Here is a 144,179-nt window from a genome sequence, read left to right on the forward strand (position 1 = left end):
TATCTATGTGTCTTGGCATATTCTCAAATAAGCTACCTCACGCTGACCGCGATCCCAGAACTTACGAAGCAGGGTGGGCCTGTCTTTCAGATGCTCCGGGTGCAGATGGGTACTAGCAAGCAAGTCAAGATCACGCAACTTCCCCTCTACTTTGGCTTGATCATTTTGGATACTTCGAAGTACCCCGTGTGTTTTGCAATACAAACTCCTTATATATAAGCCTTAAAAGCCTAACATAAAGTAGAGTACCTCGAGACATAGCCAGAATTAGTGGCAAAATATTTCACTATAGCATCATGGAGTTCTGATCTAAAGACAGTATCATACAAAGAATCCGCAGAGAAACTCCATTGCCCAATCACAGGGGTTCAACATGGAACATTTAAAGTGAGAAGTACCGGAGCATGATCTGAGAGTGTTTCGAAAAGGTGTGCAATAGTGTCAGTACAGAATAGTTATCCATGCGATATGTAAGAGTGATCTATGCGCGTCCATACATTATGTGGAGCAGAATAAAAAGAGTAATTTAGCCCGCTGGGCTACCTATATCTTCATATATCAGTTAGCTGCAATGCATCTAATAAATGAGTCAGGGTATGTAAGGAGGGTGGTTTAGTGAGGGTATGTGAACCAGTTGAGTCTAGTTCAGCATGATGTGTAATATTAAAATCGCCTCCTATTATAATGCAGTCCGATGGATAACGGTCAATCTGCATGAGCAGGGTGGTGTAGAGCTCAGGGGAGTCGACATTCAGGGCATAAATGTTAACAAATGAAATAGACAGACCAGCTAGGGTACCTGAGACTATTAAGCACCGCCCGTCATCACAAGAAATACTTCCAACATAGTTAAGAGGAATGTGTTTATGCATTAGAATGCACACCCCTCAGGAGTACGAGCTATAATATGAGAAATAATGATGCGCACCCCAGGGGGTAGTATAAGTTGACCCCGGTCTGGGCGAGAGGTAATTCTTTTGCAAAAAAGCTACATTAACTACATGACTAGTAAGATATGTCAGTACCTGTTGCCCTTTCCTCTGGTTATTAAGACCCCGGATATTCCATATCATACAGTTGAGTATGAGGGTCAGGTCCCTACGAGGATGTGTAATCATGTAATCCTAGTGTAGGAAGCGGAGATGTAATATAAATCGATTGTCCAGCAAGTCACAGTATAAACTAGAATAGGGGCTTCAACATTAGAAAAACATTCCCATAAACAACCCTAACCCCCACCCACTCGGGCTATTCCAAAGGCCAGAGGTCTCAAAACACCCACAAATAACACAGGAGCAGAAACAGAACGGTGTATACCTTGGGGAGGTGACAACTCTTACTAGGGCTAACCTGTTCAGAAGAAATAATGCAATTTGAAACAATAAAGTATCATTGAGTTAAACATATAAGAAAGAAATGATTCAAGCATGCAGGAGCTGGTCTACCCTTCAGTATAATGTGGAAGGGGCAGTGAGAGCTAACTCCAAAGTAAATAAGGATCACTACTTTGTTTATATGAGAAGAATGGTTAAGTCATATGGGGCCCTGGTGAGTTAGGCAACGAGTCACCAGAAGCGTTCGGAGGAGGGTCTTCCCCGCTGGATGAGCCAGCTGTCACATGTTGCACAGAACTGCATTGCTTCAGCAGGCGTACTGAAAACGCGATGTTTGCCATTCACTTCCACGCAACGTTGGACAGGATGCAACATTCCATTCTTGAGGCCGTGTTTTTGAAGAAGACATTTCACACCAGTAAACTTGCGGCATGTCTTCTGGACCATTGGCATGTAATCCGGGTACACTGAAATTGCAGATCCCTGCTATTGCAAGGAGCCTCTATCCCTGGCAAGGCACAAGGCCGTGTTGCGATCTTTAAAATTTAAGATTCTGGCTATAATCTGCTGTAGTGGAGCACCCGACACCGGACGACGACCAAGCCTCCGATGCACCCTTTTGACCACAAAAGTCCCAGTGAATGAGTCCCTATAAAAAAGCTCCTTGAGCAAGTGTGCCACAAAGATGTCCATGCACTCTATGTTAGTAATTCAGCTATACCCACAATGCGAACGTTATTGCACCAAGATCAGGCTTCCAAATCCTCATTCTTAGCAGCAGTAGTTTTTAAAATGCATTCAACCTGTTCAAGACGTTTAAGCAGAGTGACATTCCCATCCTCAAAGTCTGAAATCCTGTGTTCCTCACCTTCAATCCAAGTATTGTGCCAATTAAGACGCTTGGCCAAGCTATCAAGGCGATTGGATAACGCATGAAATCTGGTGTTGATCGCCCTTAACCCTGCATGCAACTTGGTCAGAACTGCAGCGATGCCATGCAGGCGAGACCTAGATCCAGAAGGAATGACGGTGTCCCCGTCACCTGGGGGCGAGTGTTGAAGACGTGGGGTTTGTGCTGCGTCAAAGTTGAGTTGTTTTTGCTTGGGGTCTCCCCGCCCCATGACGCTGAGATGTTTGAGTTTAATGAGCCTCAATCAGAGGGTGGCAACTGGTGTGATGCCGGGGTAATGCCCCCACTGATATGGGGGATTCCAGGCTGCACTCCACGAGACCAAGACCAGGAGCACAGTGGTTATCACCTGGGGGAGATCTTTATCACAGCACAGCATGAAATTAAGGCAGTGCCACCACAGTCCATAAAAGTAGGTAGATAAATTAGGAGGTGCAAGAACCAGATTTAGTGCAGAATAATGGTAATTAGCAGAGGTACCTTACAACGGTTCAGTATGCAGGAGGTCCATTTTGTCCCTACATAGCTGTATTAGAAGAAAATGCACAGGGAACTTTGGATTGCAAATCACCTATCAATAGGCTCATGAGCAGGTAGGGATTGTGGTCCAGCAAGAACATCCCAGTGCAGGGAAAACACTGTAGTTAGCAATGCGCTTTGTGTAATCCTCAATGGGTGCGCCGTGCATCAGCTATGGGGCCACATCTAGGCTCAGGCCACCTCCCCAGCTGCACCTGACTCGATAGCAAAGGCCGGCGATCAGCACGGGGGGGCAGGCAGGCCACTGCAGCAGTGGCAGATGTCAGTGGCCCAGGCCCCAAGCAGCGCTCAATCGCACACACCTCCTGGGACCACTGCCAGTAGCAGGTAAATTCACCAGGTGAGGGCGGCATAAGAATCAGCGCAAGCGTCCCCCTCGGCACATGCAGCAGCCGGGTGGCCTCAGTGCAGTCCTCGTTTTAGGGGCCGGTTGTACCGCCCGATCCACTGTCATTGGGTGACCAGCCGAAGGAATCAACAGCAGAGCCCAGGGCAAATCACACCACCGATCCTGGAGCCAGCCATGCCGATGCCCTACCATCAGGCTCACCCACAGGCCCTCTCCCCGCGGGGCCTTCGACGGTGGCGTCAGGCCCCAGCATGCATTTCCACAGTCTCAATGCGTGGCGCAGCCTTCCCCGATCGGATGGCAGGGGATCCCAGCACCAGCCCAAATGCGTCAGCTGGGATCGTTTCCAGGCCTATTTAATGGCATATCATTGCATGATGATAAAATTCTAGCAGGCGAGCCCAGAAGCCTCAATGCTCTGTGGCCATCTTGGCTGCCGGCTCGGCCACGCCCCATGCTACCCACATATATATGTGTGATGAAGTACCTCCTGTCATACATTATAAGGATACTGCAAGTCACTGAGGAGTTCCATAACCATATAGAGGAACTTGCAGAAGGTTGAGTTCCTTTATAACTCCGACGTGACTTGCAATATCATTATCATGTACGCCAGGGGGTACTTTATCCTATATAATGCATGTGAAAGAGGTAGCATGTTTGCAAACATGAAGAATACAAATAAAACATTTAGTGCAAAATTATACAAATCAAAAACTTGTTAGATATTAAAAAAAAGTTCAATACAAGTCGGTTTAAAAAAAATAATCAAAGCTGCAGCAGCTCAGAATGTTTGGAAACATGCAGAAAGATTCTAGCTTTTCTTTATCAAAGGAGTGCAAAAATAAACATGTTCTCTCTGCTTGACATTCACTGTATGTTAGATAAATAGAGCACCAGAAAGGAAAGCAACATTCTGTTATTGTTGCTTTAAACAGCTGTTTCCGTTATGCTCCATGACCTGATTTGCATCAGGGTCGCTGTTTCCCCTCGGTTGAGGAGGGTACAGCTTTCGTCCTTGGCTGCAAGCAGGGTAGTCTTAGTGCTATGATTGCTGCGGAAGCCGGATTGGGAGGCATTGATTAGCTGGTTATGCTTCCTGTATGTCATGAGGTGCTTGTTGATGATCATTTCCAGTACTTTAGCTAGGAAAGGGAACAGGGAGATTGGCCTGTAGGTTTTGAGCACGCTGGAGTCTGCGATGGGTTTTCTGAGTAGTGGTTTGACTTTGGTGTGTTTCCAAGTGTTGGGGAAGGTTGCGGTGGTGATGGAGGTGTTGTATAGAGTGGTGAGTTCCTGGTCGATCCTTTGGTTTCTGAGATTGAAGATGTGGGGCAGGCCGGGGTCTGTGGGGATGGATTTGATGGTGGAGGTGGTATCCTTGGTGGAGAGAAGGTTCCAGGTGGTTAGTTTGTGGTTGGTGTTGGTTGTGGTGGTGGCAAATTTGTTGATGTAGTCTGTAGGTGTAGGTTGCGTTTCGAAGTTCCCGTATATGGTTGCAATCTTGTTGTGAAAGAAATCAGCAAGGTTGTCGTGCAGCTCCTTTGAGGATGTGATGATGTTTTTTCTAGCCGTCGTGTTGGAGAATACCTTAACTATGTTAAGGACTTCCGTGGTGTTGCTGCTGCTGGTTTCGATATGCGTGGCTAGTGCTGCTTTCTTTGTTGCTCTGAGTTGGGGATGGTAGAGGTTGAGGGAGGTCTTGAAAGTTGCCCTGACGGAGGTGTCTTTGGTGGCACGCCACTTCCTCCCCAGCTGTTTGCTGTCCCATTTAGCTGTTCTGAGTTCAGAGGTGTACCCAGCTGAACTTTTTGAAGGATGGTCTCTGAATGATGTTTTTGACAGGGACGATGCTGTCAGCGCAGTTGGTGATCCAGGCATTGAAATTTACTCCTTGTTTGAGGTCGGTGGTGGGGCTGGAGGTGTTAAGGGCAACAATCCAGGTGGTCTCTGAAACTTTGCTCTATGCCTGTGGGGGTGCTGGGTGTTTTGGAGGTGGTCTGTGCAGTGGCTGGAGATGTTGAAGTGGATGACAGAGTGGTCAGTCTATGCGAGTTTGGTGACGTGGGTGTATATGATGTGGATGCTGGATGTGAAGGTAGGGTCCAGCATGAGTCCTACGTTGTGCGTAGGGTCATGGATGACCTGAGTGAATCTGAGGCAGCTCATACTGTTGAGGAGGCGTGTGGTGTTGCTGTTGTTGAGGTGTAAGTTAAGGTCGCTAAGGAAGATGTAGTCCTAAGATTCTAAAGCTAGGTGCCTGCTGAAGTCTTCAATGGTGTTGCAGAAGCTGGCCTGGGCCTGGGGGTCGGTATGCTAGGGTACCTCTAATGGTAATCTTGTCGTCTGTGCGGAACTTGAAGTTGAGGTGTCCATGTAGTAGTAGTAGTAGTGGTGTTGGTGGAGGTGGTGCACTGAATGGTTTCTTTGTGGACTATGGTTGTGCCTCTTTCTGCCTTGCTGGTGCGATCCTTGTGAATTATTTAATATTCACTGGGGATTGCTGTGGCAATGTCTTGAGCACACATGGGTTTGAGCCCAATTTCGGTGAGGAAGAGGATGTTGAGTGTGAGAGTAGTGATGAGGTCCTATAGTTCAGTGGAGTGCTTGCACATTGAGCGTGTGTTGAGGAGCAGGCACTGTATATATAGGGACGCAAAGGATTTGCGACCCTTCCCGATCTTGTGCCGAGATCTAATTGGCTGCCTGCACTTCAACAACAAAGTGTTGGCAGTCATGTTGGGACAGGGTCACAAATCCGGGGGAAAAAAAAACAAAAAAACAAGCCCGGCCTACCGCGCTTGTTTTCTATCAAGCCCTCGGATGGGCCAGATCCTGAGGGCATTTAATATTTTCATGCGGGGGGCCTTCGGTCCCCCCACAGCCACGGGGACTGCCACCTCCCTGGCGCTATAATTACGTTAAATGCAGGAGGCCACTCGGCCCTCCCCCACAGCCCCTGGGATTGCTACCTCCCCGGGGCACAGATATGATTTAAGTGGGGGGAGCTAACAGCAACCCTAGGGACCACCTCCACGGGGCACTTGTCTAATTGTATGCAGAGGGCCACCACCTCCCCAGGGCGTTCCTGTAATTATGAGCAGGAATGGCGCATTGCCCCCTGTGCCTCCGCAGGGTGTTCCTGTAATGATGAGCAGGGAGGGCACACAGCCCCCTCGCAGCCCCGGGCACCGCCACCTCCCTGGGACAAATGTTAAAAAAAGAAAAGGGGGTCCATTTCGGATCCCCGCAACCGCAGGGACCACCACCTCCCGGGGCTCTTTTTTTTGGAGGGGGGCTGCGTGGCCCCTCTCATGGAGCCACTGATGGTCCAGGGGACGGCCACCACCACCCCCCAGGGCCAGCTATTGCTATGTCCCAAGGACATAGCTATTTGCTGTGGCTGCAGCTTTGCCAGCCGCTGTCAAGCCACAGGAAACACTCTGCCTGCAGCACGGGAGAGCTGTTAAAAAGCTTTCCCTTGCTGTGAGCAGAGGTTTCCTCTGTCTCACTGCCTGCAAAAATGCAGGCAAATAGACAGAGGAAAAAATTGCTCTAACAGAGAGGGAGCTGCTTTAGGAGCACAGCTCCCTCCCTGTGACAGCAATGCTGGCCCCCCAAGGAGGTGGGGAGCAAGCTGGGACCGTGGGGGCCTTCAGGCTCCCCCCACAGTCCCCAACATTGTGACTGGGTGCCCTGGGGGGCACCCAGGCCACATGGCCAGGCCCTGGGGATGGGGGTCCTGGTGGCCAAAAGTGGCCCTCAGGAGGGGGGCCACGCGGTCCACCTCCCCTAAAAAAATATATATTTAGACCGGACCTTAGGGGATGGTGTCCCGGGAGCCAAGATCAGCCTGAGGAGAGGTGTGTGGCCCCTCTGCCCCCCCAAAAATACGTTTTAGAAGGCCGGGCCCGGAGGATGGGGGCCCCCGGGCAGAGATCAGCCTGGGGAGGTGGCCGCCTGGCCCCCCTCCTCAAAAAACAATAATAATGTTTAGGCCGGGTCCTTGGGGATGGGTCCATGAGGCCGAGATCGTACTGGGGAAAGGGGCTGCACAGCCCCCTCCTAAAAAAAAAAAAAAAAAGTTTAGGCTTGGCCGTAGGGGTTGGGTCCCCAGGGACAAGATGGGCCCTGGGGAGGGGAGCCACGGGGCTTCCATCCCCCCAAAAAAAATGAATAATAAGGCTGGGCCCCAGAGAATGGGTTCCCCGGGGCGAAGATTGGTTTGGGGAGGTGGGCTTCAAAGACCCCCAACCCAAAACATCAAAGGTTTGTGCAGGGCCTTGGGGTTTGGAGTCCCTGGGGCCAAGATCGGACTGGGAAGGGGTGTCATCAAGGGTTTGTTTGATATAGGGGTTGGCCACGGGGACTGGCCGTGCGCGGCAGTGATTGGATTAACGTATAGTAATGAAAGTTACCTTACGTTACAAAAACCATAGACATTCAATGAATATATATATAAAACTACATCACATAGACACTAGATGACCAGAAATTGTATCTATCTGTCCACCAGATTTTGAGATAACTGCCAGTGCAGAAGTCATTTAAAAGGAACTGCCATCACAGTAGCTCCCATCAGGGTATAAATAATTTGGTTTTACAAATTCTTTTTTTTTATCTTATCAAAAAACTAATGACTCCCACACACTGGCAGTTTTACCCCACGGGGTGATTGGGGGGTGGTGGGGGGTCATGACTTCTTTTTCGGTCACTCCACATCCAGTTAATCTGGCAGTGATGGTAAAAAAAAAAGACATCACATCGTCCACCGTGAATAGGGCAGACAATGTGATGAGTTCCTCTGACAGCCCTTACTCCGTTGAGCCATTAGAGGAAGCTTTCAGTCAACAGAAAGCTTAGTTCTGTATGTTTCTAAATGAGGTTGGCTGTGTCAGAACCTCTTTCAGAGGGCCATGGGGCATGCAGGGGCTGCTAGGCCCAACCATGAGGGTTGACACCTTTTACTCCTGATATCCCAGGGCCTGACCTACTATGGATCCTGAGCAATTGGACCAAGTAACCCTTCACTTGACTCTCAGTAGTTGACGTGGATGAGCAGTCTAAGGCTCCATTGGGGAAAGATGTGGCTACAAATTAGTGACTAAGACTCATAGCTTTAAGAGTGCACAGCAGTGTCAATACATCAATGTGCAGTCAAATATTAATTTTTATGTTAAAAAGAAGTATTTAATTTCAGACTGCGCATTCAAAGAAATGTTACAGCATGAATAAACAACAACATATTTTGCCTTGAGTTTGGACCTGTGCAGGTGCTCCCGTCCCAGCTTACCTGGCATGTCGTTAGCTCCGGAGACTAATCGCTTCCCCTCCTCTCAATCCACGCAGCTCCTAGAACAAGAGGTGAAGGAAAACAGATGTCAGCAGGGCAGGGATATGAAAACAACAACAGTGACAAATAACTTGCTTGCAGGAACGGAGACCCGATAGTGACTCCCCAACCAACGAATTCCATTGGATGCACCCACGAGATCAACCGGAAGGAGGGCAGAACACAGAAGTAAAAGGGCATGAAGGAGCAGAGAGATGGTGAAGGAGAAAAGCAACAAAGAGAAAGCGTATATATCGAGAAGCAAGAACAACAAAGGAGAGGCTGTGAAACCCCCTTGGCTTCCAACCAGATGCAACGCAACCCGATGGAGGAAGCTGACCGGGAAGACGCTAGTTGGAGAGAGGAGGAGGAGGAGGATGGGACCTGGACGGAAGACTGGTGTGTCCATTGCATCCTGGCTACACGCTGACCCCGCCACAACTCAGGGAGATTTCTGGCCCTTGCGGTGATTGAACCAAGGCAGGCAATGAATATTATGGACAGGATTTATTTTGTGCTATACTTTCAGTTTTCCTTGTTTTTGTTCTGGTGTGAGCTTTTTTTTCTTTTCCCTTTTCTTCCGCATTTTTATTTTTTTCTCTGGCTTGTGTCTGAGATCACTTCTTTCCTTCTTCTCTACACCATGCAGATCTTGGAGAGCAGTGTTCTGCTGAAGACATGCAGCATCTACTCCAGTCACAATGGTGTTCTCGTGCATGAATACTCTACCATTCCCCAGTGTCGGAGAGCTTATCCACCCGTGCCATGGGCATAATCCTAACACTCTGTCCCCCAGATGAGTGACACCACATGGGTGTACCCATGGTGGGGCTTACTATAAAAGATAACAACTTAATGTAGTGTCTCTTCTTTCCCAGAGGATGATGGCGGGAGATCGACAAGAATTCTAAGAGAAGGAAGGAGAACAAGAGAAAGTCATACACAGGACGCTCCCTAAGACAAAAAACAAACAAGAGTAGCATTGTTATTATTGCAGTGAACACATCTGTACTTGTAATAAACGCCAAAATTGAACCACGACCTACCCTTCCTAAGTCTTCTTTCCGACCCTACCTTCGACAAGTGGTGTCGGAGTTCGATCTGAGGAAATGGAGGCGTTGGTCACCAAGATGGCAGAGGGACAACAGAAACTGGAACAGATAATGAAGCGGTTTCCAGAGGCCGCACCTGGGGCCCAAGAGACTAGGAAGAAAGGAATATCAGGGCAAGCCGAAAAGTTGGAAATAGTCGCTCAAGCCCAAGAAACCTCCATCGGACAACTAGCGGATCTTCTGTGCCAAAAGTGTGGACATACTCTCTCACTATCTGTAGTCCTGCAGAAATACACCAAGGGAGAAGACCCAGACTTTTTCTTCAACAATTTTGAGTGCATGGCTCAGACGGCAGCATGGCAGAGGGATAGGTGGGGACAGTATTTAGTTCCAGTGCTCATTGGGGAGCTACAAACGGCCTATCAGGAGGTTAACCCTTGAGGGATTATGCCCTACGAAGATATCAGGAAGAGTATCTTAGAACGACTTGAGGTAGATAATGAGACTTACCGTGTACGACTGCGGCAAATCAGAGAAGGGTCCCAAGAAACCCCGAGGGTCCTTTTTTATTGCATCAAGCATTTGGGGCATCAATGGCTTCACCCGGAAACCTCAACCAAGGAAGATATTATGGGGAAAATCTATTTAGAGCAGTATCTAAACTCCTTACACCCCCTTTACAACATTGGGTTCGCCAACACAGCAAAGTTACTCTAGAATCAGCGGTTGAAATAGTCAGGGCCTTTAGTAGGGCACAGGAGGCACATAAGGGGAGGGATGAACTGGGCTGGAAGGGAACGAATGTCCCTCCTTCCAAGAACCCCAGGCCATTGAACCCCAAGAAGACTGAATCCTTACCCCTACTTTTGAACCCTGGTCCCAGAATCAATGTCCATAATCTGACATGCTTTCACTGTCGGAAGCAGGGTCATATTGCCCACTATTGTCCCCAGAATGACAAACCCATGGAAATAGGGGTGGTCAAGGCATCTTATTATGTCACTTTAGCGAAGAAACCACCTTATCGCTGTTTCATGAGGGTCAATGGTAGCTGCATCCCCCCATGTTAGATACAGGTTGTTATCAGAGTGTGTTAAGACCTCAGGATATTCCTGAAGGAATGACCCCAACAGGGACTCAAGTGACCCTTCAGTACGTCCATGGAGATAAAAAGTCTTATCCGCTTGCAGAAGTGACTATCCACCTAGGAGACAGGCTGTTGGTACCACTCAAGGTAGGGGTTGTTCCTCGACTCCCAGAATCCATGATAATAGGAAACAACCATCCAGATTTAGAGAAAATGATAAAGGAATCGCAGAAAAGGGAAGAGACTTGGTTAGATATCGCTCCTTTTGCACAGACAGAAGAGGAATGGCCCACTCCAAAAAGTCCTTAATAGCCGAAACCAACACCCAAAAGAGAAGCAGAAAGTGTCCAAAGCCCTTCCTGTCCAGACGAAAGACTTCATCTGGGAGTCTGACAGAAACTTCTGGATGGCCCAAAGAGAGGAGCCCCAATTTCAAGAGACTTGGAAAAGGGTCAGTGAAGAAGAGTGTAAGGAAATGCCTCCTTGGCATGGTTGCCCCCTGACTTTTTGCCTTTGCTGATGCTATGTTTACAATTGAAAGTGTGCTGAGGCCTGCTAACCAGGCCCCAGCACCAGTGTTCTTTCCCTAACCTGTACTTTTGTATCCACAATTGGCAGACCCTGGCATCCAGATAAGTCCCTTGTAACTGGTACTTCTAGTACCAAGGGCCCTGATGCCAAGGAAGGTCTCTAAGGGCTGCAGCATGTATTATGCCACCCTGGAGACCCCTCACTCAGCACAGACACACTGCTTGCCAGCTTGTGTGTGCTAGTGAGAACAAAACGAGTAAGTCGACATGGCACTCCCCTCAGGGTGCCATGCCAGCCTCTCACTGCCTATGCAAGTATAGGTCAGTCACCCCTCTAGCAGGCCTTACAGCCCTAAGGCAGGGTGCACTATACCATAGGTGAGGGTACCAGTGCATGAGCATGGTACCCCTACAGTGTCTAAACAAAACCTTAGACATTGTAAGTGCAGGGTAGCCATAAGAGTATATGGTCTGGGAGTTTGTCAAACACGAACTCCACAGCACCATAATGGCTACACTGAAAACTGGGAAGTTTGGTATCAAACTTCTCAGCACAATAAATGCACACTGATGCCAGTGTACATTTTATTGCAAAATACACCCCAGAGGGCACCTTAGAGGTGCCCCCTGAAACTTAACCGACTGTCTGTGTAGGCTGACTAGTTCCAGCAGCCTGCCACACTAGAGACATGTTGCTGGCCCCATGGGGAGAGTGCCTTTGTCACTCTGAGGCCAGTAACAAAGCCTGCACTGGGTGGAGATGCTAACACCTGCCCCAGGCAGGAGCTGTAACACCTGGCGGTGAGCCTCAAAGGCTCACCCCTTTGTCACAGCCCAGCAGGGCACTCCAGCTTAGTGGAGTTGCCCGCCCCCTCCGGCCACGGCCCCCACTTTTGGCGGCAAGGCTGGAGGGAACAAAGAAAGCAACAAGGAGGAGTCACTGTCCAGTCAGGACAGCCCCTAAGGTGTCCTGAGCTGAGGTGACTCTAACTTTTAGAAATCCTCCATCTTGCAGATGGAGGATTCCCCCAATAGGGTTAGGATTGTGACCCCCTCCCCTTGGGAGGAGGCACAAAGAGGGTGTACCCACCCTCAGGGCTAGTAGCCATTGGCTACTAACCCCCCAGACCTAAACACGCCCTTAAATTTAGTATTTAAGGGCTACCCTGAACCCTAGAAAATTAGATTCCTGCAACAACAAGAAGAAGGACTGCCTAGCTGAAAACCCCTGCAGAGGAAGACCAGAAGACAACAACTGCCTTGGCTCCAGAAACTCACCGGCCTGTCTCCTGCCTTCCAAAGAACTCTGCTCCAGCGACGCCTTCCAAAGGGACCAGCGACCTCTGAATCCTCTGAGGACTGCCCTGCTTCGACGACGACAAGAAACTCCCGAGGACAGCGGACCTGCTCCAAAAAGACTGCAACTTTATCCCAAAGGAGCAGCTTTAAAGAACCCTGCAATCTCCCCGCAAGAAGCGTGAGACTTGCAACACTGCACCCGGCGACCCCGACTCGGCTGGTGGAGAACCAACACCTCAGGGAGGACCCCCGGACTACTCTACGACTGTGAGTACCAAAACCTGTCCCCCCTGAGCCCCCACAGCGCCGCCTGCAGAGGGAATCCGAGGCTTCCCCTGACCGCGACTCTCTGAAACCTAAGTCCCGACGCCTGGAAAAGACCCTGCACCCGCAGCCCCCAGGACCTGAAGGACCGGACTTTCACTGCAGAAGTGACCCCCAGGAGTCCCTCTCCCTTGCCCAAGTGGAGGTTTCCCCGAGGAAGCCCCCCCCTTGCCTGCCTGCAGCGCTGAAGAGATCCCTTGATCTCTCATTGACTAACATTGCGAACCCGACGCTTGTTCTAACACTGCACCCGGCCGCCCCCGCGCCGCTGAGGGTGAAATTTCTGTGTGGGCTTGTGTCCCCCCCGGTGCCCTACAAAACCCCCCTGGTCTGCCCTCCGAAGACGCGGGTACTTACCTGCAAGCAGACCGGAACCGGGGCACCCCCTTCTCTCCATTATAGCCTATGCGTTTTGGGCACCACTTTGAACTCTGCACCTGACCGGCCCTGAGCTGCTGGTGTGGTAACTTTGGGGTTGCTCTGAACCCCCAACGGTGGGCTACCTTGGACCGAGAACTGAACCCTGTAAGTGTCTTACTTACCTGGTAAAACTAACAAAAACTTACCTCCCCCAGGAACTGTGAAAATTGCACTGTGTCCACTTTTGAAATAGCTATTTGTGAATAACTTGAAAAGTATACATGCAATTGAAATGATTCAAAGTTCCTAATGTACTTACCTGCAATACCTTTCAAACAAGATATTACATGTTAAATTTGAACCTGTGGTTCTTAAAATAAACTAAGAAAATATATTTTTCTATAACAAAACCTATTGGCTGGATTTGTCTCTGAGTGTGTGTACCTCATTTATTGTCTATGTGTATGTACAACAAATGCTTAACACTACTCCTTGGATAAGCCTACTGCTCGACCACACTACCACAAAATAGAGCATTAGTATCATCTCTTTTTACCACTATTTTACCTCTAAGGGGAACTCTTGGACTCTGTGCATGCTATTCCTTACTTTGAAATAGCACATACAGAGCCAACTTCCTACATTGGTGGATCAGCGGTGGGGTACAAGACTTTGCATTTGCTGGACTACTCAGCCAATACCTGATCACACGACAAATTCCAAAATTGTCATTAGAAATTGATTTTTGCAATTTGAAAAGTTTTCTAAATTCTTAAAAGTCCTGCTAGGGCCTTGTGTTAGATCCTGTTTAGCATTTCTTTTAGAGTTTAAAAGTTTGTAAAAGTTTGAATTAGAACCTAGAACTAGTTGTAGATTCTTAAAAAGTATTCCAACTTTTAGAAGCAAAATGTCTAGCACAGATGTGACTGTGGTGGAACTCGACACCACACCTTACCTCCATCTACAGATGAGAGAGCTAAGGTCACTCTGTAAACTAAAGAAAATAACAATGGGCCCTAAACCTACCAAAATACAGCTCCAGGAGCTTTTGGCAGAGTTTGAAAAGGCCAACCCCTCTGAGGGTGGCAACTCAGAGGATGAAGATAGTGACTTGGAGGGAAATTCCCCCCCTCCAGTCCTACTTAGGGAGAGCAGGGCTACTCAAGCCCTGACTCCACAAATAATAGTCAGAGATGCTGGTTCCCTCACAGGAGGGACCAACAACTCTGAAATCACTGAGGATAACTCCAGTGAAGAGGACATCCAGTTAGCCAGGATGGCCAAAAGATTGGCTTTGGAAAGACAGATCCTAGCCATAGAGAGGGAAAGACAAGAGATGGGCCTAGGACCCATCAATGGTGGCAGCAACATAAATAGGGTCAGAGATTCTCCTGACATGTTGAAAATCCCTAAAGGGATTGTAACTAAATATGAAGATGGTGATGACATCACCAAATGGTTCACAGCTTTTGAGAGGGCTTGTGTAACCAGAAAAGTGAACAGATCTCACTGGGGTGCTCTCCTTTGGGAAATGTTCACAGGAAAGTGTAGGGATAGACTCCTCACACTCTCTGGAAAAGATGCAGAATCTTATGACCTCATGAAGGGTACCCTGATTGAGGGCTTTGGATTCTCCACTGAGGAGTATAGGATTAGATTCAGGGGGGCTCAAAAAACCTCGAGCCAGACCTGGGTGGACTTTGTAGACTACTCAGTAAAAACACTAGATGGTTGGATTCAAGGCAGTGGTGTAAGTAATTATGATGGGCTGTACAATTTATTTGTGAAAGAACACCTGTTAAGTAATTGTTTCAATGATAAACTGCATCAGCATCTGGTAGACCTAGGACCAATTTCTCCCCAAGAATTGGGAAAGAAGGCGGACCATTGGGTCAAGACTAGGGTGTCCAAAACTTCCACAGGGGGTGACCAAAAGAAAGGGGTCACAAAACCTCCCCAGGGGAAAGGTGGTGAGACAGCCAAAAATAAAAATAGTAAAGAGTCTTCTACAGGCCCCCAAAAACCTGCACAGGAGGGTGGGCCCAGAGCCTCTTCACAAAACAATCCTGGGTACAAGGGTAAAAACTTTGATCCCAAAAAGGCCTGGTGTCGAAACTGTAGTCAGTCTGGACACCAAACTGGAGACAAGGCCTGTCCCAAGAAAAGTTCCACTCCAAACTCCAATCCAGGTAACACTGGAATGGCTAGTCTCCAAGTGGGATCAACAGTGTACCCAGAGCAAATCAGGGTCCACACTGAAGCTACTCTAGTCTCTGAGGGTGGGGTGGATTTAGCCACACTAGCTGCCTGGCCTCCTAACATGCAAAAATACAGGCAGCAGCTCTTTATTAATGGGACAAGTGTAGAAGGCCTGAGGGATACAGCTGCCAGTGTCACCATGGTGACAGAGAAACTGGTTTCCCCTGGCCAATACCTGACTGGAAAAACTTATACAGTCACCAATGCTGACAATCAAACTAAAGCACATCCCATGGCAATGGTAACTTTAGAATGGGGAGGGGTCAATGGCCTGAAACAGGTGGTGGTCTCCTCAAACATCCCAGTAGACTGTCTGCTTGGAAATGACCTGGAGTCCTCAGCATGGGCTGAGGTAGAACTAAAAACCCATGCAGCCATGCTGGGTATCCCTGAACTGGTGTGTGTGAAAACAAGAGCACAATGCAAGGCACGGGGTGAAAAAGTAGAGCTGGAGTCTGGAAAAATGGCCCAGCCTACCAAGAGAAAAGGAAAGTCAGTTGGGAAACCAACTGCAACACAGTCAGAAAAAGAGAACCTCTCTTCTCAGGAAGAAGTTCTGCTCTCTGAGGGAACTGAGCCTTTGGAGCTTGAACCTTATCAGGTTGAGCTCTTAGGCCCAGGGGGACCCTCAAGGGAGGAGCTGTGTAAGGGACAAGAAACCTGTCCCTCTCTTGAAGGCCTTAGGCAGCAAGCTGCTGAAGAGTCCAAGGGCAAGAAAAATGGAACACATAGGGTCTATTGGGAAGATGGACTCCTGTACACTGAGGCCAGAGACCCCAAACCTGGTGCCACTAGGAGAGTGGTAGTGCCTCAGTCGTTCAGAGAGTTTATTCTGACCTTAGCCCATGATATTCCCCTTGCTGGGCATTTGGGACAAACCAAGACGTGGGAGAGGTTAGTCAACCACTTCTACTGGCCCAATATGTCCCAGAAGGTTAAGGAGTTTTGCCTCTCCTGCCCCACCTGTCAATCCAGTGGTAAGACAGGTGGGCACCCAAAGGCCCCCCTCATTCCACTTCCAGTGGTGGGGGTCCCCTTTGAAAGAGTGGGTGTGGACATAGTTGGTCCACTGGAACCTCCCACAGCCTCAGGAAATATGTACATCCTAGTAGTAGTGGATCATGCTACTAGGTATCCTGAAGCTATTCCCCTTAGGTCGACTACTGCCCCTGCAGTAGCCAAGGCCCTCATTGGTATCTTTACCAGAGTGGGTTTCCCTAAGGAGGTGGTGTCTGACAGAGGTACCAACTTCATGTCAGCGTACCTAAAACACATGTGGAATGAGTGTGGAGTGACTTACAAATTCACTACACCATACCATCCACAAACTAATGGCTTAGTTGAGAGATTCAACAAGACATTAAAAGGCATGATCATGGGGCTCCCAGAAAAACTCAAAAGGAGATGGGATGTCCTCTTGCCATGTCTGCTTTTTGCTTACAGAGAGGTGCCACAGAAGGGAGTAGGATTCTCACCCTTTGAACGTCTGTTTGGCCACCCTGTAAGGGGACCACTTGCTCTTGTTAAAGAAGGCTGGGAGAGACCTCTTCATGAGCCTAAACAAGACATAGTGGACTATGTACTTGGCCTTCGCTCTAGAATGGCAGAGTACATGGAAAAGGCAACCAAAAACCTTGAGGCCAGCCAACAGCTCCAGAAGTTTTGGTATGACCAAAAGGCTGCACTGGTTGAGTTCCAACCAGGACAGAAAGTCTGGGTTCTGGAGCCTGTGGCTCCCAGGGCACTCCAGGACAAATGGAGTGGCCCTTACCCAGTGCTAGAAAGGAAGAGTCAGGTCACCTACCTGGTGGACCTGGGCACAAGCAGGAGCCCCAAGAGGGTGATCCATGTGAACCGCCTTAAGCTCTTCCATGACAGGGCTGATGTGAATCTGTTGATGGTAACAGATGAGGATCAGCAGGCAGAGAGTGAACCTCTCCCTGATCTTCTGTCATCAGACCCAAAAGATGGCTCAGTAGATGGAGTGATCTACTCAGACACCCTCTCTGGCCAACAGCAAGCTGATTGTAGGAGAGTCCTACAACAGTTTCCTGAACTCTTCTCCTTAACCCCTGGTCAGACACACCTGTGTACCCATGATGTGGACACAGGAGACAGCATGCCTGTCAAGAACAAAATTTTTAGACAGTCTGACCATGTTAAGGAAAGCATCAAGGTGGAAGTCCACAAGATGCTGGAATTGGGAGTAATTGAGCGCTCTGACAGCCCCTGGGCTAGCCCAGTGGTCTTAGTCCCCACACCTCACACCAAAGATGGAAAGAAAGAGATGAGGTTTTGTGTGGACTACAGAGGGCTCAATTCTGTCACCAAGACAGATGCTCATCCAATTCCTAGAGCTGATGAGCTCATAGATAAATTAGGTGCTGCCAAATTCTTAAGTACCTTTGACTTGACAGCAGGGTACTGGCAAATAAAAATGGCACCTGGAGCAAAAGAGAAAACAGCATTCTCCACACCTGATGGGCATTATCAGTTCACTGTTATGCCCTTTGGTTTAAAAAATGCCCCTGCCACCTTCCAAAGGTTGGTGAATCAAGTCCTTGCTGGTTTGGAGTCCTTTAGCACAGCTTATCTTGATGATATTGCTGTCTTTAGCTCCACCTGGCAGGATCACCTGGTCCACCTGAAGAAGGTTTTGAAGGCCCTGCAATCTGCAGGCCTCTCTATCAAGGCATCCAAATGCCAGATAGGGCAGGGAACTGTGGTTTACTTGGGACACCTTGTAGGTGGAGGCCAAGTTCAGCCACTCCAACCCAAGATCCAGACTATTCTGGACTGGGTAGCTCCAAAAACCCAGACTCAAGTCAGGGCATTCCTTGGCTTGACTGGGTATTACAGGAGATTTGTGAAGGGATATGGATCCATTGTGACAGCCCTCACTGAACTCACCTCCAAGAAAATGCCCAAGAAAGTGAACTGGACTGTGGAATGCCAACAGGCCTTTGACACCCTGAAACAAGCAATGTGCTCAGCACCAGTTCTAAAAGCTCCAGATTATTCTAAGCAGTTCATTGTGCAGACAGATGCCTCTGAACATGGGATAGGGGCAGTTTTGTCCCAAACAAATGATGATGGCCTTGACCAGCCTGTTGCTTTCATTAGCAGGAGGTTACTCCCCAGGGAGCAGCGTTGGAGTGCCATTGAGAGGGAGGCCTTTGCTGTGGTTTGGTCCCTGAAGAAGCTGAGACCATACCTCTTTGGGACTCACTTCCTAGTTCAAACTGACCACAGACCTCTCAAATGGCTGATGCAAATGAAAGGTGAAAATCCTAAACTGTTGAGGTGGTCCATCTCCCTACAGGGAATGGACTTTATAGTGGAACACAGACCTGGGACTGCCCATGCCAATGCAGATGGCCTTTCCAGGTTCTTCCACTTAGAAAATGAAGACTCTCTTGGGAAAGGTTAGTCTCATCCTCTTTCGTTTGGGGGGGGGGTTGTGTAAGGAAATGCCTCCTTGGCATGGTTGCCCCCTGACTTTTTGCCTTTGCTGATGCTATGTTTACAATTGAAAGTGTGCTGAGGCCTGCTAACCAGGCCCCAGCACCAGTGTTCTTTCCCTAACCTGTACTTTTGTATCCACAATTGGCAGACCCTGGCATCCAGATAAGTCCCTTGTAACTGGTACTTCTAGTACCAAGGGCCCTGATGCCAAGGAAGGTCTCTAAGGGCTGCAGCATGTATTATGCCACCCTGGAGACCCCTCACTCAGCACAGACACACTGCTTGCCAGCTTGTGTGTGCTAGTGAGAACAAAACGAGTAAGTCGACATGGCACTCCCCTCAGGGTGCCATGCCAGCCTCTCACTGCCTATGCAAGTATAGGTCAGTCACCCCTCTAGCAGGCCTTACAGCCCTAAGGCAGGGTGCACTATACCATAGGTGAGGGTACCAGTGCATGAGCATGGTACCCCTACAGTGTCTAAACAAAACCTTAGACATTGTAAGTGCAGGGTAGCCATAAGAGTATATGGTCTGGGAGTTTGTCAAACACGAACTCCACAGCACCATAATGGCTACACTGAAAACTGGGAAGTTTGGTATCAAACTTCTCAGCACAATAAATGCACACTGATGCCAGTGTACATTTTATTGCAAAATACACCCCAGAGGGCACCTTAGAGGTGCCCCCTGAAACTTAACCGACTGTCTGTGTAGGCTGACTAGTTCCAGCAGCCTGCCACACTAGAGACATGTTGCTGGCCCCATGGGGAGAGTGCCTTTGTCACTCTGAGGCCAGTAACAAAGCCTGCACTGGGTGGAGATGCTAACACCTCCCCCAGGCAGGAGCTGTAACACCTGGCGGTGAGCCTCAAAGGCTCACCCCTTTGTCACAGCCCAGCAGGGCACTCCAGCTTAGTGGAGTTGCCCGCCCCCTCCGGCCACGGCCCCCACTTTTGGCGGCAAGGCTGGAGGGAACAAAGAAAGCAACAAGGAGGAGTCACTGGCCAGTCAGGACAGCCCCTTAGGTGTCCTGAGCTGAGGTGACTCTAACTTTTAGAAATCCTCCATCTTGCAGATGGAGGATTCCCCCAATAGGGTTAGGATTGTGACCCCCTCCCCTTGGGAGGAGGCACAAAGAGGGTGTACCCACCCTCAGGGCTAGTAGCCATTGGCTACTAACCCCCCAGACCTAAACACGCCCTTAAATTTAGTATTTAAGGGCTACCCTGAACCCTAGAAAATTAGATTCCTGCAACAACAAGAAGAAGGACTGCCTAGCTGAAAACCCCTGCAGAGGAAGACCAGAAGACAACAACTGCCTTGGCTCCAGAAACTCACCGGCCTGTCTCCTGCCTTCCAAAGAACTCTGCTCCAGCGACGTCTTCCAAAGGGACCAGCGACCTCTGAATCCTCTGAGGACTGCCCTGCTTCGACGACGACAAGAAACTCCCGAGGACAGCGGACCTGCTCCAAAAAGACTGCAACTTTATCCCAAAGGAGCAGCTTTAAAGAACCCTGCAATCTCCCCGCAAGAAGCGTGAGACTTGCAACACTGCACCCGGCGACCCCGACTCGGCTGGTGGAGAACCAACACCTCAGGGAGGATCCCCGGACTACTCTACGACTGTACCAAAACCTGTCCCCCCGGAGCCCCCACAGCGCCGCCTGCAGAGGGAATCCCGAGGCTTCCCCTGACCGCGACTCTCTGAAACCTAAGTCCCGACGCCTGGAAAAGACCCTGCACCCGCAGCCCCCAGGACCTGAAGGACCGGACTTTCACTGCAGAAGTGACCCCCAGGAGTCCCTCTCCCTTGCCCAAGTGGAGGTTTCCCCGAGGAAGCCCCCCCCTTGCCTGCCTGCAGCGCTGAAGAGATCCCTTGATCTCTCATTGACTAACATTGCGAACCCGACGCTTGTTCTAACACTGCACCCGGCCGCCCCCGCGCCGCTGAGGGTGAAATTTCTGTGTGGGCTTGTGTCCCCCCCGGTGCCCTACAAAACCCCCCTGGTCTGCCCTCCGAAGACGCGGGTACTTACCTGCAAGCAGACCGGAACCGGGGCACCCCCTTCTCTCCATTATAGCCTATGCGTTTTGGGCACCACTTTGAACTCTGCACCTGACCGGCCCTGAGCTGCTGGTGTGGTAACTTTGGGGTTGCTCTGAACCCCCAACGGTGGGCTACCTTGGACCGAGAACTGAACCCTGTAAGTGTCTTACTTACCTGGTAAAACTAACAAAAACTTACCTCCCCCAGGAACTGTGAAAATTGCAGTGTGTCCACTTTTGAAATAGCTATTTGTGAATAACTTGAAAAGTATACATGCAATTGAAATGATTCAAAGTTCCTAATGTACTTACCTGCAATACCTTTCAAACAAGATATTACATGTTAAATTTGAACCTGTGGTTCTTAAAATAAACTAAGAAAATATATTTTTCTATAACAAAACCTATTGGCTGGATTTGTCTCTGAGTGTGTGTACCTCATTTATTGTCTATGTGTATGTACAACAAATGCTTAACACTACTCCTTGGATAAGCCTACTGCTCGACCACACTACCACAAAATAGAGCATTAGTATTATCTCTTTTTACCACTATTTTACCTCTAAGGGGAACTCTTGGACTCTGTGCATGCTATTCCTTACTTTGAAATAGCACATACAGAGCCAACTTCCTACATTAAGAGGAACCGCAGGCAGTAGGCCCCCACTTTATTAATCAAAAAGGGCTATTGTACAAGAAAGACAGTCAAGAGTGGCCCCCAGCAACTATTGGTCCCTTCTCTTTCTGTGAAAAGGTATTATACCTTTCACATAGCCATCTATTAGGGGGTGCATTTTGAACCCAAAAAGATAGAAAAGGCAATCTTAAACATTTCTATTGGCCGGGTATATATAGCCAAGTAAAGAGATACTGCCAGGAATGTCCTATTTGTCAGATAACTAGCATAAGGCTCCCAAAGAAGGCTCCTGTCAGACCCCTGCTGGTTTTCGAAGTCCCATTTCTCGGATAGGCATGGACATAATAGGTCCTTTACTTCCTACTAGAAGCGGCTATCGATAAGTACTGGTTATAGTTGATTACGCCACCAGATACCCAAAGGCCATACCCTACGCCGGCCCACCACTACTCTAATAGTGAAAGCCATGATAGACGTCTTCTTCAGAGAAGGTTTTCCCCATGAAATCCTAAACGACCAGGGTACACCTTTGTCCTCCCATCTTATGAAGCAAATTTGATACGCACAGGCGCGTACCACCCTCAAACTGATGGTCTGGTCGAACAGTATAACGCCACATTAAAGTCCACCTTGATAACGTTTTTAGAATTGGAAACATCAAAGTGGGACCAGATGTTACCCCATCCCTGTTTGCGATTAGAAGCCAAAAGCAAAGCAGCATGAGTTATTCCCCCTTTGAATTCGTTTTTGGCCATAAACCACGCACTCTATTAAACATGGCATGGGAAGCCTAGGAACAAGAAAAAGATGATTTCAAGTCTTTACTGGAATATATCACTGAGTTGAAGACTCGTTTGGGTCAAATAATTGAGAAATAGCGCAACATAACCTAGAAGACGTTCAGCGGTCTAAGAAAGAGCAATATGATAAACACCACCCTTAGATAGTTTTCTGTAGGAGATATATTGTTGATGGTGCCTACTTCTGCTAATAAAATGTTGTGTCAATGGCAGGGACCCTATAAGGTATTGGAGGTGGTAACTCCTGTAACCTATAGACTAGAACTGAATAAAGAAAAAAAAAAGAGAGTCAAATATACCACATTAACTTGCTAAAAGAAATGGGAGGGACCAACCGGGTCCTTCATGTAGCTTATGAAGGTGAAAAAACCCAAGTGTCTAACAGTATATCAGTGACACTTGATCCAGACAAGAAAAAAGAGCTCCTTGAGTATTTATCTTTATACCTGTCTACCTTTTCCACCCTCCCAGGAAGGACTGACATACTCACAGATTCTATTCATACCATACCAGGTGGGATTGTGCGCCTTTAGCCATATCACATACCAGAAGCCCGAAGACGGGCTATAAAAGAGGAAGTCCAAACCATGATAGAGATGAGAGTCATAGAGCCATCCGTAAGTTAGTGGAACTCACCCATCGTGTTGGTTCCCAAACCTGATGGTTCTATTAGGTTATGTATAGATTACTGTGAGATGAACAACATTTCCAAGTTTGATTCTTATCTTCTACCCAGGGTAGACAAAATGATAGAACGGTTGGGCACCTCTCGGTACATCAGTACATTAGGCCTTTGTAAGGGTTACTGGCAGATACCACTCAACCCTGCTGGGCTCTATCAGTTTACTGTTCTTCCTTGTGGCCTTCCTGGAGCACCATCTACGTTCTAACAAATGACGAAAACCTTGCTGGCTCCCCATAAAACTTATGCAGCCACCTACATAGATATAATCATTATCCACAGTTCTACCTGGGAAGAGCATTTACAACACTTAGAGAAGGTATTATATGCACAAGGCTCAGTTGGCCTGACAGTCAATCCCAAGAAGAGCCATCTGTCAGCCACCACTGTCAATTATTTGGGGTGCCTCCTGGGGGAGAATATAATCAAACCACAGACTGAAAAAGTAGCAGCAATCCAACAATTGTCTTTTCCCAAGACCAAACACGACCTCAGAGCATTTCTCTGTTTAGTCGGGTACCACAGGAGGTTCATTCCCAAGTTTTCCATGATGGCAATCTCCCTAACGGATCGCCTAAAGAAAAGGGAAAACCACAGAAAAGGCCTTAAAAGAACCCACACCTGCCATCAGACAGGCATTCCAACAGCTAAAACAAGCCCTCATGATGAAACCGGTTTTACAAAGTCCAGACTTCAGGAAACCTTTCATCCTTCAAACAGATGCATCTGGGGTAGGTTTGGGAGTACTTCTCTCCCAAACTGACAGAAATGGTGTAGAAAGACCTATCTCATACATAAAAGCCCGTGCCATCAAATGGGCAGTAGAGACCCTACAATACTATGTAGAGGGTTGTGTGTTTATCTTTTACACGGACCATGCCCCTTTGGAATGGATGTCCCGCAATATAGGCAATAACTCACACATCCTTAGATGGTTCTTAGCCCTACAACCTGACAGATCCACCACATTACACATAGCAGGAAAAGAACAAGTTAACACTGACTTCCTGTCCCACTACCCCTGCAGTTCGTTTCTTCCATGGAAGAAAGTAGGGATGAAGGTATGTGAAGATGTTCCCGCCCCAACACCCTCCTTAACTGGTGTTGCTAGGTCCAGAGACAAATCGCTTCCCCTCCACTGAATCCATGCACCTCCTGGAAAAAGAAGTGAAGGAAAATAGATGTCAGAAGGGCAAGGCTATGGAAACAACAACAGTGACAAAGAACTTTTGCTTGCAGGAAGGGAGACACGGAAGTGACTCCCCACCCAACAAATTCCAGTGGATGTACCCGAGAAATCGACTGGAAGGAGGGCAGACTATGGAAGTAAAGGGGTGAGCAAAAATAGAGCTTTGAGAGGCGAAGGAGCTGAGTGAACGTGAAGGAGAAAATGAACAAAGAAGATAGGATATTTCGAGAAGCAAGAACAACAAGAGTGTGTGTCGGACACGGGCTGTGAAACCCCCTTGACTTCCAACTAGACGCAATGCAACCCGACGGAGGAAGCTGACCGGGAATAAGCCAATTGGAGAGAGGAGGACGTGACCTGGACAGAAGAATGTTGGTGTCCATCACCTCCTGACTACCTGTTGACCCCGCCACAACTCAGGGAGAGTTGTGGCCTTGGTGGTGATTGAGCTGGGCCAACAGTGAATATTACAGGGAGGGTTTATTTTGTGGTACACGTTAAATTGTCCTTATTTCTGTTCTGGCTAGAGATTTTTTTTCTTTTCCCTTTTCTTTCACATTTGATTTTTTTGGTCTGGCTTGTGTCTAAGACCACTTCTTTCCTTCTTCTCTATGCCACGCAGATCGTGGAGAGGGAAGTGTTCCGCTGAAGACATGTGGCATCTATTCCAGTCACCATGGTGTTCTCGTGCATGAATACTATACCATTCCCCAGTATCTCAGAGCTTATCCACCCTTCCCACATGCATAATCCTAACAATCTGTTCCCCAGATGAGTGACACCACATGAGTGTATATGTGGTGGGGCATACAATAAAAGGTAACAACTTACTGCAGTATCTCTTCTTTCCCCGAGGATGATTGTGAAGATCGGCAAGAATTGTAAGGTAAAGAAGGAGAACAACAGAAAATCATCAATCCCTGGTCACAGTTGAGCCACATACACCGGACGCTCCCTAAGCAAGAAAAAAACAAGAGTAGCATTGTTATTGTTGCAGTGAACACATCTGTACCTGTAATAAATGCCAAAATTCAACCACCAACTAAGCCTCCAAAACCTTATTTCTGAATCACCCTGCTACAGGGGCTCGAATGTTTCCTGGCAAATCCTGTCCCACAGATCTCTGTAACATGGTCAGGGTTTCTTCCCAGTTATTCGTGACCACATCTAGGAAATGCTCACTAGTAAGCCTTAACTCAAGAGTCCACTCCAACTCTTTGAAAATAGTCAAAAGTGTCTTGGCGCTACAGTGCTCTTCGCAGCGAGTCCCTCAGGTCACGATAGACCCATAACTAGTCTTATCTGCTCCAGCAGTGAGGAAATGTGCCCCTCTGAGTTTGCCCCAACCGCAGGCACTTGCAGGGCTCCGGTCATGTCCAGACAGTCAGTAGCATGTGAAAGGTGCCTCAACACATGACAGATGCAGGCTCTCCCTTGACCTTACACAGCTGGCTCTAGCAGCAATTGAAGGTGCTCCGGTGCTCCTCCTACACTATAAGTTCTGCACTCCTCAATAGGGTGTTGGATTCTGATGCACCTAGTTCGGATCTAAGCAATGTGTGATGCGCTCACGTGTCTTCAGTTCACATGAGTGCCTCGAGTGCAATTCTTGATGCTGTTACCTACAGTTCACACAATTTCACAGTTCTCAGGGGACAGCCTGATCCTCCACAGCACTCTTGATAACAGAAGCCCCTCCTGACATACACTGTTGATGCAACACTATGAACCAAGGCACCGCCATCAATGCATGATAGTCTGTTCCATGGCAGCCCCTCCAGGAATAGGGGGTTGCTGCTAAGGTTCCACAAAGGCTTCAGTCCTCATTGTCTGGCAGTATCTTGCACGGCAGCCCCTCCTGGCATATGGGGTCTCCACAACAAGGTCATTTGCGCTTTTACTTTCCCTGCACAGCACTCCACTCATGGCTATCTTCACGGTGGCCCTCTTCTGGAATACAGTAGTCACCAACTTGAATCTGCACACAGCCAATGACTTGCTTGGTGCAGCAGTCATCTTCTCATACCTCAGACTGAGGTCCATCAATACATCTCCTCACTGGACCTCGATCTCTCCAACGCTCTCCTCTTCCTCACAGAGCACACTGGTCTTGGCAAGCAGGCAGGCAATGCTCCAGAGCAAGTGGTCTTGGTTTCCTTGGGTGATGTCCTCTAACCTAGCAGCGAAACTAGTAGGCCTTGGCCAGCAGTCCTGGTCACAGGCAGACGTCTTGGAGAGCTTCTCCTCCTTACACAACACATCTGGCTGCTTGGCAGATGACATTTTTGGGGGTCTCAACCTCCCATTCCTATAGTCCATTTCCAGGCACCAAATGTAATTTGGGGTCTGTGCTTTTCAAGTTTTATGTTGGGTTCTGCTTCTCTTGAAGAACATATTTCTCCTTACACTCTCCCTCTTGAAAAGCCATCTTTCACAGCAGGAGAGACCCAGAACCTGATAGTCCCACAACACAGGCCATCGGAGTGTCTGGATTTCAGCCACAGTGATATGTGCATCGAAAGGTTACTCCCGTGCTCTCAATCCCTACTCTTTATTATCCCCTTACCAGCCCAATCTCCTTCTTGAGATGTATCCTGGCCTCTTTCCTGTGATCGCTCACTGAATCAAAGAGCACCCTTTGAAGTGTACAGGGTAGTCGCTCTCTCCATTCCCTAGTGTGTCCCACCCAGCTCACAGGAATGCAACAATACTCAAATCTGTCTGGGAGTATTTGTCTACCTCCTTATATCTTCACCAGGCAGGCCTGGGCTTCCAATGGAATATACCATTACAGGCACACCTGCACTCATTGTATGCACACGCACTGTCCTGTACTATTACTTCCATGACTTGTGCCACCGGGGGCACACATACATCCAGGATACATATTCACTCTCTGTGCACTGTTCAGTACTGTAGCCTTGATGGCGTGCCACTTGAAAGCACACACACCTCCATCACATGTATTTACAAAGCAAGCTATACAGAACACTACACTCTTCATGCATTGTACTTTTGCAGGTATACGTACACCCAGCACATGCACTCAAAATGCATGCACTTAAAGTACTGCTCTATCCCTGTACTGTACCCTTCCCAGGCACACATACAACCAGTGCAGAATCAATACTCCAGTACTGCACAGCAATGAGCATCTAACTGATGTAGTCCAAGGGGTGAGTTAAGCACACAGCAGTGGAACTTTAAAAAGGTAAGTGAGCATGTAGGCCTCACACCAGTTACACAGTTTAAAAAGGACCTGTTCACATCTACTGATCACTATGTGGAATGCTGACACCTGGACCAACAACACAGCAATTCGTGAGACAGGCCTATGTCATGGTATACGCACATGATCCATGTTTGCCTGTAACCACAAAAATCAGCAGAGGGGATCCTGACATCAGTACAGTTGGGCACTTAGGGCAAGCGTACACATCTGCTGCCATGCAGAGGACTTTTCAGTCCCCACTGTCCACCAAGAGTTTGGCGTACAGGGTACTCCGTCATGTTTGCATTGGATTACCCTGGCTGCCAAACTCCAAATCAGGGCCTAAATCTATACTTACCATCACAATACTTTAGTGATCAACATTCTGGATATGATATTTCTGTAGCACGATAATTAAAACTCAATATGCTGGTAGTATTTCCATGCCCCTGTAGCTATTACATTTGCACAACAATGCAATGTTTAATTTATACTTTGAAACTTGAAAGGTGACCAGGTATTTATCATGAAAAACAGGACAAATGAAAAATCTCTAGGATAATACATATAACAAAAACGACCTAGCTGTGGGGGGGCTGAGGAGTCAGTTTTAGGAATATCAATCAATAGTGGAAAAGCATCAACCCCCACCACAGGCATTGGTGGCTGTCTACTGAAAATCAAGCTCACTGTATAGCCATGAGATTCTGATTCCTGAGAACAGTTCTTAGATAGGGCATTTGAGATTGCCACCCAACTCCAAAGACTATTCAAACATGAGAAGGATTGGGGCACACCTCACCACAAGGTGCCAACTGTGAACACCACTACCAATGGACCATGATGGAGAGATTCCACTGATGCTGTACCCACTGGTCCTTCAGGTCCCACTGCACAGCCCGCTTATGCCAACAGACACGAGTAACCAGCAGGATGCAGGAGGCCATAAGTCCCAACAGCCTAAGAATCAGTCTCACCAAATCCAGAGGCTGAAACATCTGAATCATAGCCTGAATATTCTGGACTCACTGTTCAGGAATATAGACCTGAAACTGCACTCTGTCCAGGACTGCTCCGATGAAAAGAAGCATCTGAAAGGCAGTCAGTTGTGACTTTGTAATGTTGATAGCATACCCTAGTGATTGCAGGAGGCTTGCCATAGTCTGATGGTGGGAGACAACCTTTGGAGACCCTGCCTTCAACAGCCAATCACTGAGGTAGGGAAAGACTGGAATCCCCAACCCCCACATATGATCTGCAACCACTGCCATCACATTTGTGAACACCAGAAGGCCGTTGGTTAGGCTGAAAGGGGGCATGGCAAACTGAAAGTGCTCTTGCCCCCCCCCATGAACTGCAAGTAACATCTATGGGCAGGCAGGATGGGGATGTGGAAATATGTGTCCTGCAAGTCCAGTGCTACCATTCAGTCTCCCGGGTTAGGGGTAGACAGGACTTGGGCGAGCAAGAGCTTTTTGAATTTCTGTTTTCTCAAGAAGATGTTAAGAAGGTGCACATCTAGGATAGATGTTCCTTCATTCTTGGCACCAGAAAATAGCAATAACAACCATGACCTACTTCTGGTGCAGAAACCCACTCTATGATGCCTTTGGCCAAGACAGCCTACACTTCTGGACGGAGCAAGGACACATGGTTCTCTGTCAGTCCATCGTATGTGGGTTGCAGGGTAGTCACAAAGGAAAGGAAGTAGTTCCTTTGGACGATCTGGAGAACTCAGAAGTCTGATGTCACTTACCACCAGTGGGGCAAGTGATGGCTTATCCTGCCTTCCACTGGGTGCCCATGATGATTGAAGGTCATATTATAAAGGCTTGGAGGCAGCGGCTGGCAGGGAAGTGCTGGACTGACTCGACAGCTGCTGTCTGGGAAGCCTGTTGGAAGTGGTGGCTGGGACGGTAATGGCATGGCTGGAGACCTGTTCTATGGCCAGGAAAGAGGCAGAATTTCGATTGGCGTTGATGAGTGGCGATAGACATTTCCAAGGACCTGGCTGTAGCTCTGCTGTCCTCAAAGCGCTCCAGAGCTGAATCTGCCTTCTTTTTAAAGATGCAACAGTGAACAAAGTGAACGAAGAGCATGTGCATTAGGGAGACTGAAAAACCCCTGAAAAACAAAGTTGTTCCCAGCCAAGCATGGCGCCGCTAGGCCACTGATGAGGAAATCACTCTGACCAGCAAGTTGGTCATGTCGAGCCCACACTTTATGGCGAACTTCGCTGCATCTCACCGGTCAACAATAGCCTGGATGAGAGCATAGGCAGCACTTACGCAACCAAGTCCCAAATTGTATGGGCATAACAGCACAAGAGGCACATGGTGTTCCCTTCTGCCAGCCTAGCACTGTAGTCAGTAAACATTCCCTTGCCAAAGGAGCTCAGCTTTTTGGCTTCCCTGTCCAGTTGAATGACAGGGAACGCACCCAGGTTAATGCAAGACATGGAGGCTTGGGTCTCCAAGCTCTCCGCAGCAGTGTGCTGAGTGAGGAAACTGAGATCCCCAGAGGCGGGGCGACAGTGGTGGGCAATCATCAGATGCACAAGAGCACTGTGCAGGGCTTGGACCAGGACATCCGTCAGGGCTTCATTGAATGGAGAGGGGTCCAGAAGGGGAAACTCCCGGCTTAAGCAACTCTGTCAAGACACTAATGTTGACTGCCACTGTGGGAAACTAAAGGTCCAAAACTTCAGCTGCGCTACGCACCACCATCGCAAAAGAAACTCCCTCCTCCATAGTCACAGTAGAAGGAGAGACCAGGTCAGTGTCGGGTGACGTGTCTAACCTTCTTGCTTCTGCCAGTTTCTCATATCAGTTGTCCTGTTCTTCTTCAAAGGACTGGTAACCATAAGGGGTCCATAGACCCCTCCCATTCACCTCCCTCTCCAAGCCTATCAAGTAAATAAGGCACTGGCTCCACTCTGGAAAGCATGGAAACGGTCGGTGGCGGAGTCAGAGGCGGTCAACGCTGCTCCATGTTGGACTAGAGAAGAATGATGGATGTGCCACCACCTAGGGGTGTCAGCTGCATCACCACTAGAGCAGGTGTCAAGGAAGGTCTCGGTCTCGCCAACGGCTCTGCTCCAAATCCAGTAAGGGCTCCATGGAGCCAGATTAGAGCTGAGGGCAAACACGCCAGCGTGGATCCAGTGGGGGCCCCTTCCATATCTCACTCCAGAGAGGCCAGGATGCCCAAATATGAGGCGCAAGGCCTCATAAAGCTCTTTCAGCTGGGAGAGGGTCACTAAAGCTCTGGGAAAATTGAGGAAACGCAGAGTGGACCCGAGTGCAGGTCCTGCTAACTCACAGGGCCTGGAGTGCCAACGCTCATGTGTTTTGTTGGAAGACTTCGCCGAAACGATGTTGAAGATCTCTTTGATTTCTTGGCCTTCTTTTGTTTGTGGGACTTACCTGACTTCCCCGATGATTTTGAGTGCAACGGTGATTGTCACGACTGGCTCCACATACAGGACTTCAAGCATCGTGGAATCGATTGACATTGGGCGTTGAGGAGCTTGAGGGAACGTTCCCTCACTGCCATGGGATGCATGGTGTGGCAGTCCTCACCGGCATTGGAGTAATGGTACTGCTCCAAGCACCACAAACACACCAAGTGGGGATCTGTCCCCAAGATCTTCCTTTGACAGACCCCACATGGTTTCAAACCAGCTAGTTTCCTATAACTACACACCAAGAGTGATCTCAAAAAGGTTCGACAAATTGTTGCAAAAAGCCAGTCAAAAAGTGACGTGGGGTGGACCAGTCCCTATTAGCACTATCTGGCACAGAAAGGAAAGAACTGAAATCAGCACACCAAAGTGGTGCCTATATAAGTATTGTGCACGTCATTTTCAGCACGGTTGATGCTAATGATGCCACACAGAGCCAAACAATGCCACCTACCGTCGTGCAGGAGTACTGCTTGAACATTTTCCAGATCCTGTCTGATGCCTGGAGATAATTCAAAGCTAAGGAATCAGCAGCTATAGTTCTCTATCAGATTACATTATTAATTGTAGTGGGGGTGGATATTATTTACAAGAGTGTTATGATTTGCACCGGATAACACTCCCTCACACTCTGAATACCGAATGCTTAGCATTCTTGATTAAGGTTTGTCATACCTTTACACTCACAGGGGTGCTGATTTACAGGCTGCCTGAGTTAAAGCCAGACTTTTGTCTAGATTGAATGAGTTTCTCTCCCATCTTGTTATCAAATCATCAAACTTTACATTATATGGGGAAATACATTTTCACCTTGATAACAGAGATAGGAAATACACCATAAAGTTCATTGAAAGGTTTAGGTCTTAAGAATAAAACAAGTTGTTTCCCAGCCTACGTATCTGGCAGGCCACAATACAGACGCAATTTTTATGCCTCTTAACACTTTTTTGGTAGACACCTCTCTACCTTTGGCTTGGTCTACTTCCTCCTTAGCACTCTTCCATATTTAAATAATGCTCCTGCTATCTCTATACAGAAATCTTCCAGACTGGAGGATAAGACCTTGGAACAAAGTTACCCAAGAGAAGATAATTTCTACTCCAAGCTCTACTACGTACAATTCAACACAGTCGATAGCAGAAAAGGCACTAGCTTTTAACACCTGGATCTCTGGTTCACTGGACAAAATTTCTCTGGTTCAGATGATCACATTAATTAAGATGAAGCATTCAGCTCCCTGATATTTGGAGTAGATGAAAACAACACAAATTCACTTTAAATATCTTCGAGTGTCAGTGAAGAAAAGATTAGAATGTAGTAACTAAAGAAACACTTTCTAAGGTCATTAAGAAGTACCAACAACTCATATGTACTTATAATGCTGCTTTTTGTGGTTGTTAGGATTGAGGGCACAGAAAATCCTATTAAATAGGTATTTACTTTTCTTAAATGTTTCTCCTCTCAGTCAGGTTGCTCTAACATGATTAATCATTCACAGACTTATGCAATGATAAGCAAGTTACTTACCTTCAGTAACGCCTTATTTGGTAGAGACTATGGGGGTCATTCCTATCCTGGCGGTCCGAGACCGCCAGGGTAGGGGACGGAGGAAGCACCACCAACAGCCTGGCGGTGCTTCTGGGGCTATTCTGACCGCGGCGGTAAAGCCGCGGTCAGAAAAGGGAAGCCGGCGGTTTCCCGCCGGCTTCCCGCTGCCCCTGTGAATCCTCCACGGCGGCGCTGCAAGCAGCGCCGCCATGGGGATTCCGACCCCCTTCCCGCCAGCCTGGTTCTGGCGGTTTTCACCGCCAGAACCTGGCTGGCGGGAACGGGTGTCATGGGGCCCCTGGGGGCCCCTGCAGTGCCCATGCCACTGGCATGGGCACTGCAGGGGCCCCCTAACAGGGCCCCACATTGATTTTCAGTGTCTGCTTGGCAGACACTGAAAATCGCGACTGGTGCAACTGCACCCGTCGCACACCAGCAACTCCGCCGGCTCCATTCGGAGCCAGCTTCCTCGTTGCTGGTGCTTTCCCGCTGGGCGGGCGGGCGGCCTTTTGGCGGTCGCCCGCCAGCCCAGCGGGAAAGTCAGAATGACCGCCGCAGTCTTTTGACCGCGGTACGGTCTTCTGGCGGTTCCCGCCAAGGTAGGAATGACAGCCTATATATAGTCGGAGGTTCTGTACCTTCGAATTATCTCCAAGCGTCAGACTGGATCCGAAAGATATTTTTGTGAGCTGTACCCCTGTGCGCCCCTAGGTGGCATTGTTTGGTTCTGTGTAGCATAGTCTGCGCCAGGAGTAAAGCTCACAATGCCTATATAGGTGCCACCCAGGCCCGCTGATGTCAGTTTTTTTCTGCGACTTTCTAAGCCAGGAGTTTGGGCCGCAAAGCACACTGCCCACTGGTGTGGAAAACTAGGGCCGTGAAAGCAAGACCTTTCAGCAATCTATGTACAATAGAGGACTTGAAGAGGGATGGTTGGTCAGGCAACCGCAAAAACAGCTGAGATAGCAGAGAGAGATAGCCTTGAAGAGTGCCCAAAACAGAGCCCTGCTGCGTAGGATAGACAATGAAAAGAAGGACTTGAGTAAGAGTGGCAGAAAGGGGATTTGTTTTTCTGCACCCCATGCCACAAATTACTTCTAATGGGAGGAATATATCATCTTGGTGGATGGACACCTAGCTGGCAAGATATCATCACAGACTTTGGGAGGAAGGTCGAAAGCTGTCAACTGTACCTGCTCATTCTCCATGCAAGAAGGGCACGTTTGAGTGGAGAGCCCTCCCCTGCAACAGAAGATCTTCCCAAAAGGGCAGCCTGATCAGAGGATCGATGGTCATGCCCAAGAGCTCAGGATACCAGATTTTCCATGCCCAGTCCGGGGCCACAAGGATTGTAGGAGGCTGGCTCAGTATATCGTGTACACCTATAGGTGAGGTACCCTTTACTGAGTCCAGGTAACCCTTAGTGATAGTGTTGGCAGCTCTAGATAACTAGAGCTTCCATAAGCGTAGCTGTAAAGGGCAGCTAAGGCTTATCCAGGAGGGTGTAAAGCGGTTGCAAATAACACACAGGTCAGTCAGTGATGTTCACACAGGAAAGAACTACATCATATTAGAAAAATAGGTTATATTTATTGTAACACATGTTCTAGAACAAATTTTTGTGTATCTCCTAACTTGAGGTATGAGCATACAAAAATATACTTAGCAACAGGTAAGCAAAGGCATAAAATAACATGGGCCCCTATGGGAGAACCAAACCATATACTAAAAAATGGAATGCAAAAATCACTTCACCCAAGGACCCTGAGGACTGGGGAAGCACTAAAACCCCAAATGGAACTAGGTAGGATTCCCCAGTCGCCCATGTGCAGAGTTGTAATCCTGAGTCATTGTCTAAAGGATAACAATGGGAAGTCGCAGTTGGAGTTTTCACGTTTCAGGACCCTTCCCAGCGGCCCCTGAGAAAACCGGTTGGGACAAGGGAGTTTGGATAGTGCCACCTCCTGTGGATACCCGGAACAGTGGAGTACCTACACCAGGGAGCCCAGGTGCATAGGGGTGAATTTGTGTCGGAACCTCCACTTGAAGTCAAAGGGGACCTCGGTTGTCCAGTTGCTGTCATGACCCGTGGGCGAGATCCGTGGAACCCAGGTTTGGATTCCTGAAGAAGAGGACCTAAGGAAAGAGGGAACAGAGTCCAGACCACCAAGAGGTGCCCAGACGGTGCATGAGGGCAATGCCCACCCTTATCGGAGATGCTTTTCTGAGGACGGTGGATGAAGAAGTGCAGCTGTGGAGTCCAGGCAATGCAGAAAAATCCCAGGAGTCATCCACAAGTTGTCCCACGACAGTCATTGAATTGCACAGGGCTCAGTGGTCAGCAGGACCACCAACAGGCCTTGGCAAATGCAGGGAAGTGTTGCACAAAGTTTGCAGGATTTATGGGAACCAGCAAGGTCCAGGTGATCCAACCTTGGCAGGTAGGTCAGGGCCAGCCCTCAGAAAGTAGGAGAGCCAGGAAGAATTGTTAGAGCCCCCAGCAGGACACTCTGGCAGCAGGCACAGGAAGTCACAGGGAAGCCTCAACAGCACAGCAAAGAGGAATGCCAATGTTGCAGAAGCTGCAGAGAGGGCGCCGTTCTTCAAGCTGGAGAGTGCTGGAGTCCAGGTCTTCTTGGAGTAAGGAGGTCTTTGAACTGAAGACACAACAAGCCTTCGTAACAACAAACAGATGCAGTGCATAGAGGCTCCAGCCAAGCAGCTCCAGAGAGGGACCACACACTTCCCAGTTGTAAGGAAGATAGGTCAGACCTCTGGAGAGCCACAGAACCACCACCTGTGTTGTGGAGCCTCAAAGTGTTCTTCAGACAGCAGGATCCACAAGCCAGTCATCGTTGTTAAGGTGCCTGTGGATGCAGGGGAGTGACTCCTTCACTCCAAGGGAGATTATTTCTTGTTTTCCTAAGTGCAGGCAGACTCCCTGTAACTCTGGAGGATTCACGGCCATGGAGGTTGCAGAAGTCTTGCAGAACTTGGAAACAAAGTTGCAGTAGAAGCCCTCCTGCTGGTTACAGTCTTGCTCCTGGTTACAGCGATGAACAGCAGCGGTTCTGGTGTCCCTGTTACAGAAGTGTCTTGCAGAGAAGACTTGCAGACAGTTCTTGAAGTCTTGCAGACAAATCTAGGGTTCCACCCTCAGGGGAGCCCTTAAGCAACCCAGTAAGGGTGTTTGACTCTTACTGCAGTGACCCACCTATCAGAAGGGCGTAAGAGACATCACCCAGCTGGACTTACTAGCCAGATGCTCCCAGGCACCTCTTCTCATCTTATTTCCAGTATGGCAGAATCAAATGCCCACCTGGCAGAGCTCTGTGCACCTCCCTAGGAAATGAGCTGGACGGGGGTGGTCAGGCACCAAATGTGCCCTTGAAAGCAGTCTGATGGCACTCCTCAGAGGCACCCCCACCTCAGCTTAGAGACACCTGTTTCTAAAGAACAGGTGGTCACACCTCTCTCCTACAGGAAATCCTTTGTTCTGCCTTCCCCTGCCCAAGTTAGGTGCAGCAACAGGAAGGCAGAACAGTGTCAGGGGTCGGCAACAGCACGGGCTGGCATGCAGACCCTGCAAGGCTGTACAGACAGACTATGGGAGATCCACTAGGGAACCCCAAGCATACATGGTATCATGCAACTAGCACTGGAATCAGTGTAGTTGCATGATTCCAACATGTTTGATACCAAACATGCCTATGTTCGGTGAATACCTTATGTAGTTGGCCAACTCGTGTTGGCCAGTTTCCACTACATACCTTACAATGGCTTCCCTGCACTTACCAAGTCCAGGAAATGTTGTCTGGGGTTTGTAGGGGCACCTATGCTCATGCAGGGGTGCCCTCACACTTAGAACCATGCACCCTGCTGGGATGAAGAGCCTACCTTAGGGGTGACTTACTGGGTCAGAGAGCAGTGACCATGATATAATGCAAACATCATTTCTGAAGTGAAAGGTGCATGCATCATTTCGCACAGGCTGCAATGGCAGGTCTGTAATCACAATTTGCATGGGCCCCATGGGTGGCACAATACATGCTGCAGCACATACTACGCGCGGACGTCAAACTAGTACCTAAGAACAGATGGTTGCTACGTAAACAGAAATAACGAAGGCACCACTTGCCTCGAGCTGCCGTGATGTGTGGTCACACGAGCTTTCTGCGTCGGGGTTGAGGGTGTGTTTCCCGACACCACGATAGTGCCGTATAGCTAATTGATTAAAAAATTACTAGACGGCCCGTTATGAGGATGATTGTCAGTATTTCCCTAGTCATATGAAGTACAGAGATGATATTGCCCTCCTTCAGTCCTGATGAGGCCCTAAATCAGAAGGCCGAAACGCATTGACAATTTTTCATGCAAGTTTGTGGGCTTATTAAACAATGGACTATAATTAAGAGACTTGGTTTGCACTGTATTACTTCTGTGGAAAAGAAATACACACTGGCTGATAGCTAAGTGCAATAAAAGCCCACATTCACAGCATTGGTAGTGGATCACAACTGGAGTCACACGATAGTGACCACTGATTAAATGTGTGGGGCATAACCTTCCTTTGGTTTCTTATTGTTAAATTTATGAATTACATCATTTGTTAATAGCATAAGTATTGTCTTGTCTATTGTTTATGTACATATTTTGTTGTGGTGTCTAATGATTCACTGAATAACCATAGCTCCTTTTTTAGATTCATTGAAAATAAATATGGGAAAGAAATTAACCCTAAAGAAATAGAATTAAGTACTATTTTTGTAAATTATCATTTGATTTTTCCCTTCCTGCCACCTTGTTTGGTATTATAGATTATAGATTGACCCTAGGCAGGATAGGGTGACAGGGTCTCCCCTTTTTCTCTAACTTGGGCAGGTGATGGCATATACTGTCACCAACTGGATGCTTATGATAGGCTGAGGGCAGATTAGGAAGGTTTGGAAGCTGTGGCTGCGGAGAGGAGGTGGTGGTGAATTGACTTGAATGCTGGCTGCCCGTTCCATGAGGTCTGTGGGTATCGCGGCCTCTGCCACGCAGAGGCTGGGGAACATGCAAGCAAGGAGGCTGGGAGGGTAAAGGTATGGCTGGAAACCCCTTTGGTGGCCACAAAAGGAACAAAAGGCAGATTGAGGTTGACAAGGGGCCATCAAAAGGCCCAAGGTCCTGGCCATAGCACAACTGTTCTTCAAGCTTAAGGTACTCCTGTGCCGAATCCGCCTTGTCTCGGAAGAGACAGGAGCCATCAAAGGGCATGTCCATCAGAGATGATTGGACATTCCTATAAAGCCAGCTGTCCTCAACCAGACGTGATGCGTCAAGACTTAAGAGATAGTCAAATATCTTGAAGAGACCAATTAACATATCATAATAAATTCCCCTAGAATGCTTGTTTGGTCCTCTCTCTTCCTTAAATGAACTAAACATTCATAAATCTGACCAGAACATACTGTAAACAAATATACAACTAACCAAAAGAAGAATATGTCCATGCGAATATAAGTTTTGATACAAAAAGGAAAAATCTTCTTAAATACATAAACATATACATATATATACAAAACATGAAGAAAATAAATGGATAGCCATCAGCCGACACGTGTTTCGTCCTGACTGGACTTCTTCAAGGCTGAGAAAATCACAACAGACAACAATCAATACACGACAAACATATATATACAATTTTACACAAAAGTTAAAACCTATTTACATTTTATCCTATTGTTTTCCAAAATCACCAAACAAAGGTATTCTTTTGGTCAGTTAGGTGTCCAAAATATTCTATACAAATCATATTTATAATATTGATTTGAATCTAAACCAGACACTACACAGGAAGAGAAGAGAACCACCACCACATAGTTTTAGTGGCAAAGTGTTATTTAATGTCCAAAGATATAGCATAGAATACTACCCACGTCTCACAAAATTGGTATATCAAAGCCATATCCAAAGTTCAACATGCCACATGCACACCCAAGTGTAAAAAGACTTCTCTTTTGTTGGCATTCTAACAGTTCATATCTAGAGTTCATATTTAGTTAATATTAGACCGCTCAATGCCTCAAGTGACCCCTCCTTATACCATGGTGTAGAATAATTATGTACCTTTGCTCACTTCTATGTCCGTTATATTCATATCACATCTACCATACTCTATAACAAGAGGGGGGAAAGAAAGACCATTTCATTAACCTCCTTTTGCTTTGTCCAAAATACTCCTAAAAAATGTGGAAGTTACTCATTATAATGCCATTACTGACCTGTTTCAAAACCACAGTCAATCACATCTTTTCCTTCTTCATAATCAATTTAAATACTGGACATTGCTAGTTTCGTCTATTGGTGAGTCAACTGGAATAAAGACAATAAAATATCTCTAGTAACCTTTCTACAAAACCAAATAGCCTTTAGTTTCTATCTACGTCCATTCACCTAACAGAATTTATATCAGTGTCTCCATGGTTTCCAACAATGAAACAAACACATTAATATGGCTACATTTTTCCATTACTTACACTAAATACCATTACCAACTAACGTGCTATTAACTTACCTATTCACCCCTCTTTCTATTCTTTTTGTTTACTCTCCAAGCCCGTCTGCTGATAAATCTCGGCAAAGAAACGTCGAGGGAAGTATGTGCCTCCTGTAAGTCTTCTGTGGGCCCGAAAATCAATATGAGCCCTTCGCCGGCATTAATGCATGCCGCGTTTTTTCTTCAAAACGCGATCATATATAGCAATGACGGAGGGAATCGTGTGCCCTCCGTTAGTCCTCTGGCTATTATGTCCTGCCTGTAACCCCCGCGCCGGCATTTAAAATGCCGCGTTCAATTTCAAAGCAGGCTGATGAACAGCAAAGACGGACTTCCGCCTGTCCGACAGGACTATGGCGGCCATCTTGAAAAGGGTTCATTACTGAAAATAGAATTACTAAACAGCAAGGAAGGACTTGCCGTCTATTTATGTGTATATATGGCGGCCATTTTGATGTGGCAATTCCAGTCTATGGACATATTAAGTCCAAGGCATACAAGTACGGCGGCCATTATTATATGGCAATTATAGTACATTGTGTTATTCAACAAGTACCCCAGCCACAATGACAGGAGGAAAACAATAGGATAAAATGTAAATAGGTTTTAACTTTTGTGTAAAATTGTATATATATGTTTGTCGTGTATTAATTGTTGTCTGTTGTGATTTTCTCAGCCTTGAAGAAGTCCAGTCAGGACGAAACACGTGTCGGCTGATGGCTATCCATTTATTTTCTTCATGTTTTGTATATATATGTATATGTTTATGTATTTAAGAAGATTTTTCCTTTTTGTATCAAAACTTATATTCGCATGGACATATTCTTCTTTTGGTTAGTTGTATATTTGTTTACAGTATGTTCTGGTCAGATTTATGAATGTTTAGTTCATTTAAGGAAGAGAGAGGACCAAACAAGCATTCTAGGGGAATTTATTATGATATGTTAATTGGTCTCTTCAAGATATTTGACTATCTCTTAAGTAGAGATATTGTTTTGCTTGGTGTGCACCACTGGTTTGTTTTTGTAGTATTAGAACGGGTTTACTTAGAAACTCGGTTTTACACATCAGGGCAACGATGTGTTTCAGTGTATGAGCACCCATAAGTTTCTTCTTACATAATTCGAATGTGCATTGATTTCAACTAATGAGTTGCCATTTGTTTTTGGTGATGCGTCAAGACCACTGTTGATAAAACCGCTCTGCCCCATGAGTCGGTTGTGTGAAGTCCACAATGTATGGTGAACTTCACTGCACCTCTCCTGTCAGCGACAGCCTGAGTGAGTATGACACAGGCCTCCTCCGAGACTATTGGCAGCACCTGTGCAACCATATTCCACAAGGCGTGGAAGTAGCGGCCCACAAGGCATCCAGTGTTCATGGACTGCAATGCCAGGCTGGTGGAAGAAAACATTGTAGGAAGTTGGCTTTTTATGCGCTGAGCCAATCTAAGGGCACACCTTGCAAAAAGGTTGGATGACCCCTAATTTGCTACCAGGGCTTAGTTTAAAAATCCCAAGTAGTCTATTTATGGTAGTATGGTCGAGCAGCTTAAGCTTATCAAAAAGCAGTGTTAAGCATTTTGTGGCACACAGTCAATAAATGATACACACAATCAAATTTATAAAAATAACACAGATTTCTATATATTTTTAGACATCAAGGTCATCAATATCAGGTAAGTACTTTCAGAATTATGATTTTTTTTTTTTTGATAAAGAGCTTTTATTGGTTTTACGAAAAACAGTAAAATCAAAATACAGATAACATGGCACCAACTGGTACCTTGAGATGGTCACAACATTGACCCCGATGGGCTCCATAGACATTAGATACACAAAATTATTAGTAGTCAGCATGAACTCAACTCAGTGAAAGAGGAAGAAGGAGGTAAGGAGTAGAGGAGAGAACCCTCCCGCGGCTCGTAACTTGAGGTAATACCATCCACTGACCCGGGTCGCCCCAGACATGCTAAGTGCACCACGTAGCCTCCCATTTCCCCCACACTTTATTGTATTTATTCGGGCACCCCCTGGCTTCCTATACAAGTTTTTCGCGCTGTGCCACCAGTCTACACCACGTCTCCACTTGGCAAGCGCCAGAGCCGCTCCGGCCTTCCAATCTACCATAATATCTCTCTTGGCCACCAGACAGGCCACTCCCAGGAAGACTTGCTCTGTTCTTCTTAATCCCACTTCACCTATGGCCCCCAGCAAGAGTGGCAGAGGAGCTGCTTCCAACCCACCAAGACCACCTTAGTCACATCTGGGGTGACCCGGGGAACCGGACAACCATATAGTGCGTCAAAGACCCCAGGGTAGCCCATTGTTTGGAGCTCCAGTCTGTGTGCGGGGTCTGTCCAGTCTCCCCCCCAGCCAGTCATTAATCATGAGCAGGTGCATTGCAAGCTGATAGTAGTAGATATTGGATATTCCCAACCCTCCGTCGTAAACATCTCTTTGGCAAGTAATAAGGGCCAGTCTGAGACGGGTGCCGTGCCATAGAAACTGACGCGCCACTGTGTCCGTCTCCCTGAACCATTTCTGGGGAACTGGGTGTGGGAAGTACTGCAGTAAGTAGAGGAGCCTGGGAAGAATCATCATTTTGTAAAGCGCTATTCTACCAAGCAGATTGAGGGGTAGGGTCCGCCAACGCTGGAGGTCATCTTTGATTTGTTTAGTAAGTGGAGCGACATTTAGTTCCCATGCTAGTTCTGGTAGCAGGGCTATGTGCACACCTAGGTACTTAAAACTATTACGTCGAATTGGGCTGTTTTGTTGCCACTCAACACATTCTGTGGAGGGATGCAGGGGAACCAATAAAGACTTGCCCCGGCTCAGGGCCGAGGCCTCTGAGAAGAGATCTAGGATTTGCAGAATCCGAGGAGCACTTTTGACCGGATTAGAGAAGTATATAAGTATGTCGTCCGCGTATGGTGCCACACGATCCTCTGGTCCCGCAGGCCAAGACCAACCCTCGATCAGGGGGTCCTCTTGCAGTAACTTCACCAAGGGTTCTAACACGAGTGCGAAGAGCAACGGCGACAGTGAGCATCCCTGACAAGTCCTTTCCTGGCGGGGGTCTTGGCATCCTACTCTGTCTTCTTCCTAGATCTCAGGCCCTGCTTGCGGGGTGGTTCTTCTTCTGCAGGAGGTGGGGTTCTGGTGGCCGGTTGTTGCTGTGTCGGGCCTCCTGTCCACTAGTGCCGGCGGAGGTGGTAGCCTGTTCCTGGTCCATGCTAGTGACAGGGGCCCTTTGTGGTGCAACATGGTCCCGCAATGTGGTGACAATCTGGTTGAGAGCCAAAACGATGGTGCCCATTGCGGAACTAATGTTTCTCAGTTCTTCGTTGAACCCCATAAACTGTTCCTCCTGCAGTACCTGGATCTCCTGGATCCTGGCTAGGACCGCTGCCATCGTCTCCTGGGAGTGGTGGTATGCTCCCATGATGGAGGTGAGGGCCTCGTGGAGAGTGGGTTCCCTGGGCCTGTCCCCCCCCTGTCGCACAGCAGCCCTCCCAGTTCCCCTGTTTCCCTGGGCCTCTGTCCCCTGGACCGTGTGCCCACTACCACTGCCCCCAGGTCCCTGTTGTTGTTGGGGTGGTGGGTTAACCTGGGTGCCCTGTAGTGGTGGACACACCGCTGATTGACGTGTCCTGGAGACAGAGGCATGGGCCCGCTGGGTGGGTGCTGTGCTGGTGTTCCCAGAGGGGGGTAGGTCTGCTGTAGCCTGTGGCTGTCTGAGGGGAACCGACTGTCCCGAGGTCCCCGATGGGCCGGGCTGGTCATCTGGGTCCAAGGAGACAGAGCTGCTGTCATCACTTGGGGCCTCTTCTGGGGGTGAGATGGACATTTCTGGACCCTCCTGGGCGGTGTGGTGGCGTTCGGGTCCTGCAGGGGTATAAGAGTATGGTTATTGCTACTGTGTGTGCCATAGCGTGCAATGGGTGGGTGCCCGTGTACCCCAGGGCTGGCATTCCTTTGTCGGGGCTGTTGTGACGGCGGTTTGTGGGGGAGATGGGTATGTGCAGTGGGCATGCTTAGGTGATGGCTGTCGATGGTTTGTGGTGGCATGCAGGGTTTGGTGTTGGGATGGGTGGGTTGTGATGTTGAGACATTAGCAATGAGGATGTGTGATGGTGGTGGGGGGGAGGGTGGGGGTATGAGTTGGCATGCTGGTGGGGTGGGGGGATGAAGTAGTGAAGATGAGACTTACCAGAGTCCATTCCTCCAGATACTCCTGCGAGGCCCTCAGGATGCAGGATGTTCAAGACCTGTTCCTCCCATGTTGTAAATTCTGGGGGTTGAGGTGGGGGTCTGCCGCCAGTCCGCTGCACCGCGATGTTGTGCCTGGATACCATGGAACGCACCTTCCCCCGTAGGTCGTTCCACCGCTTCCTGATGTCGTCCCGATTTCGTGGATGCTGTCCCACAGCGTTGACCCTGTCCACTATTCTTTGCCATAGCTCCATCTTCCTGGCAATGGTGGTGTGCTGCACCTGTGTACTGAAGAGCTGGGGCTCTACCCGAACTATTTCCTCCACCATGACCCTGAGTTCTGCGTCTGAGAACCTGGGGTGTCTTTGGGGTGCCATGGGGTGGTGTGGATGAGGTGTGGGGTGGTGTTTGCGGTGATGAGTGTGGTGAGTGTAGTGGTGTGTGGTGTTTTGTGCGTGGTTGATGTGTGGGTGATGGTGTAGTGTGCCTCTGTGTGATAGTGTTCTCTATTCTGTGCTGTCTCTCTCTGGGCTTCTTCTCTGATTTGTGGTCGTAGGGGTTTGTGGGTGATGTGGGTGTGTGTTTTATAGTTAATTGGGTGTGTGGGAGTGTTGTGTGTATGTGTCTCAGGTGTGTGTATTTCAAATTGTCCAATGTGGCTGTGTTTTGGAGCTGTATGTGTATTTTGAGCGCTGCGGTGTCTACCGCCAATGGAATACGGCGGTTGAAAGACCGCCGCGTGGATTCGTGGGTCGTAATGGCATGGGCGTTTTTCTGTTGGCGTGACGGTGGAGGTTTGGTCTTCGCCAGTTTAACGCTGGCCGTTGGTGTGGCGGACTTTTGTTGATGTCGGGTTTTTGGCGGTTTGCCTCTTGAGGGTCAGAATGACCGTGGCGGTTTACCTCGACCGCGGCGGTGTTGTGGCAGCCTTCTGACCGGCGGTAAGCGCCTTTTACCGCCGAGGTCAGAATGACCCCCTAAATGTCTAATCTCTTCTCTGACCATGGTGAGTTGCCTCAAACTGGAGGCTGATGCAGAGACCGCGTGTCGGCACTCAAGCCGCAATGCCTGGCCTCCAGCTCCAACACTCATGAGTTGCGGGCACATTCGCGTATGCGAAGAAGATGTTTGGCGTGTCCCCTGAGAGTAGCCGTGCATGCAGCCCAGACTATACCCGGAGACATCACCGATCCTAGGTTTTGCTCAAAGTACTGGTTGAGATGGTCTCTGACCTCGCGGGTGTAATCGTCATCCTGGAGGTACCACGCATTCAGACGCCACATCGGACGCCGGGTAGGGTCCGTGCCACCCAGCCGGATTTGGAAGGGCAAGTGGTCTGAAACCCCACGGGGTAGTATTTCCGCCCGAGTGACACTAGTGATATCTAGCGCAGGCATAAACACAAGATCGATTCTAGCATGCGTCTGGTGGGCTGCTGATGTGTATGAATATTGTCACATCCCTGGGTGCCAGGTTCTTCAAACCTCACAGAGGCCAAGGCTCTCAGCCCAGCTACTCAAGCTCGACGCCCGACCAGACCGGCTGGTGGATATACTCCCCGAAACATCCAGCCTGGGATCCAGGACGGAGTTAAAATTTCCTCCTATTAGTGTAGCTTCCTGGGGAAGGCTCGCCAGCACCTGGCGGAGTGAAAGTAAGAAGTTGTCAAACCCGGTAGGCACACACAAGGTTAAACAGCAACCTGTGGAGTGACCCGGTCACCACCACGAATCTTCCTTGCGGGTCGGACTGCGTGGCGGTAACCACCATGGGCAGCGAGCGGTGGAGTAGAATAGCCACCCCACTGGAGCCCCTTGAGAATCCTGAGTGGTAAACCTTGTCATATCCTCCTCGCGCCAGCATAGGGCATTTAGTGCCAAGTAGATGGGTCCCCTGTAGCAAGACCACTGAGGGGGCGTACATGCAAAGGGTGCTAAATACTGCGGACCTCTTGATCTTATCTAGAAGGCCATTCACATTCCATGAAAGGACCTGCGTCAGTGAGGGGCACGCGTGCAGTGTGTTGGTGTATTGGAATGTCGAGTACCCGTCAGTGGGCCCAGGGACGACCGTCTCAAACAAGGAAATGAATTACAAAAGCAATAAAGGAAACTTATTGAAACAACATTACTTAACACCACTATAAACTTCTCATCCCCCCAACCACCCCCACCCCATACTTCTACTCGGGAAGCATCTGTCGCCCAACTACCCAACCAAAACAACACAGCCAGAGGGACTGTCATTGGAGTGGAGTGGTGGACCCCCTACGTTCAATCAGATCATTTACAATCAATAGACGGAAGCTGAAACCATAAGTGGTGAGTGGTAAACAAAACATTGAGCTGTGGGTAGGGCCCTGCTCCAGTCCACTCATGATAGCGCCGGGCGGCGTCAGTCGCCCCCAGCGTATCACGGATTAGACCGTGTGTCAATTGTCAGCCGAGTGCAGGGGACTGGCTTAGGCGGTCTCCATCCAACATCTGGGCCCCGGGCCTCCGGAGCACCTGGGGGGTCTCCACTCGCCCAGGAGCCGGATCTTGTTCCCATTTCCTCGTCTATAGGTTTGTCGGGCCTCCCGTCTCCAACGTCGAGACCTGGTGCGCCTTTGGCCTCTGCGCGTGCCTGTTCGGGAGATGGGACAGCGCCCCGGGGAGCCCCCGCCAGGCCAGGAGGCCCCCTCCAGGCCCCAACGCCCTCCTCTGTCAGCCAGTCCCATGCATCCTCAGGCAACTCGAAGAAGTACGCTTTTGCGGCCATGAGGACTTTTAGTCGTACGGGAAAGAGGAGCATGCATGAAAGTTGCATCGCCCTAAGTTTTTGCTTAACTTGTTCGTATGACTGACGTCGAGTTTGGACCTCACGAGTGTAGTCTGGGAATATTAAAATTTTGTGGTTATCCCAGTGAAGGTCGGTGGAGCGCCTGGCTTCCTTGAGGATGTTGTCCCGGTCCTTGAAGTTTAGGAAACGTGCGATCATTGGCCTTTTGTGGCCGCCTGGAGGGGGCCGTGGAGCCAGGGCCTAGTGCGCACGCTCAATTGCAAACCAGGTTGAAAGAGTTTGCTCCGGCATCCAGGACCTGATCCAGCGCTTCAGGAACTCAGGGGCCTTATTATCTTGTGCTCCCTCCGGAAATCCAATAAGGTGCAGGTTGTTACACCTGGAGCTGTTTTCGGCATCTTCGGCGGGACGGTGCAATTCGCCGGTTCTGGTTTGCAGTTGGGCTACCTTGGTCCTGAGATCAGTCAGATTATCCTCAGTTCGGGAGACGTGGCCCTCCACTTCAGTGATTCGGCCCACTGCATTTCTGCGATCTTGCCTTATAAGGCCCATATCCTCTTGCACTTCCCCAATCTTGGTCTCCACGGCCAGTTGCGATGACTGGATTGCCTGAAGGATAGCGTTCACTCCGTCTGGGGCGGGGCCTCCAGAGGCGACGTCCCCGTCACTCCGGGAGGACGCTGGCGTGGTGTATTGATCAATCTTCTGTTGGGAAGCCGGTGACTCCTTAGTCGCTCAGTCCTTTCCCATTACTCCTTGAGGAGTCAGGCTGGGCGTCTATTGTACAACGTAGCATGTGCAACTGGGATCCGGCTACGCCATGGCTCCTTACATTCACCGACTCCCAGAGGGGATATCTCTCGGAGGGAACCCTATGTCAACCAGGCAACCACAAGGGAGACCGCTAACCGGTGAGTCTGTACAGCGGGCCACCAGCTGCAGGGTCTGCCCCCCAGCTCATCAGGACGTCGCCCCCAGGCGAAGTGTCGGGGTCTCAAACAGTCCCCCCCAGGTCCAGGGGGCGGTTGATCCGGCCTCGTCTAGCCCACGACAAGTTCCTCAGGCCGGCTCGGTCAGGTGCCCCTCACCCGCAGAAACTGCAGCAAGTGTTTGCTCCTCCAAAGGGGTCTTTGGAAGCATGGCCTGTACACCCATTGTTACCTGTGGCTTGAATTCTCTGGCAGCCGGTCTGCTGCCACACCTCGCTCTCGCTGCTCCGGTGCGTCGGTGTTCCTCTCGGCCCCCTGGGGACCTGGCTGCACTCCCGCCCAGGGGGGGGCGGCGAGTCATCTTTCCTCTCACCTCGCCCTTGCGCGTCAAACCAGCCAGCCTTCGCCCATCACCGCGACAGGCAGGGCCAGCTCGCTCTTCTCCACCTCCTCTGCCGCCAGGGGTGGCGCCGCACCTCCGTTCACGCGGCTCGGGCCAATCCCCAGCCCCGGGGGGCCGCCGCCGCCTCCTCACGCCCAGGTCCAAATTCCAGCTTGTCCAAGGGGCAGGTCCACGGCCGTCCAGGTACCTTCTCCCCAGCACTGTGTGGCGGCGGGGCGCGGGGCCCAAGGCCTCTTACTGCCCGCCGTTGTCCTGTGGCGCCCAGAGGGCCCGGCTGTCCTCTCGCTGGCCCCTCGCGCCCGCACGTCAGGCCGGTCAGCCCCCGTCCAGCTCCGCAACAGGCAGGGCCTGGTCGTTCCTCCTCACTTCCTTCACTGCCCCGGGGGACCGGCGCCTCCACTCGTCTGGATCCCGGCTCCGGCCGGTCCCAGGAGTTCAAGGGGTCAGTCCGCGGCCGTCAGGGCTCCATCTCCCAGCCACCTCCACCACTAAATCACCCGGCCCGCTTGGAGACTCAAACGCCGGGACCCATCACCAGTCCTCGCAGGCCTCCTTACTGCCTCTCCTTTCTGGCGCACCCGGTCCGGGAATCAGCACCGCAGCTCGGGCGCGATAGGCAGCTCCGGCCTCCGCCGCCATCTTAGCCGCCAAGTCGGCTCAGTCTTTTGTTAGTGCGCGGACACTGCCGCGCAGCGCCCCACAGCTCGCCGGGGTCACCACTGGCCAGGGAGCCCACAGGGGCAGCCAAGGACGCGGAACAGAACCAGGGAATGGCGGCTTCCTCAGGCGGATGACGGATGGGTCCGGAGCACTCTCAGAGTGCGACCGCCATCTTGACGCCTCAAGCCACACCCCCAGAATTATGAATTTTACACAAAAACAGGAACAATGCACAAATAACAGATTTGAGGCATGTGCCTTGAACGCTGTAAGTTTTCCTATGGCAGAAAAGACGTACTGCAAACAGGTACTTATATTTGGAGTTCGGGGATGCCCTTTAGAACTTAAGGTGCAAGGCTGCCAACGTCCACAGAACGATCAGCGGTTTTAGTTTACCTGCCCTAGAGTGTTTGGGTGCAGAGATGCTGAATGGGTTGATAGCCTCAAACACTACACCGGTAAAAAGCAATGGGTACCTGTGAACACATGCTGCAAGGGGGTCTTGGGGACAAGTCCGGCAGAACCCGGGGGGGGCGCGGTTCTGGTCATGAGAGTCTTTAGGGCAAGGGAGTGCAGTCAGTTAGCGGAACATGGGCTGTGGGCTCAGGTGCACAGTTGTTTGTCTGGCTGGTCATTTGTGTTAGAGGCTCTCGTGGTTCTTGGGTTGACGAGCAGATGGGAAGAAAACACAGCAGCAGGGCCACTCTCGGTGTGGCCTCATCAGTCCTGAAGTCCCTCATTGGGAAGGTCGGTTTTGGCAGGGGTGGTGGCCGGGCTGGACACTCAACAATCCTTGCTTGCTGCAAGTGCTCCGGTACACCAGGTGTTGGTGCCGGTGGGACTCCTGGAGGGGCTAGATTATCGAAACTTAGCAGAGATATTGGAGAGAAGGTGCTGACCTCCTGGAACCACCTAAACCTCTTCCTGGCGTGATGTTCTCTTGTTGGGCCCAATGGGCAGCAAAACGATGTACAGGACAGATGCCGTCAGTGCCTGCAGATGCATTGGGATGGCTCTTTCAGCCCAAGGGAGATGCTGGATGGTTGACGAAGCACTGACAGTCTTCCAAGGGATTGAGAGGATGCACAGCTTTTGGAACAGTCAAGTCGGTGCAATTGTCGAGGCACCAGCAGCATAGCAGGGTTAGGAGCCAAATCAGGTGTAAGTCCGCAGTTTTAACGGTGACCACACTTCTTTGTACTTCTTCTTTTGCCAGGTAGGCAAATCTGTCAATCTGGTGTTGAGGGGTCCCTAAATAGGGGCATTAATGAGAGTGTAGGGTAGTTGTCAATGGGCTACTTACCTCTGGGGTGACTACACCGCCTCTATGACCACTTCCTGTGAGAAGTGGGCACTAGCCTGACCCAGAATTCCTAGTTTCACCAGAACCAAGATGGTGAAACCCTTCCTTGACTGTCCACTTCAAGTGACCACCCTTGGTGGTGTGCCTAGCCTGTAAGTGTGACACACTTCTGAATATCTAATTTCCCCTACCTGCTCTGGTGCCAAATGGGTCTCAGGGCCGGAGTTGGCATTCCCCAAGTCTGGGGGAAGACATGGTCGCATATCAATGGCAGCATAGGCTTTGAAGCCTCTGGCCTTGATATGCTAAATTCACTAGTCATCCTGCTGGAGAAGGTGTGATTCCCTTCCACCGGGCAGGCATTGTTCTTGGCCCCTGAGAGTGCGTCTCTCACCTACAGGGGGTCAGAAACTCATCCGTGGTGGCAAGCTGAACTGTACCAGTCAGCCGGCACACCAAGTGACTAGTAGGGATACAAAGGGCACCTCTAAGGTGCCCGTCTTCATAAATCTGGTACTGGCATCAGTACTGATTCATTAAGATGATGTGTTTGATACCAAATTCCACTAATTGCAGTGAAGTTATCATGTAAATGGGTAACTCATAATGACCAGTGCCTAGTACATGTTCTCAAAATGGCTTCCTGATCACTTGCATTGTCTAGCAATGGAACAAGGCAGGCATTACAGGGACACATCTGCTCATACAGAGGTCTCACATGTAATATAAGGTACCCTGCCTTAGGGCTCTAAGACCTACTGCAGGGGAGACTTACGTATAGTGCATGTAGGGTAAGTGGGCATTGCACACAGGGGGGTGTGCACTGTTGTATGTTTGGAATGTTTGCACAATTTCACGCATCCTGCAATGGAAGTCTGCATGCAGTTTGTGTGTCCCTTTGGGTGGCATAGTACAAGCTGCAGCCCCTGGGGACCCTTTTTAGTACCCATGTCCTGGGTGCCAGGGGTACCATTTACTAGGTACTTACAGGGGTGCTAAAGTTCTTGCCAATTGGGTTATGTTAGAAATGGGGTCTTTGGTTGACAGTCAGGTTACCCCCTGTTCAAGCAAGGACCCTCACTCTAGTTAGGATAAAAGAGAATCACCCTCAGCTAACCCCTGCTTACCCCCTTGGTAGCTTGGCAGAGCAGTAGGCTTAACCTCAGAGTGCTGGGTGTAAAGTATTTGTACCAACACACACAGTAACTTAATGAAAACACTACAAAATGACACAACACCAGTTTAGAAAAATAGGAAATATTTATCTAGACAAAACAAGACCAAAACGACAAAAATCCAACATACACAAGTCAAGTTATGATTTTTTAAAGGTTTAAAATAAAAAGAGTCTTTAGGTAGTTGTAACAACACACTAGCGCTGCTAGCGTGAAAATGTACCTGGTTTGCGGCAAAAATAACCCCGCACGGGCGGTGTGCGTCGAAAATAACCCTGCACGGTTATATGCGTCGAAAACAGCTCGGCACGGCGAGGCGCGTCGAAAAAGCCAGCCACGCGACGGTCCGAAAGTCCCGCGGCGCTGGTTGCGATCTCTCAGCCTTCGTCAGCGATGCTGCGCGTCGTTTCTCCTGCTCCGGGCGTCGATTCTCCGGTCGCGTTTCCTGCGGCGTCGTTTCTCAGCTGCGGAGCCGGCGTCGCGTCGTTTTCTCAGCCGCGATCGGATTCGCGTCGATCTTTTCTCCGCACGGCCCTCGGTGCGTGTATTTTTGTCCTTAGGCTGCCAGCCTCTCCTTTCAGGGTCCCAGGAACTGGAAGGGCACCACAGAGCAGAGTAGGGGTCTCTCCAGAGACTCCAGGTGCTGGCAGGAAGAAGTCTTTGCTATCCCTGAGACTTCAATAACAGGAGACAAGCTCTACATCAAGCCCTTGGAGATTTCTTCTTCAAGATGGAAGGCACACAAAGTCCAGTCTTTGCCCTCTTACTCTGGCAGAAGCAGCACTGCAGGAAAGCTCCACAAAGCACAGTCACAGGCAGGGCAGCACGTTTTCCTCAGCTATCAGCTCTTCTCCAGGCAGAGGTTCCCCTTGGTTCCAGAAGTGTTTCTAAAGTTTGTAAGTTTGGGTGCCCTTCTTATACCCATTTTAGTCTTTGAAGTCACCTTCCTTCAAAGGGGACTCACACCTTCTTGTGAAATCCTGCCTTGCCCAGGCAAGGCCTCAGACACACACCAGGGGGTTGGAGACAGCATTGTCAGAGGCAGGCACAGTCCTTTCAGATGAGAGTGACCACTCCACCCCTCCCTCCTAGCAGAGACGGCTAATCAGGAAATGCAGATCACACCCCAGCTCCCTTTGTGTCACTGTCTGGTGTGAGGTGAAAAACAACCCAACTGTCAAACTGACCCAGACAGGGAATCCACAAACAAGGCAGAGTCACAGAATGGTTTAAGCAAGAAAATGCTCACTTTCTAAAAGTGGCATTTCCAAACTCACAATCTTAAAATCAACTTTACTAAAAGATGTATTTTTAAATTGTGAGTTCAGGGATCCCAAACTCCACCTGTCCATCTACTCTCTAGGGGAATCTACACTTTAATCATATTTAAAGGTAGCCCCCATATTATCCTATGAGAGAGACAGACCTTGCAACAGTGAAAACGAAATTGGCAGTATTTCACTGTCAGGACATATAAACCACATTACTATATGTCCTACCTTATCCATACACTGCACCCTGCCCTTGGGGCTACCTAGGGCCTACCTTAGGGGTGCCTTACATGTAAGAAAAGGGAAGGTTTAGGCCTGGCAAGTGGGTACACTTGCCAAGTCGAATTTACAGTGTAAAAATACACATACAGACACTGCAGTGGCAGGTCTGAGACATGATTACAGAGCTACTTATGTGGGTGGCACAACCAGTGCTGCAGGCCCACTAGTAGCATTTGATTTACAGGCCCTGGCACCTCTAGTGCACCTTACTAGGGACTTACTAGTAAATCAAATATGCCAATCATGGATAAACCACTTACATACAATTTAAACAGGAGAGCATATGCACTTTAGCACTGGTTAGCAGTGGTAAAGTGCTCAGAGTTGAAAAGCCAACAGCAACATGTCAGGAAAACATAGGAGGCAGGAGGCAAAAAAGTCTGGGGATGACCCTGCATAAGCAAAAGTCCAACAGGTTACCATTGAGCATTTGTCTTGTGTTAGGGGAAAGAGCACTGGCTCTGGGGTCTGGCTACAGGGACACAGTGTACTACGAATCAACAACATCAGTATCAGTGAGCAAAAAGTGGGGTTGACCATGTTAAAAAGTGCCACTTTCTTACAGGCATATTCGTCCCCAGTATCCAGCCTCTTGGATTCCCTATCTGGGGTGTGGTAGGGAATGTGCCAGGATTTACATGGGATGTAGAGGCAAACTCTCCGGGGTAGGGTGTTTGGTGAGGAAATTTGGGTCCCCTGGAGTGGGGCGGTGAGAGCGGGCAATCGTCCTGTTTACAGCAGCTCCTGTGCTGGGTGTGGACCATGTCCCCAGTAGTACATCAGTGAGGGCTTTGTTAAACGGTAGTAGCAGGTCTGCTGGTATGACTCCCCTTTGCAGCACCTCCATCAAGATATTAGTCTTGACTGCCACCAAGTGTTGGCTGAGGACCAGGACCTTGGCCTCTCTCCATTGCAAAGGACACTCCCTCCTCCATAGCCATGGAAAGGAAAGAAGGCATACAGTGTCCGGAGAAGTATCCAGTTCTCTGGCTTTACCCAGGTCCTCATATTATTCCATGTTAGGGTCTTCATAGTGCTGGAATTCCTCAGGGTCCAGTGACCCCTCCCAATCCTCCTCAAGTCGTAGCCCATAGGAACTGGGGTGAGACTCTGGCCTAAAGGGTATGGCTCCACTCAGCACCATAGGCAGTGTCGGTCGACACACTTCCAGCTCCATGTCAGAGTTGGGAATGAGCATCAGGGTCGCCTCCAGTCAACGTGGTATGGCCGGTGTTGGTCAGGATAAAGGAATGGATCCTAGGGGCCCTACTAGTGCTGAGGCTGGAGTGTCACTGTGGAACCAAAAGAGGCCCCTTCTGTACTCTTAGGGCCAGAAGGCACACCAGAAGGAACAGGTTGCACAAGTATGAGGCACATGGCCTCGTAGAATTCTCTCAACTGGGCTGGGTTCGCCCCAGGTCCTAGAAACTCAGGGAAGTGCAGAGACGGCCCAGGTGTTGGCTCAACCATGGAGTCAGGCCTCGATGCACGATGCTCTCTCTTCTCGTCTGCCAATGGACAAGGAAAAGTTGGAGATCTACTCAAAATATTTTTTGTCTTGTGGTGGTGGGACTTACCCAACTACTTCAATTGCAACGAAGATCTTGAGCTCCTTGACCGCTCCCTGAATCTTACTTTTGACCAGGATCTAGATTGTCATGGCGTCGCACGTCGATTTGTCAAGAGCTTGAGAAATCACTCCTTCAAGGCCCCTGGGTTCATGGTGCGGCAAGCAGGCTTTCGGGTTGTAGTCCTGCTCTAGGCACCAGAGGCATACAAGGTGTGTGCCCGTCACCAACAGCAGGGTCTGAAGCCGGCCTTTCTGGAGGAAATCCTTGCCATACCAGGAAGAAAACACCTCAAAAAGAATTGACAAAATGTTGAAAAAGGTTAGTCAAAAAATGGCTAGGGGTAGCTCTTCTCCAGTTCTGTGCGGAGTGGTGCGAAAAGAAAATAACTGACCTCAGCCCACCTGGGTGGTGCCTATATAGGCAATGCAAAGTCACTTTTGGCATGGATGACCTGAACAACGCCACCTATTGGCGTGCAGGGGACCTGCTCATGAAAACCCATCCGGATCCAGTCTGACACCTGGGAATAAGTCTAAAGTAAGGAAACTGCAGCTTGAAGTCTATATTAGATTTAGCAATGTTTTTAGGGAAAAAATCTATAAAAATATGGTTCAGTTCTGAAATTACTGTCTTTGCCATTGCCACTCCTTTTTCTGTTCAGTCTAGCTCATTTCAACTTAGAACACACATGTGGGAATTCTCTCTGATGACTGTTGAAGTGGCGATCTCCTTTATGACTATTATCAATATGGATTCATCATCTGACCGTTGCCCCTCATGGATTCTAGCTCTAGATAAAAATCTTTTAGTCACCTCAAGTCTTGGAAATTTGCAATAGGTCTCTTGCTGGAGAAGAAGTTGCTGGAGAAGAATTTCCTGCCAGTTGTTAACATGCTTTCGTAGTACCCCTTCCTAAAAAAAGATCCTCCATGGATATGGCTATCCCTTCCAAATTCAGACACTTAGGGGAGGCACTTAGAGACTCACAAGGTGTTATGCAGAAGTCAACAGCAAGGTCCAGTCCAGGCCCAGTTGCCACTGGTAGGCAGGGTACTTACAGGATAAGGTCTCTAATAGCTTGTTGTATCCCTGTAGCTTGAACAGGAGGTCACCCATATGACTCTTGCAGTCAACGTCTTTGCCTTGGGTACAAGAGGACCAATTCCAGTCCTTCAGGGCTCCTCTGAGATGATAGACAGGAGGCCCAGGCCTTTTCTGATCTCCCGCAGGCCCAGGAATTGTTCTGAAGTGGGTGCCTGGCAGTAGCATGCCCTAACCAAGAGGGCAAAAGCTCCCAAGGCCAATCTTAACCATTTTGGCCACATGCAAGATGGCAAAAGTCTTCGCCATAATAAACTTGAGTTCTAAGGGCTGGGGTAGTGTGTGGGGACTGTAAAATGGTAATCTTAGTGTCCTCCCATATCTAATACTAAAATCCAGGTTTGATGCAGCCACTGTACCCACAACTAACCCAGAGACTGTCACGACCTACTCGTTGTCTTTGTCCATGGCCCACTGGAAATGTAGTGAGGTCTTGGTTCTATAGGTTCTGCCTTGACCGAGTAAGGACGACCCTTTCTGGTAGCCTTGGTGCTGCTGACGGAGGGAACGCCATCGGCAGTCCGTGCCCTCCAGAAGGAGTCCCCGAGGGAAAAAACCCAAAAAGGGAAAAAACATCGAACAGGAACTCCTGAACAAAAACAAAAAGTAAAAAGTAAATCTGAACAAAAGACAAAAATGACAAAGAAAAAAAGCTGGAACAGGTTCAGAAATCATATATCTGACGCAGAAGAACAGGAGTGTAGATCTCCAACCAAAGGAAGTGTTGCAGCGCAAAGAGAACAGGAATCACACACCTTATATACTCAAAGAACAGGAAGTGACCGGCAGGAAGTAAAAGACACCATATTGGATTGGGAACATAGCAAAGAAATGCATAGTAAAAGCCACCATGTTAAGTAAGGTTCCAAAGGCATGCAGGGAGAAGGAAGGCATGCTGGGAAGGAGAAAGGATCATGGACATGAAAGAAAGGCATAAATTCAGGAAGAAACGAGGAAGGCAGAAAAGAAGAAAGAAAAAAGAAGCAGAAGGTAAGTGGGGGAAATGGAGAGTGGAGGGAGGCAAAAACTAGCAGGGGCGCGTTGTGCCTTTAATGTGTCGAGGCACCATGCCCAATTTGGGGCCTCAATAAAGATAGTAAATTGCAGGGGCGCAGCGCGGCCATGTCCCGAGCCGGATGTTCGGCGCGCGCCAAGGCTCGCGGCACGACAGAGACAGAAGTCTGGTAGAACATAAGCAGAGGTCCTTCAGCAACCAGACAGTGGATCCACAGGAATTATCTTGGCATCCTTTTCTCTCCCTATTCAAGTGTTCCCTCAAAGGTTATATAGGCAAACCCAGAGATAGAAATCTGTTAGACCTTTCAAGCAGGATTTAACATTGTAGTGTCAAAAAGGATGCCCACAGGTTCCACCCTGCATATTTGTAGGAGGTCAAGGTCCATTCAGGCCAGCCCATTGTTTGCTTCTAGGAGGCAATTCACAAATATTCAAGGCTAATTCGAGTTAGCGAGACAGTGCAAATTAGCCTCTAGGAACCTCCGGCAGGGAAAAGATAACTTTCCTAAAGCTACATTTCCTTAATATTTATAAAAAATCTGACTTCACCATTGAATTCAATTTATAATTTTTTAATACTTATTAAAAAAATCTTGTTTAATGATTTTTCTACCTGGTCCCATTCCCAAAGATAAAGTGTTAGTATTTTAATCTGTACTCTTGTATTCTACATAGGACAGCTAAGCCTGCCACAGTGAAACTTCTTACTGGGTGCTAGTCACTTTAAGGGCATGCTAGCAATAAATGGATAATACCCTACTTATAAATACCATGCACCCAGTCTTGTGGGCTACAAGACCTACATGGGGTGACATTAATATTTAAAAGGGATGTTTTTACCTGTCATATGGGTTTATTTTGACAGGTCAAATTGCAGTTTTCATACTCCTACAGTCAGGCTACAACAGTAGGCCCATGTTTGCACTGTAGAGGATGGCCCAATAGGTTTTGCCATCCACTAGTGGCATGTAACTTCAAGGCCCTGGGTACATTCCGTACCTTAGACTAGGGATTTATAGGCAAGTTAAATATACCAATTAAGAGAATGCCAATTCAAACATGTTACAAAAAGTGGGAGCACCAGCACTTTAGTGCTGGTTAGAGCATAGACTTCTACAGGGCAAAAATATGGGGGTACAGCATCCAAAGTATTGTAATTTCCCACAGTCTCCATCTTCGATAATTTGGGTGAAACTCTGAGCCATTTCTGTACGAACACCAGCTTCTTGAAGCTGAACTAAAAAAAATAGATTTTGCTCTTTGGTTCTAATTGCCCTAACTGGCGCTCAAACTGGTGGCCCAAGGAACCAGGTCCTTTGCCAGTTCCTACTATTTGCACCAGAAACTTGGGTGTGCTGTTTGACTCCAATGTCTCTTTTACTGTGACAGTATCTAAATGATTTGCTTTATTAGGGTCTAACGGTAAAGTTCTTCTTTATCTACCAGCGTCATGCTCTTGTCATTTCATGACTGAATTACGTTAATTCCATGAATCTGGGTCGCCCTGCCTTTCTTATGAATAGACTAGAGACAGTTAAAAAATGATCCTGTCTGTGCAATTCTCAGTCTTTCTCGGAGAACGTCAAACATCTCCTCCCCACTTTACACCAGCTGCCGATGCAGCAGAGATGTTCTTTTAAAGCTTCTTGTCTGGCTTAGAAAGCATTAAGGTTATAAATCATGTTTTCTGTCAAGGAAAGATTGTCTTGAAAGGCCATCACACACCCTATGTTCTTAAGGTTTTATGCTTCTGCAGGTACCGAAGATTTAGAAAAGTCCAATTGGAGGCCCTGTCTTTTTTTCTATTACTACTAAGCTATGACTTTCTTTTCCTCTTAGGCTTGCACCCACCTATTCCGCATTTAGAAAAAAACTTGAAACCATGTTTTTTTCAAGTCTTAAATTATTTTGCTTAATTTTGGGTCAGTAGCCCCAGAACACCCCTGTTACATTTCAACGGCTGTCTGTAACTCAGACATGATTCACCCTCATGTAACTAATGCAACGAAAAAGAGGTACAAAGTGGTAATGGACTTTCAAGGTGGGAAGTGAAGATCATCAGACTTGGTTGGGTTGCAGGGAAAGAGGTTTCCTCATAGGAAAAACATTTCCCTAAGGAAAGAAAATTGCTGGGTGTTTCACCATGTCCAGTTGTATAACATTTGCAATTATGCATTTACAAATGCCTCCGCATTGCCGCAAACACCAATTCACAAATTTCCAGAAATACGCCTGGATACCTGCTGCTGTTGTAGGTTTCCAGGTGTGCGCCTGGAAGGCTTTGCGATTGCCTGCACCCACGTGAGGTAGTGAGCCTCTGGGCGCAGATTTGTGGTCATTTTTGAGAATCAGCCCCCCACTGTAACTGCAACGTGTTCATTTAAATTCTTCTGCCAGTAAGGCTCTCCATATCTTACTGTACCTTCGATTTACCCTTTTAAACACTGGCCAGCAGAAGCTGACCAAAGCATCATCAATGTATTCATCCTGCAATAATTAAGCTTAGGAAGCCACAATAAATGTGGTCGATGGTAAAGGCTACACATTTGTGGATTCCATAACGAACGCGATGAAAATAAGATTTTTGTAGACTTGGCGAATACTGACCTGCCTTAATATATTCATATTTATTTATACACGGTGTCCTCTTATAACTTATCTTGCTGCCAAGCTATTCATGACAAGGAGTAATTTCAACGGCCTGTCTAAGTTGCGAGAAGAGATCTGATATTGTAAATAAAGCCACAGAAAATCCCATACATATATGTATGTGTTATGCAGAAATTCTCCATATGTATGCTTTTTACTTCAGTGCAAAAATATGTTTTAATCTGTAGACCAATATAAAAATGCCGGACCCATAAAATTGACTGCATTTTGGTTATCTATTTCCCCCATGACTTAAAAAACCAACACACACAAACAAGAAATGAGTGCAGAATAAAAGAGAAAGATGTTTGCATCTGTTGGGTCAAGGGATCAAAGGAAAAACACGTATATTCGCTGATGGCCAAATCCTCATCCTACAATTTTTCAGGCTGGAACTCCTAGAAAACCATAAAGGGATTTTATTTTGAAAAAAGGATATTTGAGAAGACGTAGTTCTCTCCTACAATGTACATTTGCAGCAGCACTTCCTCTATATTTATAAACCAAAATCCTCTTAACATGCAAAGTAAATAGATTATGATATACCCGAGGATTATGGATCACTGTCTGGTGTCAGATTAATCCCCCATTCAGACCATCACTGTCAGTGACAGAAACATGGCTGCAATTCAGCAAAAACAAACTGGTGATTAGCTACTGTACAATGTTGCAAAGTCTTACTGAGTGGATATAAATTGGCATAATTATCCATATGGCAATACAACTATTTGTGATTATTTATTTGTTTAAGGTATTTTATAGCACAATCCACGCCCTAGGGCACACACGAACACTCTACAATAAAGAGAAGCATCAGCTAAGAACAACAAAGCAGAAGGACACATTTAGGCTGAATGTATTCACTGGTGAATTGTAGTGGCAGCATTTCAAACACAAAGAAAAATGCTATGAGCCCTAGAGCTTTTGTAGCAATAAAGAGCAGTGTTTCTTTTCTTAATCTCCATTACGAAGCACAATGTCCCTGTTGCCACTATTTTTGAGACACAGGGCAGTGCAGTACCATGGAACCATATGAACTGTTAATATTTCCTTTATTTGAACAACCTCGTAGTACAGAGGACAATCAGCATGACTGTTTCCATTGCCCTGGCATTCCATACCTCAGCTTAAGTACACAGTACATATTGATTCTAATTCTAATTTCAACTTCTATATGACTTATAACAAATCTACATACGAATTCTACTAATTTCTAGGGAGTGCTGCAGGACCTCTTTATGTGATACAAATAAAGTTACCATTTATGTGTAAAGTCTCATGCCGGCAAAAGCAAAAAATGTTTGTGCAGTCGGTACCCAGAGGAGGCCTGCCCCTAGAAGCCTTACCTGTCAAATTAATTGAGCACCAATGTCAAGAAAAAAACAGTAAATTTAGGACAAAAACCAGAGGCGTGGACTGCTTTATTCTTTTAGGGCATTAGTTACTGGTTGCTGTCCTTGGGCTTCCCTGGAGTTGACCATTTGTAGGGATGAATTTGCTATAGATCATGTCCTACCTGATGTGAAGGGGCTCAGGGATGTCATTGGATACTTGCAGGGAACAATCCATGACCGTTCTAGTGACAACAATTGCCAAGGTGCGAAAACTTTACTAAGGTTGTAAGGCTAGACCCCTGATGCCCTATCATGTGCCTCCAGTTGTGGCCTCTGAATTTATGGAATGTATCGATTAACTGTGTTTTAGAATCTTACATCCCATTGGAGTACTGAAGTTAAGCAGAGAGTATTTGTTAACCTGTTCTGTTTATTTCGATGTAGTGGTACTCATAATTTTGAAGGGCCGTTGATGGGGGGTGTTTTGCCTTTTTCTGTTCTGTTGAACATTTCATTGTTTTCATAAGGGGGGAGATGTGTTGTGGCCTCTTGCTATCTTATGCATTGTCCCCACTACCTTAATGTTCCCAGCTGCTCAGCCAGTGAGTGAGGTCATTGTATGGTTAGATGGTTGACAGTGTTTGTGCTTGGATGAGTGGGAAGTTGGAGTGAGAAGGGCTGAGCGGCAGGATGCTACTCCTGGTGGGGCTTTCTGTGTAACCTACAACTAAGCTAATAAACCTACTTATTTTACAACTTATGAGTATCAATCATCGATTGCAACACTGGCGACGATTTAAGGAAGAACTAGTGCATGAAAGAAGAAAGAAACTGAATCTACAGAAAATATATGGAGGAGCCAGATTAAAAGAGGAAAACCAAGAGGAGAGAGATTGAAAATCTAAGAGAAAAATATAAAGAAAAAGAAACTGAAGATTGAAGTGAAGAAGAACGCCCTAGTATCCCCACTAGTGTCTTTTCTACCAGACAGCCTGTACTCAACAGATGTTAGAGGGCGTGTGACCTTTTTAACTTAAAGGCAAGCTGTTTAATTTACTAGATGAGCAACAAATAGAAAGTGCGGTGGCCGGCAGATTGAGAAGGTGGTCTACTCAGCTGTGCCCGGAGCCAGACCTGTTGAACCTGCTTGTATGGACTGGGTATGTTGAGGAAATGGTCTGCTGAACTGTGTGTGTACAGAATTAAAAATGTATGGCACTGAACATTTGGCAACCTAGTGGAAAGTTAGTTGGAGGAACAACTGGTGTCAGCATTTAAACACTATATGAAGAGTGATCAGTGAAGCTGCGCAGAAGCCGCTTGAAGTGCTGTGCTTAAGGGCACACATTGTGAGTAACAGTTACAGTCTTCCTGTGGACTGGGTTGCTGAGATTCCCCGCCCTCTATTCTGAAAGAGAGGTCATTGCATACCTGATCTGTTTCCAGGAAGTTTTCTGGGAGGAAGACTAGACATCTGGCCTGGCACATGGGAATAGCTTGTAGATGCGGCTATTATTCTCCAAGTGCATCTTCTACATTTGTGTATAGCTCGCACAGAGGAGGGCCACATACCAGTTGTTTGCTGTTTCTTTGAAGAAGGATGGTTAAATCCGTAACTCTACGTTCTAGGGAAATCTAGGCGGGCATAACCCAGAAAAGTGGGGGAGTTGGGGTTTGCAAAAGCTGCCTTGAAATGGAGAATGACAAAGGACACAAAGCCTAACGATAGAAGCTTCTCTGAAGGATTCAGGTGTCTGGAGTCTCAGGTGCAAAAGCTGCATAATAAATGGAATGAACGTCCACTAAACAGATTTAAACGAATTTGAAAACCTCAGGAAAACATATAGATGAACTATTACTGCTGCATAATCAACCTTATGGCATTTTGTAATTAGCATTGCTGTTACCCTCAATTAAGGTGTTTACAGTGCTTTTCTGTCTCAAGAACTTAGAATTTAGAAAAAATAGTTTATATGCTCCCACAAGCAGTTTACAATTTTAATATTTTTGCTTTGTTTATCAATATCAGGTTTTTATCCAGGACGTCGACCCTGAGGCTCTTCTTACCTTATACATGTTTTGTTTGTGTATTTTAACAACTGAAGGTGTCCTAGATTCGATTTTAAAATTGCATCCTGTCTACAGTTTAATAATAATATTTAATAATAGTTTCATGCACTTTTAAGTATTTCTAGCTCTTTTGTATTTCCATTTATTAAGAATTTGATCTAGAAAACCATTAGCTCACAAGAACAGCAGACTGCTTTACAGAGTTCCTGGAACATGAGATACGACACATGGCACAATACAGTAACTTGTCAAGTTGAGACCGGAATATGGAGACAGAGATGGGATTCGGAGGGTTGAAAACATATGATGGGAATTGTTTTAGACACAGTGCGCAGCTGTTTCTTCATAGATATTCATTACTCATATTGACAACTTCTGGGAGTATATATCATGATACCCACACTTTTTATACATGTGATGAAATCTAGGCAATATACGAACTATTTAAATGATAGAAAATGCTCATGGATCTAAAGCTATTTAAAGAACGGGACTAGCACAACTTTGAATGAGTTACGTGGGGTCTGAGGTAGCAAGCCATTGTGTAGTCACAAACCTACGATTTGCAAATGCACAGGGATTGTGTCTGCAAAATAGCTTTCTGATAAGTATTGCACCCATTTTCCAAGCCAGAAAAGCACTTCTGACTTTCAAAATTGGTTTACCAACGAATACTGAATCACAGTTAGGAAGTGGTGCAAAAAGGGCATCGCCTTTAACTGCAGTTCATTATGGTATGTATCAGTGGTTTGCGACTGCAATTAGGGTTGAAAACCATTGAAAAGCTATCCACCACTCAAAGGAATGTAACTGATTGCAGTGTCATATGTCCCTGTTGCACAGTTTTTCCTTTGGAAATAATGTTGAGGACCTTGGTGGGGTGGGGGAGGGGCAGTGGTCCCTCTCACCCTCTGATCATGCCAGAAAGCTGGGCATCATCCTAGATACCAACCTTACCATAAGACATCAAATCAACGTTGACACCTCTGCCTGCTTACACATACTTCTCATACTCAGAAAAATCATCAATTGTTAAATGACTCCCTCCTGCCACCAGAAAGACCCAGGTCCTCATCACAAGTATACTGGGCTACAGCATCTCCACACATCTGCTACACAAGCTGCAAACCATCCAAAACACTGCTGCCAGACTAATCCTCAACCTTACTTGCCGCATGAACATCACACCTTATCTCCGGAGACTACACTGGCTACCAATTCAGAAATGCTACCAGTATGTATCATGCCATTTTCAATTAATTTCTAACATATCTCCTCGTTTAATGAAAAAGACTGACATTACTACATGGACATACATTTTGTTGAAACTCCTCCAAACATTTTATATGGCAATAAGTCTACCTTTCTAACTCATCCATCCGCTGCTCTTCCCAGCTGGCTCGGACTGACCCATCCCTGCATCCCTGAACATCACTGAAGGTAAGTTACCATTTCTTCTGATGGATAATTCTGCCTGATAATACTTCACCTTCTAAATAGATTCACCAACCAGTCACCAACCAGGAGCTGTGTGCATGACTAGCTATACGAAAACATCCTGGAGGATGGAGCCTGAGAACTGGCCTTCCCTCCTCACTTCATATTCCAAACAGTAATGCTTTGCAAATGTTTGGAGGGAAGCGCAGTTAGCCAAATTGCAGGTGTCTGCTACAAGCACCCGTCTAGCCTGCACAGAAGTTCCAGACTTTGCTCTGGTTCAGTGAGCTCATATACTTTCTGGTGGGCCCTTGTGTGCTAAGGCATAGGGTGCATCTCAATATACAGGATTATGCACATGGACAATGCCCTCCTCTGCACCGCCTTGCATCTTCCCCACGTATCTAATGAAGAGCTGGTCATAAAGAACAAGTTACTTAGCTTAGGTAATGTATTATCCCATACAGACTCCTCTGACCTGGTCAGCACCTGTTATCCTCCCCTGTGCACCTCCACCTGTTGCTGGCCTCTGCTGAACTGAGAGCCTGCTTGACTCCCAGTTCAAGGCCCACCTTCACCTCATCCCTGGTGGCCTAGTGGCCATCTGCAAGTATCTTCTGTCTCTTTTTACTCCTTCCCTTTACTTCTGTCCTTTACTCTTTATTCTCTGTTATTCCTTTTTCCTCCCCTATTCTCTTTCCCACGTTATACTCTGCGTCGCTGCTGCCCCTGCGGACCTGCCCCCTCCCCTCTGCGAAGCACTTTTCCTGCCATCCCGCCTCCCAGCTGAATAGACCTTTCCCTTCTTAATGTCGGCCGCTGCACAGTGAGAGGGCAATTTCTCTGACCTCCTGGTAAGCGGCTGTTGTCCTCCCCTGAAGCTCCACGTGTTGCTTCTGCCTGCACCTCATCCCTGGTGGCCGAGTGGTCATCTGCAAGTAAGCATCTTCTGTCTCTTTACTTCTGCCTTTTACTTCTGCCATGACTTCTATTGTTTACTCTTTATTCTCTGTCGTTTATTCATTTTTTCTCCCCTTGTCTCTTCCCCCGTTATACCCCACGCCTCTGCTGCCCTTCCCTTTTCCCCCCGTCAAAGCACTTTTCCCACCCTCCTGCCTCCCAGCTGACCGGACCTCCTGCCTCTCTCCCCTTCTTAATGGTGGTTGCTATGCAGCCACTGGCGTGCTGAAGGCGTGCCAAAGGCAAGCCCACCTGTGCCTGTCCGTGTCTGGACTGCGCTCAGCGCCACGGAGCTTGGTTCTCACTCCATCTGCCTGTACAACGTCAGCACTCCACACACCCTCAACCCGGGAAGATCCTCAGTATGCCACCTAGCTGACCCCAGGAACACTCATGAACCTTTTTCATGCTGCACCTGCTCCAGCACCCTACAAGGACCACCTCAGTATCCTGCCCCAAGCACGGACGGCCACCTCAAGTGCATACTCCTCAACACACGCTCTTTCATCAAGCATGCAGTAGAAGTCTGGGACCTCCTCGACTCAACAGCCCTGGACGTCGCCTTCTTCACGGAGACATGGATCACCCCCTCCACCCCCGCAGACATTGTCACGGCCCTTCTGGACAACTACAAAATCATCCACAAGGACAGACCAAACCGGCCTGGAGGAGGCATTGCCATAGTCTACAAGAACAACCTCTGCCTGACAACCACCAACGAGTCGCAGTCTCAGTCAACCCACGACCACCTGCACTTCCAGATTCAAACCAACCCAAACACCTCCCTCCATGACACCCTAATCTACAGACCGCCCTGACCCCGACCCCAGTTCTGGTGAGACATCGCCGACATTCCCACCCCCCAAGCACTCACCTCCTTCAACTATATCCTACTCGGCGACCTCATCTTCCACCTTGATACCCACAATGATCCCAACACCACAAACCTGCTGGACAACCTCACAACCCTTGGCCTCAAACAACTTCTCAACATGCTCGCCCACAGAGCCGGACACATTCTCGACCCTGCTGTCTCAGCATGGGACAACATCACCATCTACCACACCTCCGAACACCACTGGACCGACCACAAATGCGTCCACTTTACCTACACAAAGAACACTGCATGCTACTACGCCACTACGCCACCCCAACCCCTCAGCAGACACTGGGGCAAAGTTACAGAAGCACTGCTTACCAACTCTTTCAACCACTCCCTCCCACCAGACACAGCGGACGCTAATGAAGCCACACGCAATCTACACCTCTGGTTATCAGATTGCACCAACAAGGTAGCCCCACTAAGGAAAACAGCAAGAAATCAACAGAGCAAAACACCTAAGTGGCTTGCAGCAGACCTACAGAAATCCAAGTGCTCCTGTAGACGACTGGAACGGTAATGGAGGATCCGCAAATCAACCAAAGAACGCACGGCCTACAAGAATGCAGTCACCACACACCACCAGAACATAAGAGCTACCAAAAAGTCTGCCTTTCAAACATGCCTCAACACCAGCACTCACAATAGCAAAGAGCTCTTTGCCATTGTCAAAGAGTTCACGAACCCCGGAACAGACACCTCATCCATCCCTCCCTCCCTGTCCCTCCGCAACGACTTTGGCACCTTCTTTCACCGAAAAATACAGAACATCTACAAAGGCTTCAGGAATCAAAACATGCCACCATCATTCACCACCATGGACCTAGCACCTCACCAGATCCTGAACTCCTGGACCCCTATCACCAAAGTGGACACCCAAAGACTGATGAGCTCCATCCACTCAGGAGCACCCTCGGATCTGTGCCCTCATCACATCTTCAACTTGGCCAGCTCCACCATAGCACCGCAGCTCTGCCAAACCATCAACCGATCCTTCAAGACTGCCACCTTCCTCTCAGACCGGAAGCACGCAGAGATCAACTCAATACTCAAGAAACCCAACACTGAACCAAGGGAGCAGAAGAACTACAGACCCATCTGTTTGCTCCCTCTCCCAACCAAAGTAACGGAGAAGGCCATCAACCAGCAACTCATTGAATTCCTTGAGACACATCATATCCTAGACACATCCCAATCTGGAGTCAGAAGCAACCACAGCACCGAAACCGCACTCCTATCAGCCAAGGACGACATATGCATCATACTGGACTGCAGAGGCACAGATGAACTCATCCTCCTCGACAGGCTACGTGACGCCGGCATCTGAGATAAAGCACTAGATTGGATCAGGTCCTTCCTTACCGGAAGAACACAGATTGTCAGACTACCGCCATTCACGTCGGAACCCAAAGACACATGCTGCGGAGTGCACTTTTCAATATCTTCATGACCCTGCTTGCCAAGCTCATCAACCAACACGGACTAAACATAGTATCCTATGCTGACGACACCCAACGGATCCTCTCCCGGTCCGAGGACTCTGCAATGGCCAAGATCAATTTCCACAACTAGATGAGAGCAGCCACCACCTGGATGGAAGCCAGCTGCCTCAAACTCAACTCGGACAATACAAAGATCCTTGTAATCAGCTCCACCCCTTCTGCCTGGAACGATTCCTGGTGGCCTACCGCTCTGGGAAACGCCTCCGCCCCACAGACCTTGCATGCAACCTGGGCATCATCCTGGACTCCTCTCTATCCATGACCCGCTAAGTCAACGCGGTCTCTTCCTCATGCTTCCACACCCTCTGAGTCTTGCGGAAGATTTGCAAGTAGATTCCCTCCAACACAAAGAAGACAGTCACCCACTCGCTTGTCACTAGCAAACTGGACTACGACAATGCACGCTATGCCTGCATCACCAAGAAACTTCAAGCAAGACTACAAAGAATCCAGAATGCAGCACCAGACTCATCTTGGACATCCCCTAACACAGCCACGTCTCCTCCCACCTCAGAGACCTACACTGGCTCCCAATCAACAAGCGCATCACATACAAGCTCCTGATTCACACCTACAAAGCGCTGCACAATATAGGTCCGGCATACCTCAACCACTGCCTCGCTTTCTACGTACCCAACAGGTAGCTCCATTCTTCACAGCTCACCCTTGCAGCAGTCCCCAAGATCTGGTAAAGCACAGCAGGAGGAGGATTCTTCTCCTAGCTAGCAGCCCTTACATGAAACACACTACCTCTGAAGTTCAGGCAGATTGCATCACTGAAGCAGTTTAGGAAGGACCTCAAGAACTGGCTCGTCGACTGAGCAGCACGCCCACTAACAGGGCCTTGAGACCCTATGGGTAATTAGCTCCACTCTACAAATCTCTGATTGATTGATTGTACAGACAATATCTAGCTGCAGATTTCTTACCTTTGAATTTCCCAGGCATCAGACTAGATCTGGAATCTTTTGTGTGAGCAGTACTCCTGCATGCCGTCGGATGGCTTTGTTCGGTTCCGCGCAGCAGTGTCGGAGGTGCTGGAAGTGACGTCGCAGTCACCTATATAGGCACCATCCAGGCACACAGAGTCATGAAGTGAACTGACAAATGCGTGTCAAAACTAGTTCCCTGAAAGGGCACCAACCCTAGCCCTAGATATCTGTCCACAGAGCTGGGAGGCATGGGTGGGTCTGTAAGGAATCTGCAGCTAGATGTTGTCTTTACCAGATAATGCATTACCGAAGGAAAGTAATTTGTTCATCTGATAGAGACTTTTAGCTACAGAGTCCTTACCTTTCCCAAGCCATATCCTCCTGGCGCTTGGATGCAGACAAATTCATCTAGACTAAGAAGTCCTGCAAGACCAAAGAGGCGAAATGCCCATCCCTGTGGACCTGACTGCCCAGGCAGTAGTGTTTGGTAAATGTGTGCAGGGACACCCAAGTTCCTTCCTGGCAGATGTCCAGGACTGGGACTCTATGAGGTAACACTGTAGTTGCAGCTTTTCCTCTGGTGGAATGGGCCCTTAAGCACTCAAAAGGCTGCTTTTTAGCCAGGGCTAAGGCAATTTTAGTACAGACAACAGCCAAGCGCAAAATGGTTTGCGTCTGTACTGCCCAACATTTTATAGCTCCTCCAAACCCCACAAAGTGTTGGTCGTCCACCCGGGACTCTTTTATGCGGTCAAGGCAGAATGACAAAGTTCCTTTTGGGTCCAGACGGTGGAGTCGCTCCATTTCTTTAGAGAGATATGGAGTAGCATAAAAGGTGGGCAGAGTCACTGACTATCCTAAATGGAACGGGGTCACCACTTTCAGAAGTAAAGAGGCCCAGGTGCGATGCACTACCTTGTCAGGGAATACAGTAAGATAGGGAGGCTTGGATGATAAAGCCTGCAGCTCAATTAGCCTCCAAGCAGATGTTATTTGTAGGAGGCTGACTAAGTATATGGTGTACACCTATAGGTGAAACACGCTGTACTGAGCCCAGGCAACTCTTAGCGATAGTGTAGGTGGTTCTAGATAGCCAGAGCTCTCATAGGGTAGCTGTGGAGAGCAGCTAAGGCTTATCCAGGAGGGTGTAAAGCAGTTGTAAATACCACAAAGGACAGTCAGTGAAGTACACACAGAAAAAAAACACCCCAGTGTTAGAAAAATATGTAATCTTTCTTATTACACACACTCTCTGACTAACTTTGGTATATCTCCTAACGGGAGATATGGTCATACAAAAATATACTGTGCAACAGGTAAATAAAGGCATAAAATAACATGGGCCCCTATGAGGGGACCAAACCATACACTAGAAAAATGGGATGCGAAAACCTCACCCAACTCACACTACCACCCAAGGACCCTTAGGACTGGAGAAGTACTGACACCCCAAAGGTAAGTAAGCAGAATTCCCTAGGCGTCCGTGAGCAGAGTAGAAATCTCGGGTCAGTGTCCATAGGCCAACATGGAGAAGTAACAGTTGGAGTTTTCGCGTTACAGGACCCTTCCCACAGGACCCCGAAGAAACCTGTTAGGACAATGGAGGTTGGATAGTGCCCCCGCCCATGGATACCCAGAACAGTGGAGCACCTACACCAGGGAGCCCAGGCGCATAGGGGTGAAGTCGTCTCGGAAACTCTCGCTGAAGTCAATGGGGATCTCGGTTGTCCAGCTGCTGTTGCGACCCGTGGACTAGGTTAATGGAACCCAGCAATGGATTATGGAAGAAAAGGACCTAAAGAGGGAGAGGACAGAGACCAGACCACCCAGAGATGCTCAGGCAGTGCAGGAGGGCAATGCCCATCCTTCTCTGTGATGTTTCCTGGGAGACACTGGGCGAAGTACAGCTGTGGAGTCCAAGCGAAAGAGGAAGATTTCAGGAGTCACCTATGAGCTGTCCCATGCCAATTGTCGTATTGCATAGGGGTCAGCAGGACCACGAACAAATCTTGGCATATGCAAAGAAAATTTGTATGGAGTTTGCAGGAGTTTTGAGGACCAGCAAGGTCCGGGTGAAACAATCTTGACAGGTAGATCAGGGCCAGCCCTCAGCAAACAACAGAGCCAGCAGGAATCATTGGAGCACCCCAGCAGGACCCTCTGCCAGCAGGCACAGTGAGTTCTCAGTAGCACAGCAAAGAGGAATGCCCAGTGCTTAATTTCTGCTTGTTGTTTCCGGTGAGGAGCACCGGCACTTATTTTGAAGGCCGGTGCTTATTTTTCTGCTTCAAGCATTTACTGCGAGCCAAAGACACTTAAGGGAAACTCGGAGGAAGAGAAAAGTGTCACAATGGGAGAAAGCAGAGAGCTGCAAGAATGAGCTGAAGGTGTACGGAGCAGCTTTAAATGTATTGAAGAGGCCCAAGATGGCTTTAGGATTACGCTGCCTCAGTATTCAGTGCTCGCACATTTAATTGCAGCAGCCGCATGTTTAAAAAGGGGGGCTTTTGGCACCAGCGCGTTTTTATTTACAAATTAAGCACTGGGGATGCCCACATCGCACGAGTTGCAGAGAGGATGTCGTTCTTGGAGCTGGAGAGTGCTGGAGGCCGGGGCTTCATGGAGGTTTGAGGTCTTCAGACAGAAGAGCCAACAAGCCTTGGCAATGACAAGCGGACATGGTGCACAGGGGTTAAACCCAAGCAGCTCCAGTGAGGGACCACACATCCCAGTTGCAGGGAAGGTAGGTTAGACCTCTGGAGAGCCACAGAACCACCACCTGTTTTTGCACAGCCCTGGAGAGTACATGGGGCAGCAGGATCCACAAGCCAGCCATCATCGTTGAGGTGCCTGCAGATGCAGGGGAGTGACTCCTTCACTCCAAGGGAGATTCCTTCTTGTTTTCCTAAGTGCAGGCAGAGTCCAAGTGACTCTGGAGGATACACAGCCATACGGTTGCAGAAGTCTTTGCAGAGCTGGAAAACAGAGCTGTAGTAGGTGCCTTCCTACTGGTTGCAGTCTTGCTTCTGGTTCCAGCGAAGAACAGCAGCCGTTCCGATATCCAGGTTGCAGAAGTGTCTTGCAGAGGTGAGATGCAGACGGTTCCTGAAGTCTTGCAGACAAATCTTGGATCCCACCCTTGGGGGAGCCCTCAAGCAACCCAGGAAGGGGGTTGGACACTCACTACAATGACCCACCTATCAGAGGGGGTCGGGGAGGTCAGGCAGCTGGAATAACTAGTCAGATGCTCCCAGGGGCCTCTGCTCATCTTATTTCCTGGCAGAGCTCTGTGCACCTCCCTAAGGGATGAGCTAGACAGGGGTGTTGTCACTCCCCAGTCCTTTGTGTAGTTTCGCGCTAGAGCGGGAGCCAGGGGTTCCTGTACTGGTGCAAACCAGTTTATTCATGGAGGGCACCAAATGTGCCCTTCAAATCATTCAGGTGGCACTCAGAAGCACCCCCACCCCACCCCAGAGACACCTATTTCGAAAGAAGAGGTGGTCACCCCTCTTTACTGCAGGAAATTGTTTGTCCTGCCTTCCACTGCCTGAGTTAGGTTCAGCAGCAGCAGGGCACAACAGTGTCTGGGATCAGCAGCAGCATGGGCTACCATGCAGACCCTGCAAGGCTGTACAAGCAGGCATGGGGGATCCCCTAGGGAACCCCCAGAGTATGGTTGCGTGATTCCAACATTTTTGATACCAAACATGCCTATGTTGGGGGAAGCCATTATGTAGTTGCAACACTCGTGTTGACCAGTGTCCACTACATACCTTAAGATGGCTTCCCCGCATCTACAAAGCCAAGGAAATGGAGTCTGGGGTTTGTAGAAGCACCTCTGCTCATACAGGGGTGTCATCATACTTAGAACTATGTACCCTGCCCTTAGGCTAAAGGGCATACCATAGAGGTGGCTTACGGGGGTCAGAGTGCAGTGGCCTTGATATAAGGTAAACCTTCTACCTGGAGTGAAAGGTGCATGCACCATTTCACATAGGCTGCAATGGGAAGCCTGTAGTCCCAGTTTCCATGGGCTCTTATGGGTTCCACAATATATGCTGCAATCCATGGGGGACCCCTGGTGTACCAATGCCTTGGGTACTTAAGTAGGATATACTAGGGACTTACATGGGTGCACCAGTATGCCAAATGTGGGAAGTAAAAGTTACCTTACAATTACATTTAGGGGAGAGAGCACTGACACTGGGTTCCTGGTTAGCAGGATCCCATTGTAGTACTGTCTAAACACACTGACACCAGGCATAAAGTGGGGGTAACTATGCCAGAAAGGTGCTACTTTTCTACATTATTGCCACTAAGAAGGCTGTCTTGATGGTAAGCAGCTGGAAGGGAAAATTGTGGAGTGACTCGAAAGGAGCACACAGAGGTACATGAGAACCAGGTTCAGGTCCCACTGAGGCATAATGAAGGGCAAAGAGGGAAACATATGTATAAGACTTTTCAGAAACCAATTTAAAATAGGGGACTTAAAGAAAAGAGGGTTGGTCAGGCACCCTCAGGGTGTTTGACAGAGCAGAGATATAATCCTTAAGAGTGCCCAGATCAGAGCCCTGCTAGGCCAGGGTAAAAATGAAGAGAAGAATATCAGAAACAGAAGCAGAAAGAGAGTCGATAGACACTTTTCTGTACAATATTTAAAAAAAAAATTTCAATGGCAGGCGCTTTCCATTTTGGTAGAGGAACGCCTGGCTGCCAAGATAAAGTTACAGACGTCGGGAGGAAGGTCAAAAGCTAGCAACTGTTGCTGCTCAATCTCCACGCAAGGAGGTGGAGAGTTGACAGGTTTGGGTGCAGAACCCTCCTCTGTTGCCACAACAGAAGATTTTCCCTAAGGGGCAGCCTGATCGAAGGACCGATGCTTATTTTCAGAAGTTCAGGGTACCAGTCTCTCCGTGCACAGTCCAGAGCAACAAGAATAACTTAAGCCTGGTTGTTTCTGATCTTCTTCAGAACTCAGGGCAGAAGTGGTATGGGCGGAAAGGTGTACAGGAGGCCTGTACTCCACTTGAGACAAAAAACTTCTCTGAGCCATAGCCGTCTTGCAAACTCCAATGAGCAAAACTATTGTCATTTTGCATTCTCTTTGGAGACAAATAGATCTAACTAAGGCTTTCCCCTCTTTTGAGAGTCCTTGAGCCACCTCCTTGATCCACTAGGCATCAACTGCTGGGTTTGTCCACCCTGGCCTTTAGAGAATCTGGCGGGTGTTGAACCATCAGGGTTATGCCCTGCCATTCCAGCCATGCCCAAAAATGCAGAGCCTCCTGACAGTGTCCACGACCCTACCATGTCCTGCTTGTTGCAGTACCACATGGCAGGGGTATTGTTCGTGAACATTTGCACTCACTTCCCCTTGACAGAGGGAAGAAATGCTTTCAATGTTAGCCAAATCGCTAGAGCTCCAGGACGTTTATATGGAGTCTGAGATCCGCTGGAGACCAGAGTTCTCTGATTCCACCCCTCCCAGAAGGCCTCCCCATCCCAGGAGTGATGCATCTATCACTACTGTCAGGTCTGGTTGTGGAAGGGAGAGGAGTTTACCTTTGACCCTACTGCGGCTTGTCAGCCACCTCTGCGGGTCTTTTGCAGTTCCCTCTGAGATCTGGACCATATCGGACAGATTCCCTTGATGCTGCGCCCACTGGAACTTCAGGTCCCACTGCAGAGCCTGCATATGCCATCTGGCATGATTCACCAGCAAGAGGCCATGAGGCTCAGCAGCCTCAGAGTCATTCTCCCCAAAATCTAGGATAGAGGATGAAACATCAGTATCATAACTGAATATCCTGGACTCACTGCTCAGGAGGAGAAGCCCGAAACCTTACTATGTCCAGAACAGCTCCAATGAAAGGGAGCATCTGCGAAGGAGCCATGTGTGACTTTGGCACGTTTATAGTGAACCCCAGTGAATGCAGGAGGTCTGCCATAGTCTGAAGGTGGGATACAAAAGCCTAGGGCGAACCTGCCTTTAACAGTCAGTCGTCAAGGTAAGGGAAGAATAAAACCCCTAACCTGCGCAGATCAGCTGCGCCCACTGCCATTATCTTGGTGAACACCAGAGGGGGGTAAGGCCAAAGAGGAGCACAGTGAACTGAAAGTGCCCGTGGCCTACCTTGAACCGCAGGTAACGCCTGTGGGCAGGCAGGATAGAGATGTGAAAATACACATCCTGCAAGTCCAACACTACCAGCCAGTGCCCTTGGTCTAGGGCAGACAAGACCGGAGCCAAAGTGAGCACCTAGGGTTTCTCCTTTATGAGGAAGAGACTGGCGGTTTGCCGGTCTAAAATAGGGTGAAGACCCTTGTTCTTTTCGGGAATCAGAGAGTAGCAGGAATAAAAATTAGTGCCTACTTCTGATATCTGAACCCTTTCTATAGCTCTCTTGGACAGGAGAGCTGTAACTTCCTCTTGGAGAAGAGACAGATGATCCCCCACCAGCCGTTCTTGTGTTGGCGGTAGGGGGAGGGAAAGGTTGGAAAGGGAGGGAGCAGCCCCTCCAAATGATCTGCAAGACCTATTTATCCGATGTACTGGACTGCCAGTGGAGGAGATGATGTTGGATTCTCCCTCCAGCTGGGCACCCATGGTCTTTCAGAACCAGGCTAGGAAGGTTTACAGACTGCAGCTGCCAGGGGGTTGGTGGCGGACGACTACTGGCTACCAGACCCATGGGGTCAGAATCCACCACGTCCACATCCTCGCACAGCTTGGGGGACCTGCGTAGGATGGGGCTGGCATAAGGCTGGCATGCCCTTTCCATAGCCATGAAATGGGTGAAAGGCAGACCGGGGGCGAGGTGCCACGAAGGGGCCCAAGGACTTTACCATAGCCCGAGAGTCCTTGAAGAATTCCAGCACCGAGTCTGCTTTCTCCCTGAAGAGACAAGTCCCATTGAAGGACATGTGCATGAAGTTGGCCTGGACATCCACCTAAAGGCTAGATGACCTCTACTAGGCATGACACCTCCAGGCCACTGTCGAAGAAACCGCTCTGCCCAGCCAGTCAGTTGTGCCCAAACCACACCTAATGGTGAACTCTTTGCTGCATCTCTCCGTTCTTTCACTGCTTGGGAGAGGATGGCCCAAGCCTCCTCCGGGACCTGTGGCAGCACTTGCGCAGCAGTATCCCAGAAGGTATGGGAAAAACAGCCCGACAGGCATATGGTGTTCACCAACCTCAATGCATGGCTGGTGAAAGGAGATTTTTTTTTTACCTAAGCCATCCATCCCCTTGGATTCCATGTCCAGTGGAGCAGCAGGGAACGTGCCAGGGAAAGCTGAAATTTATACCATGAAGGTCTCATGGGTGGGGTGTTGGGTGAGGAAACGTGGATACCCAGCGGTGGCAGGCAACTGTCCTGTTCACAGGAGCCCCTGTGCTGGGCTTGGAGCAAGTTTCCAGCAGGACATCAGTCAATGCCTCATTAAAAAGCAACAGGGATTCGGATGAGGAAGCCCCAGGCTGAAGCATTTCCGTCAAGATGTTAGTCTTGACCACCACAAGGGGAAGTTCAAGATCAAGGAACTCTGCTGCTCTCTTCACCTCCATTGCATAAGATGCTCCCTATTCCATAGCCACAGTAGAGGGAGTGAGCAAGCCAGTATCTGGGGAGGTGTCCAGTCCACTGGCATCTCCTAGTTCCTCATACCAGTCCAATGAAGTTGGGGTATCTAACTGGTATTCTACAGGGTCCAGTGACCCCTCCCACTCTTCCCCCAGGCCTGGCTGCTCCAGCCAATTATCTAGGACCAATGGGCCCTGCTGGTGCCGAAATAGGTGCTGATCAATGTTGTTCCGATGTTCCAAGTCGTTGGAATGAGAATGGGGCCGGCACCTGAGGAGGTCGCATTGGCACAACCAGCACCGATTCGGATCTGTGAGCCCCCATCGGAGCAGAGGCCGGAGCCTTTGGCACAGAACCTGATGGTGCCTTCTCCAATCCCACAGGGCCCAAAGTTGCTCCGGGGGAGTCGGCCTGCTCAATCAGGAGGTGCATGGCCTCGTAGAAATCTGACGGTCACTCTGGCTCCTGGAAATGAGGGGAGGCGCGAAGTTGGACTTGGCAGTAGCTCTGCAGAACCATGCCTAGAACGCTGACTCCTCACTTGTCGCATCAGCCGAGGAGCCAGTCCGAGCACAACTTTAAGTCGTGGTTGTGCTCGAGACACGATAAACAGACCAAATGAGTGTCTGTAACCAACATGACACTGACAGGCGCCACACAGCTGAAACCTGCCTTCCTAAAAGACATCCTTCGACACATTACAAATATAGTTGATCAAAAGTAGTTTTTTTTTTAAACTGTCAAAAAACAGACAGAGAGGTAGCTCTTCACCTGGATCAGCACTAACTTATGCAGAAAGAAAAGAACCGACAGCTGTGTGCCTGGGTGGGGCCTATATAGGTGGCCACAACATCACTTCCAGCGCCAACGACACTGATGATGCCACGTGGAACTGAACAGAGCCACCTGACAACGCACAAGGGTACTCCTCACGCCAAAGTTTCCAGATCCAGTCTGATGCCTGAGAAAATTCAAATGTAGGTAATCTGCAGTTAGAAGGCTCTATCAGATAGCTGCATTTATGTGTCCTGCCCACATAAAAGCTGACCACTCTTTTGAGATAAAGCCTGTGGAGGGAAGAAGGTTGAAAGGGTGATAGATGCATAGGTGGAATGGAATAACCACTTTCAGCAGGAGGGCAGCCCTGATTCTTAGCACCATCTTGTCAGGAAAAAAATGTTGTGATTGGAGGCTTTACACTCAATGCTTGTAACTTGCGTACACGCCTAGCTGACATAATAACAATGAAATGGACCATTATGAAAGTAAGCAGCTGCAAAGGGTAACTGTGTGACGGTTCAAAAAGACAACAAATTAAAAACATAAGAGCAAGGTTGAGGTCCCATTGAGACATTATCAAAGGAATTGGGGGAATCTTGTTCATAAGCCCCTTCAAGAACCGCATAACTGTGGGTGACTTGAAAAGAGATGATGATCAGGTAGACAGAAGAAGGCTACAAGCCGAAAAGTAACTCTTAACAGTGGCCACTGCACTTTCCTGCTGGGCCAGCAAGAGGGTTAAACATAGGATGTCAGACAGACAGACCTGAAGAGGGTCAACTGAGTTGTCTGCACACCACTTGACACATTTCCCACATCTGCCCGTGCCCATCATCTTGGTGGAGTGTCTACTGGAGCATAAGATAACATTTATCACTTCAGGAGGCAAGAAAAATGATTTCAGTTACCCAGGTTAATCTCTAGACATTGACGTGGAGCTATGAAGGTCAGGGTGCAGAACCTGTCACTTCCACTACAGGTCTACACTGTGACGGAGACAGGGGTGTGTGTACAGGGAGAGGTTTGCATACCACAGCCTTCATGGCCAGTCCAAGGCTAGCAGAGTTACTTGGGCTCAGTGGAGGAGTGTCAGAAGGAATACGTACTGAAGTGGAAAGTTAAACTTCAAGTGAACTGCGTCTCCCAATGCTCCCTGCAGAGGATACAGAATTACAGGTGGCCAGCATTCTTCTGAGTGGCAAAGAGGTCCACCTGAGGAGTCCCAAGATCCAGAAGATGTACAATGCTGGGTAGCTGTGGCTTTGAATAGTCAGGCTTTGTCAAAGGAACAAGTGAAAAGCTTTTAGAAGTACCAAAGCAGCTGAACAACAAAGAAACACAACACAAAGAAAATCCAACACCAATTTATAACAATAGTGCCCATTTTTACGATTTTTAGACACCAAAATGAACAATACACACGGAGGATTCCAGAGATATACATTTTTAAGCAAATAATAAATTCCTGCTTTTCATTCAAGTCGCAAATCAAGCATTAGCATTTACAGTAGTTAGAGGCTACTTAGAAACCTTTTGTGAAGTTGTGTTTGTCTCCTCTGGTCCCCTTTGGGCAACCAACTCTGGCAGGGAGCAAGTTACAGGGGCAAATAAGGCTTGACTGAACAGTTACCTTGATGTCAAAGCAGTGCCCAGTCCCATTCCAGGCTCTATGGGCATGCTGCCATAGACATCAATAGAGTGGTCCAGATGTAAGGGATTCAGGATGCTTGGATGCCGATCCGGTGATGGGGATCTTCCTGTGGCCATCTTTTGGCCCATGAATATGATGGGGTGACTTTGGCTACAGAGGTTGATGTGCCTCGAAGTCCAGTTGAAATCCAGCCAACAATCAATTGCCATTGGCCTACTGGTCTCCGGTTACAGCGAAACCAGCGGTTCCATTCAACCGATGCTAGTATCCGTCTTGGTCAATCACACTGCACTTTGACAACTCTTACAGGTCTAACAGACTCAGGTGTAACTTCTGACTGACAAGATTTGGGGTTTGACCAAGATTTCAGTGGATGAGTTACTCCGTCACAATGGAGATGGATATCCCGTCAACCGAAATATAATTCCTCTATTTCCTATGGGATTTATATTTCGGCAGATGGGATATCTGTCAACGTTGTGAACAAGTAACCCACCTGCTGAAATCTAAATCAGGCCCTTGGTCTCCCAGGGTGCGCTTCAGCAGTCAGAGTTGATCACGCGAATGTGGCTACCAACTCGCCAGTGCAGACTTCTTCAGCTTTTGTGTACTGACTTTTTGTGACTATTGGTATACCGAAATACAGGCGGTTATAAAACTACCTGCCTAGGACGGTGCCTATAAGAGATAGCAGACCACCATCCCTAAAATTGCATTCCAAAATAGAAAACTTTTTTTTAGCACAGCCTGTGCCAAAGGAACCAGTTCAGCTTTTAAATAAGTAAATAAATAAATAAATCAATTTTGGAAAACTTCATAAGGAAGCTGCCAACATGATTCCCAAATGGGAAGGGATCCTAATGGGACCCTGTCCCATTTGTGAATCAGTTACCACCCAACTTCTGGGTCAGTAACTCATTCATTTTTTGCGACCACTTATGTGGTTGTACAACATTGATGCATTCCTTTCCGAAGCAGAAATAACAGACAGGTGCTCCTTTCATGCCCCTCCTATCTGCAATTGGGAAAGGATCTCAAAAATCATTTTACAAGTCAAAACAAGTCGTTTTACAATACAGAACAAAGTTTCGGACTTGTAGAATGGCTTTCAAACATAAAGAAAGGTAATTTCAGCATACAAACCATGTGATTTTGTGATACACAGGACTGGATAAAGGAATCAGTCCTGGTCCACCTTGAACCAGTCAAATCGAGAGGCGATAAAGCTAGGGCAGGGTGGTTCTCGTCTGAATTAGGAGAACTAAAGTAATGTAAACAATTTGAGAGGCAATGGAGATGCTTGTACGATGAAGAATGTAAAGTAGTTCACAAGAAAGTAGTTAAAAAGTACCAATATGCCACCCAGAAAGCTGAGTTGGCAAACTTTGTGACAAAGATCAAACAAGCCATCTGTCCAGCCAAATGGATATATACAATTGTTAAATCATTTTTTGTGTTAATGTACTAGGGGAAAGCGCTCTTTCCTGTAAGGAATATTGCGAGCAGTTCGTTAAATTATTTTTGGGCAAACAAACAGATTTATAACTCCTCAGCCGGGACATCAGACTCGCAGGTGGAAACTGATCAGTGTGAATGAACTAAAAATCTTAGAGTAGTTCTTCCATCATTCCCGGCAGTGAGCGGATCAGTTATCACAGACCCAACAAGATTAATAAAATCAGCCTCGCCACTGGACCCTGTGCCAATAAATATCTTGGTACAAGGTGATGATGATGTAATTTCTGCCTTAATGACGTTTAGAACACCTCATTGGAATCGGATCTGGTGCCGGATGAATGGAGGCATGCAGGAATTCTTCCTCTATTAAAAAAACCCTCTTTAGGCCAGGACAAACCAGATAATTTTAGACACATCTCCTTCCTCCCGGGGACAGGGAAAATTCTTGAGAAAATTCTTAATTGGAGTCATCTCGAAATTCCTGGAGACTAACGACCTGCTGCATCTTACCAAAACTGGTTTTCGCCAGGGTTACAGCACTGAGACCGCCCTTCTTTGGGCTGCTGAGGACATCAAAAGAACACTGGACCAAGGAGGCTTGGCAGCTCTTACCCTATTGGATAGATGCCTTTGATACTGTCTCACATCCTGTCCTGACTGAAAGGTTGAAAGCAGTTGGCATTGTAGGGTCAGCCCTTAAATGGTTAACTTCGTATGTTACCAATAGGAGCTTTCAAGTAAGTGATGGACCTTGTTTGTCAGAAATATACAAACTGAATGGGTGGCTCTAGAGGGTTCTTCCCTAAGCCCCACGCTGTTTAACATATATATGCATCCTCTCTTCAACATCATCTGCTCCTTCTGTTTTACAATGATTTGATGCACCAATGACATGCAAATTATCGTATCACTTTCACTAGACATTTTGTCGGCCTCAATAAAATTGACCATATGTGTGGAGAAAGTGTCTAGCTGGATGGAAGCAAGCCACTTAAGACTGAATAGAGGCAAGACCGAGGTGTCGGTGGTCAGAAACAACCCCTCATATGGGACCAACACCTTTGGCCCCCCTGTTTGGGTCCCCACCTAATTCCATACCTTAGGTAAAACGCCTAGGTGTTACTCTGAACAAAGAGTTATCGATGGCTGTTCACGCCCAGAAGTTATCCGCTGTCTGTTTTGGGCTTGAATATCTCTAAGACAATCACTCAGATCACTACCTCAGGATTGTAGGAGGCTGGTGGTTCAGTGCCTGATCTTGTCATGCTGGGACTACAGTAATTCCCTGTTCTATGGCAGTCCATCCTATGTTTTAAAAAAGTTGCAGGTCATTTAAAATGCTGCAGCACGCGTTTTATTAGGAGTGCAAAAAAAAATAACCTGCAGGCCCAGCATTAGCTCAATTGCACTGGTAACTGATTAAGAATAGAATTAAATTTAAAGCCCTGTGTATTGTACATGTACTGAAATACTCATCAGGTACACATCCTCTGCAACATCTGATCACCCCTCATGTGGCCAAGAGAATGTTAAGATCTAACAACCTCTCCCTCCTAGACGTTCCCAGAATTAAGAGAATAAGAGGAGGGGTGTGATCATTTGCCTACAGGGCCTTAGTATTGTGAAATTCTCTCCCACTCAAGCTCCTGTCCAACAATAACTTTAGAAAGCAATTAAAAGCTCACATGTTTATGCAGGGCCAGCTCAATATTATAAGATAAAGGTGGTTTCTGTGCTTTTCTACAGCGCTGGGATGCCCATAAGTTGGGTGGCTGTTTGCGCTTTACAAGAGCATTTTAACATAACATAACATACATAGAGGTTGCAATCATAATGAACATGTTACTTATCTTCAGTAACACTGTTATGGTGGATACTTAACTACAGATTCCTCACCTTCAGACTATCCTGAGATGCCAAACTGGATCATGAGCATTTTCAACATAGCCCCTGTGTGCCAGTAGGTGGCATCATGCAGGTCTTTGTCAATTCTGCTCCACCATGAAAGTGATGGCTAGAGGCGCATACTGGTGCCACCCATGTGCGTGGACGTCAGCTTCCTTCTGGACATCATTGGCACACTCGGACATGGTACCCAAAGAGAAGTTGTTCATACCAGTTTTCAGATCCCTAAATTGTGAATATTTTAGAGTTTTTTAAAAGTCCATCCCACAGAATGGGGAGGTGGGAGGATAGTGAGGAATTGGTCGATGAGACAGAATATCTATACCAAATGAAAGTAACTTTTTTTTCTGTTAGATAATTTGAAATGCAGATTGCACACCTTTAGAATAGATAACAAAGCGGAACCTTCCTCAGTGGTGGGTCTGGTAAATGACACATCAAAGATTCCTGCAGGACTGAAAGTCTAAAATGTCCTTCCTGTTAGGCCTGGTAATTGAGGCACCTCTGCTTTGTGAAAGTGTGCACCAATTCCCAAGCAGCAGCCTGACAAAATTCCAGGTCAAGCACTTTGCATACCAGAGCAGTCGTTGTAGCCCTGGCTCTAATGGAGTGAGCCCTAATCCCTCATGGAGCTGCTTCTTGGGCAGCGTTTAACAGATCTTGATGCAGAGAACTATCCACCTCTATAGCATCTCTATCTGCACTGCCTTCTTTTTCTTGCCTGAAAGAATCCCACAAAGAGGTAATCGTCCATCTGATGGCCTTCAGTGCACTAAATGTAAAAGCGAAGCACTTCTTTGAGATCCAAACAATGGATCCTCTTTTGTGGCGTGAGGTGGAGCAAAGAACGTTGGTGTGGGATGGGGTGGCTGATGTGAAAGGGAGTCACAAACGTACGTAGAAAGGCAGGTCTAATCCATAGCATCAACTTGTCCTGAAAGAAGGTTGCGTAGGACAGCAGAACTGAAAGAGCTAGAAGCTCACTCACGCAGTTGAAATGGTCACAGAGAAGAAAACTGTTTTCGACTCAGGAGACATTTGTGTAGAAGTTCAAACGGGGTACACATAACAAAAATAAGGATAAGATTTAAGTTTCCACTGAGGAATCATGAAAGGCTTCAGAGGAAACATGCAGACCAAACATTTGAGTTAATGCAAGCCAACAGGTGAGTTAAACAAGGACAGCTGGTCCAGTAACCAAAAAATACTGAACTTGCCTACAGGTAAGCTTTAAAAGTGCCCACTGCAAGTCTAAAGACAAAACAAACAGTAACACATCTCACAGGTTGGGCTGCAATAGGTCCATGTTATGGGTGCCATACCATGCCTCAAAATCGTTCTCTGATCTCCTATTCTCCCAGATGGCCATCTCATGATCATCAGCTCTGGGTGGAGAGGTGGGTCTGCTGCAGGTTTAACTACAGATGAACAGCTACTACAACAGATCATCTGTAGTCTCCTCTGTTACCTGGATAGAACCGGATAGGTTCCCTTGGAACAGGGCCACTGAATCTCTAGATTCCACTGCAAAGCCTGCATGTACCATCCGTCATGGTCCACTAGCAAAAAGCAGAAGGCCAGAAGATCAAGAAGCCTCAGAGTCACTCTCAGGGACTAAGATTGAAACATCAGGATCATATCCTGAATGTTTTGGTGGAGGAAAGGCCTGAACCTGCATCATATCCAGGATGGTCCCATTGAAGAGGAGCATCTGAAAAGTAGTCAGGTGACTTTGGCATAATCAGTCAGAAGGGATGAAGAAAAAATACATTTGACTAGAAAAACTTCGTAAACAAGAATTGTCCCGTTGGTGGGATGCAACAGTCTTGAAAAAATATATTACAGATAGAAAAGTACCACGAGGGCTCAGAATAGTAATATTCCCCTCATTTGATGATTTATCACCCAGACATATGTTAGAGTGGGAACAACTACTCTTTGAGGCATCAAAAGGAATGATGCTGATTTTGATACAACATGCAGAACAAAAGAGAGAAAATCCACTGAAGGAAATACAGTACCTAGAGTTAGAGATACAAAATCTTAACTTACCGGAGGTAAAGGAAAAAAATGACAAAATATTGAAAGACATCCTAGAAAAACATCAGTTATACATCAAGACCAAAACAATTGGCCAAGATACAGAGGGACGATAGAGATCATAAAACTGGACGAATTTACACTTTTGCCAAAAGATTTGATGGTATTTCAATGAAGTCCATAGATAAAGATATAGGCGATAATAGATATGCATCAGAAAGTGAATCAGAAATTTCTATTACATCCGGTGAACAGGAGAAAGAAGAACTAAGTGATAACTCTAGTACAGATTCCAATATGTATCCAAACGCTTCCTCAGGTTTTTTACGGGAGGCCAAGAGGTACCGACTAGGCAACTGAAGGAATTTTCCTCAACAAATGCAGTCAAAACAAAGAGAACACGTAGAGGAAAAAGAAAAACGGGTAGTCGGGGAAAACAAGGCAACTAGAGTACAAACCAGAGCTGCCAAAATCAAACATTCAAACAATTGACAGCAATGTGTCCTCAGGATGGAAATGCAACCAACAGCAATGCGTGTAATGATGGTATTTCCGTTGTCAATTTATCTAATTATGTACTATCTGAAGAACAAATAAATGTACTAGGCAAAGGATTAGGATTTTGTCTTTCTAGTCATTGTAATATGACTCGGGTACAGATTGATCTCTTTAAATTTTCACGACAATTGAAACTTAAAAAATATTTGCTTGGGAAAGATAATAGATCATATGTGGACTTGACAAATACACTGCCCAGCTCATATACAATAAAAGATATAGGGGACATTCAAACCATACTTTCCCTAAATGCTATGGACAATGATGAAATCAATATACAACAGGTCCTGAGTAATTTAAATATCAAACCTATCGCTCAATAGTGGATTTAAACCCAAATCTATTTTTACACCTGTACTATCGAGTGACAATGCTATAGATATTTTCAATAAACTGGTTGTGGATGATTTAAATACATTGGAAAAAAAGATCTATCATGGTAAATCGTATATTTCACATAATATAACTCATAAAGAAAGATTGGTGTTGCAAAATCTGTGTGACAATCAGACATTGGTTATTAAGTAAGCCGATAAGGGGGGCAATATAGTCATTCTGAATAGATTGGACTATATTAATGAAATCAATTGACAACTGGCTGACAAAACATCATATACCAAATTGAAGGACAATCTATTATCCCAGATTGCCCGTGACTTAGATGTACTATTACATGGATGGTTGGAACAATGTCTAATTTCGGATATAGATACATCCTTAACATGTATCCGAAGGCACCCTGTATATACATATTACCTAAGACACACAAACATAAAACATCACCACCTGGTAGACCGATATCAGGTATTGGTTCACCTACTGAGGCACTCTCCGAATATATTGATAGCTATCTACAACCTATTGTAAGAAATCTACCGTCCTATTTGCAATTTACATGGGATGTCTTGATGAAACTGGAAGACATCACATGGTCTCCCGAAATGATCTGGGTAACCATGGATGTCAGCTCCTTGCATACATGCATACAGAAAAAAAAGGGTTTGGAAGCAATTCAACAATTCCTTTCAATTCGATCAGCCTCATATTTGGAACATACTGACATGTTATTGGAAATGTTTGATTTCATATTTCATATTGGAAAATAATGTGTTCATTCATGAGGGGGAATGGTTCAAGCAGGCCCAAGGAGTAGCGATGGGTTCACAATTCTCACCATCATCTGCCAATTTATATATGGGTCTCTTTGAAAAGACACACATTTGGCTAAATGGTCCCCCCAATTTAACTGAACATATCTTTTTCTGGGGAAGGTATATCGATGATATACTAATGATTTGGACAGGAATTGAATCATTGCTATTTGAATTCGTCAATTACATCAATACAATTGACTTCAATATAAAAATGACATATGAGTATAATAAGGATCGAATAAAATTTTTGGATCTGGAAATATTCATTGAAAACAATCATGTTCATTCAAACTTATATCAAAACCCTACTGCCTGCAATGCATTAATTACTTCATGCTAAGAGCTCTCACCCCAATACCCAAATAAATGCTATTCCATTTGGGGAAATGATCAGGACAAAAAGGAACTGCAGTAAACCAGATCTTTGTGAATTAGAATTGGATAATGTCGAAAATAGATTCATCAAAAGGGGATATTCGAAACAAGAGTCAAGGACAGCTAGAAACAAAATTAACAAATTGCAGAGATCATCTTTAAAAAAAAAAAATCGAAATAAGAGTAAAAAATCAGCATCAGAGAGACCAAAATCCTTTTGTACATCCTATAGTCGTCAGAATAGTCAGGATATTTATACAATTCTCTCTAAACATTGGAATGTTTTACATACTGATGGTACTTTAAAATTATTGCTACCCTCCAAACCCAAAATGATCCACAAAAAGGGTACCACCATCAGGGATCTAGTCTGTAAGAGTTTCTTGCCACCAGTTAGGGACAAATTGGAAACATGGCTACCAGGTGACCCAATTGGTTTTTACAACTGCAGTAAATGTAATATGTGCAGTATAGCTCTAAACAGAACTCATACTTTCAACTTCAATGGTAGCAGAACATATAAGATTCAGACTTTTATTAATTGCAACACCAAATATGTGGTTTACATATTAGTGTGCGAATGTGGTAAAATTTATGTAGGAAGCACCATCAGATCTCTAAAGGAGAGGATCCAAGAACATATGCGTGCTCTAAGGAATAATGATTGATCATCACCTATAGTTCGTCATATCAATAAGGAACATCCTACGTTAGAGGTTTCAAAGATTAGATACATGGGCATTAGCCAAACTTTGGCACATCCTATAGGTGGCAATCGTGAGATTGAACTTAGAAGAAATGAGGCAAAATGGATAATCAGACTCAAGAGCATAGAACTGGGCATGAATTTGGATCATGAAATGCATCATTTTTTATAATTATACATATTAGAGAGCGAACCCATGATCATTTGTCACATGTTTTGCTGTTAAGAAGAATGTTGCAGAATGTTAAATATTTATTGAATTGAAATCTTTTAAAATATTTGTCTTCATATTGATAATATTTTAAAACTAACAAATGTAATTTATAGATAAGCACAGTATAACTTCTGCGTGGTTTCTGCTCTCTGGTTTCACTTTTCTTCTTTATTAAACACTGTTGTCTGTGATTTTCACCCATTTCCAAAATGGTCGCCGAATTAGAGAGTCAATGTTCATAAATACTTTTCGATCGGCAGTAAGGATTATTTCACTTTCTGATCGAAGAAGTTTACTATAAAATGGTTGCGTATATGGATTGTTCTTCAAAACATATTTGGAGATAATGAAAATCCATGGCGACGTCTCGATCGATAGCTAGTGTTACTCCCATTTTTGACTGGAGGTTAGCTTAGTACAATAATGGTTGCCACATATGGGTTTTTTATTCAAATAAATTCTGAGGGAACTTGGTATTTTGCGAGAAATAGGTGGGGCTACTATTTATCAGTCACTGGTTAATAGGCTGTGTGATCTTCTTAAGATTTAATGATAATGGATCAACTATGTATATGTATACTATGTGATTTCCTGTTCCAATATGGCTTCCACGGTCACAAAGCAATTCTGCATCGCGGTGCGAATCGCAAATAGGAAGGGGAACACCTCTTCCTATTTTGCGAGTCGCATTCCCATTTTGCCAGTCGGTACCGACTCGCAAAATGGGAATGTGCATCGCGATGCGCGTTTTGCATGGCGCAAACTGCGAATTTCGCAGTTTACGCCATGCAAAACGTTACCTACATCTGGTCCTAAGTGCCTACGATAAGGTCTCATGGTATTTATACGGATACATGGAGGGCTCATGTGGTCTGATGGTAGTATTGGAACTATATATGTGTGGTTCCCACTTGGTCTATTTCAGATGTATTTCGCTTGAGATGTTTGAGGATCGGAAGACATATGAATCTCCCTTTATAATTATGACTATTGACGTATTATGAAGAACATTAACTCTATATAAAATTTGAAATACGCAGGTTGGTGGACATATTGAGTTGGATACTTTTCAGTGATTTATATTTTAAAAAACTCTTATCTTCTCATGATAAATTATTGTATCTTTTCATTCACCTTTATTGTTTTTTTGGAATACTATGGATCTTATTATCTATAAGGAGGTATAATTAACAACTCAATTTCTTTTAGTGTGAAATTTATTTTTCCATAAAAACGTTCTCTTGATCACAATTTCAAACTACGGACTATCTATGTTTTTTTCTAGAATTTTCATCCCTTTCTCTCTTTTTTCTTTATTTCTTGTCACTCTTCTCAAATTTCACTTACGTATTTGTTTGGAGGGTTTGTTTGGTATTGGATTTGACACTTACGTGGTTATTACAACCCTGGCGGTTGGTGTTAAAGCAGCGATAAGACCGCCAACAGGCCGGCGGTAAAACTTTTGCAATTACGACCGTGGCGGAAACCGCCAACAAAGACAGCCACTTTAACACTCCGACCGCCACAGCGGTACAAACAAACAGCCAGGCGGAGGACAAAGTAACGCCCACAGTATCACAACCTACCAATCCGCCACCTTTTCCGGGGCGGATTCACCGCGGATAAAAACACGGCGGAAACAGGATTCCGAAGGGAAAACGCTCACCTCTACACACCCCACGAGGAACGAGGACACCATGGACCCGGAACTCCAAATTCTCCTTGCGATTGTCTTCCTGCTCCTCTACCAGGAGCACGAACGCCGGCATCGAAGACCACGGTGAGTACTGCACCTACGACATAGGGGAGGGGGGAGGGAAAAAACAAAAACAGGGACACACACACGCAACACCTCCACCCACTACAACACACACACTAATACAGCATGATACATCACAGTTACACCCCCCAAACCTCCCGGAAGAATGCAAAGGCAATAGAAAATGAGTGTAACCATTGTAATATATTAAAATCAAGAAGGCAAAAATATATATATACACCATGTACAAAATATATACCAAGCATAGTAGTCCAGGTAGTGCTCCAATTAAGTCTGTGGAACACTGGGCCCACACGGTATGGGCGAGGCCCACACAAGATCCCGACCATGACGGAGAGAACACTGCAGGGGCATCAGAGAGCAAGAAAACAGGCACCTCAGGGGGAGGGAAAGGGGGGCACCTCAGCCGGTTGAGTGCACGACGCCAAATCCACGAGAGGGCCACATGCCCACCGTTCAATCCTGGGGAGTGCAAAGCCACAGTCTCTCAAGTCTCTCAAATGGGTGGTTTTCCCACTGTTCAATCCTAGGGAGTGCAAAGCCACAGTCTCTCAAGTCTCTACAGTGGGTGGGTTGCCCACTGTCCCATCCTGGGGAGTGCAAAGCCACAGTCTCTCAAGTCTCTACAGTGGGTGGGTTGCCCACTGTTCCATCCTGGGGAGTGCAAAGCCACAGTCTCTCAAGTGGATAACAGTCTCCACTGGTTCGGGAGGGGGCATGGTGCCCAGAGTGCTTCATCCTGCTAAGGACAGAGGTAGTGGATGGATCTCTCCACTGGTTTTGGAGGGGGCATGGTGCCCAGAGTGCTTCATTCTGCCCGTGACGGACTCAGTAGCGTCAGTGCCCTTGGCGCTCATGGGCCAGAGTTGCTCGAGGCAGTGGTGCCCTGTTCAGCGGTGCTTGAGACGGCGGTGCCCTGTTCAGCGGTGCTTGAGGCGGCGGTGCCCTGTTCATCGGTGCTTGGAGCGGCGGTCTCCTTTGCAGTGACTCAGCTGCTGGCGGTCCTTCATGGCCCAGCGGGGCTTTTGCTGGCTGTCCTTCATGGCCCAGCGGAGCTTTTGCTGGCGGTCCTTCATGGCCCAGCGGGGCTTTTGCTGCCGGTCCTTCATGGCCCAGCGGGGCTTGTGCTGGCGGTGGCCTCCTGGGCAGCTGGGCTGGTGCTGGCGGTGGCCTCCTGGGCAGCTGGGCTGGTGCTGGTGGTGCCCTCCTGGGAACCGGGGATGATGGCGGTGGCCTCCTGGGCATCGGGGATGATGGCGGTGGCCTCCTGGGCAGCGGGGATGATGGCGGTCTTCTCCACCGTGCTGCCCTTCCCAAACTTGCTGAGTTTCTTGTGCCCCTTCCCCACCTTGGAAGGTGTCGCAGCTGACTCCACACTCCCACCGGGACCCTTGGGAGCAGCTTTGGTGGCTGGAGTCTTCCCCCTCTCCCGCCGGGCACTGGCCAACTTCTGATGCTTCACAGGTGGGGGACTGTCTGTGCTGTGGCTCCGTGCCACACTGGCTGCCCTGGTGGCCGGTGCACTCCAGATTCCGGTGACTACAGGCACCACTGGTCCCGGAGTTGTTGTGGCTGAGGTGCTAGTTCAGGCCTTAGGAGACGGATGGGGTGGGGGAGGTGTGGGAAAGAGGTCAAGGTTGGACAGGAAAAGTGTTTTGGAGACACTGGGACGGGGAGCTGGAGGGGGTTTGGGAGTGGAGGAAGAGGTTGTGGTTGTAGGAGGTGTCCGTTTGCTGACTTTGGGTGAAGGTGCATGCGCTGGAGGCTGTCGTGAGATGGATGGCTGTTGGGTGGGTGTGCCTGCGTTTGTGTATCTTGGGAGGGGGCATCACAGACACACTGGGAGAGGACACAGGGGACGTGTGAATGGTAGTGGGGGTGTTGAGTGCATGTGAGCGGGGTGTGGTGGTGGGTGTGCTGGTGATGGTCGTAGTGGCTGTAGAAGTAGTGCATGCAGGTGTGAGTGTAGATGAGACTGGGAGGGAGGAGGGAGACGAGGAGGAGGGGGACACAGTGGATGCAGTGGATGTTGGTGTGTCTGCATGTGTGTGATGCTTGCGTGAGTGCCTGTGGGATGTAGGGTGCTTATGTTTGCCTGAGCTTCCCTTGTGTGTTGACGTGTGTGCTTGCTGGTCTGTAGGTGTGCTTGGGATAGGCTGGGGTACAGGGGATTGGGTCTGGGTGGAGGATGGTGGAGGGGGAGGCTAGACACAGGGACAATGGCTGCCATCAGTGCTGAGGCCAGAGTCTGAAAAGCTCTCTGAAGGGTCGCCTGACCAGAATGAATGCCCTGCAGGAATGCATTTGTTTGTTGTAACTGCCTTTCTACACCCTGAATGGCATTCAAAATGGTAGACTGCCCAACAGTGAGGGACCTGAGGAGGTCAATGGCCTCCTCACTGAGGGCAGCAGGGGTGACTGGGGCAGGGCCTGAGGTGCCTGGGGCGAATGTGATGCCCACCCTCCCGGGTGAGCGGGCATGGGGCGAAGGCTGTGGGGCTGCTGGGAGGGCGGTGCTGGAAGGGGGGGTGGCGGCTGTACCTGTAGATGGGGGTGGCACAGATGATGCCGCCACCACAAGGGAGCTCCCATCAGACGACGAGTCCGTGTCACTGGTGTCAGCTCCTGTCCCCGCCGTGGAGCTCCCCTCGCCCTCCGTCCCACTGGTGAAGTCCGATTCCGTAGTGTGGCGCTCCATAGCCATGTGGGATGCAGCCCCCTCGTGCTCTGGTGCCACTGCTCCTCCGCCTGATGATGCTAATGCAGAAAAGAACAGGGAGACCACAAAAAGGGGGGAAACGACAGAAGAAAGACACGTTGAGTGTATACATTACCGCTACTGTTGGCGGACACGACAGACACAGAAGCCCCCTGCACTACGCCACGCTCTTGGCCTCCACTGTTCAATTCCTGGGAAATGGCCTACTAGGCTATGGACGACATCTGCACACATGGATGACACCGGGGCATGACTAGGTGTACTTGGCACTCTATAGAGGTTCGGTGGGGTGCCACATGGCCTGCCTTACGGAGGGACCTTGCCTACGGAACCTGCCCTGGCCTAGGGAAACCCACAGCCCACCTCCCTCAACCAGACACCTCCACTGAGTGCAAAATCAGCAGAATGCAAGTGTACTCACCCCCTTGTGGCTGCTGTGATGCCCTCAAGCACCCATCCAACTCCAGGTACGCCACCGCCAGGATCCTGAACATCAGGCGGGTCATGGTGCGACGGGCACCCCTCCCACGTTGGGAGGCCATCCCCAGCTGAGCCTCCGCCGTCTTCTTGTTCCAGTGGCGAATGTCCTCCCATCCTATCAGGCAGTGGATGCTCTGCCTGTGGTAGACCCCCAGGGTCCGGACATCCTTGGCGATGGCACGCCAAATATATTTTTTCTGGTGGGCACTGACCTACATGATTTGTACAGGGGGAAGAGAAAGTTATTACCAACTGCACCATCAAAGTGATTGGCCCCACCCTTGCCATGTGGCACATGCACTCACCGTCATTTCATGCACGCCGCACTCTCCCCTATTCCTTCTTACATCCACCCCTCTCCACACAGGCATAGCCCATACAGCAGGCTCCCAGTGTACTTACCTGTTTGTTTGGAGGACCGTAGAGTAGCGTGTACTGGGGGAGGACCCCATCCACGAGTTTCTTCAACTCCTCCGATGTGAAGGCAGGGGCCCTTTCCCCAGACACTCGAGCCATTGTCTCTTCCAGACCGAGGTCACAGCAGCACTTGCAGTGTAGGTCCTCTCCTGTTGAAGATCAGGTATCGAGTGATTGAACAGATAGAAAATGGCGGTCACGTCCGCGGCGTTGCGTACCGCCACCGCCGGCGTACATCGTCACTGGCTCCTGGGACCCATAGGGTCCAATGTTAACCAATGCAGCATTGCGCCGCGGTCTTCGACCGCCTACCGCAACGATGTACAACGCCAGCGCAGTTACCTCACATCCCATTGTCCCACTTTACAGGTCAGGCAGCCGCCATTTCAGGGGCCCACATGGCTACATTTTCAACTGCGTCACACATACCTAGGCCTAGACTCAACACACATACAGGCCACTTTTTAGATTATGAATGGCGTTCTGTGTAAGCTGTGGGTACGTACCTCTGAGTTGTTTGACTCTGTGCTCGCTGTTGTCCTTCATAGGCACCATCCGCTGGGACATGTGAGGAGATGGCGGCATCCTCTGGTGTACTGACCGTTGGTGGACCTGTCGACAATGGAGGAAAGACATGTGATCATCACATACAGGCTTGACCGTGCCACAATCCAGGAACTGTGTACCCAGTTGGAGCCAGACCTGATGTCAACTATCCGCCATCCCACAGGAATCCCCCCTCAAGTGCAGGTGCTGTCAGTGCTCCATTTCCTTGCAAGTGGGTCATTTCAAACAACAGTGGCCATAGCATCAGGCATGTCCCAGCATATGTTTTCCAATGTGTTGTCCAGAGTGTTGTCTGCCCTGCTGAACCACACAAGGAGCTACATCGTTTTCCCTTAGGTGGAGGATTTGCCTACAGCGAAAGGTGACTTCTATGCCCTGGGACATATCCCCAATATCATAGGTGCCATTGATGGGACACATGTAGCTTTGGTACCCCCCCACAGGAGTGAACAGGTGTACAGAAACCGGAAGAGTTATCATTCAATGAATGTACAGATGGTATGTTTGGCAGACCAGTACATCTCCCATGTGAATGCCATGTTCCCTGGCTCTGTGCATGACGCCTACATCATGCAGAGTAGCAGCATCCCTTATGTGATGGGTCAACTCCAGAGGCACCGTGTGTGGCTATTAGGTGAGCAGCTGGAAGCTAGTCAATGGGAATGGTTGTGTGGGTCTGGGGATATCCCTCCAGGTTAGTGTGTGTCTAACAGTTGTCCCTCGCCATTTGCAAGTGACTCTGGTTACCCCAACCTATCATGGCTACTGCCCCCAGTGAGGAATCCCAGGACAAGGGCAGAGGAACGCTACAAGGAGGTGCATGGGCGAACTAGGAGGGTGATCGAGTGGACCTTCGGCCTCCTGATGGCCAGGTTCCGGTGCCTCCATATGACAGGTGGATCCCTATTCTACTCACCAAAGAAGGTGTGCCAGATCATCGTGGCCTGCTGTATGCTTCACAACTTGGCTTTGCGACGACAGGTGCCTTCTCTGCAGGAGGATGGTCCAGATGGCGGTGTTGTTGCAGCTGTGGAGCCTGTGGACAGTGAAGACGAGGAAGCAGAGGAAGAAGACATGGACAACAGGGACTCAGTGATCCAGCAATATTTCCAGTGAAACACAGGTAAGAATACAGAGCTGCCTACTACATGTACTTAAACACTACTGCCTCTCTACTGTCTGTCATTTTCATCAGGGGATGGTCACTGAGTTGTCACTTTCCCTTACGATTTCACAGATCTGGGTCCCACAGTGTGTCATCTGCTTTGATTCCTCATGGACTAGAGCTGTGTGACATAGGTATGTTGACATTACAAATGAAAGAGCTTTTTGCAACAGTTATTGCTAATACAGTATTCCGAAATCACAGACTGACTCCAGATTGTGTTGTGCTTTAAGGGTGTTTATTTAAGTGCTCAATATTGGAGGGGGTTGTAAAATGGTGAGGGGTGATGGCGGAGGAATGTCCATGGCAGAGTCCAGTCTATTAGTCTCACAGGTGCATTGCCCAAATGGGCATAGGAAGTGGAGCTGGGGCAGTTTAAGGATGGACAGGGTGACAAAGTGGGACAGTAGGATGTCAATCAGGGTGGTCCCATTTCTTGGCGGGGGTCTTGGCATTGTTCTCTGTCTTGTTCCTGGATCTCAGGGACCGTTTGCGAGGTGGTTCTCCCTCTGCGGGGGGTGGGGTGCTGGTGTGGTGGTCCTGTGGCGCTGGCTCCTGTCCACTAGTGCCGGCGGGGGTGGTGGGCAGTTCATCTTCCATGCTAGTGTCAGGGGCCCCTTGTTGTGCCACAGTGTCCCTCCTGGTGTTGAGTACTTCCTTCAGCACCCCTACGATGGTGCCCAGGGTGGAATTGATGGTTCTGAGTTCCTCCCTGAAGCCCATATACTGTTCCTCCTGCAGGCGCTGGGTCTCCTGAAACTTGGCCAGTACCGTTGCCATCGTCTCCTGGGAGTGGTGGTAGGCTCCCATGATGGAGGAGAGGGCCTCGTGGAGAGTGGGTTCCCTGGGCCTGTCCACCCCCTGTCGCACAGCAGCCCTTCCAGTTCCCCTGTGTTCCTGGGCATCCGTCCCCTGGAACGTGTGCCCACTACCACTGCCCCCAGGTCCCTGTTGTTGTTGGGGTGGTAGGTTAGCCTGGGCTCCCTGTAGTAGTGGACACACTGCTGTTTGACGTGTCCTGGGGACGGAGCTATGGGCCCGCTGGGTGGGGGCTGTGCTGGTGTTTCCAGAGGGGGGTAGCTCTGTGGTGGCCTGTGACTGGGTGTGGGGAACCGACTGTCCAGAGGTCCCCGATGGTCCGGGCTGGTCATCTAGATCCAGTTGGACAGAGCTGCTGTCATCACTGTGGGCCTCTTCTGTTGGTGGTGTGGACATGTGTGGACCATCCTGTCCGGTGACATTGGGAAGGGGTCCTGCAGGGGTATAAAAGGATGTTTATTACATCTTTGTGTGCCATGGTGTGCAATGGGTGTCTGACCGTGTACCCCAGTGCTTGCATTCCTGTGTGGGACCTTGTGTGATGATGGTTTAGGGGGGTTTATGGGTATGTGCAGTGGCCATGCTTTAGTGATGGGTGTCCATGCGTTGTTGTTGCATGCAGGGCTTGGTGTTGGGATGGGTGGGTTGTGATATTGGGACATTTGTGAGGAGTTAGAGTGATGGGGTGGGGGTATGTGCTGGCATGCAGGTAGGGTGGGGGATGTAATAGTTAAGATTTGACTTACCAGAGTCCATTCCTCCACCTACTCCTGCGAGGTCCTCAGGATGCAGAATCGCCAAGACCTGCTCCTCCCATGTTGTTAGTTGTGGGGGAGAAGGTGGGGGTCTGCTGCCAGTCCGCTGAACCGCAAGGTAGCGTCTTGAGACCACGGAACGCACCTTCCCCCATAGATCGTTCCACCTCTTCCTGATGTCCTCCCAATTTCTTTGGGTGCTGTCCCACTGCGTTGACCCTGTCTACTATTCTTCGCCATAACTCCATCTTCCTTGCAATGGAGGTGTGCTGCACCTGTGATCCGAATAGCTGTGGTTCTACCCGGACGATTTCCTCCACCATGACCCTGAGCTCCTCCTCCGAGAACCTGGGGTGTCTTTACCGTGCCATGGGGTGGTGTAGGTGATGTGTGGGGTGGTGTGTGGGGTGATAAGTGTGCTGATATGTAGTGGTTTGTAGTGTGAGGTGCGTGGAAGTTATGTGGGTGATGGTGCTGTGTGCCTGTGGATGCTAGTATTGTTGTTGGTGGTGTCTCTCTCTGGCCTTCGTTCGTGAAATTTGGTCGTAGGGATTTGTGGGTGATGTGGGTGTGTGTTTTATATTGTATTGGATGTGTGGGAGTGGTGTGTGTATGTGTATCAGGTGTGTGTATTTGGAATTGTCCAATGTGGCTGTGTTTTGGAGATGTGTGTGTATTTTGAGTGCAGCAGTGTGTCCTGCCAATGGAATACCATGGTTGAAAGACCGCCGCGTGGATTCGTGTGTCGTGATAGTGTGGGCGTATTTCTGTTGGCGTGACGGTGGAGGATTTGTTTTCGCCAGTTTATCACTGACCTTTGGTGTGGCGGACTTGTGTGGGTGTCTGAATTTTGGCAGATTCCGTGCTGTGGGTCATAAAAGCTGTGGCGGTTTTCCGTGGCCGCGGTGGTGTGTTGGCGGTCTTCTGCACGGCGGTAAGCGGCTTTTACCACCAATGTTGTAATGAGGGCTTTAATGTGGTGTCTGTTATGGTATGTGGCTTGTCTTTTTGCACCGCTCTCAATAGTTACTAACTTGGGACTTGTATGGTCACAAATGGTGTCAATATACTGAGAGATTTGAACTTTTATATTGTTTGGTGATTTGTAATTATAATATTTGTAAGATTGTTTTAACATATGTTGTTGCTTTATCAGCCTTGATAAAGTCCTCAATAGGACGAAACACGTGTCGGCTGAATCCTGCAAATGCAAGCAAGATTGTTCTCAGATGGACCTATTGTTGATTAATTTGTTCAATTGGGCTGAATCCTGCAAATACAAGCAAGATTGTTCTTAGATGGACCTATTGTTGATTAATTTGTTCAATTGGCTGAATTTTGTAAATACTGGATATTATTATGTTGATTAAATAAGATTTATTCATATTTGCCACATACCATGTGTATTATCTATTTGTTTAACATTTGATTCTGCTTATACTTGGATATTTCATTGTAATTTTAGACACCATTGTTATTTGTGTATAGATCTTTGAATCCATCATATTGGACAGCTAAGAATACGTATATTTGGGTGCTCCACAAGTTGTTTTTTATGAGGTTGATGTAGGTGTTTTCCTATTCCAGTATACGTTTTTGGCAACAGATGTGTTTAGTATTGTATGAGCACCATTACTGTACACAACAAAAAGTACAGGAAGGGGAGGCCATTGTAAGGTTATTGTTGCCATAATTGTTTTTCTAAGACTTTGGCATGTTGCCCATGAACCCCAGCGATGTCAAAAGGTTTGCTGTTATTTGGAGGTGGTCTATGACAGAAAGCGGAAGCCAGCATTCAACAGCCAGACATCAAGGTACGGGAAAACTGAGATCTCCAAACTTCAAAGATGTGTCACAACCACAGCCATCACTTTTGTTCACACTGTTGAGGCAAACGGGAGCAATGCAAAATGAAAATGCTCCTAGCTTACTTTGAATCCCAAGAAGTGTCTATGTGACTGTAGGATGGGTACATGAAAACAAGCATTCTGCAGGTCCAAAGCCAGTACCTAGTCGCCTGGATGAAGGGCAGACAGAACATGGGTCAGTGTGAGCATCCTGAGTTTGCCCTTCTGCAAGAAGAAATTCAGAAGCCAAAGACATAAAATGGGACAAACGCCTCCGCCCTTATTTGGCATGAGGCAATAAGGGGAATAGCAGCCAGTCCCTATTGTCTGGGCAGGAACTCTCACTATGGCCCCTTGGCCAAAAAAGACTGCACTTCTTGGAGCGAATTGGACAAGTTCTCATCAGAGATGAGGATAGATTGGGTGGGAGTCTAAAAGGAAAGGCAGGGCATAGCCTTGTTGGACAATCTGGATGACCTACCTGTTGGATGTTATATTTTGCCACCGGTGGAGGAAGAATCTGACCCTAACTCCCAAAGGTCGGTCATGTGCCACAGAAGGCAAACTAGAAGTGTTTGGAGGTGGATGCTGGAGGGGTGGGGACTGGGAACTATGCTATCCCTTAAGCCTGGACGCTACCTGCTTGATCTTGATCCTGGAAAGTGTCTGGTGTGGGGGTGATGAGCCTTTGCATGGACAGTATGTCAATCCTCCTCAGTAGTCTCAAAAGGGCCAACATTGGTGAGGATAGTGTCTTGCAAGGGTAGACAGGTCTAAAGAACACATTGTGGCCTGACTTTCTTTAAAGTGTTTCAACACTGAATCTGCCTTCTCACCAAACAGGCGAAAGCCATCAAATGGCAAGCCCATTCAAGTGGCATGCAGGTCTCCAGAGAAGCCTGTCGATCATATCCAAACATTTCACTAAAGCACCATGCTAATGCCAACTGCTCTACCCAAGCAGCCAGCAAGACTAACCAAGTCTCATAAAACGATACACCTCCCCAGCAAGGAGTTGCCACTTACTGGCCAGAGGGCTAGGTTGACCGAGGAAAACATCTGCTTCCCAATTGTCTCAAGTTGTTTCAAGTGTCAGGAGGAATCATTGCGAAAGACTTAGTTTTCAGCCTACTAATGAAAGCGTGAACCACTAAACTCTCTGGCATAGGGTGCTGTGTGAGAAAATAAGGGTCGCCTCGCAGTGCCTTGTAGTGTCTGGCAACTTGCCTATTTACTGGAGGACAGGAACAGGACTTAGACCAGGGGGCCATAAGAGTGTCAGTCAGGTCCTCACTAAATATGAGTAAAGGCTACAATTACGTTTGACCACGTTGCAAAACCTCTTCTAGAACATTAGTTATGACTTTCATAGTTGGCAATTGCAAGTCTAAAACTGACACTGCATGTTTCATCACCAGGACAAAGGAGGCACTCTTTTCTGTCACTGGTCCAGGGAGATAAACGTAAAACTTCGCACTTGTATAGCGCACTACTCACCTGTTAGGTTCTCAAGGCGCTGTACGCATACCGCTGTGGAATCCCTCCTAGCTTTTCCCTGTGAGGCACCCACTCCTGGACAGCCCCAGGGTGAAGCCAGGCATCCAAGCGCTGTCAGGGCCGTTGTGGAGATTAAGCAAGCTATTGCCCAGACTTACAGAGTGGGACCCATTAATTATATTAGGCACTGAGGCGAGAATTATCTGGTCCAAGGGAATTGAGCCCAAGACCCGCCGACGGGAATTGAACCCTGGTCCCTGGCCAGATCTCTGCATCAGGGTCTGACGCTCTAACCATTGTGCCACACTTCTCCACTTTCTGAATCAGAAAAATATTACCTCTGCGTATCGATCTGCTTTGCGTTGATGTTGCCATCAGCGCACAAAATACAAAATGACACTCAAAGTACCTATATAAGCAGTGTGCCGACATCGGGTCTTTTTTGTGTCATTTCCATGCCAGAAGCACATAATCACGCCAGAAGACTGATGGACCAGTGTGTAGATACTAAGGACTTACTGGGGCTTTCTAGTTAGAAGGAACCCATTTGCACAAGTGGGGCGATTGGGAGGGTTGGTAAGGAATCTCTAGCTAGACAGCATCTCTACTAGAAAAGACATTACAGAAGGTAAGTAACTTGTTCATCTGATAGAGACTTCTAACCGCAGATTAATTAAAGTACATACCAAAGAAATACCTTTCTGGAAGTGGGTCTGCAAACTGGCCGAGAAGTCCTAGAGGACCAAATGGGCAAAATGATGATCACGACAGACCTGACGGTAGTAGTATTTTGCACATGTGCAGAGAAGCCCACACATTAGCAGTGTTTTGTAAATGTGCACAGAAACCCGCACAGCAGCCTTACAAATGTCTAGGATAGGGTCTCTGCAAGCTAACGTACTGGTCGCAGCCTTGGCTTTTATGTAAGCTTTCAAAGGGTTGTTTCTTGGCCAGTGCATTGCACATCTTAATCTGCACCTCCTTTCCTTTTTTTGCTCCGGCAAACCGAACAAAGAGTTGTACATCCACCCAGTGTTCTCTGGTGCGATTGATGCAGAATGACCACTCTATTTTTGGATCCAGGCAATGGAGTCTCTCTTCCTCCTTAGAGGGATGTGGTGGAGCAGAAAATGTTGAAAGGCATCACCACCTTTGGCTGAAAAGAGGCACAAATGTGAAGAACCAGTTTGTCTGGGAAGAAGCTGGTGTATGTAGGGTGTACAGAGGGCACCACTAGATCATTAACTCTTCTGGGCAAAATGATGGCCACCAAGAAGAATCTTTTGATAGTCAAGAAATGCAGAGGACAGCTATGCATGGGCTCAAAGGGCAAACACATCAAAAAGGTGAAAACCAAGTCAAGGTTCGATAAAGGAATAACAAAAGTTTTAGGGGAAATGTGTTAAAGCCCTTTCAGGAAATGAGTCTCAACAGGTGACTTGAACAGAGAGGGCTGATACGGCAACCATAAGAAAGTCAAAATGGCCAAAAGATTCCCTTTAACTGTGCCCAAAGCAAAGCCTTGCCGGGTTATAGATAAACAAACAAGAAAACCTCGGCAAAGGTGCAGAAAGAGAATCAACATGCTTTTCAACACACCATGCAATACGCTTGTCTCAATGGCGTGCTTATACACTCTTTGTTGATGAATGCCTGACTACCAGTATTACTTTGGAGGGAAGATTAAAAACTGTTAACTGCCGCTACTCAATCACCACATCGAGTAGGGATGTATTTGCCACCACTGTGAGGTCTGGGTGGGGAGATAGAGGTGACTACCACTGACCCAATTGCGGTTCATCAGCCATCACTGCAGGTCTTTTGCGGTGCCTTTCGATATCTGGACTAGGTTGCAGAGAATCCCCTGATGCTGGGCCAATTGGGAATTCAGGTCCCACTGCAGGGCCCGGATATGCCAGCTGCAGGCTTTATCAGCAGGATGCAGGAGGCCATGAGACCCAGCAGCCTACAAGTCAGTCTCACCAAAATTTAGGACAGAGGCTAAACATTGTAATCATAGCCTGAATATCCTGGACTCGCTGTTCCGGAGGGTAGGGGCAGAACTGCAGTGTGCCCAGAATTGCTCAGATGAAAGGAAGCATCTGAGAGGGAGTCAGGTAAGACTTTGACATGTTTACAGTGAGCCTCATTAAATGCAGGAGGTATGCTGTAGTCTGGCGGGAGCAAACGACTGCCTGGGGCAAGCCCCCTTTCAAAAGCCAGTCATCAAGGTAGGGGAATAACAGAAACCTCTGAGCTCTACAAATGGGCTACCACCACCCACATCATTGTCGTGAACACCCAAGGGGTGCTAGTAAGGTGAAAAGGGAGCACAGCAAACTGAAAGTACTCTTGATCCACCATTAACCACAGGTAACGCCTGTGGGTGGGCAGGACGGGTATATGAAAATATGCATCCTGCAAGTCCAGCACTACCATCCATTCTCCATGGACCAGGGAAGACAGGATCTAGCCAATATGATCATTTTGAATTTCTCCTTTTTCAGGAAGTAGTTGGGAAAGTGTAGGTCTAGTACAGGGTGGAGTCCTCTGTCCTTCGGTGGCAGAAAATAGCAGTAATACCAACCGCAACCTACTTCTGATGTTGCCACCCTCTCAAAAGCTCCTTTGGCCAGAAGAGCCTGTACTTCCTGACGCAACCGGGAGAGGTGGTCCTCCGTCAGTCAATGAGAAGATGATGGCATGGGGGCTGGGTTTCTCTGAATGGAAGGGCATGACCCAGTTGAACAATTTGGAGCACCCTTTGTCTGAGGTGATAGACTGCCATCGGGGCAGATGGTCCTGGATCCTTCCGCTGACCAGTTGCCCATGATGGGCGACGGCCTATTCAAGGAGATTGGAGGCTTCTGCTGCTGGGGGGTAGAAGTGAATTGAGCAGAGATTTGGCCTTATGACCCACAAGGTTTGTGGAACAGCGGCCAAGAAAGGACTGATGAGTCTGCTGGTTGTGGTGGCTAGACAACAAAGGACACGGCTTGTAGTGTCTACTGTAGTCACTGAAGGGACAAAAAGTAGAATGGGGCTGGAGTGGGGCCAAGGAGAGCCCAAACAACGAGGAAGTGGACCTGCAGTTCTTAAAGTGCTTGAGTACTAAATCTGCCTTATCGCCAAACAGGTGAGTGCCATCAAAGGGCATGTCCATAATACAGTGGTTTTCAAACTTTTTATTGCCGTGTCCCCCCGACCCACAGGAAAAAATAAAAATCATCAGGCCCCAATCAGAATTTTTCACAATTACTCTTTTAGGATGTCAGTGTTTAAACATGTCTAGGCTATATAAACATTGCAGTTAAGTTATGTTACCTTTTTAAAAATGCAAGAATTTCTTTCTGCTAAAAACAAAGCACATCTATCTGCATAATGCTTCTTTTGGCCCAAGCCGGGTCCCCCCCTTGGGATCACTTGAGACCCCCCTAAGGGGGTCTGCCCGCCAGTTTGAAGACCCCTGTATAAGGGATGCCTGACATCCCTCTAAAACCCAGTTGACCTCAGCCAGGCGTGTTGACAAAGTGCCATCGACAAGGAAATCCCTTCCAGTCCACAGCATATTGTGAACTTTGCTACATCCCCACCATTGGCAACAGCCTGTGATAGGATGGCTCGGGCCTCCTCTGAGATCATGGGCAGCACTTGCACAGCTGAGTCCCACATGTTAAAGTTTAACATTAGACCTCACACGTGTATATGAAACTCTAATTTCTACAGTGAATGCACCTTCAATAATACAGTTTGATGCTTCACTTTACATTAATAAGGTTAAGCCACACAAAATATATGATGTTGATTACATTTTGGGGTTACTTCTGTAAAGTGTAAGGGTGAAGCCACAATTACGCTACTCCAATACCCCCTTTGATGGCACCTTCCTGCCATCAATGAGGGCTTCATTAATGAAAAAGAAGTTCAGTGGGGGTTACCCTGGTTCGGAGCACCTCTGTCAAGATGTTAGTCTTGAGTTCCATGGGGGCCAGCGTAAGGTCCAGGACCTCAACCACCCTCCTCACCACCATGGCAAACGAAGTCCATTCCTCCCTAGCCACACTAGCAGGAGAGACTAAGCCAGTGTCAGGAGAGGCGTCCAGACCACTAGCATCAGCCAGTTCCTCATACCGATTATCCTCAGCCAAAGGCTCTTCCTCCAATCCGGTTACACATAAGGATCCTCTACCCCAATCATATTCCCCACAGGGCCAATCACTAAAAGAAGGTGCTGTCTCCAAACTAGATGTTCTTGTTTTGATCGGTGTCAGAGTCAACGTTGGACAGACTCTGTATCTGAGTCGGGTATAGAGATGGGGTCAGCACTGCTGAGGGGCATCTGCAGCACCACTGGAATGAACTACAGAGAAGGCTGCATACTTGCCGATCCCAATCAAGGAATGGATACAAAGGGAACAAATGGTGCCAAGCGTGAACCTGCTGGTGGATATCCAGTTGAGGCACCTGCCAAACCCTTGGAACCTGAAGGCACTCCAAAGGGATCAGGTGGTCCAAATATGAGGTGCTTAGCCTCAAAATTCTTTTAGCTGGGCGGGAGTCATTACAGGAAACACAGGGAGGTGTGGAGCGGACCCTGATTCAGAATCTCTGGCTGAGGTGTGCGAGCAAAACCTAGATTTGTGGCATCATTCCCGTGCCTCATCCGATGACTTAGACCGGCGCAGTGAAGTCATAGAGTTCTTCAACTTCTTAGATTTCTTTTTCTTGTGGAACTTAACCAACAGTGATTTGGAGGGCACTGATGACTGGCAGAACCAACTCTAAGAGTGGGCCAGACCTTCCTTAGAAGCTGAAGCAATGCAGCTGTCTGGTGTCATGCACCCAGATCACCTTGGGGTTCACTGATCAACTGTATGGGCAAGCCTTGGCGTTGTGGCCCATGTCTAGGCACAACAAGCAAACCAGGTGGGGGAGTCTGTCACAGACATCTGCCTGTGACACAGTCTACAGGGTTTAAACCTACAGGTTTTTTTTAGGAAAATTGCTAATACATAATGGGAGCCTGGCTCAAAAAGAGTTTTGACAAAAAAAAATCGAAAAAGGTAGTTAAGAAAAGAATTGAGGTAGCTCTCTCTGGATCTGCACTGAGCAACAGAAAGAAAAGAACTGATTTCAGTGTGATGCCTATATAGGCACCACACACGTCATTTCCTGTGCAGACTCTGCCGCAGAGCTGATCAATTCCGCCTTCAGGTGTGCAGAGGAACTGCTCAAAATTTTTTGGATCCAGTCTGCTGACTGGTGAAGATTTGAAGGGAAGAAATCTGCAGCTAGAAATTTCCATTAGATATATATTGTTATCCACATAACCTCAGGGAAATACTCGCCTTCGTTACCATTATTATCTCCAAAGATGGGATGCCTCTGGTCAAAGTCTGAACCAAAAAGCTGTTGGGAGTGCTTGGGTGGGGCTCCGAGATAAAGGAATAATTCTGTTTGAATTGGAATAGGCCTAGGCCATGTGTGTTGGCGCAGTTTTGAGAAGCAACCTAAGTTCCTTCATACCAACACTGATTTGGTTCGGAGTCAGGCAGGACAACAGGATCAGAGTTGTCTTTTGGCAGTGTCGGTGTTACAGGGACCTGTGTGGATCTTGGTATTTGTGAGAAATGGGGTTACTTGTTGAGGGGGGGTGAAACCCTACTCAAGCAGAAACTACAATCCTTAGGGTGTAGTAGGGTGAAGTCAGAAGCAATTCCCAAAATAACCTGTCCTCAAGTTTCTGGAAGCTTAGTACAGAGCGGTCAGGCATAACTTAGAGGAAAAGTTTAAAGGATTTCTGTAGCAATTCAAACAGTAATAAAGTGAAACACAACACAAGAAATATCCCACACAAAAAATTGCTTAATTCTGTATTAATATTTTAAGACCAGAACAGCAACAATCCAATCAATAGAACCCAAGGTATTAACTTTTAAAGATTTAAGTGAAAATAGGGCCAAAAAGCACAATTTGCAACTATGGCTATCTGATCACATTAGACCAGGACAAATTCACAAGTTCAGCCGACTGCCATGGAGTGCCGGCCAGCTACAGGGACCCAGTTAGACCCGCAGAACAAAGTACCTTATATCCTGGATATTGAGCGATGCAGAGTCCTGCGTCATGGATGGAATACACAGCAGCAGTTCTGAGTAGCTGCGAGGCTGCAATGTGAGGTCCTGCACTGTCATTGAGGATGCTGTTGGTGAGGGGCTTGTGATGCAAAGATCCTGGGTCAAAGATGCGTTATGCACCAGCTTGTTCCAAAGAAGTGGCGGGGCTAGTGATGCAGAGGCCTGTCTCGATGAGGGACTTGTGATGCGAAGGATGCGTCATGCAGCGGTTTATAAGCAGAGTTTTGCAAAGGGATGCATCAAACTGTGTCACTTCTGCTAGGACTACAGATTGACTAGCAGAGCAACTTCAAGCTTACTTTCAAGGGTCCAGGACTGGGATGGCATCACCTGTGAGGACATGACTCACAGCTGGCAGAGTCTAGGTGCTGGGTTCAAGGTTGTTAGAGCCTGTTCTGTCACTGAGCCTTTGTTCAGGAGGACAGTGAACTAGCGCTTGCAGTCACTCTGGGCTGCCGACAAACGTAGTATGCTGTATCTCCTGCATTCACAGAAAACAACACTCATACGTGGGGACCATTTCTTAGAATGTCAGCTGTTTTATTAAAAAACACCCCTTAGTCCCAGACACGTTAGGGGGAGATTCCAGCCAGATGACCATGACTGTATGCTGGTTGCTGCAAGCTTCGCTACTTGCTTAGACAGCCGAGCCTTGAACTGGATGGGGACGGTATCTCTCTAGACCTCAGGCCTCTTCTTCAGGTATGAAGGATGATGTTCTCCCAGGGGGAAACCCGAAGGGAAGATTATGCTTTATATGCTCTGTTGTCTTTGCCTGAGTGAGATCTTGGTAACTGAGAGAATGGGATGCTATCTGATGTACCACGATTCCCTGGGGAGTCTATCTTACCATGAGCTTGTTTGCCACAATCATCTCGGTCAGAGATAGGGCGCTGCTAATTAGCCGGAAACCCCGGATTAGGCCAACAGGTGTCACCAGGTGTGGAATTGTACTCAGCACCAACTACCTAGGCTATCCTACCGCCCAAATCCAGTAGCCTCATTACCCTAATGAGAACCTACGCAACATGGCGCTACCAACGTTGGGTCAGGCAAGAAAAATCAGATCCTCTTAAGTATCTCTGTCTCACTGAAGGTTAAAGACAGCTCAATACTATATACGGAGATGTCCGTGGTATTGAGGATCTCCTTCTCAGCTAGGTAGGTGAGACCTATCCTGAGATGTAGGTTGTTCAAGCTTGCACCATAAAAGGATTGATCCCGTGTTGGTATCCTTATCTCTGAACGCATAAACCAGAAATATGGTGAACCCTCAACGGGTAGCAATAGCAGTAAATATGAGAGGCCCCCTTACTGCACAAATATTGGCAATCGGCTTAACAGCCTATGGGGGAGCAGTTACATTTGTTGTTGAGCCACACGCAGCCTATAGAACAGAAAGATTTCATTCTAGGGTCACCTTTCCAGCAGTGGATGGGAACACAAATACATTTCATAATTATACATCGGCAAATCCTCCTGCACAATACAGAGCTTATGCATCCTTAGAGATACCTTTATCTTATCAAGACCATAACAATTGGCTTGATGGCGCCCTACCCCACACAAATGTACCTGTTAGGTTAGGTCCATTGAATAATGCTGGCCCGACCTGGCCTTTATTGGCCACATATACACCACATCCTGACGCAGCAGCAATGGTGGTAGTTGAGGTCTGCCGCTTATATACAGAAGTCACAATGACATATAGATTATTAGTACAATTTGTTATGCAAATGTTAAACACAAACCCAGCACAAGCAGTCTCAACGCAAGCACATGCAGCAGCGCTTGGTATAAATCCTGCAACTGTACATTTGATCATGGGTAAAGTACCCGCCAAACGGGAGGAGATTCCATTTTGGTTAACTCAAAAAATAAATCCACTGGAAGCAGTCTTTCCCCATATGGGACCTCAGGATAAAAATAGAATTTTGACAATGTGCTTGCCTTTCGGGATGGTTCCCACAATTGAAAACTGCAATACATAAGGCACAGTATTTGCCGCACTCTACGCAACCGCACACGGTTCACCAACACTTGCCAAACTTCCGGAAGTGTTGAAACAAATTCAAGATGAATACGGGCAGAGTCTGCCCTAGATTTGGGGATGTAATTAATAGATAATTTTGCCACTGAATCTTCAATCATATTAGGTAACATTAAAGGGTAAGCAGTTGCACTGACAGTGCACATGCGGCTCCGTGACGTTCCGGCACACGATCAAGAACGTGAGCTGCCAAAAACTATCGCTGAAGCATACTCCAGTATAGGTCGAGATAGTTTGGGAGCCAGACCGACTAAGCCGTAAGTACAAGGTAGATCCAATAAGGATGCTGCCAAACAAACACTTGAGGGTTCTAAAAAACACTGGGTTAATAAAACAACAAACAACTAGAAAAGAAAGGGGAGAATCTCCGCATTTGGAGACCCCACAAAATAGATACAACCTTAGAAATAGGGACAATATCAAAACGCCTGACAGATATCAGTATGCTGATACATGCCAATCTTGTTCCTTTAAGGACTCACTGGAAAAACGCGGTCAGAGAGATGGGTGGTCAGATCAGTGGACCGAGTACGTGAAACCAAGAAAGGACTCACAACTCTCATTGGAAGTTTCTGTTAAAAAAGAAGAGAAACTTCCACAACAGATACCATAGTTTAAAAAGAAAAAAGTGGCAGCAGTTGCAATACGACATGCCACTCAAGTAGAGGGCTTTACTAAAGAACAAGAAGTGGGCGCTAGCACTGCTAGACAGTGCAGCAGAAGTCACAATAGTTCGCTGGGATCTTCCAGAGCATCTGGAGGTGAAAGTAACTGATGACTATCTACAAGTAGAGACTCCGCGCATGAGTGTCTCCACACCAGACAGAGGGGGTGATTCTGCCCCCATTATACCGCTCCGCGGTCAGAAGACCGCGGAGGGTATTATGAGTTTTTCCCTGGGCTGGCGGGCGGTCTCCAAAAGACCGCCCGCCAGCCCAGGGAAAAACTCCCTTCCCACGAGGATGCCGGCTCGTAATCGAGCCGGCGGAGTGGGAAGGTGCGACGGGTGCAGTGGCACCCGTCGCGTATTTCAGTGTCTGCAAGGCAAGGCAGACACTGAAATACTTTGCGGGGCCCTCTTACGGGGGCCCCTGCCGTGCCCATGCCATTGGCATGGGCACGGCAGGGGCCCCCAGGGGCCCCGCGACCCCCCCTACCGCCATCCTGTTCATGGCGGCATTCCCGCCATGAACAGGATGGCGGTAGGGGGGGTCAGAATCCTCATGGCTGCGGAGCGCGCTCCGCAGCCATGGAGGATTCAAACGAGCAGCGGAAAGTCAGCGGGAGACCGCTGACTTTCCGCTTCTGACCGCGGCTGAACCGCCGCGGTCAGAATGCTCGTTGGAGCACCGCCAGCCTGTTGGCGGTGCTCCCGTGGTCGGTGGCCCTGGCGGCCACCGGCCGTCAGGGTCAGAATGACCCCCAGAGTGTACAAAGTAACCATTCAGTTAGAGGGGGACATCGAACGCATAATAGACACCATCTTTTGGGATTGTGTCATCTTTATTTATGATATTCTGCTGGCCAAAAAAAAAAGATAGGCCACCGGTATTTCTCCGAGATCTCCCATATGGAGAGGACATTATTGAAAAATCCTTCTCGCCCATTGTTCTGAAAGAGCTCGTTGAAAAATACATAATTGATTGGGCAGTGGTGCAAGCACCTGCACTATATTGCAAACATGTAGGGTGGGACAAAGATGCTCCCTACCATATAATACCAATAAAATCAGCACCTCAGTATCCCATAAAAATATGAGGCAAACGCCCCAGTGAGAGAAATCCTCACACAACTAGAGTACCAGGGTGTCATTCAACCCTCTGACTCATCAATGAACAATCCATTATTTCCAGTCACTAAACCCGACCACTCATATAGAATACTCTTTGAATATAGGCATTTAAATAGTCACACAAAAACATATCCTATACAAAACACACATAGTACAGCATTAATGAACAACATTATGCAACAAAAATACAAAACAACACTGGATATATCCAATGGGTTTTTCTGCCAAAGCATAGCACCTGAAAGTAGGGACTTAACAAGTTTGAGTGCCTTAGGCTCTCAGAAAAAAATGTGCCGACTCCCACAAGGCTATAAAACCAGTCCTTGACTGTTCTCAGCTCGTATGACATTAATATTACACGACATAGACTCTGAGGCGTTGTCCTATGTGGATGATATTTACCTCATGGATGATGACCTCATACAACATTTAAGACGGGTAGCCCGAGTTGTTGTAGGATTTGCCGAAATTGGCTACACATTTAAGTTAAAAAAAAAAAAAAAATAGCCATTCTCAGCGTCCTGTTTCTTGGATACGAATTGTCAAATTAAGGCAAGACCCTTGTGCCCCAATTTTTAGAAAAATGTGCACAACTACAACAACCAAATACAATAAAAAAGCTCCAATCAGTGTTGGTCTTTCTGAATTTTATATTACAGACTATGCACAACGCATTAAACCATTATATGACTTAATACGTCCTGACTACCAGCAAACACTGGACAGTCGAACACACATGCATTCTCAAAGCACTACAAAAAGACATGCTTGAAGCTAAACATTTACATACAAGGGACAATAAAAAACATTTGGACATCAGAGTAATTGCTGGTGCCATTGGTTTCACCTATGTGACATTCAATGAAGGTGAGACCATCCCAATTTCACATAAATCACACCTATATTCTACAGCTGAACAATGCTTTGCTCCCACTGAACACATTCTCCCTGCTGTTCAGATGGCGGTCCTTAAAGAGAGACCTCTGGCCCAAGGGAAATGCATTATTGTCATATCCCCGGTCCCAGGCCTTGAGGCTGTCACCACAGCAAGTGTCCCTAATGCTAAAGCATTACATCCACGTTGGATTCAATATGCAACATCTCTGACGGCCACTCATGTTGATTATGTGATTATGTTGGTTATGTGTTTGATTCCACGTTACAGACCCAAGACTTCCTACAATACGAACTTGAATATCCTGTTCCAGCAAATACACTGCCTACTGAACAATACAAAACAATCTTGTACACCGATGGTTCAGCACAACCTGCTATAAGCACCAAACATCAATACTCAGCTGCTTGCGCAGTTGTTAGTGGATATATGAAGGATGGAAAGTTCCATCCAGAAAAAACTTACACACAGACTCTAGGAGACTGTACAGCACAACCTGCAGAGCTTAGGGCTTTGGTGATGGCACTTGAAAATACAGATCCAGACCAGATGACTCTGATTGTCTGTGATTCGTACTACTGTGTCTAGTCCTTTAATGAATACTTGCATTACTGGCGGCAAAATGGGTTCAGGGGGAAGGTAGCAGATCTGAAAGAAAAACTACTGAATGTCCATGTTGTGCATACACTAGGACACCAATGTGTTGGAACACACGTTGAATGCAACACTTTGGCTGATCAATCAGCAAAGTCAGCAGTAGTAATGGCTCCTGTCGCAGCAGTAACACGCTCTAAAACAAGAGTGGATGATGAACCATTGGCAGCTATAGGAGCGACGGCTGAGGGCAAACCTATGCCCAAAGCCTATCCCACTAAATATTCCTACTGGATGAGAGGCATGTTTGACGCAGAAGTAAAGATTGCAGGCGTGGGGGTCCGAGTGATTCCCAATAAAGACTTAAGACCAGAGTTAGTAAAAACAGTGCATGAGGGAGTTGCATCTGCACATGCTGGTGTGGCAGCTACAATTTCAATATTGCAATCACGCTATTGGTGGTCAGGTCTTTAACAGGGCAAGCAGTATGTCCTTTGCTGTGACATCTGCCAATAAATAAAAGGCTCCAGCGTTAAGCGCACACCAAAGACACCCCTCTTAATTTCCAACAAACCTTTACAATGTGTGTATTTGGACCAATGTGGTCCACTGATACCAGAGAGTGCATACAAATATATTCTAGTCGCTGTAGACTCATGCTCCAGATCTCAATGGGTCTGGTCACAACACTCAGCTGATGCTCGAACTGTTATTAAAGATTTGCAAGTCTTTGTCGGTACATATGCTGTTGCAGCTTTCCATTCTGACCATAGCCTTGGTTTTGCCCCAAGGGCTTATAGGGCTACCATAGCTTCATTCGCGGTCCAACTGCATTACTCGTCTCCATTTCATCCTGAATTAAACAGTGTTGTAGAGCAATAAAACCGCAATCTACATCAATCCTTAACAGCAAGAATATTAGGCACGGGTCATAGTTGGCTTACATACCTGTATGGGGTTCAGAGAGCACTTAATAATCTAACTAGAAGGTCCCTGGGCGGGCGTACTTGATATGAGTGCGTGTTTGGAACTCAAATGTATGTTCCAGATGTTGATGGTTCTGGCATGAAGGCGGCAGATACGCCTTTTGACATAAATGAACATGTCACTGTCTTGCAGGAGTTACAACAATTCCATCATGATAGCGCATCGGCCAGTGCTGCCTCCTCTGGAATTAGGGATGTACCAGTAACATCTACCAGCTGGATTCCCAAGCTAGGGGATCTAGTACGTGAAAAGATTGCTATGAAAAAGGAGTTTGGTCCTTCTTATCGTGCACCGGTCCCAGTCCTGGGAATACACGGTACCAGAACTGTTATACTACCACTGCTGCCTGGTTCTAAAGAGAATAGCTTTGTCTCCATTGACAATGTCAAGCTACACCATGTGACCGATCCTGCCAAGCAGCCCTTGAGGACTCCTGAGTAGTACCAGAACAACAGCAACACCACTACCTCTCCGAGCTTTATTGATTGCACTGACAATAACTACTTTAGTGAGTCCTGCTGATATAGAGCAGCCTTCTACAACTTCAACACAAATGGATGTTGTAACATACTACACACCACCGAGGGAATCTTCAGCAGTTTCTCCTCCTCTAAATACACCTCCAGCATTTGTTTGTACAGATGATGGTTACTTTGTCAATGTTGACGACTTTTCTTCGGACCCATCCATCTCAACCGTGACTGAATTGTCAAGAGCACGTAAGCTAATAAATTGGCTAAAAATTAACTATCTCATTCGTCCTTGGAACTATTTATGGTTATCTGTGACTGTGGTTGCCTTTCTTCTTTGCATTGGGTTTGTCATTATTTTCTTTCTTCTGATACCTTTGTGATCGCTCTACATTTTTCTTCACATAAAATACGCAGAGACTTGTTCCTAGTGAACATTACAGAAGTGCCAATTCCCGATAGGAGTGGATGGGATAAAGTCTTATTCAACATATATGGTCCTACAGAGATCATTCAAATAAACTTTCATTGATGTAATTACACCCGAAGTAGTTTCTGATAATTGGGATGTCAAAACAGTTGATACTATGATGTCTGAAATACATTATTATGCGTTTTTTGAAAATGATGTGTACCTATTTAAAATAAATTATGGAGATATGTCCTATTATAATCATTATGGACATCATCATTCACAGAGCTAGTACCCCGAAAACCTTTTTAAATATGCACAATGGAAATACTGCCTGATTCCGCCAATAGGCAGCTCAAAAACATATACTGAAAAGTTTGCATAGTTTTCCGGACACAATGTCAAGAATGCGAAGTCATATTATTTTAAATTGCCAGTGATGGAAGATTTGCAAATTAATGTATTCTGATTCCTTTGTTTCCCGAGTGGCCATAGAAGGTTATGAACATTGGGTTAATTCAATTGATTTGAAAAGTGTGTGGGGAACAAGAAATTGGCAAATAAGAGGTATGGAAGCTTTATTTAGAGCTTGCATGATTCCTGTTCAAATTATATTTTTAAATTAAACTGTACAACAAACAAGCTGTTTAGGCTTAATGAACATTAAAGAATTGAATGCGCCCAGTATTCCCGCCCCGCAAAATTTAACAAATGGCGAAAGTATATAAATGAATCTGAAGACCAGCTTAATGAATGGGTACAAAATGGAACATATAACACGTCATTATCACAACCTGGCGGGTGGTTATTGTGGCCTGTAGACACCAATGTGTGCCATACACGTTTTGTGAACTCCTCTGGGGGTTTTAGAACTAATAAGCAGGACCCTTGCTATATATCCTCATAGCACTCGGGTACTGTGACAACATATAGAGTAGGGAAACTATGCCAGCAATGAATGAAGGTCTCCTGACTAGATGCTGTTAAACAACATCTTGGTCTCCTGTCCAATAACACTGATTTACAGGATTTCCGGTTAGGCCCCAGAAGACAGCGCAGAAAATGCTTGAATATGAAACATTTAATGAAATTTGGAAACTTTCCCATCAAGAAGCGGCTACCCAGTTAAGGCAAATAGATCAGGAAAATTACGGAAAGCATTAGCCATCAAAGATAACGGAATTAACACCTTGTCTGACCGCATTTACACCCTAAATAACAGAGTGTCCTCTGCAATAGATATAGTATAGAGTGATGTGTCATTTCTGCAACGTGGACAAAGTCAGCTACAATCCATCATGCAGTTAGGCTGGGCATCACAAACTTTGAAGGCAGGTCGCGTCCCCTGGCAACATGTGAGCGCAAGGGAGCTTTTTCAACATTTAATTTAACGCAAGAGCAACAAATGATGGATAAGAAGGAAGCAACATATATCATGTTGAGAATAAAGGAATTAGAAAAGTTGCCTTTTACTGTGGCTGAGGTTCCCTCTGCTGAATGGTTACTACATGGGGTTATTAATCTGCCTATTTCAACACATCAATTCACATCCAGCTTGAAACACATTCCGGTAGGCAGATATGAAAGGCTGGAAAATAATTACATACACGAGGTGTGGAAGCTACCCTTTTCGTATAAATGTTCCAGTGGCATGAAAGTCTTTCTTAGCGGCAGCGAATGCGAGACTTCTGTGAGCCATTCGGTGGTTTGTAAACAGCTGTCCTTGCACAGGGCATGTAATGCCTCCGTGGCAAATTTAGCTTGTTATCTGAAGGGGTTCTCGGTATCCTTAATTAGACCCTCGTTCCAGGTGCTCTCCAAAGGCAGCTATGTCGTCCTTAACAGGGAGAGCTGTTGTGGAATGTGAGCCGGAATACCTTACGTTGTTTCCGTCTCCAAAACTGTTACATGTTGCTGGAATGTCCTTTTTACCCCCGCACAATTCAAAGGAGTAACAGACATCTGGCCCCATATTGCTACTTCTGATAATTTTGACAAGTTGAGCAGACTAAAGGCCTTATTTTTCCCAAACCATGTGGAGATTACATCAGCCCGCGAGACCTATGTGCTTCAAGTTGCAGGGTCATCGGCGGAAATTCAGTCCCTTTTTAATACCAACTTTCTGAGACACTTTGGTGAACTTGTGGGACGAATATTCAATCCATCTAGTACTAGTGGAATCGTCCATTTTTTTAAGGCTGTTGGTTCTGGTTTCATTAACACCTTCTTCTCTATTTTTGGTTTAATACCTTTGGCCATACATTCACTTTTTTTGAGTGTTTTCAGGGAATTCCCAATCACTTTGGCTTGAATAGGTGGCATTCTGCTGTTGCTACTTTTTCTGCACAACGGCCGTCCCTTCACAGCAAGGAGGACCGAAAGCGCTACCATCAATGTGTTGTGAATGCATGATGCAGTATTTCGGAGCACCTCTCCTGCAACAGCTGGGGTGTGATTGGTCTTTGTCATTCCGACCAGTTTTGGATTGTGTGCAGCCCGTGGTTTGATGCCTCTGGTGCCTCTTTGAATGTGCACTGGAAGTCTGTCTTTCTACGCAGCGTTTACTTTCATTGGATGCTGCTCTGCTGATGCTCTCGATGAGGGCTCATCATCAGACAAGCGCGTTGAGGGTGCGCTTGCTATGGGAAGCAGTGTATGAGCTTGCCCTTTGTGGATTTGGTGACTGTTAACTGTACAGTGGGTATGACACAGAATGCTGCTGCCTCGGCTGAGGTTCAGGCTCTGAAACACAAGTGCTCTGTGGTCTGCCCTGGACATGACTTGGATATTTTGTCACCTCCTGGCTACCATTGTCCTGGATACGATTGGCAATGTCCAAAATGACTTTGACTTTTGAAATTTGTTTCCACATGTCACGTAGTGGTTTTTAAAATTATCCCTTCCTAAGGCTTATGTTCACTGAACTTGTCATAATTAACGCTTTGGGTTGATGTTTTAGTTTAGTTTTTTTTTATCCACATTAGCTTTGAACCACCTTTGGCCCGCAAGGGGAGGGTGTTGTATGGCTATTTTAGTTAGGTTTTAGACACTTGGTTTTAGCTAACGAGGCCTGCCACTGTGCACTTTCACCCTATTACATTTTAGACATCATTGCTTTGTTTTTCTAGCAATAGCTTTATTTGCAGCGCTGTTTTATTTCTCTCTATCTTCTTGTCCTTTCGCCTAGGAATTCATCGTGTTGTCAGTAGGACATGTAGCTCACTATGTGCTTTCTCCAAGGCTACAGTCAGATACGGTTGCCAACAAACTTGGTATGCTGTGTCTCCTACATTCACAGAAAACAACACACTCATACATGGAGACCATTTCTTAGAATGTCAGCTGTTTTATTAAAAAACACCCCTTAGTCCCAGACACATTAGAGGGAGATTCCAGCCAGATGACCACGACTGTATGCTGATTGCTGCAAGCTTCGCTACAGCTACTTTCTTAGACAGCCGAGACCTGAACTGGATGAGGACGGTGTCTCTCTAGACCTCAGGCCTCTTCTTCAGGTATGAAGGATTATGTTCTCCCAAGGGGAAATCCGAAGGGCAGATTAGGCTTAGTATGCTGTGCTCATACTTAGCGAAGGTAAGGGGTTATAGATCCACACCCCTGTTTAGACAGCATGGTAGGACTGTTCTTGTGTTTTACATTTTTAGTCACATGCCTGTTCCTATTATTTTTCATTATCCTCGTTATTGCTATGCACCTGCTTTTATCTAAGACGCAGATATTTTAATAAATGCTTATTGAAATAAATTCTGCCTCTGTTGTCTTTGCCTGAGTGAGATCTTGGTAACTGAGAGAACGGGATGCAATCTGATGTACCAGGATTCCCTGGGGAGTCTATCTTACCAAGAGCTCAGTTGCCACAATCATCTCGGTCAGAGATGGGGCACTGCTAGTTAGCCGAAAACCCCAGATTAGGCCAACAGCTGCCACCAGGTTTGGAATTGTACTCAGTACCCACTACCTCGGCGATCCTACCATCCTAATCCAGTAGCCTCATTACCCTACTGAGAACCTACGTGACAAACCTAGTCATGTAACCCAAGCATAGGCTGAAGGCACAACATGACTTGGAGAGGAAAATGCCAACTTTCTAAAACTTAATACACCACTACAATGGTCCAAATGGGAAATTTTCCCAAAAATAATTTTACCAGCATATAAATTGCAACATATGCATGTAGCACAAACCAGCATTTATTGTCTCAAATAATATTCATGTAGAAATATACAATTTATTTCTTGTCTTTGAATACAAAATTTCGTAAACATTTGTTGTCCCAAAACACCCAAAAATGTGGACGAAAAAAGTGCTTGTGATAAAGAAAAAGAAAGAAGTTAAAAGAAATCAATCTTATTTACTATACACAAATTATGTACATCAGAGCCCGTCAAATGACCATTCTACAACAAACGGAATATGCATTACATTCCGTGGGGGTAAAGTGTCCTAATCACTATTACCCCTTGGTGATCCCAAAACCAATCCAGGCTCAATCTAAATCATCGACATTTCGACCAGGCGAAGTAATAGGGCCAACTTTCACCTCAAATGCGGTTCTACATCAGGACACAAAACATATTAGGAGCAACCTAAAATCTTTCATGAGAAAATGGTAGCATTCATCAAACTGGTGCTTCAATCACTTCATTTAAAAATCCATATCCCCATATCTCCGTATTTAGGAAAGGAGAGCACATACAACTTTCTCTTTGTTCCATCCAAAGAAATTGCCACCATCAATTTTTAAAAATGTAATATAACGTCAATCCAGGAAACAATTCGTATGGTCACCTGGCGCATTAATTCCAAACCATATGTTCACTTTACATGCAGAGGAGGTAGAATCGCTGTACCTCCTTGGCATGTTAAAGAGGAGCGGAATCATTGTATTTAATGGGAACTTTCTAAAACTGGCATTTTAGAACTGTGACTTAAAACTGAGTTTACAATTAAAGAGGGAATGTTATTACAATTCATTAGACACCAACACTGAACTGTCGACCTGCTCCCAATTGAAAGTAATCACTTATTAAATGTTATAAGTGAACCCAATGTTATTCTATGGGCGAGGTAGGCCTTACAGTAGTGAAAAAACACATTTAAGAGTTTTACACTACCTGGACATGTAAAACTTGAAAGTATATATCCAATGTTTTAGATACACTGCACTCTGCTCTCTGGGCTGTTCAGGGCCTACTCTAGGGTGACATGTGGTTAAAAAAAGATGGTTTGGATCTGGTAAAAGGTTCATTTTGCCAGAACAAAATGGCAGTTTAAAACTGCACACACAGAATGCGATGGCAGGCTTTGGACATGGTTAAAAGGGTCCTCAAGTGGGTGGCACAGTGAGTGCTGCAGGCACACTAGTAGCATTTAATTTACAGGCCCTGGATACATATAGTACCTTTTACTAGGGACTTACAAGTAGATTAAATGTGCCAACTGGGTGTAAGCCAATCTTACCATTCTTTGAGGAGAAAGCACAAGTACTTTAGCACTGGTTAGTATCGGTAAAGTGCACAGAGTCCTAAAAACCAACAAAAACAGGTTGAGAAAACAAGAGGGTAAAAGCAAAAATGTTGAGGGTGACCGTGCAAAAAGGGTCAAGTACAACAGTGATGTATTGAAAGTCGTCTCTGCCATCATAGCAGAATCTGAGGCAGGTTCTTGAGGCACAGATCACAGACCCAACAGTGGTATCTGGACTGGAGGCCTTGGCAGATCCTTCGCATCCAAAGGCGTGTCAGAGGGAGCAGGAAGAGTGCTGAAAATATGCAACAAGACCTCTCTGATGGCCTCAGTGTGTTGCCCTGTCACCAAAGTCACAGGAAACTTGGGTGCCAGTTGTGAATTGGCTCTATGGCAGGGGACTGAGAGTGAGACTGTGATGCACCCTGACATCCTTTCAACGTCTCAGGATGAGATTGCAGTGTCTGAGATTAATTTTGGGTGGTCTTTTGAGCTTCTGTTTTAACTTGGACCCTGACGATGACCTGTCACAGAAACGTCCTCGAGTGTGGGAGCAAAGTTGTGCCCTTGACTTTGAGGGGAAGGGAGACTTATGAGGTTCCTTTTGGTGTTCTGCAATATACAACTTGACTTTGAGTTCCTGGATTGCCTTTGGGTTCATGAGGGCACACTCTCAAAGGATTTGGAGTAGTGCGCCAAACTCAAACAACAGAGACGGAGGAGCTCTGTGACACGTCTGCTTACAACAGTCCCTACAAGGCTTAAATCCTGCTGTTTAGGAATGGATATATTTCCCTTGTACACTGGAATAAATACTTCTGTGAAACGTTTGTCAAAATATTAGGAAAAAGTTGGGAGTAAGCTCCAGATATACATACGAAGGAGTGGAAAAAAAGCATGGATGTCAGCACTCAGGGGTGGTGCTTATAATTGGCTCAGCATGTCATTTGCGTGGTCTAAAGAAGTTGTTGGAGAGCAGCACAGAGCCACCTACAAGCACACGGGAAAAATACTGTTAAATCTTTCAGATCCAGTCGAGCACCTGGGGATGTTCTACAGGTGAGGAGCCTACAGTTGGATGTATCCATCAAAATTAAAGTTTCACCAAATAGCTCCACTGTGATTATAGTAAATGGAAATCCAGAGTCTGCCTTTACTTCAGTGTTCATACCCAATACTCCAGTGCTATACATAGTTGCTCTAGGTCACCCATCTTAGTAATAACCAATATTATGTCCTTGATGTTTTCACACTCTCAACAGCATCACTAACTTGTGTGGCTTGAGAGCTGAGGCTTTTTTTACAGACCAAGCCAAAATGCCCATGTACATCTGTAAATATATTTTTATTGCATAGTTGATTAAACCTTTTCAAAGCCGATTACAGTAAAGTAGAATTTAAAAATAAAAAGGTGTGAAACATGCAGTAAGTAAAATACATTGTTCAAATAAAACCAACTTATTCCTTATGTAGGGCCCAGATACTGACGCATGGAAAAGTTTACCCAACCTTGAAACAAGCGAGTGACATAGAAAGCTGCCACATGCCGAGGTGCCAATTAACCCATGTACCTATAAGGATTTGGTTTTGGAACCTATCTTTGGAAAGAAGGTGATTTTACTGATATCCCATATATCGTTCACAATAGAATGTCAAACTACAAGATACCAAATGGTGCATGTACAAGGTCTTTAAAAAATACAGCTCCTTTGCTTTCGGATGCATCATTCTTATTTTATCAAAGGTTTTTTGACACTGAGGGCTACTTTGTAGAAATGGTCAGCCTTTTAACAACAAGGCTAGGAATCTAATAGTGTGGGTGTTAAGGTGAATGTTCAGCCCATTGTAGTACTCAATAACAGCTTGCCTACCTCGCATATCCCTAGTATTGCCTCTTGTACATGATGGCACCATCTGCAGAATTTATCAGAAGACATATTCAGCGATTGAGGTTGGTAATCCATAGTGAGTAAACCTCCAAGGCCTTGATTCATGAAATGCATTTTGATATGTTTTGAATACAATTAGTCAGATAGGATTGCGTACCGGGCTGACGATAGCTATTTATCACAACCCATGCATGTGATCTACTTGCATTCCTTTGTTTCTCTACGAGGAAAAGCACCTGGAGTGTTGATTATTTTTTTTAATATGGCAAAAGAAGTAACAGGCATCTTCCAGAGCATGAAGTGACTGCAGGCTGTAAAGGGAGATTTCCAGGCAGTGTTTGATCATTCTCTCCAAATCAGATAGTCCATGGTTGTGTTTCTGGCATTCCTTAATTCAAAATAATTTTAAAGAAAGCTCAATCCCTTGCTAGGCATTGGTTTACTAAGCCAAATTCAAGTCTTATCTGGGCAGGTGAACAGTTACGTGGCAGTCAAAAGAGCTGTCTGATGACCATGAGGTGAAGTGACTCTAATGTCTTAGCTACTCCATCACACAGTGGTTTGCAGCCATTTGAGAGTTAGCAGGGGTTTGGCATTCAGCACACACAGTAGTAAGAGCTTAGATTGACCCCAAAGATATTTCAGTAAGGTAAAAAAAAAAAGCTTACAAGAAAGAAGACACCATGGATTTTGTTGGATTTTTATGGGTGGAAAGAGAGCATCAGGAGTCCATAATTACTGCAGGATACTTATATTCACAGGCCTGTGCAAGCTTTGAGCTGTTTAGAAACCATGGAGCAGCTTTAGACTTGTTTCTGGAGAATGTAATGGCCTTAGTCATTTTGAGACTGATTTTGAGGTGTAATTTGGAGGTACAATAGCCCAAAGAATTTAGCAATCTTTGCAGTCCTACTAGCAACACTGGAAGAATCAAGCCATCACAATCAAGATAAGACTCTTGCTGAGGTGCCAATTAACATATGTACCAATAAGGATTTGGTTTTGGAACCTATCTTTGGAAAGAAGGTGTTTTTACTGATATCCCATATATCATTCACAATAGAATGTCAAACTGCAAGATACCAAAGGGTGCATGTTGAAGGTCTTTAAAAAATACAGCTCCTTTGCTTTTGGATGCATCATTCTTATTTTATCAAAGCTTTATGGACACTGAGGGCTACTTTGTAGAAACGGTCAGCCTTTTAACATCAAGGCTAGGAATCTAATAGTGTGGGTGTTAAGGTGAATGTTGAGCCCATCGCAGTACTCAATAACGGCTTGCCTACCTCGTGTATCCCTAGTACTGCCTCTTGTTCATGATGGCACCATCTGCAGAATTTATCAGAAGACATATTCAGCCATTGAGGTTGGTAATCCATGGTGGGTAAACCTCCAAGGCCTTGATTCATGAAATGCATTCTGATATGTTTCGAATACAATTAGTCAGACAGGATTGCGTACCGGGCTGGCAATAGCTATTTATCACAACCCATGCATGTGATCTCCTTGCATACCTTTGTTTCTCTATGAGGAAAAGCACCTGACGTGTTGATTATTTTTTTTAATATGACAAAGGAAGTAACGGGCATCTCCCAGAGCTCTTGAGCATGAAGTGACTGCAGGCAGCAAATGGAGATTTCAAGTCAGTGTTTGATAATTCTCTCTGAATCAGATATACCATGGTTGTGTTTCTGACGTTCCTTAATTTAAAACAAATTTTCAAGAAAGCTTAATCCCTTGCTAGGCATTGGTTTACTAAGCCAAATTCAAGTCTTATCTGGGCAGGTGAACATTTAGGTGGCAGTCAAAAGAGCTGTCTGATGACCATGAGGTGAAGTGACTCTAATGTCTTAGCTACTCCATCACACAGTGGTTTGCAGCCATTTGAGAGTTGGCAAGAGTTTGGCATTCAGCACACGCAGTAGTAAGAGCATAGATTGACCCCAGAGATATTTCAGTAAGGTAAAACAAAAAAAAAGCTTACAAGAAAGAAGACACCGTGGATTTTGTTGGATTTTTATGGGTGGAAAAAGAGCATCAGGAGTCCATAATTACTCCAAGATACTTATATTCACAGGCCTGTGCAAGCTTTGAGCTGTTTAGATACCACGGAGCAGCTTTAGACTTGTTTCTGGAGAATGTAATGGTCTTAGTCATTTTGAGACTGATTTTGAGGCGTAATTTGGAGGTACAATAGCCCAAAGAATTTAGCAATCTTTGCAGAACTACTTGCAACATTGGGCGATTCAAGCCATCACAATCAAGATAAGACTCTTATCAGATGGACAAATCAAATCCTCATAGGTTTCATGTATTTTCAGCTAGTCTATTCTATTCTTGATGTTTCATCTGAACATAATATCTAGACAGACTCTCTTCTAACTAAATCTCTTCTCCCTTCCTTTACATTTCCTTCCTTGCTCATATTCTTTTATACAACTTAAAGATCAGAACTAAAAATATCACACTCAAAGCAGTTACCTAAGTGTTCTCAAAACAGAACCCACTATTACACTTCCTGAGTTTCCAAACCATTTGCAAATTGCAGCAAACCCATTTCCGATTGCTTCCCTAGCACGTTTCTTGTAACTCTTTCAAATATTCCTTTAGATCAGTGATGTCCTTAATGTATTTTTTCAGGTTCTTACTGTTATAAGGGATGTGGGAGCAGCATTGTCGGATCTTTAACATGCAACATACTCCACTTTCCTTGGCAGGCAGAATGTCTAATGCCAGACGATTCTGCAAAACCATAAATGATAGCTAACATTGAGTATCAACAAAGAACAAAGCTCCTGCAGGTCTAGTGGACAACTTATCAACTACCTTAGACAACTTTCTAATCTTCAGGTTATTCAAAATCACACCTAGAGATAGAATAATTTCACCAAAAATATCTCCTACAATTTCACCAGCACTGGCTTCTCACTTGGGATTGGAATTCTGTTCCCACACAGGATCATCAAACTGTTCCACTTGATAATTCTTTGGAAAGACTACAGCTAAATAGCATGTACCGTACCATTTCTTAAGAAATTTGAAATAAGCATGCTTTCCACAAATAAAATAAACCCCAGGAATCACAAGATTGTCTCCATCTAAAAAAAAGTTCCCATTTTTACCTACCTTCAAAAGTGCGATTGCATTCAATCTTTTTCACAAATAGAATGTCATATTCATTCTTGTCAGTCTGCACAGACACATTTCCTTTATGTTGCCAGTCTCAAGCTAATGTGGCTTGATTTCTTGCTACTTGATAATCCATCGCTTCCTTAGCCTACTTAGGCATCCTAATTAGATTTGTTGCTCCATCTACTTCTCTCCTTCTATTTTGTGCCAGAATTAAACATTTCTTCTCCACTTCTGTCAATTTACAAGTTAAATTATATCTATGAGCATAGACAGTATCTAGTGTCATGGTAGGTGTGAAATATCTTTTAGCTGTATCCGTGATTTTGGATAGGGATGTCTTTTCAAATGTTTAAATAAGGGAACTTTTGAAAGAACTAAATCATAATTTGAAAAAATAATATTGAAAATAACCCTGTTCATAGAAAAAGCTCAGCAAAAGACTACAAGTGACAACTTAGGTTAAAGGTATGTGGTAATGGGTGATTTCTTCAGCAACTGAGGAGGGTAACTGCATACAGACATAACAGTCCTTCACGTTCATAGTGTCAACATATTCATAAAGCAGTTTAGTATAAGCTTTTAAAGAATAGTCTCCTCTAGATAAATCTACATGTAGCTCTTTATCATGTAATGTGTCCAACCAGTCTATAGTTTTCAGGGAAAGAGGTATGCCACTGACCCAATCGTAGTTCATCAGCACCCACTGCAGAAAGTTTGCAGTTCCCTCCGATATCTGAACATGTCAGAGAGATTCCCTTGATTCTGCTTCCACTCAGGACCTCAGGTCCAAGTAACAAGCAGGATGCAGGAGGCCATGAGGCCCAACAACCTCAGTCCGTCTCACCGAAATCGAGAGTAGAGGCTGAAACATCAGTATCAGAGCCTGAATATCCCAGACTCACCGCTTGGGACAGCCCCGAAACTGCATTGTGTCCAGAACAGCTCAGATGAAAGGGAATGTGTGAGACGCAGTCAGGTGTGACTTCGGCATGTTGATAGTCAACACGAGCAAGTGCAGAAGGTTCGCCATAGACTGGAGGAGGGAAATGACTGACTGGGGCAAGCCTCTCTTCAACAGCCAGTTGTCGAGGTAGGGAAAGATGGAACCCCTGACCTCAGATGAGTTGCAACCACCACCATCACTTTCATGAAAACTCGAAGAGCGCTGGTAAGGCTGAACGGAAACATGGCAAACTGGAAATGCTCTTGTCCATTGTGAACCACAGGTAAAGTATGTGGGCACATAGGACGGGGTTATGGAAACATGCATCCTCCAAGTACAACGCTACCATCCAGCCTCTCAGGTCTAGGGCAGAGAAAACTTGTTCAAGCATCTTGAACTTTTCCTTTTTCAGGAAGAGATTAAGAAGGTGCAGGTCTAGACTTGGACAAAGGCCTCCATCCTTCTTTGGCACAAGGAAGTAGTGGAAATAGCTACTTGTGTTGTCGGTACCCTCTCTTTGGCTCTCCTGGCCAAGAGAGCCACTACTTCCTGGTCAGAGCAAGGACAGATAGGCCTCTGTCAGCCTGTTGTAAGTGGGTGTCATGGGTGGAGGGGTAGTTACAAAGGAGAGGGAGTATCTCCTTTGGACAATTTACAAAGCCCAACAGTCCGATATTACTGACTGCCAATGGTGCAGTTGATGGTGTATCCTGCCCCTCACTTGGTGCCTGTAACGGTCAGACGCAACAAAAGGGGGTTGGAGGGTGCTGCTCATAGGTGGATGGTGGACTGTCCTCTTGCTACCTTTCTCACATGGTCTGTGGGACCCGTGTCCTCAACCTCAAAATGGCTGGGAAGCCTGTTGGCTGTGGTGGCTGGGAGGGTATGGACACAGCTGAAGATCCCTTGTGTGGCCATGCAAGGGGCAGAAGGTAGCTCAGGATACCAGACTCTCTTTGCCCAGTCTGGAGCCACAAGAATTACTTGGGCCCCGTCATTCTTGACCATCTTAAGAACTCTGGGCCGAAGTACTATGGGCGGAAAGGCGTACCGGAGGCCTGAACTCCACTTGTGCCAAAGCTTCACGGAGCGAGTGCCGCCTTGGAAAGTCCAACATGCAATACTGCTGACATTGCGTGTTCTCTAGGGAGGCAAACAGATCTAACCAAGGCTCTCCCCTCTGCTGAAAGAGTCCTTGCGCCACCTACGGAGGGAGACACCACTCATGATCCGCTACGCATCGATGGCTGAGTTTGACCACCATGGCGTTTAGAGAACCTGCCAGGTGTTAAACCACCAGAGGAATACCCTGCTGTTCGAACCATGTCCAGAGATGCAGGAACTCTTCACAAAGGGTCCATAACCCCACACCATCCTGCTTGTTGCAGTACCGGATTGCAGTGGTGGCGTCCGTGAATACCTGCACTAACTTCCCCTTGACAGAGGGAAGAAATGCTTTCTGTGCTATCTGGATCGACTGAAGCTCCAGCAAGTTAACAGTCCAGATTCCGTGGCTGACCAGAGTCCTGTGATCTCCACCTCTCCCAGACGGCCACCCCATCCCAGGAGTGAGGCGTCAGTCACTACTGTGAGATCTAATTGGGAAAGGGAGAAGAGTCTGCCTTTAACCCAATCACGGCTCGTAACCCACCACTGCAGGTCTTTCACAGTTCCCTCTGAGGTCTGGACCGTGCCTGAGAGATTTCCCTGATGCTGCTCCCACTTTAACTTCAGATCCCACTGCAGAGCCTGCATATGCCATCTGGCAGGATTTACCAGCAGGGTGCATGAGGCCACGAGGCCCAGCAGCCTCCGAGTCATTTTAATCGAAATCCAGGAGAGTCCGAAACCGAAAATCATAACCTCAATATACCAGACTTGCTGCTCAGGAGGATAAACATAAGCTGAACTGTGTCCAGAACAGCTCCAATGAAAGGGAGCATCTGAGAGGGAGTCAAGAGTGACTTTGGCAGGCTTATAGTGAACCCCAGCGAATGCTCGTTGTAGTCTGGAGGTGATAGACGACAGCCTGGAGTGAGCCCGCCTTCAACAGCCAGTCGTCGAGTAGGGGGAAGACTGAAACTGTGCATATGAGCTGCGACCACCGCCATCACTTTGGTAAACACCCAAGAGGCGGCTGGTAAGGCCAAAGGGGAGCACAGTACACTGAAAGTGCTTGTGGCCTACCTTGAACCGCAGGTAACATCTGGGGAAGACAAGATAGGGATGTGAAAGTACACATCTTGCAACTCCAACTCTACCCTCCAGTCTCCTTCGTCTAGGGCAGACCGGAGCTAATGTGAGCATCTTGAATTTCTCCTTTTTGAGGGAGATTTACAGTCCGCAGATCTAGAATAGGGCAAAGACTCTTGTTCTTTTTGGGTATCAGAAACTAGCAGGGATAACAACCACTGCCTACTTTTGATACAAGGACCCTTCCTACAGCTCTCTTGGCCAAGATGGCTGTAACTTCCTCTCGGGAGTAAGGTCAAATGATCCTCTGCCAGCCGTTCAGGTTTTGGTGGTATTGGTGGAGGAAAAGATTGGAAGGGAAGGGCGTAGCCCCTCGGATTGATTTGCAGTACCCCTGCGCCCGATGTAATAGGCCGCCAGTGGAGGCGATGGTGTTGTATTCTCCCTCCAACTGGGCAACCATGGTCCTGCAGAATCAAACTAGGAGGGCTAGGGGGCTGTGTGGCAGGTGACTTCTGGCTTCCAGGCCCTCTAGGTGTAAAGGCACGCACCGATGTCCTCGCATAGCCTGGGGTGGTTGTGCAGAATGGTGGCTGACATAGGGCTGGCACAGTGCCACACCCCTTCTGTATCCATGAAAGGCAGAGGGTGGACTGGTGGTCGCCAAGAGGCCCAAGGACTTGGCCAAAGCCTGAGAGTACTTAAAGCACTTCAACACCATGTCTGCCTTCTCGCCAAACAAGCGAGTGCCATTGAAGGGCATATCCAGATGTTCTCAGCTAGGTGTGGCGCCATAAAGCCACTGTCGGTACAACCACTCGGCCCAGCGAGTCAGTCATATTCAGGCCACACTAACTGGTGAACTTCGCTGCAGCCCTCCTGTCTTTTACAGCTTGGGAGAGTATGGCCCGGGCCTCCTCCGTGACCTGACGCAGCACTTGCACAACCGTATCCCATATGGTGTGCGAGAAACAGGCCAATAAGCATGAGGTGTTCATGGACCTCAGTGCCAGGCTGGTGGAAGAAAAAATTATCTTCTGAAGATGGTCCAACCTCTTGGATACCCTCTCTGGGAGAGCGGAAGGGAATATGCCATGGGAAGTTGAGGGCTGGACTACCAGGCTCTCAGGAGTGGGGTGTTGACTGAGGAAACTAGGGTCACCTGGTGCAGGGGGATTGCGGCAGGCAATCGTCGTATTTACAGGAGCCCCTGTGCTGGGCTTGAAACAAGTTCACAGCTGAATGTCAGTAAGTGCCTTGTGAAAGGGCAGGAAGGGCTTGGAATTGGAAGCCCCAGACTGAAGAACTTCAGTCAAGATGTTTATTCTGACAGTCACTGAGGGCAGTTCTAGGGCAAGGACCTCTGCTGCTCTATGCACCACCATTGCATAGGAAGCTCCCTCCTCCTTAGCCACTGTTGGGGGAGAGAGCAAGCCAGAATCTGGACAGGTGTCCAGTCCACTTGTCTCTCCTAGCTCCTCATACCAGTCCAAAGATCTTTCTAACTAGTGTTCTAAAGGGTCCAGTGTCCCTTCCCAATCTTCTCCCATGCCTGGCTGTGAAAAACAAGGCTCAGGCAATGATCTGGCACCTGTGGATGCCATTCCAGCTCTGGATCGTCCGGAATCAGAATGGGGTTGGCGCTGCCAGTGGGTGCCAGTGGCACTGGGAGCATGGCGCCGGAGAAGGTTGCCTGGGTTCAACTGCCACTGGTACAGATCCAGATTTGGATCCATGAGACCCCATCGGAGCCAAGCCTGAAGCCACTGGCAGAGAACCCGATAGGGCCTCCTCTGACCCTGCAGGGCCCAAAGGTGCACCAGAGGGGTCAGTCCACTCACATACCCGGCACAAGGTGTCATAAAATTACTTTACCTGAGCAGGTGACTCTTCGACTCCCGGAAATTGGGGGAGGCATGGAGTCGAGCTGGGCAACGGCTCCGCAGAACAGTGACTGGAAAACCAATGTTCCTCGCTTGTTGCATTGACCGACAGACAAGATGAAGTCAAAGTCCTTTTTGTGCCTCTTCCCCGAGTGTCCTGAGGACCTTGAGTGTGATGGAGATGACTTGGGGTACCTGAAGTGGTCCCGCGACCTCCTTCTCGACCGGGATCGAGATCTCGAAGGAGTCACGCATACCAGTATCGTCGACTGCCGGGCCTCAAGCAGCTTTAGGGACCTCTCCCTCAAAGCTTTCGGCACCAAGGCCCAGCTGTCTGAGCATGACTTCGAGTCATGGTTGAGCTCGAGACACCACAGGCAGATGAGGTGAGGATCTGTAACCGACATGGGACAATGATAGGGCCTACACAGTCTGAACCGTGCCTTTCTGGATGACATCCGAGACATACCACCAAGAAAAAACCTTGAGAAAACGTAGAAAAAAGGCCTGTCAAAGAGCAACAGAGAGGTAGCTCTCTCTGAATCTGCACTAACTGGTGAGGAAAGAAATTAACTGGCTTCCGCGTGCCTGGGTGGCGTCTATACAGGTGACCGCGATGTCACATCTGGTGCCAACGGCACTGCTGATGCCAGACAGAACTGAACTGTGTCACCCGATGGTGCGCGCAGGGGTATTGATCGAAGTTTCCGGATCCAGTCAGACGCCTGGGGAAATTCAAAGGTAAGGAATCTTCAGCTAGAAGGCGCTGTCAAATATCACACATCGCAAGTCACAGAATAACAGTGAAGAATACAATCAAATTCAGCCTTTGATAAAATCAGCCACCTGTTTGGTAATGTCTTCAAATTCATGGAGTCCCTTGTTAACAGGCTCTAGCAAGTGTATCCACTTACATTCTCTCATGTTCAAGGCATTATTCAAATCACCACCTCTGGGTTTACTAATGACTTCCTCAACAAGAAACCACCAAAGACTATCCACTGGGTGGCCCTACTTGATGAAGTGGGGACCCTTGTATTTTGCATTGCATTCTGCTACGATGCTGCAGAATCCTAGCTTTAACTTTCTGGCGTATCTGACCGATGTAAGCCTAATCAAGTGTGCATTTTACCACATAAATCACACCAGTGCTATTGCAGTTGGTCTGGTTCCTAAGGGTATACTTCTCATTATGTGTGAACTCTTTTGTCTCTATAGTTTAATCATTTGCCTTACATATAAGATAACCCAGTAGGGGAGGCAAGGCACTGACAACATGGTCGCTTACGCTTCTACCTTTCTTAAATGCAAATAATGGTTTGTCATGTATATTCAGTTAATCTGAGACCAGATCCAAAAGCATGTTGATAATTCTCCTTATATCATTACTGCGGGTACAAACAATTTGTTGTGTATATCATCACTTCTTCAGGGTTTTCTACTCTGTTCTTAGGCTCTAACAAAGTGTCTTGTGGGAAGAACCACGCCCTTTTTGCGGGAATGCCTTAACAGTCCTTTGGCATTACCTCACTCACGTAGTCTATAATCAAGACATCAGACTCACTAAAATAATCTATCCTACAGAAACCTACATCCTACAGAAACAATCTCTTGTACTCATCAGGAACAGGGAAGATTGTCATGCAAGCTCCTTGGGTGGTGACTAGTGCATCTCAACAAGGTATTCCATTCAGTTGTTTATGGAATAGAGTACTATACAGTTTCCCATTTTCTACGTTTCTGGTGATGTCCGAAAATTCGATTTATCTACTTTGGGATAAGGTGAATTTTATATCAGTAGACCAATTGTTTCAACACTCAGAAAAATTATCAGGGCTCAACTCGCCACCCAACCAAGCCATCTATATACTTTCTCCATAAGGTAATATTTTCCAGAAAAGAGTTTCTGTCTGAGTAGATGTGATTGCATTCATAATCACGAAAAGATTTGCCAATAATCTCCTTGAAACACATTTTTGTCATAGCTGTGTTCAGTAATTCCACTAGAATTCAGTGGGAAACTGAGAGGGCTTTTCTCTCCATTCTAGAACTTTTCTAATTACTTCTAAAGCAGCCCCTTGTGGGATGTTAGTATATAATGAGTTAATGTCTGTGGTGACGAGAAGTTGATTTGATAGCAAAAATGCATGGTTCTCTATTACTCAGATCACATACATTGTATCCCTGATGTATGTCCTAGTGGTACAGACTCATGGTTTCAAAAATAGGTAAATGTATTTGCGTAGGGGCTTTAAATGGAACCACACCCGACACAATTGGTTACTAGGTTGTTTTTCCACTTTCATATGTATTCTGAGGAGGGTGTAAATGGTGGATATAAGCCGGTGTTCTTAAAGAAGTCAAAAACCAGTTCACTCAGGTAACCTTCATAAAAATCTGTTGAGTCAATTGTATAATCAGTTCCATCACTTCACTCGTCAGGTCTCCCCTAGGTTTTTGAGACCCCAATTGTGATAGAATTTCCTTCTTGTGATCTTCCACATTTTGTGCCACAATAACCCCACCCTTCAGCAGTCCTAATTACAAAATAGGTGTACTTTTTAATTGAATTCAAGCTTGTGTCCTCCTCTTTGCTGGTACATATTCCATTTTGCTAAGGAGCTGCATGACACGAAGGACAACAACTTGTCCAAAAGCCAACACTTTGTAGGACATGAAATGTGAATGGGGTGTAAATGTGGAGGGTGTCCTAAGTTCTGTGTCTTCTTTCTTATCTTGGATGGTGATCTTATTAAAATAACGCCTTAACCTCACTTTCCTGAAAATTTGATGTAATTACATCTTAATATTAAATGAGTTGGGAATTGTGTTTCGTACCAACGAAAGAACTGTGGATAAGATTTCAGAAAAATTAATAATAGGATTCTCACTCTCAACCTGAGACCCACATATTACCACTTGTAATGTTGTTGTCTCGTCTGTATTTCCCCGTGGCTCTTTTGAGGGTAAAAACGCAGTGATCTCCGACCTCAGCCTCTCCCTCAGTTCCACCCCGGGACATAACTCCTCCCTCAGTTCTAACCCTGGTCCTGCCCTCTCACCCTGTGAGGCATCAGTCTACTGTATCCTAAAAAATAAAATATCTGCCTGTGGATCTTGGTAATCCTGGCCCTGGTCCTCTGCTCTCACACTTGTCCCTGATTGTTCACTATCAGATCCACAAGCTCCAGATGAATCCCATAAAATGGTGTATTTCTTCTGGGTTATCCTGCCTCTGTTAGCATATCCTGTTTGTAGTACTCGTCTTGTCAGTAAGGCTGTGTCACTTTTTTTGTCATAAAATCTAATGTCCTTAGCTAATTTGTCCACTTTTCTAGACTGAGTCGAACTAGTACTGAAAACTGTTACAGTTTTCTAAAGCCTGTCAAGTGCGTTCTTAGCATTTATTAGTGATTTATTATCAAGTATTTTCTTTCCAAGGTCCCTATCTCTTTTGTCAAAGTATATTCATTTAAATATGAGATGCACTGAGTTATACAGACCCAAGTTTGTTTTGTTTTTCTCGTTCATTTCTTTATTTCCCCTTGGGAATTTATTTCCTCAGATCCATTAACTACATAAATGTTATGTGTATTAAATGTGCTCCCACAGACCCATTTGTGCTTATGTACTAAACGATACCCAGGCAGCGAGGGTACAGGGTAACCCCATTGGAGCTTAACGTTTAGAAGTGTAATGTCAAGATAGGTTTTATACCAGAAAAAAGAGGGAAAAAATTATCATTTACTCCTAAAATGCACTAGTGCCACACATGGTTATCGTTTACGAGCTTGCCAGGGGAAGCAGTCCCTTGCCCTTGGTATTCCTTGGCTAAGCCTAGCAGTGTCCTTGCTACCAAGGATCTCAGATGCCATGAATGCTGCAGCGTGGGCATAAAGTAAACCGGGTCCTCGAACCCCTTTCTTGTCCTGTAGATTCCACTCTGCCGATTTAGCAGCAAGTAGGAGACAGAGGATGAGCTTGTGGAACAAGGTGTAAGCCCTATCATTAATGCTGTGTGTGGAAAGTTACTGCTGCTCACCCTGGCATTTTAGTGAATCGCCACCCTTGATGTTGCGACTATGGCCACCTCAATGCCCAACTACCCTTAACCCTGCTCCTGATCCACACCTCGGGCCTTCTGTCTCGAACATGCGGCCGACTGTTCTTCAATCTGACACCACATCTAACTCTTTTAATAAGTCCTAAATAACTTGGCCCATGAAATACAATTTTATGGCAAGAACGGAGGCTCATATTATGCTTCTCTTACTTGCTTTAATTTCAACAGCAGCAGTCAAGAAAACCACAACTCCCAATAGGCTTAGAACAACAAAAGCCAATGGGAGCGAAAAACGTAAAAACAGATGCACCAATCACAATCCTGACAGCTAACATACGTCAGACTTGACTGCGACCAGCCCTCTTTCTTGCTGCTCGCAGTCAAGATAAGTAACGTTATTTTTCACTGCTACATATTTATTTTTAATGCATGTTTACTGTACCTCTGGTTTATATGTATTGAATGGCTTGTAGTTGTGCTCGTATCGGTAGTTGAAATTTTGGTGTTTCACTGCGCGCAGCGCGCGAGGCTTCATTCCGGTCCAGAGCCCGGTTTGGCACGACGCGCTCGAGCGCGTCTGAGGCAGTGTTCCTGCCTCAACGTTCTATCGGACGCGCTCTTCACTTGAAGAGCCTCCGCTCCACAACGCGGTTCGGCCTTTATTTCTTACCGCTCCAGGCTAATAATCCTCCGTTTTTGGTGCCGGCTTGCCATTCTTCGTGCCGGACCTCGCGAGTGAACGGGGGAGTTCCGGTTCTCTCTCTCCTCTCGGGTTTCTTGCTGGGCCACGCCTTTTGGGCATGTTCTATCCTCTCCTTCAGCTTTGCTCATATTTAACCCTTGCTATCCTGGTTTTTCCTCTATAATATGGAAGGGCAAACCCCCTTTTCTGAATTTTCCACCAGTAATGATATTGGAGCCTTTATTAACGAGGCTGTGACTAAGGCTGTGTCGGCCTCCATGAGTAAAATGACAAAGAACTTTGAAAGCTCGGTACAAAACATGGTTTTCCAATCCTTTTTGGCCCAGTCTGCGGGGGATAGCAGAAAGAGAAAAAATAAGGATTTGGTAAAACAAAAAGATGGCGCTTTGATTGGTGAAGTCTCTTCACCCCGGACTGAGGATGATATGCCTCCCAGGCCTCCTTCAAAGGAGGGGAATATTGCTAACGCTTCCGGTAAGCGTAAGTTTAAAGTAAAGAATACTGTTCCAGCGCCAAAACAAGTGGTAATCACTCATATTTCTGATACCGATGAGGACATCGGGGATATTGATGAGGATGATGATGATTCTGACGTATGGGGCTCGCTCTCACAGGTTTCTTCCCCTAAAAAGACTAAGCTTGAGATTTCTACCCCTTTTTCTGCAAAAATTATCTTAGACTCTGAAGGTAACCCCATGTTCGATCCCTCTTACCTCCACCATCCTAACTCTACTGAGTGGTCTCCTGCGGATCACGTTGGACAATACATAGCTTCCAGGTTAAGGCTTCCCCTGGATAAACAGACAAGAGCTAAGCTAAGGTCTGAATGCCCCAGACCCTCTCTCTCTTCCAATATCACTACCACTCCAGTGATTGACGAATCACTTTTGACGTTCTTTTCAAAATTTGGCAAGGACCCCCGTAAAGGGGTAGATAAAGCCTGGTCGAACTGCCAGGATAAACTCCTGGATTTGGTGGGGCCTCTGGCTCGTATTTTGGATTTGGCAGAATCAGCCAAAACAGACAATGTGGATATTGACCCTTCAGAACTTTCCCTCTGGACTCAGAGAGCTTTCTGTTTGTTGGGTAACGCGAACGCAGCCATCACGCATGAAAGATGTAAGGGATTGCTACTTAAGTTAGATCCCAAACTTTCTAATTTGGCGTCCATGGATCCTGGAGTCAAAGCGGAAGGCCGTCTCTTCGGGGACTCGTTTATCAAGGATTTAGGAAAGTTTGTGGCAACTTTTTCCTCTATTGATAAAGCTCAGCAGAATATCAAAAAAGTTTTTAAACAACGGGTTTTCACCAGGGACGGTACAGGCAGGAGCCGCTCTACCGGCCGTTTCTCTCATCCGCAAGGATTCAGAGGCTCCTCTTTCGCGTATTCCAATTACGGATACCAATCATACAAGCCCCAGTTCTACCCTCAGAGAGGCAGAGGCTACAGGGGCCGTGGACAGCGGGGATTCAGATCCACCAAAACCCAAGGTAAGCCTTTCCTCTGGTCCTCCTCCAGTTGGGGGCAGACTCAGTTCTTTCCTTCAAAAATGGCGCTCTTTAACTTCCGATCCATAGGTTCTAAATACTATTCAGGGATACCAAATAGAATTCTATGCACAACCTCTCCAAGTTTATTTCCCTCCTCAGCCAATTTTCTCGGCGGAAATGTCTCTTCTTATTTCAGAAGAGGTAAAGTCTCTCCTTTCCAAAAACGCCATCCAAATCTCAACTCCAGATCCCTCAGGTTTCCTCAGTTCGTTATTCCTAGTTCAGAAGAAAAACAAAAAATTCAGACCAGTCATAAATCTAAAGTATTTCAATCAGTTTGTCGTTTACCGACATTTCAAGATGGAGACAATTCTTCACTTAAGGGATATTCTCCTCCCGCTCGATTTCATGGTCCGATTAGATCTGCAGGATGCATACCTCTCAGTTCCCATTCACAAAGATCACCGCAAATACCTTCAGTTTCAGTGGCTCAGTTTGACATACCAGTTTTCTTCCCTGCCGTTCGGTCTGTCATCAGCACCCTGGTGCTTCACAAAGCTGATGAAACCAGTAACAACACATCTCAGATCTTTGGGCATCAGGCTGCTGATTTATCTCGACGATATTCTTATCTTACATCAGAATCGCGAGACGCTTCTTTCTCACCTAGAGCTAACTTGTTCTCTTCTCTCCCAACTAGGTTTTCTAGTGAACGAAGAGAAATCAAGCATGATTCCTTCCCAAAGAATTCAATTCTTGGGCTTCAAATAGATTCCTCTTCCTCTACTCTACATCTTCCTCTTCAACAAGTGAACTCCATCAAGTCAGAAATTCGGAGAACGCTCCGGAAAACTCAAATTTCCCTAAGATCTCTAGCCAGGGTAGTGGGCCTCTTATCATCTTCAATTCAAGCCATATTTCCCGGCCCATTACATAATCGTGCCCTTCAAAGACTAAAAATCCGTCATCTCAGGAAAGGCCTAGCTTATTCAGACATGGTCTTTATGGATCAAGAATCCCGCCTCGAACTCCAATGGTGGATAGACCATTTAGATGCCTGGAATGGCAGAACTATCTTTCCATCAGCCCCAGATCTTGTGTTAGAATCCGATGCAAGCCTGACGGGCTGGGGCGCCCGCTGTGGACCAATCTCGACTGGCGGTACATGGTCGTTACGGGAGTCCAGATTGCACATCAATTATTTAGAGATGCTTGCAGGTTCCTTTGCGATAAAGAGTCTGGCAAAAGGCAGGGTTCAGTGTACCATCCTCCTCCGTATGGACAATGTTTCGGCTGTCCGATACATAAACCATCTGGGAGAAACCAGATCGAAGCCGTTGGCGGACTTGGCAAAGAGCCTGTGGGAATATTGTTTGAGCAACCAGATTTCGCTCACTGCGGAATATCTTCCCGGCTCCCTCAACCAGACAGCGGACTGGCATTCCCGCTTCCTCAGGGACTACAGCGATTGGAAACTTCACCCCTCAACGTTTCAATCTATCCTCCACAAGTGGGGTCCCTTTCATATAGACCTGTTTGCCTCCCGCCTCAACGCCCAACTTCCTCTCTTCTTCAGTTGGCATCCGGATCCTTCAGCGTTGGCTTCAGATGCTTTCCTTCAGGACTGGTCCCAACCGACCAATTACGCCTTTCCTCCTTTTATTATGATTACCAGAGTCCTGGCCCAAGTCAGGCGCCAGAGAGCAACGCTGGTTCTCGTAGTACCCTTTTGGCAATCCCATATCTGTTTTCCCCCCCTTCTAGAATTGGCGATCGATTGTCCCTCTCTACTACCCTCTTTTCCATCCCTTCTGCTAGATCCCTTGGGAAATCCCCATCCCTTGGTGCTCAGCAATACGCTCACCCTATCAGCTTGGAAGGTATCAGGCATACCTCATCTACCATTCCAATTTCGGAAGAAGCTTCTGACTTCATCAATAAGGCATGGGCCCCCGGTACCAGGAAGGCATATGCTTCCGCCTGGTCCCTTTGGTCTAGCTGGTGTATGGGAAGGGACCTCAATCCCCTTTCAGCAGATATAAATTATGTAATTAATTTTCTGGCGGCACAAGCTAGCGCAGGTAAGTCTTATAGAACAATTAATTTATATAGGTCTGCTATTTCCATGCATCACGAACATGTCAATGGCAAACCGGTAGGAGAACACCCCCTACTCTGTTGCCTGTTGAAGGGAGTAAGATTTTCAGTTCCTCCATTACCTAAATATTCAAAGTTATGGGATGTCAATTTGGTTTTGAATTTGTTCCTTTCCTGGCAGGACAATGCTGATTTGTCTTTGAAAATGCTTTCAGCGAAACTTACTATGTTGCTTTGCTTAGTCTCTATTAAGCGTTTATCTGACGTTAGAGCATTAGACGTTACCTCTCGGCAATTTGCCCCCACAGGGGTATTATTTTCCATTAATAAGCACACAAAAACCAATTTACGTACAGTTTTTTATCCATATTTTCCGGATCAACCTAAGCTCTGTGTGGGGCAATGTCTCAAATGTTATGAAGAACGGACAGCCAATCTCAGAAAGTCCTCGATTTCCCAACTACTAATCTCCTTCCAAAAACCACATAATCCGGTGACGGCTGCGACTCTAGCCAGATGGGTTCGTTGGGTTATGTCCCTGGCGGGTATTGATACTTCCATATTTGGAGCTCACTCAGTCAGGGGTGCTATTGCTTCCAAGGCCTTCTGGGTTGGATCCAGGCTAGAGGACATTCTGAGATCGGCTGATTGGTCCAATGATAATGTATTTAGGACATTTTATTGTAAACCAGTGCACACGGCTACTTCAATAGTGGTTAATATGCTTTAAAAATAGCATAATATGAGCCTCCGTTCTTGCCATAAAATGTAGATTTTCCTAGTACATTATGACGGAAAGTCTTAATTTTATTAAAGATACGGAGGCGAGTATTATCCCGCCTCAACAAGGAGATTTTTGCTGATTTGTCTTGTTTCTTCCCTCCCTTGCAGCTACTTCCACTCCAGCTCAAGCCTCTACCTGATCAACGGAGCTATTGGTCGGATGCCATCACATGGACTGGATGTCCAGTTTCTTTCCAAAGCATTCCTTCTTCTCCTCTCCGGATTCCTGCTTCGATACGGTTTTGCCTAGCATTGATCCAGGACTTTTGTTCTCTGACTTTAGCTATTGCTATAATTTTTGCCATTTTTCCATTATTTTCTCGTAACTCCTAGCCTTCTCGCATCAAGAAAGAGGGCTGGTCGCAGTCAAGTGTGACGTATGTTAGCTGTCAGGATTGTGATTGGTGCATCTGTTTTTACGTTTTTCGCTCCCATTGGCTTTTGTTGTTCTAAGCCTATTGGGAGTTGTGGTTTTCTTGACTGCTGCTGTTGAAATTAAAGCAAGTAAGAGAAGCATAATACTCGCCTCCGTATCTTTAATAAAATTAAGACTTTCCGTCATAATGTACTAGGAAAATCTACATTACAGCCCATGACGGAGAAATATTACACAAAGTGGAGGGCTGAGGGCAACTCTGTGTGCTGGTTAAGAGCTGGGGATGGCCCCTCTCCAGACATGCCAGGAGCACCCTGCCTGGCAAGAATACACCCTTTCTGTTGACAAGCGCAGTGCGAGAGGCACTCTGTTATGTAAGGCATTGAGGCATGCTTCGCTGAGCAGGATCAAACATTAAAAATATGAAAGGTGACTCAGATTTTCCAGTTGAACTAAAACAGCGTCTTGTTTATTTCAGATGAACGCCTGCTGTTTTCAAGTATATGTACATAAAAAAAACACAAACATCCCTGGCAATTTACAACGTTGTATTCTGCTGCAGAAGGTTTTTTAATGCCAGTTAAGACGCCAAAGCAACGGGATTCACGATGCAGTTTATAAAGTTGACAGTCATTACAAAAAATAGTGTTTATGTGTTGATTTCTTTCGCACCAGGAGCAATGCTTGAATGCCAGCCACGTGCTGCACCATTATCACATTGTTTAGACCAGACCAAAGTGAACCACTTTTAGAGATCCGCTGCCTGGCACGTCCTGCAAAAGATGAAAATAAAACAAGAGTTAAATCAGATGATTGAAAGTACGGCGAAAAAAACAACTTCGTAACACAAATGTTTTACAAGGTCTCTGTCACTGAACTGATGGTGTTTATACATTTCGTTTACCCCATAAGCGTACATGTTCTGTACAGCGCTATATAAAAGCACTAGTGTGTTCCCCTCCTGTCGTGCACGACGTTGTCCAGCTATCCCAGACTTCACTGCACATTTCACCCGCGACTGAAAATATGAGATCAATTTCCAAATTACAAGCTACTGTTTCAGCTGAGGCTGCAAATTTGATCTCAAACAAAGAAACAAATGACATATTTGAGCACATGTTCATTTAGCCACCATTCCACCGACTGAACTGTGGGTATCTGATATCTTGTTGTTTTTTCCTTCGATGGAAATACTTTGTTAAAGAATATCTGAGGTCAGAAGTCAAGAAATAGTAGAAGGGTGAACGCAAATATGATTTGGTGCAAGGTATAGCCACTGTCGATGAAAACATTGAAAAGCGAGTTTAATCAAGACCAGGGCTTGTAAATTATGCATCAGTTCAAACTGTGCCGCCAAACAGATGCTGGCATTTTTCTGCATATGTATCGGGTTCAGCTGCCTGCATGCAGCGCTAAAACTGCACGCAATTATAAAGTGCATATTTAACGTGTTATTGATTAGCCTCCAAGTACTGTCCTGTATTCATTAAAAGTAATGGAGGAAAAATGTAAGCAGTATTTCTGTGTTGCACTGAAGTCACGAAGACTTGGATAAACCATATATTTGGAAAGCACCGACAAGTTTCTGTTCTCTGCTAAAACAATGTAGGGGCCTAATGTGCACGATGATATCTTCTTAATGCTAAAGAAAATAGGAGGTCACCACCTTCACTTCCGCCTCAGCACTAGGGTGGCAAAAACAACGCAGCAGCCAAACTGCTCCCTTCTCTGGAACAGGGCCATTCCTGGCATCGTCTAGAGCGTACCTGGGTGATATGAATTCAGTCATCCATGTACAAAACTGTTTTTAACCAAAATAAAATAATAACACCAGATGCATCGGGCGCGCAGCAACCAGTGCCCACCGCCGAGGTTATTACCGTGCTACATGCCAGCTGTCTTTCACTCGGATTATGAAATAACCTAATTCCAGTCCATAAAAAACTCCACACACTTTTCATTTTTCAAAATTTGAAATGCGACTGATAGAAACAAAGCCAAGCTCTGAACATCACCATTCTGGAGGCACGAAATTAATGAGAGCAATAAGAGAATGGGGATTGAGACCAATTTTCCACGCGCTCTTCCTGCCCTATTAGTAACAATAACTAATTTAAACATAGCACTTCAGACCACACTTCTGCTGTTTCTACGCGCTGTAAATATCAAGTTTTAATATTTCCATATTTATTGGCATTCAATTTACCTATCTCAGGACCATGAAGATTGAGTCCTTGCAGACATTCAACCTTAAGACATGCCAAGAGAATAAATTACTTACATTTCAGGAACAGTCTTTCTAGTGGATACTCTAGCTACCTGCAGATTTCCCACTCTTGAATTTTCTCCAGGTGCCAGCCTGGTTTCAGAAACAGTGGAATAGCTCTCCCACCCTCGTGAACAAGTTACTTGCGTTCGGTAATGCCTTGTCTGGTACAGATTATCTCGATGCAGTTTCCTTACCTTGGAATATTCCTGTGGTGTCAAACTGGATCCAGAAACATTTGGTGAGCAGTACCCCTGCGCACTGGTAGGCACCATGGTTCGCCTCCACGTGGTGTCATTGGCCATGCAAAAAATGAGGTGTACTGATGTCAGTTTCTTTTTTGCGACTTTAACCAGAAGCTGTGAGTCACTTCTGGCTAAGCCAGGGCCCTTGAAAAAGGAGACAACCCTGTAGTTTAAAATCCATTCACAAATGATGGGTGGGTTAGTAAAGAATCTGTGTCTAGAATCTCTACCAGATGACACGTTACCGAAATTAAGTAACTTGTTCATCTGATACAGATTTCTAGCTGCAGATTCTATACCTTAGAATAGATACCTAAGCAATACCTCTCTGCAGATGGGGCTGTGATAAGGATCAGACTAAGAAGCCCTATAGGACCGAATGGGCAAAGTGACTGTCATGCTAGACCTGACTGTCCAAGCAGTAGTGCTTCATAAAAGCCCATGTTGATGTCTGACAGATATCCACGACAGGAACTCCACGTGCTAACGCAATGGTCACAGCCTTGGCTCTGATAAAATGAACTCAGAAGCCTTCAGGAGGTTCCTTTTTGGCCAATGTGCAGCTTATCTTGATGCCTAGCACTATGCCTTGTGAGATGTTCTGTTCCTGCACTGCCTTCCCTTTCTTTGCTTCAACATACCCCACGAAGAGTTGTTCATCCATTCACAACTCTTTTGTGCAGGCAAGATATAACACCACTCTTTTTGGGTCCAATCGATGAAGTGTCTCCTCTTTGTTAGAGGGGGGAGGTGGAGTGCAAAAGGTAGGAAGAGTTATGGCCTGACTTACATGAAAGGGAGGTACCACCTTCGGTAAAAAAGGATGCATAAGTCCAAAGGGCTGGCTTTTCTCGGTAGATATTCATGTATGGAGGATGTACTGACAGTGCTTGTCACTCACTGACCCAGAAGGCAGACGTTTTTGGCCCTAGGAAGGACATTTTTACTGTAAGAAGCCTTAGTGGACATTTGTTTAGACGTGTACAGGCTCAAAGGGGGAACACATTAGATTTGTGAGAACTATGGTGAGGTCCCGCTGTAGTATAGTGAAAGTTGTTGGTGGGAACATTCAGGTACCTATGTACAATAGGATATTAAAAAAGGGATGGCTAATCTAGCAACCACAAAACTGCTGAAATGGCAGAAAGGTAACTTTTTAACATGCCTACAGCAGAATCCTGGAGAACGGGTGCAGATAGAGGGCCAATATGTTTATCCTTGAACCATGCCATGAACTTGCGCCAATGGTAGGAATATACCGCCTTAGTGGAGGAATGCCTGGCTGACAACATAACATTGCAGACTTCGGACAGTAGGTGAAAAGTTGTCAACTGTCACTACTCAATCTCCACACATGAAGGCAAAGTGTTTTTCAGGTTCGGGTGCAGAAACCTACCTTATTGCTTCTACAGAATATCCTCTCAAAGAGGCAGCCTGATTGGAGGACCAGTGCTCATGCTCAACAGCTCAGTATACCAGACTCACAGTGCCCAATCCGGAGCAACAAGAGTGACTTGGGCTCGGTTGTTCTTGATCTTCTTGAAAACTTGAGCAGAAATGGTATTGTCAGGAAGGCGTACAGGAGGCAGAGCTTCACTAGAGACAAAAAGTGCCTATGAGCGAGAGTCACCATGGAGACTCCAGTAGACAAAACTGCTGACATCGTGCATTCTTGGCAGAGGTGAACAGATCTAACCAAGAATCTCCCCCGTCTTGGAAGATACCCTGCACCCACCTTGGGATGGAGCCATCATTCATGATCAGCTAGGCATCAACGGCTGAGTTAGTCTACTCTGGCACTCAGAAAGCCCCCAGTGTTGAACCACTAGGTATATGCCCCGGTGTTCCAGTCAAGTCCAGAGGTGCAAAACTTCTTGACAGAGGATCCATGACCCCGCCTGTCCTGTTTTTTGCAATACCTGGTGTTGTCTACGAACACCTGTACCAGCCTTCACCTGACTGAAGGAAGAAAGGCTCTCAATGCCAATCGGATCACCTGAAGCTCCAACAGATTGATGTGGAGTCCGGATTCCTCTGATCCCCACCTCTCTCAGATGGCCGCCCCAGCCCAGGAGTGACTCATCTGTCACTACAGTCACCTCTGACTGGGGAAGGGAGAGGAGTCTGTCATTGACCCAATTAAGGTTTGTTAGCCATCAATGCAGGTTTTTCGTGGGTCCTCAGAGATCTGGACCATGCCTGAGAGATTATGCGCTCACTGGAACTTCAGGTCCTACTGCAGAGCCCCCATATGCCAATGGACACTTGTCACTAGCAGGATGCAGGAGGCCTGAAGGCCCAGCAGCCTCAGAGTCAGTCTCACCGAAATCCAGGCTAGAGGCTAAAACATTGATAGCATATCCTAAAAAACCTGGACTTGCCACTCAGGAAGATAAGCCCGAAACTACACTGTGTCTAGAACAGATCCAATGAAAGGGAGCATCAGAGTGGAGTTAGGTGTGGCTTTGGCATGCTGATAGTGAATCCCAGTGAATGTAAAAGGTTTGCTGTAGTCTAGAGGTGGGAGATGACTGCCTGGGGGGAGCCCGCTTTCAACCATGAATTATCGAGGTAAAGGAAGACTGCAACCCCTAATCTCTTGAAGTCAGCTGCGACCACCGCCATCACTTTTGTGAACACCGGAGGAGCACTGGTAAGGCCAAAGGGGGAGCACTGCAAACAAAGTGCTCTTGTCTGACCATGATCAGTGGGTAACACCTGTGAGCAGGCAGGAGGGGGAAGTGAAAATATGCATCCTGCAAATCCAGCGATGCCATCCAGTCTCCTGCGCCCAGGCCAGCCAGGACCTGAGCAAGCGTGGGCACTTTGAATTTTGCCTTTTTCAGGAAGATATTGAGAAGGCTCAGATCTAGAATAGGACAAACTTCTCTGTCCTTTTTGGGCACCAGAAAGTAGTTGGAATAGCAACCACGACCTACTTTTGATGCCAGTGCCTTCTCTATAGCTCCCTTGGCCAAGAGAGTGAACACTTCCTGATGGGGCAAGGAGGGGTATTCCTCCATCAGCTCGTTGTACGCAGGTGGCATGTGGGGGTGGTCACAAAGGGGAGAGAGTAGCCCCTTTGGATGAGCTGCAAAACCCAACGGGCAGATGTAACTGAACTCCAGTGATGCAGGTGATGGCGTATCCTGAGCCCCAATAGCTGCCTATGATGGTCGGCTTTGGCTGCCAGAAAGGGGTGGGAGCATGAACTGGTCTGACTTCTGGCTACTTGTTTCTTGTAGTCTGTGGCAACTGCATTCTCGGCCACAAAAAGACTGTGCAATTTGTTGGCCCTGGTTGCTAGGTGTGTAGAGGCACAGTTGGAATCCCCTTGGTGGAAAGGGGTGGAAGGAAAACTAGGACTGGCATGGGGTCATGAAAAAGGCCCAAGGACCCGTCTGCAGCCCTGCTGTCCTTAAATTTCTCCAGCCCTGAGTCCGCCTTCTCTCCTAACAAATGATGGCCATCAAAGGGCATGTTCATTAGCGAAGCTTGAACATCACCAGAAAAGCCAGTGGTTCTCAACCAGGTGCGGTGCCTCAGGGCCAATGATGATGATACAATTGTTCTGCCCAGCGAGTCTGTCGTGTCCAGTTCACATCTGATAGTGAACTTGGCTGCATACCTCCCATCAGCAATTGCTTCAGAGAGTATGGCTCAGGCCTCCCTGAGACCATGGTCACCCGCTGCGCAACTGAGTCCCAGATTGTTTGGCAGGATAGACCCAAGAGGCACCCGATGTTTACCGACTGCAGTGCTAGGCTAACAAAATAGCACACCCTCTTCCCAAAGGCAGCCTTTTGGATTCCCCATCCGGTGGAGTGGTAGGGAATGCGCAAGGGTTGATTTTGGAGGTGAAGGTCTTGACCACCAAGCTCTCCAGGGTGGGTATTGGGTGAGGAAACTGTGGTTCCATGGGGCAGGGTAATGTTGGCAGGCATTTTTCCTATGCACAAGCCCCTGTGCAGGGCTTGGACTAGGCCCCGCATAGGACAGTCGTAAGGACTTTATTAAATGGGAGTAAGGGTTCAGAAGGGGCAATTTCCTGGCTGAAAACCCTTCTTCAAGACATTTGACTTAACTGCCAATGAGCATAGCGTAAGGTCGACGACCTCAGTAGCCCTCCGCACCACCACTGCAATTGAGACACCCTCCTCCTAAGGCATGGTAGGGAGAGAGATTAAGGCAGTGTCTGTGGAGCTGTCCAGTTCACTGGCAGCTGACAGGATCCTTACATCAGTCATCCTTGGGATCTTTCAATGTCTGATATCCATAAAGGTTCACAGACTCCTCCCAATCCAGGCCTGTCATATGAACAAGGCACTGGCTCTAATATGGGGAAGTCTGTCACCGGTCAGTGATGGATGACGCAAATCTGGCTTCATACTGTAGTTGGGAATGATGATGGGGATGGCGCCACTGCTGGGCATCGGTGGTGCCAGCACTGGAGCGGGAGGCACTTTGAATCCATCAACAGATCCTTGGGGACCAACTGGCGCCAAGAGCAAATCCACCGGGGGAAGACCAATAGGGACTCGTGGGTGCCCAATAGTGATCTAGAGGGGTCCAGCCACCTAAAAATGTGGTGCTTGGCCTACTAAAACTCTTTATGTTGGGCAAGGGTTGTGCCAGCTACTGGAAATTCAGGGAGGTGCGGATATGCTTCATGCTCCAAGACAGAGCTTGGTCGCCGAGGCTCATCCGAAGATTTGTGCGGTGAAGTCAAAGCCTCTTCAACTTCTTTTTCTATTTGTGGGACTTCCCTGACCTTTCATGACGACTTGGCCACGATCGCTGGGGACAACCGAATGATATTGAGACCTTTCTCATGGCCAAGACCTGGAACATCATGGAGTCAATCGATGTTGGACAGCGAGGAGCTTGAGAAAGCGCTCCCTAATGGTGGATAATACATCAGCCTCATATATCCTGGCGTTGTGGTCTCACTCAAGACACCAGAGACAAACCAAATGCGAGTCTGTCACGGACATCTATCGGTGACCGGCACCGCATGGTTTAAAATCTGTCTTTCAGGTAGCCATACTGCACACTAAAAGACAAAGGCCCTCATTATGATATTGGTGGTAAGTGTCACCTACCACCGTGGAGATGGCTGCCAAAAGACCGTTGCCACGGCTAATAGCCGTCCACCAAATTATGACCACAGCCGGATTTCTGCCACAAGAAGTGCGGAAATCCAGCTGTGGCCATACTGGCGGATAGTGTTTAGGTGGCGCTGATACCACCAGCAGCGCCAAGCCAGTAGACCGCCGCCAGCCGTATTATAAAAAATAATATGGCGTGGCGGTGTTCTGCTGGTGGGAGCTGCTGGTGGTAGCACAGCCCCGTTCCATCCCCTGTCGGAAAACCCTCTGGATGCA

General features: G+C 47.1%; 1 protein-coding gene across 7 annotated transcripts in view; it reads right to left on the reverse strand.

Annotated features, from left to right (window-relative positions):
* Positions 1-136,729: 136,729 nt before the first annotated feature.
* The window catches only part of WDPCP (WD repeat containing planar cell polarity effector), a 2,103,513-nt gene continuing 2,096,063 nt past the window's right edge, over positions 136,730-144,179 (reverse strand). For all 7 annotated transcript variants that reach the window (XM_069234220.1, XM_069234221.1, XM_069234222.1 and 4 more), the window contains one exon: positions 136,730-137,057. In XM_069234220.1, coding sequence (XP_069090321.1) covers positions 137,007-137,057 — 51 coding nt within the window. In that variant the 3' untranslated portion in view covers positions 136,730-137,006. The remainder of the gene's footprint in view (positions 137,058-144,179) is intronic.

This window comes from Pleurodeles waltl, chromosome 5 (assembly GCF_031143425.1).
Source record: "Pleurodeles waltl isolate 20211129_DDA chromosome 5, aPleWal1.hap1.20221129, whole genome shotgun sequence".
Taxonomy (NCBI): Eukaryota; Metazoa; Chordata; class Amphibia; order Caudata; family Salamandridae; genus Pleurodeles; species Pleurodeles waltl.